Raw genomic sequence first — 108888 nt, 5'->3', positions numbered from 1 at the left:
CTGTGCTTTGAAAAAATATTGAACAGGAGTGAGCGTTCGACTCAGAGAGTAAAATATCAATTTTAACCATAATCTCTATAACTATCTAGTACTAATGCAACCTGTGGAGTGAAATGCAACAGCAACAATATTTTCACATCATAACATCAAAAAGGTAATTTGGAGCACTCACACACCCTGTAGCATCAATCATAACATATGGGAGCTGATCCCCTATACAGCTCTCTTAAATCCAACCTAGTGCCAGCGAAGAACTCAAGCCGGACTTTCGCTTAATAAACCAAATCGAGGGTCCCAGCGAACAACTAAAGCCGTGACTACCCCTCGAAGGATCGGGTCCCAGCGAAGAACTCAAGCCGTGACTACCCGTCCTATCCATAGTCCACACCTCATCACACGCACGCCGACGCACGCACACTGCTCCAAATTACCGCAACAACATTCATGGCACTTTAACAGTTATCAATGCAACATAAATCGTGCCTAGAGTTTAACTACATAATTATATGCATATAAGTGATGCATGGGCATGCTGAACATATAATAATATCGAAATTACAATTAAAATTAATATTTTACTCACAGACTTGATGACAATCACTGTGGCGGCTGGGCGGAGGAAGAAGGCTGTCCCGGCTCACCTGACAATTTTATTACAATCATTTAATAAATTTGACTCAGTACAAACAAAGAAAAAGACCAATACGTCCTAAGTCGTGCCGAAAATCCGGCAGAGTCTCCCCTATACCTAGGACCTACCCAACCTGCAAAAAGGGCTCAAAACACACTTCTATATTCACAATCCATATGTCCACAACTCAATCACATCACACAGCCCCTCTTGGGCTCACCAATTCAATCATCCATCACAACATGTAAAATTTCAATTTAGTCCCTATAATTGACAATTTTTGCAAAAACTGCCCAAATAAGCTCTAAAAATTCTAAAACTTTGCCCCGCGGTCCTTAGCAATATTACTAGGCTATTGCAAAAAGAATCATAATTTTCTAAGCTACCACGAATATTTTATGGATTTTTAATCATATTTAAACACTAGAAAATTACGAAAAAGCAAGGTTCCGGTTTACCTTTGCCAATTCCGACTTCGGGAACGCGCTCGGGACGTCTGACAATGGGGGGCTAGCTAAAACCTCGGTCCAATTCGGAAACTTTTCCGGTAACGGGTCTGTCTGGCCCGAAATTTGCAGACCCGGTCAACTGTCGAATTTCCGCGAATCGAGGATACCTACACGAAGCCCATAACACGGGGGTTAGTACATAAATTTTTCAGAATTTTCTAAGCTCATTAAATGCTCGGAAAAACACTGCGAAGTTCCGTGGGACCCACCAAAAAACGGTGTCAAAAAAATTTGAAATTTATGTCGCCGCGAAGCTCTCGACAAGTGGAGCGCGCTAGTAGCCTCGGTTTTCTAGTGGGATTCACGGTTTTCGAGAAATCTAGCTCAAAAGTCGAAATGGGCTAAAATCTTCCCGAGCAAAAATCGGACAAACCGCTCGATGGATTTCGGCGTTCTTGGTGTCTATGGAAAGCTCTCGCCGAGTAGATGATTTTAGACACAAGACCAGGTCCAATTGGTGGCCGGATCGGCCGAATTTTGGCCGGAGAAGCCGAAACGACGCGCGCGTGAGGGAGGGAGATCGCGCGCTTTCGGCCAAGCGCGCGACCGGGCCGGGAGGCTGGGTGGCGCGCTGGGCTGGTCGGGTGGCAGGGGGAGGTAGCTGGCCGGCAGCAGGGGAGGGAGGAGAGAGAAAAGAGAGAGAGAAGGGGAGAGGGAACGACGCTCGCGGGGAAGAAAAAAGGAAAGGGAGCCGGTCCGATTCGATCGGTCCGATCCGATCCGGTTCGATTCGGCCGGTTCGATTCGAAATACAAAATTTTGAATTTTTACTCTGCCTCGGGACCGAAAACGAGGTTCAAAAATTCCGAAAAAATTCAAAAAAACTCAGAAAAATACGTAGACTCCAAATATATTTTTAGTTTTGCCACGTGATCTTTAAATTAATTTTTAAAAATCATCAAAGTTTATATTTTCGGAAAATCGAATCCGATTTTTAAAATCCGAAAAATCTCAAAAAAATTTCTAAAATTTAAATAAAATTAAAATATCAAAAATACTCATAAAATTTAAAATTTTGGGGTGTTACACCTTTCCTGCTGATGGCTTTGGTAAAATAGTTTGAGAGTTTCAATATAAATGCCTAAGTGAACTAAAATACTTTTTTCTTAAAAACATTTTTTCCCAAAAAATCACAATGGCTAATAATGTTGTTTTACAGCTTCAGCCAACATTTAGATCCTTGGTGGGGTGGCAAACCTTTCACCACCAATGCCACATTACCACTAGTCATGATTTGTTCGTTACCTAAAATTATCTTTAGATGCCGACTGTTTTGCCCATATAGCATTGAGAGAGACGTGATTTGTCCACATACATCACGTAATGGGGGATGGTCTACTCATATTTTCAAGGTGATTGTACTCTTTATTTCTCAGTTGCAATGCACTTAACACATCATTAATTAAATTAGGGGAACAAAATCCTTCGTGGCTAAATGAAGGATGGGCCTGGCTTGTCCAACGTCCACGACCCTTTAAAAGCTCGCAACCTTTTCTCTTTTTTAGTTTTTTTAACAAGCTTTAAACACCGCGCGTCGTTGCTGATTTTAATTTTTTAATTTATCATGTATTTTTTAAAAAATATTTTTTATTTATCATATTAATATAATTAATAAATAAATAAATTTATACTAAAAACATATCAATTCTATTTTGTGACAATATAAAATATTATATTGAAATTATTTAATCAATTCAATTGATGTAAAATTTTAATAATTCACTGTATTGCATATTTTTATGTATATATAATTTAGCTTAAGAACAGCTAATATTAATAACATAAAATTTATTATTTACTTATAATAATATAATAAATAAAATATAATTTTTTTTAAAAAAATATTTAATTATATAATCTAGTTAAAAATAATAATAATAATAATAATGATTAAAAAAATAAATTAATAAATTCATCAAATAAGTTTAGCATAAAAAAATGTATATGTATGTGATTTTAAATATTTTTTAATTATTTAAAAATAAATTAAATATATTATAATGATAATAAAATTTAAGATTAAATCAAATTTAACTATTTATTACTTGTAAATTAAATTTATACATTTATTAGATTGATAATTCTAACAAATATTTTGAAAAGTTTATAGATATTATATTTTAATATTATGAGAGAAAAATTCCTCAATTCAACTACAGTAAATAATGAAAGAATAGGTGATTTTTTAAATAAATTAAATATTAAAAAATATATATTCTTATATTAAAAAATAACAACTTATATTGACACTTTCTAATTAAAAATTATTCTAATCTTAACACAATAAATAATATTCTTTCATTAAAAAAAATTAAAAGTAAAAATAATAAAATAATTATTAATAAATGAAAAAAAAACCGTTGATTTGAAAGTTGAGTTTAATTGTATTATATATATATATATTTTAAATATCATTTAGTTGACTATTTTTATTTTTTAAAAGTTTAATAAGTTTTTAATTTGATAAAGATATCCCTTGTGAATTGAACATATATATATATATATTTTCTACTTTTCTTATAAATATTTGTTTTTGGTACAATTATTTTTTTTTCGTAATTAATTTTTCTTTTAATTTATAAAAACAATTTTTAATACTGAAAACTACAACATTCTAATTATTGATGTTTTTACATTACTCTAATTTAATTAATTTAATGACATAATATTTTAAATTAATTTATAAGCATGATAATAACTATGTTGCTCTCTTGAGGAATTTCTCCTTGACAAATTGTAAATCAATAGTAAAAACTAAAGGATAAAATGATAAATGAGTCAAATAGTAAGAATAAATATTTTTACTGTTTTTAGAAACAGTAAAAGTGTTTGCTAATTTAGTATAATATTATAATTATAATTATAATTATTTATCATGGGTGGTCCATGAACCCAAACTTTCTCTGTTAGTTCAGCCCACTTTTGAGTTGGTGAGTCATGAGTGGACCTTCTCTCCTCATTTCTATCATTCTTTTGCTTTCCATGTATTTAACATAAAATTCAAAGTTATATTTGTATAAATAATTATATTATTAAAATAATAATATATGTAAATTTTAATATTAATATTTAATTTATTTTAATATTAAATTTAGTTTATATTTTTAATATAATTAGTCTTAAATGCGAATTTAATAGCTAAATCTTATTGCTAAAATTGAGTTTATATCATCAATGAATGACCATTCTCGTTAATTAATAATAATAATAATAATAATAATAATAATAAGTGAACACAATAAGGCCTAATTGGATCGAAAATCTCATACCCCATTGGAGCTCTTGCTTAATCATTCATCCAATAGACAAAATTAGTATGAAAATGAACATTTTACCAATCAGTGCTTGCCACGATCCAAAAAAAAATCATGATAACAACCCTAATATCACAAGATTGCACTTTCTCTAGTGTTGCACGTGGTTTCAAATCCACGTGGCACATCCAACATCTCTGATCCCCAATTTTTCCTTTTTTTAATATTGTATTTAATTTTTTTTTATTATTATCAATGATATAAGCTTGGATGTTGTAATTTTTATATACAATGATAAATTAGGTGAAAAAAAAATGCCATCATGAAAATTTAATCTTATTGGTATCTTAATTTATTCAATTATGAATATATAAATTAAATGTAAAAATATATTACTAATTATTTAAAAATATAATTTTTATTTATTTTAAAAACATAAAATTTCACATATAAGCAAAAAGTAATATTCATATAAAGTATTTTTAATAATGATAATACAATAATTTAAACTCTTAACTTTATATGTAAAGTTTATATAGACATTAATTTCACGTTATTGATTCAATTATTTATCAAATGAAAATATAATTTTTAAAATATAAAATAATTAAAATGGAAATGTAATGATGTAATTCTACTACCCCAATAAAATAACAATGTTAGATCAAAGAAATTCAATATAAATTCAAGATAGGGTTAGTTTGATTTGGGATTAAGCCAAATGTAAACGAGGTTAGGTCTCATTTTGTGGCATAGATAAAGAAGATCTATTACTTTGATTATTATAATAAAAACACAAAGAAAATGGTGCCAAAATGTTTGTATCATACCACACGCTTTGTCTTACTTACGACATTAAAGCTCATAAAAATGCGTTTTCAAAAAAAAAAAAAATTTTAATCAAAATAATTATTTAATTTAATAAATTAATTAGTCTTTATATTTTTTTTTACTCTAATATTTTTGATAATTTTAGGCATTAGTCTGAAATTGTATATTGACTATAAATAAAAAATAATTTGAATAGTGGTAATTAGAAATTTTATTATTATTAATATTTTTTTTTTGAATTAAATTAATTTTATGCAGAATATAAATTCAATAAAATATTTTTAATATGAATCTCAAACACTCTTTTGTGGACTTTTTTCATTACTTTAATTTTCCCCCATTCATCTAAAGATTGCACCTTCAAAAATTAAAAACCGAATCTTAAATTAAAGAAAAAAAAAGGGGGAATTCTCAAATTTTCATCTTCTTGGACCCCATCAAACGTGTGAACGAAAGGAAAATATTAAAATAAAAAAATTTATCCAATGAAATGTCTTAAAAAATGGGTCCACATTACTTGCATGCCAGCATGTAAATACTAGGTGACCCATTTACATAATTTTTTAAATCACCCCATTTAGGTATTTCTTTTTTTTTTTTTTAATCATTTAGGTATTTCTTTAATGTAAATATCATACACCCATAATTTAGTTGTCATTAAAATAATATATCTTTTTAAATTTGGTAAAATAATCACATTATACGAGATTCCATATAATAACATTTCTTAGTTGTTTGCCATTTTTTTATTAAGAAATGCTTCTCATATCTTATTCATCCACTAATTAAATACCAAGTGACGAGTATAGCAAGAAATAATCATTCATAAATTATATATATATATATATATTACAATTAAAATAATGAGTATTTTATGGAATTATGGAATTATTAAATTATTAACCACATAATCCTAAACCGTGGAGGTTCTCATAGTAAAAAAAAAAAAGGAGAATGGAGCGTACATTGACGGCTAGGGTTATTATTATATCTTATTTATACGGCGAGGAAGGTAGCCAACGAGACTGCGATGACGTAGCAACGTGATTGTATACGTGGCACCTTCACATGATTTCATGATAGCGGGAGGGAAAGGCCCCTTCAGCCCCATTTGATAAAAAGCGACAAATGCAACGGGAGGGGATCAATTATGGTGGGTCAACCCATTTGATGTAGGGCGCTGTCTGACGTGGCCACAAGGTCTCCCAAAAAAATGTTTCCTTTCTCGCGGTTAGGGATACCATGACAGCGCCTGGTTCGAAAACTTGCTGCTATTGCCTGCTACCGCTATCAAAAATTCCTGTCGTATGTATTAAATGTCACACTGCCTGTAGTTTTACCTTTTCTTTTCTGAAGATAAGATATTTAGGGCCTGTTTGGATTAACTGTTGAATCTGGTGATATTTTTTTAGATATATATTATTCTTGTTAGATATATAATAATATATAGCTGATGATAGCTGTTTTATATTAAGTGTTTGGTAAATTATATTTAGCTGTTGCTGTTAATATGTGAAATGACTAATAAGGGTATATATCATATAATTTATTTTATTATTTAAATAAATATAAAATTATAAATTTATTACATTATATTATTTATTTTATTATTAAATTAAATATATAATTATTAAATTAATATATTATATTATTTAAATAAATATATAATTATTAATCTTTTATATTATATCATTTATTTTATTATTGAAATAAGAAAATAATTATTTTTTTAAGATAATTAAATAATTTTAAAAATATAAATAAAATAATAAAATAATTATTATTGTTAATAGAAAAATTTATAATTAATTTTAAGTTTTTGGATATAAATAAATATTTTATATTTTATGTTATTAATAAAAAATATTTTAACAAAGTTGAAATACATTAATTAAAATATTAAAATTATAAATAAAAAAATAAAAATATTAAAAATATTAATTTTTAAGTTAAATAAAAAAGGATAATATGGTCAAAATAAAAAATAAAATCGAAAACAAACACCCCCTTACTGGCTAGTGAGCGCGGAATAAGTAAAAGGGTAGCAGTGCACGTGTCAAATTTGTAACAAATGACACGTAATGAAGACAAGTTGCCACGCTGGAATTCTATTTTTAATTTATTTTTGTGCACTTGGATGAACCGCGCGATGAGAGCGTGAATCAAAAGCGGGAGTTTTTAGAGATTTTCTTTTCCTTGTTTGGTTACTTAATCCAGGTCACATTTTGCAAATATTTTATGTATTTTCTTTTTAACTGCGGGGTGAAATTTGACCGAGGAAGTAGGTTCTGGCCGAGTGGGACCCAGAAAACGTCAGCAACAAGCTGCCACCATCTGGCGAACGTGAAAATAAGGGCAACGCGAGGAAATAATTCCTAGATAGGGAGGAGGGGGAGAGGGCAGCTGATTGGTGCGGGGTCCACAATTCTCGGAAGTTCCGTGACTGTGACTCGAGTTTCCTAACCAGGCTCTTCTTGGATTTCAGCCGTCGGATGGAGAGCGATCGACGGAAGATACCAGGTCACTGATAAACATGCACCCGAGCCTCTGAGCTCGGTGCCAGCTCGGATATGTTCGCTGGTTGGAATATTTTTTGGGATTTTATTTAAGGTATTTAAATTATGCATGGCCATGTCAGATGGGAATCCAACGGTACAAATGCTTTGTCTTACTCATTATGCTAGATCGCATCCGTCCAATTCCCCAAATTTGGTTGCTTTCACGTGGACCACACTTGTCTTTTTTTTGCAAATATAATGTAATTTACTCTCTCCCTCTCTCAATAATTAAGTCTGATAATTAAAAAAAAAAAAAAAGGAATAATAAAAATAAAGAAACGTGGAACCGAAATAATGGATTTGACCGGTTGGAACGATATTTTCTGCGGTCACCTAGATTCCTTGTGAACGTCATGTTGCTTTTACCAAGGTCTCGGTTACCGGCTATAGCCAGTCACGACATCTCTTTGGGAAATTCAAGGGCTATTTTTATTTTGTTTCAATTTGATCGTGATTCGTGGGTAACCTTTGGTATAGTACAATTTTAATATTTAATTAATTTAGTGATTTCAGAAAACAAAAACAATTAATTTGATCAGTGTTTTTATTTGTTAGAATAAAATAATATAATAATATGAAATAGGTAGTAGCTAGGGATGAACCTGGAAGCTTGAGGATGAAGAAAAAAGATGACACGTGGCTATGTTATGCAGAAAAGTTAAGAGTGCACGGAGGCTAGATGTTTTGACGGTCCAGATTGTGCCATGTTGGTTTTGGTTAGTGTCATAACGTTGGATTTGCCTTTCATCCAACGTCTCAGATGCATACATGTATTGTAGCAAACAATCGTGGCCGTCCAATTTGGGCGAGAGTGGGTTTGGCTGAAAGTGATATAGCTAAAAGGATGAGAGAAGAAGATGTGAGCACAAAAAGAGGACAGAGGAAGATTTGAAGAGAAAGAGGGAGGGGCAAGGGGCGTAGGGAGAGGATAAGTGAATGCAAAGATCTTTCAACTCTGCTTTGTTGAAGATCGTTTATTGTACAGAATCAGCTAAGAAGGCTGAGTATAGCACTGAATCTGCAAATTCAGGTGACTTGCTCTACGTTTCCGGCGAACAATGCTTCGTTTCCGGTGAGTGGAGATAAGAATAATAACCTTCTACCTACAACGGATTTGTTAATTCAAAAATTGAAACAGAGATGGAGAGAAATAGAGAAGCTAGAAGAGTAAGTATGGCCGCTGCCAATGGTTTAGCGTCCAGAAGACGACATAGGAGCGGCAGCCTAAGAGATTCTCCAGGTTCAAAATTTTTATCAGATCTAAACTCTTTGATTAAGATGAAACGCTGTCCTCTCAATTAACTTTTGCTGGGTTATTGTGTCATTGCAGAGGATGATGGGCCGGTGGAGTTGCAGGAATCGGCGAGGCTAAGAGATCGAGTGACTGGGAAAAAGGATCGAGATCGAGATCGGGATAGAGAGCGAGACCGGGACCGTGACAGAGAGAGGGACAGGGACAGGGACAGAGATCGGATAATCAACAGAGGCAAGAGAAGAAGAGGAGACAGGTTGATGCACGGGAGCAATAGAGAAGATGGGGGCGATGAGAGCTCAGAGGAGAGTGTAAATGATGATGAAGACGATGAAGATGATGATGGAGGTGGCGTAGGTAGCTCCATGAGGATGCCCCCACCGAATCCTTCGTCCCTGTCTTCATCTTCTATGTCGAATCATCACCATCGGAAAAGTTTCCCCCCGCCGGCCAAAGTTTTTAGAGCCGCGCCGGCGACGGCCTTGTGGAAGGCACCGGATGAGATGATTGGGGTGTCGGTTCCTAGAAAAGCTCGGTCAGGTAGAGATGTGGAAGAGATTTAAATAGAGAGAAAAACATGGTTGAGATTGTAGTGGATTTAGAAATTTTCAGCTTTCTCCACCTTGGATTCGTAGATTTGCCATTATTGATGTGTTTAATCTGTTGTTTTGTTTTGCAGCCTCTACTAAGAGGTCCCATGAATGGGCTTCAAGTTGTGGAGTTGGTACTGAGCAAATTCATCGGCAAGCTTCCACGTCTCCGGTGAGATCGAATGGACCAAGCGTAGCAGCGATGTTGGCCTCAGCGTCCGCGTCCCCAGCTCCAGTCTCGCCGTCTTCTTCTAATGTTTCAGTTAAGAAGAAGATGGTAGGTCATTTTCTCATCATCTGGCATCTATGCTTTGTGGATTTTGTTGGTTTTTTTTTTTTTTTTCTTCAATCGAGTAACGAGTGTTTTTGCTGTTGTAGAAGCCTAATGGGCCGAAGCAGAGACCGCCGAAATCCTCTTCTAAGTTTACTTCCTCAGCACAGGAGGATATTGAAATCGAGATCGCTGAGGTGTTGTATGGCTTGATGAGGCAGCCTCAGGGACCTACAAAACAAGAAGTTGTTGCAAATGATTCGATGAAGTTTGATTCGAGGGAACTGAGCAACCATAAGTCAACTGGTGATGCAAAATCCAGAGTTTCATCTCCGATCTCCAACTCACCTTCAACCATACCTCATTCATCTTCAATTCCTCCCACTAATTCTAGCTCATCTGCCACTCCCATGTCTGCTATTGGTAAGTTGCCGGAGCGGTTGAGCCATCGAATGCTCAAGTATACTCATTTCCTTTTGACTCTTCCTGCCAATGCTCTCTTTGGTTGCTAAGGAACCCAAGAGAAAAAGGGAAAAATTGGGATCGAGCAAGATTCGCTATTTTCATTTCGTGTTTTATGCAGCAATCTGAAAGAACAGGTTGTATGTTTGGGATTTCTGGGACTTCGCTGATGGTTTCATGTGATTTTTTTTATACAATATGCAGCGCCAAAGAGAAAAAGGCCGCGACCAGTCAAGTACGAGGACGAGCCTCCATCAGTTTATCCTGTGCGGAGTAGTCCCATTTCGTCGACAATCAAGGGGGATATCGACCAGCCTCCCAAAATCGAAAGTTGTTCTCCCAATTTGGATCAGAATTCAGGATCTGCAGCTGAAAATGGCGTCGTTCCACATGATACCACAACCAGTCAAGCTGTTCCGGTTTCAACAGATGCACAGCCGCAACAGCAGCAGCAGGAGCAAGTAATGTCTGAGAGTAATCTGTTGTTAGAGTCGAAACCTTCCGTGCAAGATTCAGAGAATACAGATTTAGCTGTGAACAAAGAGGAGCCTCGATCGCCGAAGAAGGAATCTTCTCATGCTGGCCTTAGATTGGATGATGATCGTGAGAGTCTGACAGCGACTAAAGCGTGAGCATCGAAAAATGAAAGCTTTTGTTCTATTTTTTATTTTCTCAGTAATTTCGAAGGATGGGCTTTGATTTTTTTTTTTTCTTTTTTTTTGTAAACTTCAGGATTTCGACGGTTTCTGATGTTGAAACCCAGCGAGAGGAGAAGTTCCAGATAGATCTGATGGTAGGATCTTTTTTAGAATTCGCAGCTCCAATTCTCTCTTTAAAAATAATTTCAATATGCAATTCCGAAGGGTCTTCTCTGTTTTCCCTACCTCATCGAATTTTTTGGGTTACAGGCTCCACCACCAGTAAGATCATCCCCAGAAAGAGACAGTGAGATTGGCTTTGTGCCTGTAGATCATAAACCTATAATCACAGACGTCGAAACGGTGAATGGGCCCCACCTTTTGTGTCTAGTTTCTCATAAAATAGTTCTGTTAGGTATGATGCAGTATGTGACATTAATGGGTTGATTTCTTGCTTCATGTGCAGGAAATAAAACCGGCGGTTAAAGAAGATGATAAGTCTCTGAAAATTGGAAAAGATGTGTGTGTGGAACCAGAGGAGAAAAAGACAAAACTGGTAGCCGAAGATGTTGAATCGCATAAACCAAATGCTAGTAAAGAGAGGAATATTGATCTGCAGCTTGATTTGGAGAAATCTGATAGAGATAGTGGCGTCGTTACCGGAAGTGGTAACAAGTTGCACCATCATGTTCAGAAACAACAGCAGCAGCAGCAACCAAACACCGAGAAAGCTGGTAATTGGTTTTTTGAAGGGATTTTTTTTTTTTTTTTAACTTGTAGAGAAAATTCTGTTCTCATGAAATTTTCTCAAACTGGATTGCTGATCTAGTGTTTCTTTTTCTGCCTCATCCTCAGCTCAATCAAGTTCTCTTCCTCTACCCATGTCAATGGCTAGTTGGCCGGGTGGGCTTCCTCACATGGGGTATGGTCGGGTGGTTTTGTTTTTGTTTTTTCCTCTTTCCATTCCTACACCAGTGCTTTAGATTCTCTTCTCTGGGGAAATGACACTCATGTAATCGGCAGATATATGGCACCTCTACAAGGAGTTGTATCCATGGACGTGAGCACTGTATCTTCTGCAGCTATACAGGTATCTCACTCCTTGCTATCTTTTTTCTCCAGTCTTTGGTTTCTTTCTTTGAATCTTCTCTCAAATTTATGGTCTTTCTCAATTTTTTTTTTTCCTCTAAAAACTTTTGTAGCCTCCACATTTGCTTTTTAGTCAACCAAGGCCGAAGAGGGGTGCAACGCATTACTACATTGCACGGAATATTCATTATCACCAGCAATTTACAAGGATGAATCCTTTCTGGCCAGCGGCAGCTGGTTCTGCTTTACAATTCGGGGCAAAGGCCTGCAACGTCAATGTGGTCCCCTCAACAGATTTGCATGCTGGTAGGGGTATGAACTCTGTGAAAGAAAAGGGTCAGGGTCTGGCCATCTTTCCTGGTCACACTGGGAAGGAGAAAAGCTCTCAAACTTCGAACATTGTAGACAATGCACAGAGAAAGCAGATTTTGCTTCAGCAACCTCTGCCACCAGGAGCACCTAGTAATATCTTGGTAAGCTTCTTTTCTCGAATTGGCGTATTTTTCAGAGGGGAAGATTGTAAGGGTTGGATTTTTTTAATATTGTTGCTTTTACTTTCCGTTGAATTTCAGCACGGTCCTGCCTTCATCTTCCCTTTGAACCAACAGCAGGCAGCTGCAGTCCGTCCTGGGTCAGTGAAGTCTCCTGTTGCGGGTAGCACAGTTTCATCAAGTGCCTCTAATTCTGCCTCGATTAATGCCACGACGACAGCTGTAGCTGGTGCCACAGCTATGGGCTTCAACTACCCAAATATGTCTGGCAATGAAACCCAGTTCTTGGCAATTTTGCAGAACAGTACATATCCAATTCCAATTCCTGCACATGTAGGGGGGGCGCCAACTTATAGAGGAACCCCCCCTCAAGCAATGCCTTTCTTCAATAATTCTTTCTATTCTTCCCAAATGATCCATCCTCAGCTTCAACAACAGCAGCCACCTATCCCTTACTCTCAGCAAGGCCAACAGGTTCATCAGAACCCAAGCATTTCTAGTGGTTCCTCATCATCCCAGAAGCATTTGCAGAACCAGCAGCAGAGGCCACATGGCAGTGGCATTAATAGTGGTAGTGGAAATTTGCAAGGCTTTCCCAACTCGAAAAACCAACCACCACAGTCGACTCAGATTCAGCAGCGGCAGCAGATGCAGAACCAGAATGTCCCTTATCAAGCTCGGCAACTTGACGGTGAATTAGGCGGTGAAGATAGCCCTTCCACTGCTGATAGTCGAGTCTCTCGTGCAAACATGAGTATCTACGGTCAGAATTTTGCAATGCCTATACAACCACCAAACTTCGCTTTGATGACTCCACCAACAATGGGTGGTGCCACTGCAAGTGGCAATCCAGGTGAAAGGAAGCAGCAGCAACCACAACCACAGGGTTCAAGGGTTGGGATTGAACCTTCTCAGGCTTTTGCCATGCCCTTTGCCTCCATTAATGGAGCCACTACTGCTCCCAGCCTTGATATTTCGTCAATTGCACAAAATCATGCTATTCTTCCTAGTCTCCCAGAGGCTGCAAGGCATGGATATCATGTCATGGCAGCTGCTGCAGTTGCCCAAGCGCAGCAGAAGAAGAATTACCGTGCAGCTGAAGAAGGGAAAACCGGTGGAACTGATGGTTCAAATGTAGAAGAAGAGAGAAAGGTCATACCAGGAGGAAAGGCTCAGGCAAATGCTGGGCAATCAATTGCCTTTTCCCGGCCAGATTTAACAGATACATCTGTTTCGACAATTCCAGGCAATACTGTGATTGATAGCTCAGCACGAACTCTTAACCTTGGTTCTGCTTCTGCTCGGGCCACTGGTTCTGTTATGCCAGCCTCTATCAGCACTGTAAATACTTCTAATATGCAGCAGCAACTGCAGCGGAATCAGCAGCAGCAGCAGCAGCAAATGATTCAACTTCAAAAGCAGCACCAATTCCCAACTGCTTCTGCTCGAAGCAAAACACCGGCAACAAGTAATGGAATTGTGTACACAGATCACATTTCTTCGTCTTCCTCAATGGCTGCCAAGTTCCCTAATGCATTATCTGGATTTCCTCCAATTCTTGTCCAGAGCAACAGTAGTCCAGCTCATTCTCCGCAGTGGAAGAATTCTGTCAGGACCACCCCTTCCCAAGTTCCTTCCCCATCTCTTTCCTCCGCATCACCATCCCTAAAAACCCTTTCCCAACAGCAAGGCCGTGTCCCACAAGGCCACGCACAGATATCTTTTGCAGCCAACCCAAAACCATCAGCTGCACCTCAAGGGCAATCAGCTCCTAATGTTACCCAATCACCTTCTCCTCCTGTGGTAGTTGGCTCTCCAACAACTTCGTCAATTTCTAAAAGTGCTGGTGGGAGCCCAAGGACAACTTCCACTTCCACAAGTAACAAAGGAGCGCAATCATCTACGCTGTCATCTCAGCAGGGCAAGAACTCCTCGTCAGTGCCTGCACAAAAATCATCTCCAGTTGGTGGGAAAAATATTCCTTCAATTCTTGGCCATCCCCATAACTCCCCCTCTACATCTAGCTCTGCTACCAAATCTCAATTGACACAGCAGCAGCAGCAACTACCAAAGCATACTTTGCAGCCGGCCCAGATGCTATACAATAGCAGTTATATGCAAGCCCAAGTTCAACATGCTGCAAGTTCAACGCATACAACGCCAGTAGCAAGCGGATTTTATTTCCAAAGACACCGCAGTGATCAGCAGCAACAGCCACAGGGCTCATCAGTTACCTCAGCTGGGATGTTGTGTTCTACTGTGTCACTTCCCAACACCACCACTACCGATCCTGCAAAGGCAGTAGCAGCTGCTGCTGCTGCTGCAGCAGCAAGCAATATGAAAGGTGGTGGTCTTATCCATGCTCAGTTTGCCGCTGCACAGTCCTCGGGGAAGCCGCATCTTGTACCTGGGTTCCCTTATGTTCATGCTGTTCAGGTGAAGCCAGCGGAGCAGAAACAACCTGCTGCAGAGTAGAAACATGTCTCCATTACTTAACATGGCAAGCCCCAGGCGGGAAGCTATGGAGAGAGCAATTAAAGCTGAACAAAATTTGGGTGAACGAGGATTGCATGCCCTTTGGCAGTGAGAAGAAATTAGAGAAATGATGAATATCGACGGAAGCATGCATTTCGGATTAGAACCCATACTTTTGAGGGAGGAAGTTGAGCCAGTGCGAATGGTCGTTTGCAATGTCCATTGATCTCCGTATATTTGTGTTCATAACCTGACGAGGTTAAATCTTCAGCTTTCCAATTAAGTTCAATTGGTTTGATGTGGCATGAGAACGGAGGACGAAGCAAAGTCAAAAGTTTGACGGAAGTTTTTTAGGGGGAAGATAATGGTGAAGATTGAGGGGAGGGGAAGAGAAAAAGGATCTACTACCTTTCTTCTTTTTGGGATAGCAATGGAGGATTTTTCTTTTTCACTTAATGTTAGATTTTTCTTTCTTTTTCTGGGGTTCTAATATTATTTTCCAGAAAGAACAGTAGACAATCTCTTTAGAACATATATATATATATGCGATGGAGGGTGTGTATGTATATGTCTGGCGCATGTAAGGGTAAAACCCTCAGAGTTTTTTTTTTTATTTAAAGAATCTCTTCCTTTCTTCGTTCTCTTGATGCCATCGCCATGTTTTAAATTTTTTTCCTTCTGCTGTGCCAAGTCCAGCTCTATTAAAAGACTAAAGAGACGGAGAAATTAATGGCAGAAGGGTTGGGTTCAAAACTCTAGAGTTTTGCAGAAGGGTCTGAAGTGGTAAGTGGTAGCTCTTCCACTCCAATTTTGGGCGGATGGGCATTTTCATTTTTTGTTTTGTGCTTGTGGGCCACATCTTTTTTTTTTTTTTTTCATCAGAGCCGAACTTCGCCACTGGGTCTATGATGTCAGTGTGTGTCTGTATATACATACACGTAGATACTGTCTCTCATTTGAGAAAAGTGGTTGTTGAAAGCCGTGAGTCTCTTTGTTGTCGGTATCTTACACGTGTCCTACGTACATATATATTTTTTCGTGGATGTGATGCCTTTATCTTTTTTAATTAACTAACTTTATTCTTGTTACAAAACAATCCCAACTTATTATAATATCTTATTTTCAATAGTAGTATCTAACATCTATCTTCCATAATACATGTTCGGTTTCCAATTTCGCCCCTTTCCTAGTGGGCCCTTTGAGAGAGCTGCACTGGCCCCACTTTCTTTCTCTTTCCTTGGTAAAACACTCTCTCCTCTGCCTGGTCCTACTTGCCCAATTGGGCCATGTTTTCTGACATCTTGCCTGTCAGTTTGACTGTAAAGCTGTTCTCATCTGCACACGTGTTCTCACGTCCTTTTATTTTTTTTTAAAAAAAATAATAATAATAATAATTTATCTAATAGATAGTGAAGAATCAGTGGGGAAGGAGACTTTATGCTGCAAAACATGGAATTAAAATTGCCCACTAGAAAAAGAGTTTCAAAAGGGTAAAAAAAGAGTTGAATTTTAGTTAAAAATACTTTGGAAAACAATTAATAATAATGATTGGTAAGATGTAATTATAATATAATTTTTAAAGGGTGGATTTTCTTTTTTTTTTTTTCTTGAGAATTACGTAATTTTTTATTTTTATAATTTAAAAAAGGAGTCCCCACAAAGAGAATCAATTAATGGAAAGGACAGCCCATGCCACTTTACTATTAGAGTATGGGTTGAACATTGCAAGATTACGTTATCCTACATCAGGATTAGGTTATCCTAACCTCCTGACCCCACATTCACCCCCATAAGTTTTATTAATGCTCTCTCTCTCTCTCTCTCTCTCTCTCTACTCTTCAATTGCCTACATCTCTTGATTATTTTTTCTATAATTCACAATGAATTTTGGAGTTCTCTTTATAATGAAAGTTCATATAAGAGACTTTGTTATTCTATTTTGTAGTTAATTAATTTTATATATCTTTATTCTTATCAAGATTTTTTTTTTTTTTAATATTACTCCAATGGATATAACTTTTATAAATAGTGAATATCTTTACCTCAATTGAGTTTTATTTTTCAACTTCCACTATTTTCATATTTACGGTATATGATTTAGGAAATAATTAAAAAAAAAATCATGTCACAAAATAAAATAAAATACATGAACATGTGTGAACAAGGTGTTGACTGCAGCAAAGGTCAATATTTGATCATGACATATAAGAATGATGATCATATTGGTGTTGAATTTGTAACCCATAATAGGAGGCAAGAGAGACATGCTAATTCTCAAGCTATTATGTCTTTGTTGAGATTCGAGATTATAAAGTTTTAGAGTAACATTATTCCAACAAGCTATTATCTATTAATAACATCTAAAATATTTTTCTTTTTTTGAAAAATATATTTTTTTAATTTAATGGTATCGTATATCAAATTATGAAATAGATACTTAAATATGATTATTATACCCTATAAAAATTTTAAAAAATACTATTGTTTTTTTTTATGTTGAATTCAAATCTTGATATTTATGGAAGTATCTATAAGTAAAAAAAAAAAAGTTTGGTTTTTATAGAATTATTGAAGAAATTATTGTATGAATTGAATATATAAGTAAAATGAAATGGGAATATTTAAAAAAAAAAAAAAAAAGGGAAATGGGAATGTGGGCAACACCAAGAGTCATCATCATAAAAAGTAAGTTAGACATAAATGGAGGGGACCCTCAGTCCTCACCATTCAAAGCTTCAGAGAGAGGCCACCACATTAGAGGCATTTCTTTGCAGTGGACAGTGGTGTAAGATTCATCAATGATTCAATTGGATAAGCAAACAAAAGAGTAAAAGTCCCCCTTATATAATGATGGGACAATTTCATGGCAGGGATACCCCTATCTACATGGAGTAAATGGGGAAATTTGTCCAATTACTTGTTTCCCTCTTGCCCTTATCATGTGTATATATATATATGTAATGTGTATGTACATAGGTTCAAGATGTCAACATATATCTGGTATGATATGATGTATTGATATTTTTTTTCCTAAAATAATGTATGATTGGAAAATAACAATTGTCTTTAGTTAACTTGGCATTTTTTTTAATTTACTAAAACACAATAGTATTTTTAATCTAAACCATTGTTATTGGAGATATTTGAGTGAAGAAAATCTAGCAAAATATTGTACATAATAAATGTGGACCCAGGCTGGGGTAGAGCAGGGTAAGTCTATGACTTTAAATTTTGATTTAAAATATATATTTTTAATTTATAAAAAATAAATAACTATTTATTTAATAAAATTATTTAAAATTTAATTTTAAATAATTTAATTATTTAGTTAAAAAGTGATTGAAAATAATTTAATTTATGAAAATAATAAAAAAGGTATATCATTGAATTTTATAATTATTAAAATGAAAATAATATTAATATTTTTAAAAATTATTAAAATAATATAATTTTTTAATTAATTAAATAATATATTTAAAATAAATAGAGAAATTACAAGCGAGTAGGACCTTATGTATCATTTATGATTTATTTTAAATTTTTTTTTCTAATTTATAAAGTAAATTAAATATTAATTTATTTATAATTTTTATATATAAATAAATTTGATCAATTTATAAATCAAACTAAATGCCCTTTAAATATTTAGCCGTAAATTTAATAAAACATAAAGAGAAAATATTGTGAATAAAAGTACAAGCATTTTATTTTAGACTATAATTTTATATAAAAATAAATTTAATAATTTTTAAATTAAATATTTATATTAACATACATATATAATTAAAATTAAAAAAAAAAACATATTTTTAATGCAAATATTTAATTAGTATAGCATATTCTTCATAATTAATCAAACCTTTTTGTGATTTGGCAACTAATCAGTAATTATTTTTTCTACTTTGGATAGTCAAATTCTTTCTAAAAGCATTTTCAACGTAAAAAAAAAAATTCAATGGCTTCAATCCATCCATTTTCTCGTCGCGTTATGAAATGTTATCACTGTTCCACTGCATAATTTTCCCACCGAAGGGCATTTCAATTTCCACATTTAGGGTGGCCAAGCTGAATGTGGCGCCGCCCCACCCACCATGAAAGGAAGTGGGTCCTTAGGTTTACCGGAGATTTCGGTATGGGTCCCTCAATCACCTCTTATAACATACCTACAGGTACAAGATACAGCTTCTGCATCGAGATTCAATGAAAGAGTCGGCTGCCAGTTACCTTCTAATCCACAGACCGCAGGGAAATCAGATACTAGAATTTCAGGTGAAACCCAAATTCAACCCTTGCCTGAGACTCCACAACTTCATTTTACATATATATGTTGTTAGGTTCTCTGCCAACGTCACAAAAGCAAGGTAACCGTTTTACTAAACATTTTCACCCGCCGCCGGTAATTAGCTGCTCCTGGAATCTGCATTCAAACCAAAAACCCAAGACACTTTATCATCACTTTCTCTGCTAAATGCATCAATCTGATTCGATTTTTGAGCACTTGCTGCAAATTACGAACTCATCCTCCGCCTTACAAAGTCGTCAGATTGAAAGCCTGGTCTGTTAATTTTGTATGATGGAACTGGGACATGCTATCGTCGTCGAAAACGTTGTCATTAACTCGTAAGTTTGAATTCTTGTCCTAAAGTTTTGATGGTTTAATTTAATTTAATCGCGCTAAGCATTACCGGAGAAATGATTATGCATTTGATTATTAGTGTTAATCATAATCAATAATAATTCCAGCAGTTTATGCCAATTATGTCATACAATTGCAGGCCATTATTATGAAAATATACTAATAAAAATAAGTATTAAATTTAAAAGCAATTTATTTAAAAAATATTAATTTTATATTATTTATTATTATGATCACCTTGAAGTCAATTCATTGAACTCATCCATTGATAACAGTGGGAGGGTTATGCAAGACAAGGCATTATTCTCTTTTATTTTCTCTTTATTATTATTATTTTTTTTTAATTACATTTTTAGAGTTATTCATGTTCTTTTGGATTACATCAATTATAAAAAAAAATACGTTAGTAACTTATATAAAAATAAAAATTTTATTAAAATTATCATAATTTTAATAGATATTTACTTTCTTATTAAATTATTTATGTGCTTATCTACATAAAAAAAAAAAGTTGATTCATAATTGAAAAAAAAAGACTTTATGAATTAATTAAATGAGGTCCATTAATCCACTTGCAATAATGGAAGGAAGTATACTTTAAAGAATTCTTAATTAAAAAAGCAATTATGAACTTAAAAATATAATAATAATAATTAATTTATAACTTCTCTTTTTAATTTTCTTCATCAGAAAAGACAAGAATACTTCAAATCATAGTGGGGCAATGGCTTATTTAAAAGTATTCTTCTTTAAATTAAATATAGTAAATCAAATATTTTATATTTTTAAAAAAATTAATTAATTTAACAAGAAAGTATATAAAACAATACTTATGTATATATATATATATATATATATATATATATATCCATTGTTAAAAAAAATGTATTTGTATTGTCTTAACTCTTAAGACAAAGAAATTGGATCAGCCTGGCCATTATTTATATACATGATGAGCAAACCAGACCACTCTTTGTCTCCTGTTCATATTATTTCATATAGCTTTTTTTTTTTTTTAATATGGTCATGACTCATCTTTTCATTTAATTAAATATGTCTTCTATGTGGTTAATATTTTTTTAATTAATAAATTAAAGTGCATTTTAAGAGAAGGGTGCATCATAGTGGGAATTTTTTAATAGAATTTAATATCTAAAACTATATGACTGGGTCACTGAATATATATATATATCTTATTTGTTGTATTTTTAAATTAATTAATTATTAGAATCAATACCAAATATTATTCTTAATTCCCAAGGCTATGAGAAGTTGTGAGTCATACTAGTTAATTATTTTACAATCCATAACATTGTTTATATTTTGAGAATCAACTAGTTAATTATTTGGAACTATTAGGGATTATCAATATTCAATACAAAAGAATAGGAATATTTAATACTTATCTTCAGAATCATATCATATGACACATGAACACACATTTCTAAACATATGATGACTGCACTGTCCCTCATATTTTATTACCAACAAATTTATAAAATTCTTAATTTCAGTTCATCAATTATTGATTTTTTTTTTAAAAAAGCATTTTCTATTTACTGGGTAGTGGCCCCAGTGGGGGAGATAGTGTTAGAAGAAAAAGATAATATAATAAATTTCAAGAAATGAAAATGCCCATAGAGTTGAATCTCAAAGCAAAAATCATAGCTGAGTAGGAGGGAGCCCTAAGTATTGTACAATGCAGATAGGCCTTGAGAAACTCATACACAACTTTGACCATACTTTCTTTTTATAGAAAATTTTTTTTCTTTATATCATATTATATTTAATATTTAAGTTTTTATATTTTAAAAAATAAATAAAATTATTTTTAAATATTGATTATATCACACTTTTTTCCCTCCATTCATTTTACTTTAAGAGTCAAAAATATAAATAAAAGACAAATATTATTAATAATAAAAAAAATTTAAGAATAAACATATTTATAATGATAGAATTTAAAATTAAAATAATAAATTATTTGAAAGGGTATAAATGTAACTTTATTATTTATTAATAGTAAAAATTAAAAAAATAAATAAAATAATCAAAACTTAAAATATTTTCATTCGTTTTTTAGAATATAAAATTTCAAATATTAATTATGGTATAACATAAAAAATAACGAACGTTTTGCCCCATATAACCTATTCTTTTAACATTAGTTAAATGCTCCAAATTAAGCATGACTGAAGCCAAAAGGTTAGGTTGATACAAATACATGAAGGCGGTTCTGCAATCCTCATGTACAACATAACTACATAAGATTAGTGTCAACTGCTTTCTTTAAAGTTAAAGAAGAGAAGGTACTCAAATCCATAAAGATCAATAACATGTATTGTATTCCAAAGAATTCTAATACGCTTCCATTCCCAATTTCACTATTTTGCTTAACAATGGGCAATAAAAGTACCCTAAACAATGGTTTACCCCAATTTTTGTGAGACGGGACTTAGTCTTCCTATTTCTATACAAGCTACTAACAGGGATTTCCCCATGTAAATAGATTTTTGGAGTGACTTGGGAAAGAGCTGTCATACTCTAATTGTAATGAGGTAAGGAAAAAAGAAAAAGTCGAGGAAAGAAAAAGCAACTTTCAATGTTGGTATGTTGCCTGTTTATCAAGATGCTTCTGGTCAGATTCTAATCTGAATGTGTTGAAGAAGACACATTATTTGTCAATTCAGCTAGCTCCTTCTCCTGCTGCTTTTTCAAATACTCCTGTGCAGTTGCAGTCACAATCTTGAAAAAGAAGTTCACGAGCATGAGCCACACAATGGTGTTCCACACTGCAGCAAAAGAGAAATCCCATTTTTTCACCTGGAAGGAACAAACAATCAAGATATGTAATTAGACAAAAGATACGAAATCAAATCAGATCATTAGTACAAAATATGCAGAGAGCTTGAAAAGCTTTTGTTTGCAATGAAAATTGAACATTCTACAACTGATCCACACAAGGATGTACTTGATGGTTAAATAATGTGTCCCGAGTACCTTGTTATTTGAGGGTAGGGGTGGTGCAGGTGCCATATATTTTTCTTTAACTGAATGCAGTTTGGCTATGACGCTGGGCAGGACAGAATCCAAACCGGGCACAAAGCTGAGTACCCAGATCAACTCATTCTCTATCCAGTCAAGGAGTTGATTGTTACAGACAGATATAATAAAAATTGTCTGCAGAAAAACAAAAACAAAAACAATAAGAAAGCACAGACACATTAGCACTTCAAAATAAAACCAAGATCTAACACCTTTCACGAAAGTAACATAAGAATTTTGGTCTTTATTCTCCTTCCACTTCAATCATTTAGTGCAATAGACTTGCAACCAAAAGTTCAAAGTAATATATTCCAAGCAGCAAACTAAAGAACTGCAGCTTCCAAGTAGTAAAAGCAACAAAAACTAGTCTAAATAATCAAATGCTCCAAGATCCAAAAACTAGAGGATACTACAAACCTGTATATGAGTTTTCACAATTGCTTTCCCAATCAATGTTGCAAGGAAAAACTTCCAAAATGAAATCCCAAACTGTCCACACATAATGCCAGCGAGGTCGAATAAGGGATTTGGCACCTAAATTAAAAGATATTATAGTTCATCAGCAACTTGCAAATTAATAAACAACGGAAAAACCACAAACGGATAATAAATCAAGGTCAACTTTTACTCAACAAATCCTGTTTTACAACGCATAGAGAGTAATAATGCTTTTGAAATGGGTATATGAGTAGGCCATAACAAGAAATCACTAACAGGAAAAACGCATCATATCAATTTTCTAGAGAAAATGTACTGGAAAATATGGTTGGCGGGTCATACTAACCGAAGCAAGTATTAAAATTGTGAAGAAGTTCAAATGTTGAGAATGAGACAGAAGCCAGCATTTGATTGTATTGAGGTAAGTAGCCATGATTCCATTATCTTCGGATGAGGAAGCATTCAATTCTTCCATGGCATCCAATTTACCACCTGATATACGTGCTGCATAAAGTGAATGTATTAATACCCAATAAAAATCATGTAGTGATGTCAATCAGTCTTCACATATAGATTCTGCTGTTACCAAACTATTGATGGTGAAAAGTAGAATGGAGGATCAAAAGAACAAGCATTTTTCTTATATGATTTACAAATAGAAATGCACTTATTCAGGAAAAAAATTGAACCATAGTTAGTATCCACTAATAACCACACACATAAGAAAAATGGCAAAGTATCTGTAGTATGTTTCATTAGTATCAAATTCAAATTCCACCAACTTCAACTAAAAACCAGCAAATGTGGGAAAAGCATCATAGTCGTGATACGACAACATGCCTATTCTTAAACCAGCGTTCTTTCAATAATATGAGATCAGCATATCCTATTTTACATAGCTTCGGCGTTCAGGAACACAGCATGGCACTCGTGAAGTATTTAAAATAGAACTTCATTCATTACTTCCTTTTGTTGGCAAGGTCCGTTTGACATGTGCCACTGTCATAGCAGAAATGATGCAAGATACCCTTGTAAACTCATGAAACATTTCACAGATACAGCATTCATTCTGAAGTAACTTGTAATTTGAAGATACAGGGACACATAAAGAAAATGCTTGATCTAAGTTCATTTTCAGGAAACAGATTTCAGAACAATAACCTATGACATTTTGGCTTCAAAAATAAAAAGGCTTTCAGAAAATCCATTCTTACAGTATGATATCAAACTATGCATGTAGGCCACTGGTGCAAAAACAACCATATAAGTGTTTCTCCTCATATGAACCCCGTATTAACTCCTTTGAACAAGTTCTTAATTGGATAATTTTTCAGCTACATAAGGAAGATACCAAACACGAAACTTAAAGCATACCTGCTCTTGAGATAAAATAAGGAGGAAGCTCTCCAAATGCTGTCCCCAATCCCCATAAAACAGCTTCTACCTGGACCTGTGGCAATATGCTACTAAGTGGAACCCGCAACCCATGAGATGTTGGAAACACCGGGTCTCCAAATTCATGGCAATCTTTATCAAGCCATGAAGGACCTCTTTTCAGCTGTATTGTATCATACACGGCATTTTTTAGATCAACTCGGCCACACTGCATTGCTTTTATTGTGAACAAGGCAATATGTGGACCCAGATAGAGGACAAATGTGTGCAAACCAGATCCTGGAAATTAATAAGAAAAAAGGAGAGATCAGATCAAGAAAACTGGAAATCTAGATCTGCAATTGGACTATACAATCAGAACAACGCGAATAATGCATCTGAAATCGTAATTTTTTAACTACTAGTTAATCCCAATCTCTCCAGAGAATTTCTTTGATGAATAAACAAGGCAAATGGGTCCAAAAGATCATGCAATAAACTAAATCAACACAAACTTTACAAGCAAAGTACACTTAAATGAAACAACCATGCAGCTTGAATTTCATATTCACAACTAAGACAGAAGGATAAAACAAGGCCCTCATCTTAGTGCGATGTTGAGTTTTATAAATTAACAACCTCAGTATACAAGATTTTATTTACACATGAATTGTCTTCAATCATGTACATGGCACCAAGAAAATGACCAATGAAAAACACCATAACCACCATGGTTTATAATCGAACAATAATTGCATCCATATTTGCTCATTTCGAAAACTGATATTAGGCAAAAATCAAAACCAATATTAACAAAATCCATACTGAATTAAACTCTGCTGGTAAATGCTATTTTGTTATTGATTACCTATTGAGCATTATAGAGGAATTTTCTTGTCAAAACGACAAAACCTAGTATAGATATGGCATCAAATCAAAAGTTGGCTGCAAATTTAAATAACTTATATCCTCAGGGTTAGTTCTACCAGCATAGAGCTCTTGATATTAATCCATATAAATTTTTCTTACCAAGACCAATTGAGGATGCAACACCAAGGGCAATCCACCACAATCCAAACCGCAAATAATGAGAAAGTTCCTCAATATGCTGCAAAGACATGTCCCCAGAAGTGATCAATATTTCCAATTATCTATCTTGTAACAAATAAGATGATAAATGTTAAGAAAGGATTTGATGCCAACAAAAGGAAAAAAGAAAACATAATTCTTATCTAGATTTTATTCACATGTGGTGATGCGATTTAAATTTTTGTATTTGCTTCCATTAAATTACCATGATAATATCAAAACAAAAATAAAGAAACCTCTCAAACACATAAGGAAAAGTATATGCTCTGCTTTCATCTGAACATATGAAAACCTAGAACAACCTACAACAGTACCTTTTCATGAGGGCCATCAATGGTCAGAAGGAGAATTCCAAGTGAGACCACCACAGTGCTTAAAAGCATTAACCAACCACCTTTTGCCAAAAGGTAAATCACCAACTGCTTAAAATACTGAATCATAGCCAGAATGAAAAATTTCATCGTTTTGAAAGGCTGTGTCGTCAGTGTCAGATTTTCAAGCTCCTGTTGATACCTCTCATGAAGATCTGCAAAATATGCAATTGTTTAGGTAACAAAATTTGGTAAAAGAACAAAATTTCCGTTCCTTCAAATCTAGACAAGTTGTGGTTTTCCTTCTATTCCACTGTCTCGAATTAAAGAAAAATCACATGGTTTTCCCACTAAAGGCAGACAACACCACCACCGCCATTTTATCCAAAAAGAATGCGTTATAAAGAACAATGACCTTGTTAGGAAATTGAACTTACCCAGAGCGGAAAAAACCAACCATTCACATCTATCTCTGCTTCTCTAAGGGCATATCAAATAAATGGCTATTAAATGAAAGCATACACTACCAACTTGTTATGATCCCAATCACTGAGTAACAACCTCTGAGAGATTAATAAGTCTCTAGCTCCCTTCCGCTGCAAGCAGGTTCTACCAATTGATATGAATTATTGAGCAACATGAGTCATTGAGGTTTAACCATGTGAGGAATAAGCCACCCAAGTAGAACGCACCCTTGAAAATCGGCTAACAAGGAAGAATGCCTACGGACTTATTAACCACCAAGTTGTTCCAGTGGGATCATAACACAACTATTCTGCGTGTGATATAAATGAAGGTGGAATGCAGCACTTCTAAGCTTTTATTGAATTATTCTCTTATGTTGCCTTACGCCCACCAGAAATCCCAACCCCACCATATGCCTAAATGGCCTAGATTATCCTGTCTACAGCTACAAGTTTATATATATATATATATATATATATATATATATATAATTGTGACAAGTGGCAGTACATTAACAGCAATAACATCTGATGCAAATCCTCAAGATATTAACTTTAACGAGAAAATCCTTTGTACTACAATTACAACAACTCCATTGAACATGGCATGTTTAGGCTGATATATATTCTCTTAAGAATGCAATATGATTAATAGGTTAACCGCACCAACCCCACCCCCCCCCCCCCCCCCCCCCCCCCTCTCAAAAAAAAAAAAAAAAAAAAAAAACAGTTTTAATAATTTCGTTGTTTGCTACTGTAATAACCTACAAGCATTAAAATCCCCCTGCTTTAAAATATCCAAAAGCTAACTCAAGCTTTAAGGGGAAAAAATTACAGAACCATTCAAGTAAAAAAGCCTTCAATTTAAATCACACCATTAAGAAAAAAAAATCTCAAACTTCAATAATAAACCACGAAAAAAAATAGAATTTTTAAATTAAGCCATAGATCGGATTACGTGAGTGAAAAAACACCCGGATTCCAGTTCTACCATAGATATTTCGCAAAACAAATCCAGCCAAATTTGAAATTCAAATTTGATTTTTTTTAAAAAAAAAAAAGGATTTTGATACCATAAGCACAAAATTAACAGCGACGATAATATATACGTCGTGCGTATAACGAAGAACAAGTTGAAAGCGAAAGACTTGCCTGGGATTGATATATCCATATTTTGAGAAGAAGAGGTTGCTCCTTTGCCGGAACCCATTACCATCACATACTATAATAAAAATCTCCGACCTTTTCAGCTCTATCTATAAATCTTCCAATACAAATACTAAATGGGTTTGTTTAGGGATAGATTTCGATCTAGCAAAATCAGCAGATGGGTATAAAATGAATTACTATGTGGAATTTGCAGCGAACATTTTTGAGTTAAAATTACTGGTTTGGAAAGAAATTGGAGATCCAAATACCAAAAAAAAGACACGAAAATTCAGAGAACAAAGTGCATAAGGGGAGCTTGCGTTGAGATCTCGCAGCGGAGGCTTTTGTCGCCCTCTCTCCTCTCTGAGATAAAAGCGAGTCAGTCCTCTCTGCGCTGCGCATAAAATTTCTACCTGTTGTTATCTCATTTATTTTTGAAGAAAATAGGTTAAAAAAAAAAAAACCTGCAACCTAGTATTACTATATTACCCCCGAATTGCATAATTAATACGTGCATGATAAAAAAAATTATTATCCATATAAATTTTAATTTTTTAAAAATATAATTATTAATTTAAATTTTTTAAATTAATATAAATATTAATAAAATAAAAAAATTAATATAATTTTTTTAAAATATTTAAAATATTAAAAACTATAAAGATAATTAATCTTATTAATTTTTAAGTTTTAATATGGATAATTTATTAATAGATTGATTTATCTTCACAATATTCTAATTTCACATGCTTGAAAGTAAATATAAAATTATTGCTTTATCAATAGTAGCAATCATTCTGGTCAACTTTTTTAGCAAAGATATAATTTTTATTTATAAATAACTATATAATATTTATAATAATTTTTTAAAAAAATATTAAGATATTAAAATAAAATATTTTATCATATGATGATTAATAACTGTAACTTAGTTTAATTTCAAAATTATTCTCACTACAAAAATACTTTAATAATATTATTTTTTTTGTTAATTGAAAATCTCCAATATCATATTATCAGTGTGATAATGTTTTGAGATTTCAAGCATAAATTTTCTAGGAAGGTTGTCGTCTAGGAATAGAATCCATGTCAAGGGTCCGCATTAATTTTCTTGCAAATGGTAGTATTTGATGGATCTCAAACTCGCTTGCCTTTCCTTCTAAGAATAGAAAGCCAACCATGAAATAATTACTATAATGGTATTTTTCATTTTATTATAATCACAATCACGTGGAGTATACTAATTTGTCCTAATGCGTCCTATCCACGCCAACAAATAGAATCACTGGCCTTTAATCTAATCCAACGTTGTTTTTTAATAATTATAGGTCATGTGAGTAGCACATGATAACATCTTATCCTGTATTGCCGAGTCAAAAATAAAAATATTTTTCAATTAGTGCCCAAACTTGAAGGGCTGTTGCCTGTTTTTTGGGCATGTGCCGTTGCTGGCTGGGGACCAAGCCAATTGCCAAATAGGACACAGCAGAAATAATGCCTTTTGCTTATTGCCAATCGATAGAGCAATATAATAAATTAATTAACTGCAAAAAAAAAAAAAATCAAAGATAAGAATTTTATGTTGTTGCGATGAAAAGGCCAAAAGGAAAAGGATAATATAATATAATATCAAAATTATTAAATATGATAAGCTGTTGGACTTGGTAGCCCATGAATGAATAAAGACTTGAGCTAGCCAAGGCTTCTATTCTGTCAATCGTCAACCCCCAAGGCCTACAAACATTCAACTTTTTGGACTTTACATATCAATTGTTCAATCGCTGACGCCCATTAGCCCAATCCCTTTACTGAATATATATATATTTTTTGTCAATTTACTGAATATATATTAATCCAAGCTCAAGATAACAATACATTAGCCTAAAGAATAAAACTTAACAAAACTTATTTTGTTTTGATTTCTTAGGAGTAGATATGAATGAAAGGAAGGGGGTAATAATTTGCTCTTCTTTATGCCTTCCTTTGTCTTTCGGTGGCTTTTTGGATTACTTCAAACTCCTTCTTTTAAACATCCTTAATTATATTGTTTATGTTCTTCTTTGCTGATACCTTCCATGCCTAACAAGGAAAGGATATTATCAACCATTTCTCAACACAATTATATATGTCGAAATAGAATATGGATATATAAATGTATTTATTTATTTATTTGATATAATTGGGTCTAACTAAAATTTGACTGCTTCCACACTATTGAGTTAAAGCTCATTAGTATTATTGTGTTTGTTTTAAAATAGTAGAAACAATTTTGAATTTTTAGCATCAAAACAACAATGAAGATAATAGTACTAATATAAAAAATAATAGTATTAATATTAGAATATATATTATATATATATATAATTCTTAATAAGTATATTATATTATTTTTTATATATTTTTTAATTATATTACCTTTAACTAAAAGATGCATATAGGAATTAAAAATAATAGTATTATTTTTTATCTTTTTAAGAATTAAAAAGATATTATCTAAGTAATATGTGATTTAGTTATATAATTAAGGATTTTAAGTTAATTTAATATATTTATGACTAAAATTATTAAAAGAAGTTAAAAAAATAAAGGATAATTATAAAAAAAATCTAAATTTTTATTATTATTTTTTTAAATTTATCAATTTTGTCTCAAAATTTCACATTAGTTTCAATTTTAGTAATTGGCTTAATTAGATAATTTAATTGATAGAAATAATTCAAATATATGCTAATATTATTAATATTAATAAATTATTTTTAAATAAATCAAATAAAAATATTATTTTATTAAATCAAATATTTATTATTTTGAAAGTTATAATCAGATTTACTTTAGTTATATTATTTATTAATATTTTATATTTAAACATTTGATTTTTATTTTCATTTGTTAGGTTTTAAATTCAAGATAAAATGATGAGAAATGAAAATATCACTTCTTTAAGCATGACTTTGGGCAGAAACAAGAGAAGTGACCCTTCAAAATTTGAATTCCCATTAGAAAACAATGAGCTGATTATATATTTATGTATTATATTCCTAATACCAATTAGGTAAACAATTTTTCTTTACCAACTTTTTCACGTTTTAATTTTATTGAGTTTGATTTTCCTATTGACGATGAATAGTCTACCAACCTCTCCACGTTTTAATTTTATTAAATTTGATTTTCCTATTGATGATAAATATTGATGATGAATAGTCTGGCAAACCGAGTTAAAAGGATATTCATATCAACTCAACTCAATTGAACTTTTATGCTAAAAATTTATTGGGGTCGATTATATGGATTCTCTTTCTCCATTATAAATGATTTTAGGCTAAATCCTAAAAAATGTGAGGGACAATCATATCACAGAGAAAATAATTCAAATATATGCTAATATTATTAATATTGATAAATTATTTTTAAATAAATTAAATAAAAATATTATTTTATTAAATTAAATATTTATTATTTTGAAAGTTATAATTAGATTTACTTTAGTTATATTATTTATTAATATTTTATATTTAAACATTTGATTTTAATTTTCATTTGTTAGGTTTTAAATTCAAGATAAAATAATGATGAGAAATGATGCTATTCGCCCCAAAAGGTTGGTCCACATGGGCAACCCGCTCATTACCCAAGTATTACATGGATGCCCATTCGCCTAGACAAGGGAAGGGAGATCTCCCCTTCTCAGATAGGATTCCTATGTGCCGACATAATCGAGTTAGAATCCTATTTCAAAGGGGACTCATAGACGACTTTGCTAACAGATAATTGAGATATTGGGAGACCATCTTCTATCACAATTCATACTCCTAATCTTAGTGGGAGTCTAACTAATGTTTATATATGAGAGGATTGTCAGATTTATACCTGTGGAGATTTCTGAGACGACATAAAAACAGAAGTGAATTAAAAGTATAATATAAATAAATTAATAAAATTAAATATATTATCTAAAACTAATAATATATAAATGAAATAATTTATTAATTGAGGAGTTTAATTATTATTAATAAAATGTATTTTTAAAATTAAAAGTAATATGAAAAATTATGACATTAGCGATTTCTTTCCCAACAAGGGAAGAGAATGCACGATTTATTAACATAAATATTATTTTCTTTTCTTTTCTGTTATATATTTACCCTTTAATATTTATGAATCATACTAAATTTATCTTTTATTTAGTTAAACATACATCATTTATGTTAAAATTAATAAATTAAAAAAAAAACGAAATAAAGCATTATCGGCAAGGCCATCAAATAAGAAGTGAGAATGCCTCATGTGATTGGTAGTTTTTTTTTTTTATGTATATGTAACGACGACTACTTATTAAATATATGAATTTTATATATTTATATTTTTTTTATAAGCACAAAACAATTTTATTAATAAAAAGGAGAACAACAGCAAGATGGAGAAGAGGCAAAAGGAAATTGTAAAATTCAAAACGGAAACAAAACCCAATAACAACTGCAAACTTTATAAAAACAAAACACAATTTAAGTAATATTCCCAAATTGTTGAAGACTAGCAACAGACCCAAAAGATGTTAACAGCAGCAAGATGGAGCCCCATGGAAAAGAAAACTAACAAGCTCTACATTCCCTCCATAGGTTGAGCCTTTACCTGCAATTTCTTTAAGCATGACTTTGGGCAGAAACAAGAGAAGTGACCCTTCAAAGTATGAGTTCCCATTAGAAAACAATGAGCTGATCATATATTTATATCTTATATTCATAATACTAATTAGGTAAATAATTTTTCTTTACCAACCTTTTTACGTTTTAATTTTATTGAGTTTGATTTTCCTATTGACGATGAATAGTCTGCCAACCTATCCACGTTTTAATTTTATTGAATTTGGTTTTCCTATTGATGATGAATAGTCTGGCAGTATATTCATATCAACTCAACTCAATTCAACTTTTATCCAAAAAATTTATTGGGATCGACTATATAGATTCTCTTTCTCCACTCTAAATGATTTTGGTTTAAATCCTCGGAAATATGAGGGATATTCATATCACAGATAAAATTTAGCCATTAACCGAAAATTTTATTATGATAGCTATAAGATCATGATATTTAGGTTGAAGGTTGTGATTTCTTAAGCATGAAGAATTCTGATCTATATCGAACTTTTTTTCCTGGTAAAAGTTTGTTTCTTAAACTTTTTATCTAATTATGTATTTCATAATCATGTCGCATTTATATAAATATTTAGCATACATAATTTTATTCTCTTTATATAATCATGATGCGTCAATTAAAATTAATCGAATTTCTAACTCAAATCTGCGAACGAATGTCACTTAAAATCCAACTTATATTACAATCTATTAAGTTGTCAAGCGTGATTACTGTCCTGATTACCCCCACATCTTTTTAATACTCTGCGTTATATTTTCATAGTCACGTCATTTTCTTAATATTTATTTAAATATTTTAAAAAATGCTTGATATGAGACGGAGAATATTAAGTTTTTGGATTACTTTTTTCTTTTTTTTTGAATTTCCCAAAACAGTTATCAATTTTTCGGTGGAAATTGATTGCTACCACCTCCTCAAGACTGCCTGCCTGCTTCCTATCAGTGCTACACCAATTCATCGCATTTTCTTTGTAATCAATACTTGAAGCATGGACTTTGTTTTGTCCCTTTTCACCTTTAGATGATTTTGTTTAACTTTTCTTAAGGAAAACAAAAGTAAGCAGTGGCTGTTAAGTTTAATTAGTAACGAAGCAAGTCATGGAACACAAGGATATGATTTAACAACTAACTTCACCATGTTCATGTTCATGGCTGGTATCTCCTGATATATAGATTTGATCCCCTCTTACAACTAGACTTTATTAAGGTAACAAACTTAATAACCCGCAAAATTTAAGTTTTAATATTTTATGTATGTATCCTCAACTTACGTTTAAATCTTGAAGAAATAAATAAGACAAAATCATTAATATTAAACACATACTCTAGTCTCTAGGTATCAAGATTTAGCCGGAATCAATTTGAATATTTATATAATACCTACTAGTAAATAAATAAACAATTTATATAAATAAATTGTACTATGAAATAGCAAAATAGGGAATTTATATAATACCCACTAGTTTAATTATATTGAAAAATATGTTAAGCACATTGAGCTTCCCATGAATATAACGAAGAGGCAGGTGTGCAGCCAGCGAGGCTATTCAGAGCCAGAGAGATTTATGGGAAACAACATCTAAGAAAAGACGAGAAAGAAAATAATAAAATTATAAAACTAACACAACAAAGCTGCCATGAAAGAATCAAACATTTAATCTCAAAAACCTAGGACAGACAACAAGTGTGAACGGAGTGATATGATGATACAGTTTGAAATAAAATAAAAAAATTAAAAAAAAAATTATAGTTTTGTTTTATTAATGAAGATGTATTTTATTGGGTTGACATGGAGGAATCCGGTTCTTCAATTATACAATAATAAAGAGTTAAAGACTCAAATTCCTCTCTAAGACACCGCAATCAGTTGGACCCCACTGTATTAAAACATCCATCCTTCCTTCCTTCCTTCCTCCATATAACATTGGAAACCATCGAGTCTAAGCAAGTCAAGATTCAAGAAATCAACCAAAATATTACTGCCTCAAACACGCAAACACACAGGGAAAACCCTCCATAATTCTCCCTCTCTCTTTCTCATTTTCATCTCATCGTCCCTTACAATTTTCATCATCCCTGCCATCTTCGTCTCTCACTTCCTCTTACGCTTTCTGTATGTCGAATCTGGACCTCGCTCTCGCTCGAATCTAGACCTTGCTCATCAAGTTCTCGAATCTGGACCTCGCCATATATCCAAGTCTGTCTCATCTCGCCGCCGTTCACCTTCACCGGCTGCTATCCAACCCATTCGCATGCCTTTGGGCAAGGTTTGTTCTGTTTTTTATTAGCATTTTTTGTTCTGTTTTTTTTCTTTTTTTACTCTGTCGGTCCACCTCTGTCCTTTTATGTACAGAGAGTTTAGCTAAACTCTTCTTTTTTTTTTTTTTTTTTTTTTACGAATTAATATTAAAACCTTAATCTAGGCATGTTGAACTAGTTTTCCCAACCAAAACTGAAATTGAATTGCCGAAATGCTGATCATCACCTAGGGTTTACGAGTGAAGTTGTCAGACAAGACAATGATTTGGCTGTTGACGCCACCAGACCTACCGTTGACTTACGCCATCTTCCTCTCTTTTCCTGTATTTGAGTGATTCCTATATATCGCGTACTGATTTTTAAATTAGTTTTGCTGCATTTGGTAGGTCTACTCAAACAAATCTGTGATTGATTTTCTAAATCTTGAATGAACTTTTCCAAATTGTGTTATACTCAAAACAAATTCATCATAACTGATAAGAATAATTTGTTTTGAGAAAAGTATTTGTTTGTGAGAATTTTTTTCCATAAGAAATGCTGTGAAGTAATGCTGAAGAATGAGGGTAAATTTTTTTAACTTTTTTGCTGAGTTTTTCTTTATATTTCACTTTCATTATTTAATTTTAATTTATTATTAAAAAATATTAAATTTTAATTTAATTTTAAAAAACCATATAATTTAAAATAAAATCATCATTTTATCCCTTAATTAATAAAGTTATTATCTATTAAATTTATTAATAAAATTATTTATTAATTTATATCTTTCTATTTATTATTAATTTAAATTTTATTAATTTATTAATAAAAATATTAATATATTAATTATTAATTAATAAAATTACTAATTTAAATTAATGATTAATTTTTAAATCATTAATTATTGCAATAAAACTTTGCTTTTTGAAGAAGCAAATTGTTGTGACGTTTGTAATTGTAGCTTTAGCGTTTTACAGTAAAAGATAAATTTCCCTCTTCTTAAAAAATAGGTAATTGTGATGTCATTAATATATATTTTTATGATAAATTTAAATATTAATTAAAATAATTGATATTTTTTAGTGTGAAATAAAAAATAAAAAAATAGAGGAAAAAGAAAAAAGAGAGAAAATAGGATAATATAGTAATTTCATTATTTTTGAATCTGGAAACTTATAATAATTTGTTAAAAAAATTTTTATGAAATAAAATTAAAATTTAATGATATTTTAATAATAAATTAAAATTAAAAAATAAAAGTGAAATATAAAACAAAATTTAAGAACCAACCTTAAAAATTATCCTGAAAAATTATTAGCAATATTTTTTAAGCATTTCAATTTATTGAAAAACAAAACTTTTAACACAAAACAACATGTAAGACTATATATATATATATATATATAGTTTTCTTTTTTAATGGAATGTTCATCCATCATATCCACGGTCTACAGTCTAACCTACCCTACAAATGATTATTGGCTTTTTTTACCTGATTAAGAGCTCCTTTATGAATACAAATTCAATACACATTGCCATTAAATTGAGTATATAAATATTATGTATCTAATATGAAATTCTTTTTATAAATTATATATAGCCTAATATGCTCTATTCCTTTATTATGATCTATTTATTTAAATAAATTACAGGTGATGTATTAGTTAATTTGTGACATAAATATATTTATATTGGGTTGAATATTTTGACATGATTAATTAAATAAATCTTATTCAGACTAAATATAATGATGCACCATTTTTATGATCCTGGAGCACAAAATGCTAGCTTTAAATTAATCCATTACTAAATATCCATAAGCTATGCTCATATATGTTCTTCTTTAAATATCATTCCCTTCAACTCCAACTCCTGACATGTAAAATCTTTCCTTTTTTGAGCTTCTTTTAGGGTATTGTTTTGACTAAGAGATGTTGCAAAAAGTAATGGAAGTGATCTGCTGCCAGCCTAAAACTAAAGCCAAATGCATAACAGAAGGGAGAAGGAAGATCAAAGGGAAAGTGGTGTTGATGAAGAAAAATGTTCTCGACTTCGATGACATTAAAGCTTCATGTCTTGATCGGTTTCGTGAGTTGTTTGGCAAAGGCATCTCCATACAGCTTATCAGTGCTGTCCATCGAGACCCAGGTTCGCTCATCACGTTTTGTCTCTGTTTAACACATTTTTGAGTGGTTGACATTAAAGGGGAAATAAACATACAGGTAAAGGGAGGATTAATGTTAGAAAAGTGTATGTTAAACCCTATAACACGGGCTGACACAAAATTAAATATGAAAGGATGAAAATTTAAATAATTATATAATTAATAAAAATTTATAAATCGACTTATATTACAATAATCAACATTTTTTTAATAAATTATATAAATTATTAATTTTAAATAATTAAAAAAAATATAATAAAGAAAGTCTATAAATTATCATCTATATTCATTACAGTAATTTTTTAATCATTCGTTAAGAGATTAATTTTTAGAGAATTTGATTTAAAATTTAAAAATGGAAAAAATAAAGTTTCACAGAAAAATTAAACTTAAGTTTTAAGAGTAAATTAATTAATGTTTAAAAATAATAATTTATAATTATTATATTAAATAATAATTAAAATTTTAATTCTATAAAGATAAAATAAATAAAGATAAATTTTTATGCCAACTTTTTTTAAACTTTAATATTTAATTTATTTTCATAATTGTTGGCAAAATTAATTTTAAAAATTAAATTTGATAAAATTATTATTTCTAAATTTGAAGGAAAATTTTCAGGCACAATATTCATAAAATTAATCACTAAAATAAAGATTTTTAATAATTTAAATAAATGTCAAAATTATTCTTTGAAACTTCTTGTTTAATAATGCCAATTACTTCTTTTTAAGCTAAAACTGTTGATTTTGTTTTGGTTTATACGTTTAGCGAATGATCTGCTGGGGAAGCTTGGAAAGGTAGCACACTTGGAGAAATGGGTAACAAGAATTACCCCAATAACAGCCGGAGAGATTGAGTTCGATATTAACTTTGACTGGGATGAAAGCCTGGGGGTCCCTGGGGCTTTCATCATTAGAAATCATCATCATAGCCAGTTCTACCTCAAGACAGTCACCATAGAAGATGTTCCTGGGCATGGTAGGGAGCATTTTGTCTGTAATTCCTGGGTCTACCCGACCCATCGTTACAAGTATGATCGAGTATTCTTCTCAAACAAGGTAATCGAATTTTGAATTTGAAATAGGATAATAAAATTTTAGAGATTATATTTTGAATATTTATCTGCTTTTTGAATTTTCTAGAGATTGGGGTGGGAGTATGTTATGTAGTCTTTTAGAAGCAAACTTAAGACAATCGTTCTCGATGTATTTTGCTTGATTTCCATCATTTTGTCGCTAAAACATAACCCATATGAAAATTTCTGCAAGAATAGCAATTTCCTACAATGTCATTTCCTTAAATTTTCAAGTTACATAGATTTAACTTCTAAGTTTTTCTGTCTGTTGCTAATGCATTAGACATATTCTATCAGTTTTGTTTGTTTGTGTTTCTTGTGGGTGGGCTTAGGAACTTAGGATAAAATGGTGGATCCGCTAACAACTTGGTGATTTGCATGTTAGACCTACCTTCCATGCCAGACACCTGATACTTTACGCAAATATAGAGAAGAAGAACTCATAAATCTGCGTGGAGATGGAAAAGGGGAGTTAAAGGAATGGGATAGAGTGTATGACTACGCTTACTACAATGATTTGGGAAGTCCGGACAAGGGTAAAGAACATGGACGCCCTGTTCTTGGTGGAACAAAAGAGTATCCATATCCTCGAAGAGGAAGAACCGGACGGAAACCAACAAAAAAAGGTTAGAAACATCAGCGAAGCTAGATCATTTTGAGTTGCGTATAAAATTCTAATGGTAAATTGTTGTCTTGATGTCCTAGTGTGTTTTTATACTCTTCTATAAATGAAGTAGAACATGCATGACTTTCTACATATATTAGTTAGATGTATTATTTTTTTCAATTCAATAATAATTTCAATTTATCATTGTAACAGACCCCAATTCTGAAAGCAGATTGCCGCTTCTGAGTCTAAATATATATGTTCCAAGAGATGAACGTTTTTCTCACCTGAAGTTTTCAGACTTTCTTGCCTATGCTCTGAAATCCTTGGTTCAAGTTTTAGTCCCCGAGTTCAAATCTTTATGTGACAAGACTATAAACGAGTTTGATTCCTTTGAAGATGTTCTTAATCTCTATGAAGGGAGCATTAGACTTCCAAGTGCGATCACGACCAAAAAATTAAGGAATTGCATCCCAGGGGAGATGTTCAAGGAACTCGTGCGTAACGATGGTGAACGATTCCTCAAATTCCCAAAGCCTGACGTGATCAAAGGTATATATACATTTTTCTTTTCTCCTCCAAGTTAGTTTAAAATCCCATATCTTAAGAAATTTTACCGGCAGTTATGAAGTTCTGACAGTATAATTGCAGAGGATAAGTCTGCTTGGAGGACAGATGAAGAGTTTGGACGAGAAATGCTTGCTGGAGTCAACCCAGTCATCATCAGTCGCCTTCGAGTAAAAATCAACTTAGGTAAAATTTTCTGTTATATGGTCTTTTAGCCCTGACAATTTACTAAAATTTATTTGCAGGAGTTTCCTCCTACCAGCAAGCTAGACACTAGAGAATTTGGGAACCATACCAGTACAATAACAAAAGAGCAAATAGAAGAGAACATGAATGGGCTCAAAGTAGATCAAGTACTAAACACGCTCCTTTTCTTTCATGTCTTTATTCGTGCTTGAAAACCAATCTTACAATCAAGAAACACCTTTTTTTTTAACTTCTTATCTACATTTGTAGGCAATCAGAAGTAACAGACTGTTTATATTAGATCATCATGATGCATTGATGCCATACTTGACAAAAATAAACTCAACAACCACAAAGACTTATGCTACGAGAACAGTCCTTTTACTACAAGATGATGGGACATTGAAGCCATTGGCTATTGAATTAAGTCTCCCACATCCGCAAGGGCAACGTCATGGTGCTGTCAGCAAAGTTTTCACTCCAGCAGAATACGGCGTTGAGGGCTCAGTGTGGCAGCTGGCCAAGGCTTATGCCGCTGTAAATGATTCTGGATACCATCAGCTCATTAGCCACTGGTATGATTCAAGAATGAGGCTATATAGTAGCACAAGGTAAAATGTGTTCTGATGTAGAACGCATGCCTCAATGCTTGTGCCTTCGTTTGCAGGTTAAACACCCATGCTGTGATAGAGCCATTCATAATTGCTACAAACAGACAGTTGAGTGTTCTTCATCCGATATATAAACTTCTGCAACCCCACTTCCGTGATACAATGAACATAAATGCCTTAGCTAGGCAGATTCTGATCAATGCTGGAGGGGTACTCGAGAATACTGTCTTCCCAGCCAAATATGCCATGGAACTGTCTGCTGTTGTTTACAAGAATTGGGTTTTCCCTGAGCAGGCACTCCCTGCTGATCTGCTCAAGAGGTAAATAACAGAACCTTAAACTGTATAATGGCCTTTTATCCAATCTTTTGATCTCTGGAGAAACAAAAATTCATCCTAGTTCTGCTACATTTCAGAGGAGTAGCAGTTCCAGATTCAAGGCAGTCGCATGGTCTCAGACTTCTGATAGAAGATTACCCTTATGCTGTTGATGGTTTAGAAATCTGGTCTGCAATCAAAACTTGGGTTGAGGAATATTGTGCTTTCTACTACCCAACAAATGAACTTGTTCGAAATGATAATGAACTGCAATCATGGTGGACAGAGATTCGCAATGTTGGCCATGGTGACAAGAAAGATGAACCATGGTGGCCTGAAATGCAGACACAAGCTGATCTTACACAAACATGCACTATTATCATATGGATAGCTTCAGCCCTCCATGCAGCTGTCAATTTTGGGCAATATCCTTATGCTGGCTACCTCCCTAACCGTCCAACAGTAAGTCGCCGTTTCATGCCTGAGCCAGGCACCCCTGATTATGCAGAACTGGAGAGAGATCCAGACCTTGCCTTCCTGAAAACAATCACAGCCCAGCTACAAACCCTCCTTGGTGTATCCCTCATTGAGATTTTATCAAGGCATTCAACTGATGAGGTCTACCTTGGGCAGAGAGATATTACTGAATGGACTTCAGATCCTGAACCACTAGCAGCATTTGAAAGATTTGCAAAAAGGCTGAAAGAAATTGAAAAGAAAATTATAGATATGAACAACGACGAGAAATGGAGGAATAGACTTGGGCCTGTCAAGGTGCCTTATACCTTGCTTTTCCCTAACACCACAGATGACTCTAGAGAGGGTGGACTTACTGGCAAGGGAATTCCCAACAGTATCTCTATATAACTGTAAAGCCGTAAGGTGTTCAAAACTAGTGTTTAGTAAAGTTGTAGTACCCGGGTGAATCATATTCCAAAATTTTGCTCTATCTTGTACAAAATGTAGAGGTATCTACAGAATAGCTATTGATTTGAAGGAGAAATAAAGAGCAAGCATAAGTTCCATTAAGATAAATCAGGCATGCCAATAGAAACCTGTACGTATATTCCAGGGCTACAAAAGCTTCAAGAAAATCAGTGTCATCTCAGCATCTGCCCCGTTTTAAATTTCAGTTTGTTTTTCTGAATTTGTGCCCTGCAAGTCTGCAACATGCAAAGCCACAAAAAAGATTAAAAGGGTTTAGATGCTCAATCTCAGAAGCCCATCCATAGTTCATACCAAAATCTCTAACAATGGCACATTTAAACGCTACAACTACATTCCCTCACCAACTGCAGAAAAAGAACAAAAAAACTAAACATCTTCATAAATTGAGATAAATCAAGCAAGTGAAAAATATTCAATTCTATAACATATAATAAAGAGTGGAGAGTAAGATGCCTCTACCTTCTTCGCGTCGCACGGAAGCTCATGGGCACTGGGAATGGAATTCTCTCTCATTGGAAAATCGTGAATCCCAGTAAACCAATAACTCGCTCTTGTTTTCGACAGGTGTCAAGGACAGATAGCATTCAAATTTTCTCCAACAGTTGAAACGATATCCTTTTCATGTTACCCCCAGTCCCGCGCCATCTTAATCTTATCCAGATTGGTTTGTTTTTGCTTTTGTTTTTTAAGTCTATGTTACTGTTTTTTTTTTTTTTTGGGGTGAATGTCTGTTACTATTTTCATTTTTAAAAATTGCTTAAATTTTATTAATAAAACTCAACTCAATTAATCCTTTATCCCAAAAATTTTGGGTTGACTGTATAAATTCGCTTTCTCCACTCTAAATGATTTTGGTTTAAATCCTCAGAAATGTGCAATGCTTCTGGGTCATGTTGTACTACTCTCCTCTAAGTCAATTTAAGTCTACCTATTTTTTTCTTTCTATCCTCTAACCTAATGTGCTCTACTTGTCTAACTGGAGTCTCCGTATGTCTGCGCTTTACATGACCAAACCACCTCAATCTCCCTTCTCTCAACTTATCCTCAATTATCACCACTACTACCTTTTCTCTAATACTCTCATTACGGACTTTATCTAGTCTAGTATGGTCACTCATCCACTTTAACATTCTCATCTCTGCAACTCTTATCTTAGACGCATACGACTCCTTCAGTACTCACCACTCACTACTATATAACATAGCAGGTCGTATGGCTGTACGGTAAAATTTTTCTTTCAATTTATTGGGAATCTTGCGATCACCTTAAACTCCCGTGGCACGTCTCCACTTCATCCATCCGGCTTTAATCCTATGACTAACATCCTCCTCACATTCCCCATCTACTTGAAGGACTGACCGAGATATTTAAAGTGATTACTTTGGGACAGTACCACTCCATCCAAACTAACTCCTTCCCTATCACCAGTTTGGCCTTCATTGAACTTGCAATGCATGTATTCTGTCTTCGTTCTACTTAACTTAAAGCTCTTTGACTCTAGAGTACTTCTCCAAAGCTCTAGCTTTTTATTGACTCCTTCTCGCGTCTCATCTATTAGAACAATATCATCCGCAAACATCATGCACCAAGGAATACTCTTTTGTATATGTTTCGTCAATTAATCTAAAACTAATGTAAAAAGGTTAGGGTTTATAGCTAATTCTTGGTGTAATCTAATTGAGATAAAAAAATCTCTTGTGTCCCCTCTCACTGTACGCACAATAGTAGTTGCTCCTTCATACATATCTTTCAATACTTGTATGTATCTAATAGATACCATATTTTGTTCTAACACAGACATCTCTTGGAACACTATCATAAGCCTTTTCTAAATCAATAAAAACCATGTGTAGATCTTTCTTCACATCTCTATATTTCTCCATCAAGCTTCTAATGAGAAAGATTGCATACATAGTTGAACGACTGGGCATGAAGCCAAATTGATTGAGAGAGATAGAAGTATAATGACGTAGTCGATGCTCCACAACTCTCTCCCACAACTTCATAGTATGGCTCATGAGTTTAATTTCTCTATAGTTTGAGCAACTCTATATGTCTCCCTTATTTTTAAAAATAGGTATTAAAATACTCATCCTCCATTCATCAAGCATTTTCTTCAAGTTTAGAATCTTATTAAATAATTTAGTTAACAATGCCACTCCCATATCTCTCAAACACTTCCATACTTCAATTGGTATTCCATCGGGTCTACAGGCTTTATTCACTTTTATTATCTTAAGTGTTTCCTTTACTCCTAAATATCTAATCCTTCTAGTATAATTCACATTCTTTTCTATTGTTCTATAGTCTATATTCACGCTATTACCATTTTGACTATTATTAAAGAGATCATTAAAATAATTTATCCATATTTCTTTAATGTCCTTATCTTTCACTAACATTTTTCCTTCTTTATCCTTAATACACCTAACTTGATTGAGATCTTGACATTTCCTTTCTCTCCTCCTTGCTAATCTATAAATATTTTTCTTCCCTTCTTTAGTTTCAAGTTTCTCATATAACTTTTCAAAGGCCTGTGCTCTTGCTTGACTAACTGCTTTTTTTGTCTCTTTTTTTGCTATCTTGTACTGTTTATATGCCTTATTATTATCACATTTAGGTAATTCTTATACTATTCCCTTCTTCTCTTAACTGCCTTTTGTATTTTCTCATTCCACCACCATCTCTCTTTTGAGGATAGTCCATATCCTTTAGACTCTCCAAGTATTTTTCTAACTACTTCTCTAAATTTTATTAATAAATTAAAAAAAAGGCAATAAATTAATTATCTTTTTGTTCATAAGAGTTTTGATTAGCCGAAAAATAAATAGTGGATTAGTTGAATAACTCTTGATATAAAAGTGTTAAATTCACAATCTATATATCAACAATAATATCAATCCCTCTCTCCATGAACAGTGAAATTGAGAGGGTGATTTCGTTATCATTTTCATATTGGAGGGTTAACTGCTTTTTCCTTTCATCCACAGAGATTTTGCGTTGCAGTTATAAATTCACCCTTTTTCTGCATAGTGATATTATTTACATCCTTTTGTGTGTTTTTATTTTTATTTTTTTATTTTTTATTTTTTAATTTAGGATTTCTTTTGTTTATTCTGCAATTAAAATTTACAATTGTGCCCGTGATATCGTACCCACAGCCCTTGATCAAAATGGCACCGTCCCTTCATCTGCTATGGTTCAAATGTTTTTTCAACCCTTAATACCCATAATTCTCAGCTATTACCCCTAATTCTCAGTTATTAATAGATTGGCATTTGCCTCTTGACTTACTTGGGTTAAGCGGTTGTCCCTTGGTCATTGGTTGTAGGTTATTTAGCTCATTTTAGCTTCTGTTTATGCATCAAGTTTTAGGGATTGCTTAGTCTCTACTTAATCTGTCAAATCTTTACCTGTATTAGGGGTATTTTTTTTTTCAAGCAATAAAACAAGGATTAAAGTAATAGAATGGTTAATAAGTACTCGTTAAAAAAAACAAAAATTGTTAATAAGTTAAGAAGAAAACAAGGTAAGATGCAACAAAGAAAATCTTCTTGAAACGCGAAACATGTCATCTCCATTTCCCTAACCCAAACAATGCATATAAAGTACCATTTCATGGCTAGAAAAAGCTATAAAACTCAATCCAAGTTTTTGGTAGGACATATTTCAAATTGAAAAATCTTCGGTTTACCTCAGAACAAATTTTCTTAGAAAATTATTTGAAAAAGATCCAGAGTTAACTCAATTTAGATAAATTAACTCGATTTAGATAAAAACTTATTCACTTCACATGATCTTCAATTATTCGGATCCAACATCACAACCGCACCCTTTCAGATTCTTATAGGATTGGATAGGTGTGTGGAAGTTAGCTTTAGCATAAATTGCTTCAGCACTAAGCTCTTCGTCAATTAGGTGGATTTCAATTTGCTCTCTCTATAAATAGTCTTTTATTCATTTTAGTTATATTGCTTTTTTTTTTTTTTTTTTCCGTATGCAAGGTTTGTTTCTCCTGTTTCTCTCATTAATGTGCTGTAGCTGTGTGTGTAAAGTTACTTTCCTACCCATGGTTCAAATCACGATCACAGTTGCAGTCGCAGGTAAAGGAAATAAGCCTATAACGGCTGTAAGATAACGAAAATGGCTTTTTGTCATGCAAATTTTTTTGAAAAATTTACAAAGTTCATAAAATGACTATATATTAGTAAATATAAGTAAAATTAAGATATACAACTATATAGTAAGTATAAATACATTAAATGGTAGAGACAAGAAAAAGAATACTAAAACACTATATATATGTAAAAAATATAATATAAAAATTTTTAAAGTAACGGCTGTTACCATTATTTAACGATTGGTAATGACTATCTGCAAATACCTGGTTACCTATAAATAACGGCCTCACACGTAATGGTTTTAAAATCATGTTACTACCTTTATTGTTTTGATTAATCTAATTATCTTTGTTCATTCCAGCTGTTGCTGCAGGGATTGCTTACTTTTGGAGGTATTTATTTCTTTAAATGTCTTTTGCTTTTCTCTTCTTTTAAATGGTTTCTGTTGTTATTTTTTTTCTTCCTCTTCCATTTACTTTGTCTTGCTTTTGTTTCTATGTTTTAGCTTTGTTATAATTTTTTTTTCTTACTGATTTTATTTTGCTTTTTTCTTGCACCTAAATCCTACAGCTTGCTCTTTAATATTTTTGATTATGAGTATGATGACTAAGAAGGCAAGATTAAAGCATGATTGAGGAGGTGACTTTACCCCAAAAAATTTAAGATTGGTTATGTTTTACCATTTGAGATATTTAGTTCATTAAAATTAGGTTAGATTTAGAGTAGACAGCAAAGGAATAGCTAGGGAGTGAATTACCATATCAAAGTTCAAGCTAAACTATTAACATTTGTTCAATTCAATCAATACAAGAGCTAAAATTAAGTTAAATGCTCTCAGGCTCAATCTATAATATGACTAACAAGAAAATTAATGAAACGGTCAGCTCTAACATGTGTCTTCTGTATTTCCTTCCTTGTAAGCATTATTTAGTTATAACTCTTTTAAATGTGGATACGCCACGTTCTCTTTCATCAGTCTAATTCTCTCTCCATGTTTTTTAATTTAATATATGATATGTGTTATACTTATTTATTTATTTATTGGACAACACCAAGTCATATTGATGAGTTGATATACATAATAAATTCCCTCATTTTTGTTGGACTTGGATTGGAAGAACTAAAAGAAGGAAATGAGGTGTGGGTGAGGCAAGGCAACGTATCAAAATCAGACAATCTAATTGGTCCAACATATATCATCTTATCCATATTTCTACCATTCCTCTAAAATCCTTGTTCTTACTTCTTGATCACACCCATCTACACATCGTAGCAATCATCACTTAGCCATCCCAGAATCTCCAATTCCTGGTGGCGCAATGGCAACTCAAGCTTCTCTCTTCACACCCACCACCCTCTCCACACTTAAATCAAGCAACAATGTGATCGTGCCATGGAAACTGTTAGCATAATTACAGCAATTAGCATGATTATAGGAGATTTGTGTAGCATAATTACAGCAATTAGCATGATTATAGGAGATTTGTGTAACATAATTATAACAATTATTATTCTTGTCCAAATTAGTTCATATTTTTATATATAAATAGATGTAATATCTCTGTAAATGAGACACAGACAAATACACAATCCTTTTCTTCATTACTTGTATTCTTTCTTCTAACATGGTATCAGAGCCATAAAGCTTTTATTTCTAGTTTTTGGGGTCTCTCTGCTCTCTCTACAACCTGTTCTGGTTCATTCTTTCATACCTATTATTATACCAGTTTTTTTTTCTCCTCATCTTGTTATCAATGGAGAAATCTGATATTTTAAGACCTATTGCAACAGTTCTGACTGGTTCCAACTATAATCTTTGGGTTCAAGGAATGAAAGGTTTTTTGATAGGTCGTAAGCTTTGGCGTATTGTTACCGGAGATATCACTGCGTCGACAAGAGAAAACGATGAAACTGATGCAAAATTTGCTGACCGTCTTGAGGATTGGGATAGTAAAAATCATCAGATCATCACCTGGTTTCGCAATACCTCTGTCTCATCCATCCACATCCAGTTTGCTAATTATGACTCTGCAAAAGAAATCTGAGATTTTTTGGCTAATCGATATCAGACTACTGGACTTGCCCACTATTATCAGTTGTGGACTACTCTTCATAATCTGAAACAAGAAGCAGGTCAATCTGTGAATGATTTTCTTGCCCAGGTCCAACCTATTTGGAATCAAATATCTCAGGCCAAAATCAGTGAAGATCATCTTGATCTCATTCAAGTTCTAATGGCTCTTCGATCAGAATATGAGGCCGTTCGAGCGTCCCTGCTACATCGAAATCCACTCCCATCATTGGAAACTGCTATTCAAGAGATTATTTTTGAAGAGACTCGTCTCAGTTTGGATAAAACTCCTCAATTTGAAGCTGCTCTTGCAACTACTCGATCCTCACATCAGAAATCTGGCAATCAACTCTGTAAGAATTGTAATCAAATTGGTCATGCTTTTGCATATTGTCCTACTATAAAATGCAAATATTGTCATGGTTACGGTCATATTCTTGAACATTGTCCCACGTCCTTCAAGACCAAAAGGAGGCGATCTAAATTCAAGAATGTCTCAAAGCCCGAATCTTCCTCTGCATCCTTCTTGTTCTTTGCTCGAGGGCTCTACCGCCATGACCATGAGTGATCTTGAGGTACTATTCAAACAAGTTATCTCTTCTAATTCTCCTGCTGCCATGTCTGCCACTCCGGGTAATTCTTATTGGCTTTTTGACTCTGCATGTTGTAATCATATGACCACTAATCTTAAATTCTTGTCTTCTGCAAAACCTGTATCTTCCTTACCACCAATCCATACTGCAAATGGTACTAAAATGAACATCACACATACTGGTCATGTGTCTACCTCAAATCTTCATCTCCCTGACACCTATTATATCCCTAATTTGGAACTCAATCTTATTTCTGTTGGTCAGTTGTGTGAAAAAGGACTAAATATTATTTTTCTCACCATGGTGTCAGTGCAGGATCCACAAACGGGACAGATTCTTGGGGAGGGTCGCAGAGTGGGTCGATTATTTGAGCTTACATCTTTACATCTTCCTCAGAGATTTGTGTTTGCAGCTACAATCCCTAATTCCTCCATTCACCAATGGCATCTTCGTCTTGGTCATGCTTCTACCAGTAAAATTCAACCTTTAATTTCTCGTGGATTATTAGGATCTACTAAGTTTGAGTCATTTAATTGTTTAAATTGTCAGCTTGCAAAACAACCTGCATTATCTTTTTCTCATAATAATACTACTTCAGACACTCCTTTTGGTTTAATTCATTCTGACATTTGGGGTCCTTCTCCTATTTCTTCAATAAATGGTTTTCGTTATTTTGTAATATTTATTGATGATTATTCTCGGTTTACTTGGATATATTTTTTGAAACATCGATCTGAGTTATCACAAATTTACATCACATTTGCAAAAATGATTAAAACTCAGTTCTCTTGTGACATTAAAATTCTCCGAACAGACAATGCCATGGAATATCGGGATTCTTCTTTACTTCAGTTTCTTAGTCAACAAGGCACCGTTGTTCAACGTTCTTGTCCTCACACCTCTCAACAGAATGGCGAGCGACGCAAGCATCGCCATATTCTTGATTCTGTACGTACTCTTCTTCTTTCTGCCTCATGTCCAGAAAAATTTTGGGGAGAAGCAGCTTTTCATGCTGTTTATATTATTAATCGTCTTCCTACCTTGGATCTTCATAATTTATCTCCTTTTGAAAAGTTATTTGGACAACCTCCTGACTATTCCATCCTTAAACCTTTTGGATGTGTTTCTTTTATTCTTTTACAACCTCATGAACATACCAAATTAGAACCCCGTGCTCGTCTATGTTGTTTTCTTGGTTATGGCATTGAACACAAAGGGTATCGTTGTTGGGATCCTGTTTCTAATAAGTTACGCATCTCTCGTCATGTTACCTTTTGGGAAAATACTATGTTCTCTTCTCTTTCCAAATTTCATCACTCTGTCAATACTGCCTCTCTATTTTTCACTGACTCCTCCAAAGAGCTGTTTCCAAGTCCTGATCCAGGTGATTGTGATGTGCTCAATATTAGCCCAACTACACCTGCCCCTGTTGAATCGGCACCAGTTGTTGATCCAGTACCTGCGCCTGCATCTCCTCCTAGCACTACTCTTCGTCGTTCTACCCGTATAAGAGAAACTCCTCATTATCTTTCTGATTTTCACTGTTACTCTACTATTGCAACCCTTCATGAGCCTCGTTCTTATCGTGAGGCAAGTACTGACCCTCTTTGGCAGCAAGCTATGGTAGCGAACTTCAGGCTTTAGAGAAAACTCATACTTGGGATGTAGTTGATCTTCCACCAAACAAGACCCCTATTGGTTGCAAATGGATTTACAAAATCAAGACCCGTTCTGATGGAACTATTGAACGCTACAAAGCTCGCTTAGTAGCCAAAGGGTACACTCAAGAGTATGGTATCGACTAAGAAGAAACTTTTGCTCCAGTGGCCCGATTAACATCTATTCGCAGTCTCTTAGCTATTGCTGCAGTTCGTAAATGGAAACTTTTCCAGATGGATGTCAAAAATGCTTTTCTTCATGGTGATTTAACAGAAGAGGTTTATATGCTAACAAGCCTTATATGGATTAAAACAAGCTCCCAGGGCCTGGTTTGCCAAATTTAGTTCCACTCTTGCTCAACTTGGTTTTCTCTCTAGTCCACATGATTCTGCATTATTCACTCGCGGTAGCGGTGGTATTGTTCTTCTGTTGCTTTATGTTGATGATATGATAATAATAGGAGATGATTCATCTGGTATTCTAGAGTTACAACATTATCTCAATCAACATTTTGAAATGAAAGACCTGGGTTCTCTCAGCTATTTTTTGGGTCTTGAAGTTTCTCAAAATTCTGATGGCTATTATCTATCTCAAGCCAAGTATGCATCCGACTTACTTTCTCGAGCAGGCATCACTGATAGCAAAACAGTATCAATCCCATTGGAGCTCAATTGCAAACTTACACCTTTTGATGGCACTCCTCTTGATGATCCTACTTTATATCGACAGCTTGTCGGGAGTCTTGTTTATCTCACAGTGACTCGACCTGATATTTCATATGTTGTTCATCTGGTCAGCCAGTTTATGTCTGCTCCTCGCTCAACTCATTTCTCTGCAGTACTTCGAATCCTTCGTTATATCAAAGGCACTCTTTTTCATGGTGATGTGTCCCAACCGCAAGTACACAGATCGTTCAAGTAGTATAGAAAAAGATATCGTTCCCACGAGGAGTTGTGTTAATGATTGAATTTTTGATATAAAATAAAATATGTTAAAATTGTATTTTAATCAAATTAATAAAAGAAATTTAGGAATTTGAAGCATAAGGTATGAAAATGCAAAACTAAATTTAAACAATGACTAATTTAATAATTCGCAAAATAAAGAAATTGATAATAATGAAAATTAATAAAATGAGATTAAACTAAACACTCAAAAGTAAAATTCCAAGCAATAATTGATGAAAGAAGATTCTGGAATTAAGGGTTCATATTTAAGTCATTTTGGGATTTTCCCTAGCTAGCCTAATCCATGAAATTTATGAGTTTAAAGGAGATTAATTCCAAAATCCTTTGAAAACTCTTTCGAGTGAGACAAAGAGTGCCTTAATTAACTTAATCCTACTTTCGTGGAGTTAAAATTAACCAAGACCCATTAGGTTCTTTAATCAATCTATTAAAACCCTCTTAACCCTTAGTCTATTTCTAGATCTAAGTTAATTAAGTCCAATTTCTTGATTAACTATCACTTGGTTTTCTCCTTTCGGTGCTTCAACCAAGGATTAAGAACATAACTTAATGGGGCCCTTCATTAAGCATGTGAATAAGCACACAAGAAATGGATTAAACCTCATAAATTCATTAAATTGGGACTAACCCAGTTCAAATCCACAAAAATAACTAAAATATTACATCCCTTACTCCAGAATCAAAGTAAAACTACTCACTATCCATAATGTTTACAAGAAATTCTGAGTTTATAAGGAAATAAAGCTTTAATCTAAGCTAAGAAACAAGAAACTAAACACTAGAAATGTAGGAAAAATGTAAGAAAAGAAAGAAATCTCCAAATCTGGTTGGAAATGGAGTGGGAGATGATTGTGACTCTTCAGCTGCTGCCTCCCCTATTCCTTTTCTTCCTCTACTTGTTTCCCCTATTCCTAAAATGGGAAATGGGGCTATTTATAGCATTTTCTGACATGGAGCCCTAAAATGGTGTGTTTTAGGAGGGATTTTCTGAGGGAATCTTCTGCCAGCTCATTAATGAAATCTTTGTGGGACTGCATAAGTGGACTGCATAAGTTATGCAGTCCCTTATGCAGTTTTCGGCTGTTTCTAGTTCACTTATGCAAAACTGCATGACTTGGCGCATAGGTTATGCACATTTCCGTGAGATTGCATAAGGGAGGCGTGAATCTGCATAAGCTATGCACTCTCCTTATGCACAATTCGGCAGGTGTTGGAACAGTGTTTCTTCTCCTCATGCGGATCTGCATAGCTTATGCGGCAAGTTATGCGCAATTTTGTCAATGCATATTTCCACTTGAAAACTTGTTTTTGACATCTTTGGCTGTAGAAGTCACTCCTCAATGGCAAAATTTCTTTTCAGTCCTTCAAAAACACCATTTTTCCTACAAAACAAAGTAAAAATTACAAATTAATCCAAAATTGACAATTATGAAAAACTAACTAAATAACTAATGAAATTAGCTAAAAGTGACTAATAATCAAATAAAATGACTATGAAATTAAACCTAAATGATTATGCAAAATGTATGCATCAAATACCCCCAAACTCAAGCTTTTGCTTGTCCTCAAGCAAACTTTAAAGTGTGATGCAATTTTTAGCGGTACCTTATCCAAAGAGCTATGAAAATCACCTATTAAAGTAACTTAACACACCTTTAGCCATACCAGCAATCCATATACCCATCCTTCAAAATGCAAAGAATCTAATGCTTATCCAAGCTTTCACCGCTTAGCCATCAAGTCAATTATCATTCAAAATCCCCAAAACAACCAATCAAAAGAGAGAGTCATGCTCAAAAGGAATTCTAGGACAATCAATAGTCAAAGTGTCTCTATATGGAATGATGGAATTGAATGAATGAATGAATAGTTTTCCAATCCCATAGGCAAATTCCCTACTCCCATCTCCACTAATGTAGCAAATACTATCAAGAGATCAAAGGTCTTTTTAGGGATGTAATGGGGCCATGGGGTTCAAAATGAGGCTAAGAAGAAAGATGGGTAAAAAGGATTCAAAGCATGAGAATATTTTCAATCTTGACAACATAAGGTACACTTCTTATTTTATTATTTTTTTTTCTTTTTCTCTTTTTTTATATATGGAGGAGAGAAATACACAATGAGAATTGTCAAGTGCTAGCATAGTTTACAAAACGCACAAAAATGGAGGGACATTTTGATACTTTAAACTTGTATCTTGCATTTTCTTTTGATGATTGTCTCTAAAAATGCCACCCCCAAACTCATTTGTTTTAATACTTTGGGTGGATTTCTTTCATTTTGAATGACAATGGTGAAAAGCACATATACTAGCACTTTTACAAGATGACAAGCACTTCTTCTCCCTTTTATTGAATTTTTTTTTTTTTGTACCTAATGTTATAAATAATTATTCTCATGAAAAAGGTTAGAGTGTTTGGTTCATTGGCTAGGTAACAATAAGGATTTCAAGAAAAATTAGGGGTAAAAAGGCTCAAAGGGGTTTGCAAGGGTCAATTTTAATTAAGAAAAGGGCCAAAGGTTTAAAATGAGAAGGTTTAAATCAAAGAATGCCTAATCATCTCTCTTTTCAAGTACAAGCTGGTATTTCGCCTTGAAAGGTTTAGAAAATTTGTTCTAGGATTGGTGAGACATCATTTGACTACCTTATATCCAATAACTCCCTCTAAACACTTCAATCTCTAAAGGACTAGTTGGGTGGCTTTTTGGCTAAGAAGATATAGGTAAGGGATAGACACTTCAAAACCTTGCACCTCTTAGGAGACTTTCAATCCACAAGCCCAACTAAAGGTAAGTCAAATCACTCTCATAGGTAGCTTTTCAATACTCAAGGGATTTGGCAAAAGATTTTAATGCATGATGCATGATTCCTAAAAATGAGTAATGCATTAACTAAATGGAGGAAGTCTATTTGTGTGCAATGTGTACAATTTCTAAGTGATGTATAATGTGTGTGTAAATGTGTTATGTATATGTATGTAAGGATGTATATGTAAAATATTTACAATATATGTAAATGGAATGGGATGAGATGCTCCTATACTCAAAATGTGAAAATGAAGCAAAAATCAAAATGTGCACCCCCAAACTCAAAATTAGACATTGTCCTCAATGTCTCAAGTAGTGTATTATCAAAACTCAAAGTAAACAGGAATTACCAGGAATTGTGAGATTTAAGAGCAAAAAGAAAGAGTTACCTGGTATGGAGCAGATGAGAATTCAAGATATAATGGGGATGCATAAGAAGCTGCACAGGTTATGCAGAGTAAAGTGCTGTCCAGAACAGGTGCATAAGCTGTGCGGTTCTGCATGAGTGGCAATAAGGACTGCACAGGCTATGCAGAACATTTGCATAAGGGTATTCATAGCCTATGCAGTATATTCAAAAGCTGCTGCATGATGATGAGCAAGGGAAAATGTGCAACCACCAGTAGAAGCATGCAAATATATACAGAGTATGGACAAATATGCACAAAGTGAAAGATGCAGAGAAAAGTTAGGGCAAATGCGGCGAAAATAGGAGTGGAGAAGAAGAGGAGAGGTAATGCCGGAATAAATGGACATGGGGGAAAAAGGAGTGAACAGGAATATCGGGAGATGGAGGTGGGAAAAATGGTGCCGAAAACAAATTTGATTTGAACAGGGTTTGTGTAAAAACTGCATAAGTGAAAAGTGAGTTGTGCATAACTTATGCACTCTCTTATGCATGTTTCGGTGGGTGATAAAAAGGTGTGAAAAACTGATTATGCAGGAGTGCATAGCTTATGCACTAACTTATGCAAGTTCTGGCTTGTTTTGGACTTCAGAGAAATAGCTCATGCAAAAGTGCATAAGTCATGCACTGTCCTTATGCACTGTTCGGCAAGTTTTGACTTTCAGGGAGAGTGGTCATGCGGAAGTGCATAAGCTATGCACTCTGCTTATGCACCTGTCGGCATGTTTTGGTTTTTGGAAAATGTGGTCATGCAGTTGTGCATAAGCTATGCACTCTGCTTATGCACTTTTTGGTGGGTTTTGAAATTTGGGGTTGGTGGTTATGCAGAAGTGCATAAGCTATGCACCCTCCTTATGCAGGTCTCGGCAGATTTTGGTGTTTGGAAAATGTGGTCATGCAGTTGTGCATAAGCTATGCACTCTGCTTATGCACCTCTCGGCAGGTTTTGGAATTTGGGGTTGGTGGTTATGCAGTTGTGCATAAGTCATGCACTCTGCTTATGCACCTCTCGGCAGGTTTTGGATTTCAGAGTTTCTGATTATGCGGAAGTGCATAAGTCATGCACCCTCCTTATGCAGACTTCGGCAGAGAGAGAAAATGCAGGATTTGAAGTCATGCAGTTGTGCATAAGTCATGCACTCACTTATGCAAGGTTTGACAGATATGAATTTTGACAAAATGAGGCTATGCAGAATTGCATAAGCTATGCACTCTTCTTATGCACTTTGCAATAGAGATGAAAAATGGCAAAAATTGTGGTTATGCAGGATTGCATAAGCTATGCAGTTGCTTATGCACAATTCAACAAGATTGAGATTGCAATGGAAAATGATTTGCAAGTGTGAAAAAATACCCTAGAATGAAGAAATATAATTCTATTAAGCATAAATCATGAGAAATTATCACCAAAAACACATCAATATATACAAAATCCATCAAAATTACATCACACATGCTTGTAAAAGTGAATCCTGCATAAAAGGCATTTGTGACCCATGCCATTTTGACTCAAATTCTGCAAATCAACATTTAGCACATTAAAACTCAATAAAATCTGCATAAAGTTGCATTTATCTACAAATGATGAACTCCCCAAGTCATGCCAAGAAAATGCAGCATGTTCATCTTAAATCTCACACCCCAAATAAACTCAAAACTACAAAGATGACCCACTTACCACCATATTAACATTAAAAGCACATATACTTAAAAGTTACACACCCAACCTCACCAAGAACATAAGTAATCTGCTGCAGACACCCTCTTTGCTGCAGAATGTCATTTTTCCTCTGCATAAACCAGATAACAGCCCCTGCACAGGTTAGGCAGCACAGTTTTTGGGAGAGTTTGAAGGACAAAATTTTCAAGTTAAGAATCACTCCTCAGCAGTTCACCAGCCTTTCTTCATTGAAATACATCTACAAGGGACAAGATTCAACAATGTCAAAAATTGAATTTGGGGAGATTTAAGATAAAAACAAAAGTAATGTAAATAAAAGTAAATCAACAAAAGCAAAATTAAAGAACTTGGGGTGCCTCCCAAGAGCGCTAATTTATAGTCCTTAGCTAGACTCTTTTCATGTTTCATGGTGGCTGAAATTGGAATTTATTGCCTCTGTTTCCAATAGGTTCTTCAATGAATCTATATTTCATTTTCTTTCCATCATATGAGAAGATCCTTGTTGCTTTGTCTAAAAATCCAACCATTTCTTTCTTGACGACCTTTGGTGCATCTTTTTCTTTGAGAAATGGTTGCTTGACTTCACTTTTCTCCACTTGCTCAACTTGAAAGATTGGTGCCATAGGACAAGGTGGATTACTATTCAAATGTTGTGCAAATGCAACCTCTTTTGGATTTTCATCATTGATACTCCCTTCATGGATAAGACAACTTTCAAGAGAAGCCTTCGGATAGCTCTTTCTAAAGTGCTCTTTTACTAACTCATCAACTATATCAATTCTCAAACAAGAGTCTACATCTTCATGTTGCTTCTTCTTATCATTGCCAATGTTGAAGACTAAATGATCCTCTTCGACTCTGAGAGTGAGCTTTTCACCTTTTACGTCAATCAAAGCACTAGCTGTAGCTAGGAAAGGCCTCCCCAAAATGATTGGGATATTAGAATCCTCTTCCATGTCCAATATGACAAAGTCAACAGGTATGTAGAATTTCCCAACCTTTAGAGGCACATTCTCCAAAATCCCTTCAGGATACTTAATTGATCTGTCAGCTAACTGAAGAGAAATGTGGGTCGGCTTAAGATCTCCCATGTTGAGCTTCTCATAAATGGAGAGGGGCATAAGGCTTACACTAGCCCCTAAATCACATAAAGCTTTTATAGAACATGATTCCCCAATGTGGCATGGAATTGAAAAACTCCCTGGATCCTTGAGCTTTGGAGGAAGTTTCCTTTGGAGGATAGCACTGCATTCCTCAGTTAAGGCTACAGTCTCATAATCTTCAAGTCTTCTTTTGTTTGAGAGAATTTCTTTCAAAAACTTAGCATAAGAAGGCATTTGGGAAAGAGCATCAATAAAAGGCACATCTATATATAGCTTCTTTAAAACCTCTAAGAACTTCCCAAATTGCTTATCAATCTTGGCTTTTTGAAATCTCTGTGGAAAGGGAAGCGGTGGCTTGTAAGGCTCTGGAGGTATATATTTCTCTTCTTTCTCTCCAACCTCCTCTTTACCTTTTCTTGCACTCCCTTTTTCACTCTTTTGTTTTTCATCTCTCTCAACATCTTTCTCATTTTCTCTCTTCTCAACTTTTTCACTCTTCTCAGTATGCACTATTTTACCACTCCTCAGTGTGATGGCATGACATTGCTCCCTTGGATTTTCTGTTTGACTAGGAAGTTTCCCCTTAGAATTAGTACTTGATGGGCATGCCTATTGTGCAATCTGATTTTCCAGCATCCTATTGTATGTTTGCATTTGTTCCAGCCTTGCTTTCATCTCTCTCAACTCTTCATCACGCTTAGTTTGATTAGCAAGAATTTGTTGTAATAAAGCCTCTGTGGTGGAACTTTGTTCTTGCTGTTTTGGTAGAGGTGCAGGATTTGCATTCTTTTGCTGAAAACTAGGTGGTGGTTGCCAAGGTTGTTGGTATTGATGCCCTTGTTGTTGTGGTGGAAAGTTCTGAGTTAAAGCTTGAGTTTGCTGATTCCCCCATGAAAAATTTGGATGATTCCTCCAAGCATATGAAGGATAATCTACTCCACAGCTCATTGTTCCTTCTGCATAAGTAACTTGTTGAGAATTCCCAGAGCATGATGATGAACTGACTAGCATACTTAAATCCTCCATTTTCTTAGCAAGGACATTAGTGAGTGCATCAAATTTGGCATTGATCATGTTGAATGGATCAAGCTCATACATTCCAGCAGCTTGCCTCTTTTGAGTTGGAGCTGGTCCTCTTGGACTACTCCAAAGATGAGTATTCTTTGCTATTTTCTCTAACAACTCATAAGCTTCATCTTCATGCTTAATGATGAATTCCCCTCCAGTTTGAGCATCAATGATTCCTCTGATAGCAGGAGTGACATTTGTGTAAAAATTCTGGTTTATCATCCATTTAGGAATGGCATGATGTGGACATTGTCTCTCCAACTCCTTCCATCTCATCCATGACTCATAAAGAGTCTCATCTTCTCTTGGTCTAAAAGCAATCATTTGATTCCTCAACTCTTGAGTTTTTCCAGGTGGAAAGTATTGGGCAAGAAATGCATCAGTGAGCTGCTCCCAATTTGTAATTGAGTTGTGAGGTAAAGAATCAAGCCAATCCAATGCTCTATCTTTCAAAGAGAATGGAAACAATTTTAGCCTTCTTTGCATCATCGATACTCTGGTTGCTTTTGCATGTCACAGATCATAACAAACTTCTTAAGATGAGTATGAGGATTTTCTGAAGGATGACCTCTGAATTGAGAATTCTGAATCATTTGTAGTACTCCAAAATCCATCTTATAACTATTTGCATCAATTCTTGGTCTTGCTATACTCTCTCATAAATCATCAAAATGAGGAAATGCGTGATCCATCATACTTCCCTTAGGAACATTAGCATTTACAACTTCTTCACCATGAGCTGCATTTTCACTGTTTCGATTATTTCCAGCATTACCACCACCAATTCTGATTCTTTCATCAGCCATGTCTGCTTCTAATTCAGTTTCTCTCAAAGTTTCTTTTCTTTTTCTGGTTTCTTTCTTGTTGGCTTTACAAAATTTCTCAATTTCAGGATTAAACAATAAGGATGTATCACTTGTGCTTCTAGCTCTTCTCATAAAAGATTAAGGGTACCTGAAAAAGAACAAACAAACACAAAATGAAAAGATAACAAAGATAAAACTATAAACAACTAAAATAATCAAGAATTCAATCTTAAACAAACAACTCCCCGGCAACGGCGCCAAAAACTTGATGTGTCCCAATCGCAAGTGCACGGGTCGTTCAAGTAGTATAGAAAAAGATATCGTTCCCACGAGGAGTTGTGTTAATGATTGAATTTTTGATATAAAATAAAATATGTTAAAATTGTATTTTAATCAAATTAATAAAAGAAATTTAGGAATTTGAAGCATAAGGTATGAAAATGCAAAACTAAATTTAAACAATGACTAATTTAATAATTCGCAAAATAAAGAAATTGATAATAATGAAAATTAATAAAATGAGATTAAACTAAACACTCAAAAGTAAAATTCCAAGCAATAATTGATGAAAGACGATTCTGGAGTTAAGGGTTCATATTTAAGTCATTTTGGGATTTTCCCTAGCTAGCCCAATCCATGAAATTTATGGGTTTAAAGGAGATTAATTCTAAAATCCTTTGAAAACTCTTTCAAGTGAGACAAAGAGTGCCTTAATTAACTTAATCCTACTTTCGTGGAGTTAAAATTAAACAAGACCCATTAGGTTCTTTAATCAATCTATTAAAACCCTCTTAACCCTTAGTCTATTTCTAGATCTAAGTTAATTAAGTCCAATTTCTTGATTAACTATCACTTGGTTTTCTCATTTCGGTGCTTCAACCAAGGATTAAGAACATAACTTAATGGGGCCCTTCATTAAGCATGTGAATAAGCACACAAGAAATGGATTAAACCTCATAAATTCATTAAATTGGGACTAACGCAGTTCAAATCCACAAAAATAACTAAAATATTACATCCCTTACTCCAGAATCAAAGTAAAACTACTCACTATCCATAATGTTTACAAGAAATCTGAGTTTATAAGGAAATAAAGCTTTAATCTAAGCTAAGAAACAAGAAACTAAATACTAGAAATGTAGGAAAAATGTAAGAAAAGAAAGAAATCTCCAAATCTTGTTGGAAATGGAGTGGGAGATAATTGTGACTCTTCAGCTGCTGCCTCCCCTATTCCTTTTCTTCCTCTACTTGTTTCCCCTATTCCTAAAATGGGAAATGGGGCTATTTATAGCATTTTCTGACATGGAGCCCTAAAATGGTGTGTGTTAGGAGGGATTTTCTGAGGGAATCTTCTGCCAGCTCATTAATGAAATCTTTGTGGGACTGCATAAGTGGACTGCATAAGTTATGCAGTCCCTTATGCAGTTTTCGGCTGTTTCTGGTTCACTTATGCAAAACTGCATGACTTGGCGCATAGGTTATGCACATTTCCGTGAGATTGCATAAGGGAGGCGTGAATCTGCATAAGCTATGCACTCTCCTTATGCACAATTCGGCAGGTGTTGGAACAGTGTTTCTTCTCCTCATGCGGATCTGCATAGCTTATGCGGCAAGTTATGCGCAATTTTGTCAATGCATATTTCCACTTGAAAACTTGTTTTTGACATCTTTGGCTGTAGAAGTCACTCCTCAATGGCAAAATTTCTTTTCAGTCCTTCAAAAATACCATTTTTCCTACAAAACAAAGTAAAAATTACAAATTAATCCAAAATTGACAATTATGAAAAACTAACTAAATAACTAATGAAATTAGCTAAAAGTGACTAATAATCAAATAAAATGGCTATGAAATTAAACCTAAATACTCAACTCAACTCAACTAAGCCTTTATCCCAAAAATTTGGGGTCGGCTATATGGATTCGCTTTTTCCACTCTGAACGATTTTGGGTTAAATCCTCAGAAATGTGTAATGCTTCTAAGTCATGCTGTACTACTCTCCTCCAAGTCAATTTAGGTCTACCTCTTTTTTTCTTTCTATCCTCTAGCCTAATGTGCTCTACTTGTCTAACTGGAGCCTCCGTATGTCTACGCTTCACATGACCAAACCACCTCAATCTCCCTTCTCTCAACTTATCTTCAATTGGCACCACTCCTACCTTTTCTCTAATACTTTCATTACGGACTTTATCTAGTCTAGTATGGCCACTCATCCACCTTAACATTCTCATCTCTGCAACTCTTATCTTAGATGCGTAGGACTCTTTCAGTGCCCAACACTCACTACCATATAGTATAGCGTGTCGTATGGCTGTACGGTAAAATTTTCCTTTTAATTTATTGGGAATCTTACGATCACATAAAACTCCCGTGGCACGTCTCCACTTCAACCATCCGGCTTTAATCCTATGACTAACATCCTCCTCACATCCCCCATCTACTTGAAGGACTGAGCCTAGATATTTAAAGTGATTACTTTGGGACAGTGCCACTCCATTCAAACTAACTCCTTCCCTATCACCAGTTTGGCCTTCACTGAACTTGCAATGCATGTATTCTGTCTTCGTTCTACTTAACTTAAAACCCTTTGACTCTAGAGTACTTCTCCAAAGTTCTAGCTTCCTATTGACTCCTTCTCGTGTCTCATCTATCAGAACAATATCATCCGCAAACATCATGCACCAAGGAATACTCTCTTGTATATAAAACTAATGTAAAAAGGTAAGGGCTTATGGCTGATCCTTGGTGTAATCCAATTGAGATCGAAAAATCTCTTGTGTCCCCTCCCACTGTGCGCACAATAGTAGTTGCTCCTTCATACATATCTTTCAATACTTGTATATACCTAATAGATACCCTCTTTTGTTCTAACGCATTCCATAAGACCTCTCTTGGAACACTATCATAAGCCTTCTCCAAATCAATAAAAACCATGTGTAGATCTTTCTTCCCATCTCTATATTTCTCCATCAAGCTTCTAATGAGAAAGATCGCTTCCATAGTTGAACGACCGGGCATGAAACCAAATTGATTGAGAGAGATAGAAGTATCATGACGTAGTCGATGCTCCACAACTCTCTCCCACAACTTCATAGTATGGCTCATGAGTTTAATTCCCCTATAGTTTGAGCAACTCTGTATGTCTCCCTTATTTTTAAAAATAGATACTAAAATACTCTTCCTCCATTCATCAGGCATTTTCTTTGAGTTTAGAATCTTATTAAATAATTTAGTTAACCATGCCACTCCCATATCTCCCAAATACTTCCACACTTCAATTGGTATTTCATCGGGTCCACAGGCTTTACCTACTTTCATTCTCTTAAGTGCTTCCTTTACTTCTAAAGATCTAATCCTTCTAGTATAATTTACATTCTTTTCTATTGTTCTATAATCTATATTCACGCTATTTCCATTTTGACTATTATTAAAGAGATCATTAAAATAATTTCTCCATCTTTCTTTAATGTCCTCATCTTTCACCAACACTTTTCCTTCTTTATCCTTAATGCACCTAACTTGATTGAGATCTTGACATTTCCTTTCTCTACTCCTTGCTAATCTATAAATATCTTTCTCACCTTCATTAGTTCAAAGTTTCTCATATAACTTTTCAAAGGCTGCTCTTGCTTGGCTAATCGCCTTTTGCCTCTTTCTTTGCTATCTTGTACTGTTCATATGCCTCATTATTATCACATTTAGGTAATTTCTTATACCATTCCCTTTTTCTCTTCACTACCTTTTGTACTTCCTCATTCCACCACCATCTCTCTTTTGAGGGTGGTCCATGTCCTTTAGACTCCCCAAGTACTTTTCTAGCTACTTCTCTAATCTTTGATGCCATCTGTATCCACATATCATTGGCCTCCATATCTAGCTTCCATACTTGGACTCAAGAAGCTCATTTTGAACTTCACTTGCTTTACTCCTTTGAACTCCCACCACTTTGTTCGAGCTACACTATTTCTTCTGACCTTACTTGAATTGTTCCTAAACTTGACATCCAAGACCACCAACCTATGTTGACTTGTTAAAGCTTCTCCTGGAATGACCTTGCAATCCTTGCATAGAGCTCTATTTGTCTTCCTGGTTAAGAAGAAGTCGATTTGGCTTCTATGTTGCCCACTTTTGAAAGTCACTAAATGTGACTCTCTTTTATAAAGTAGGTATTTGCTAGTATTAGGTCGTATGCCATAGCAAAATCCATGATGCTTTTTCCCTCCTCATTTCGACTGCCAAAACCAAAACCTCCATGCACATTCTCATAACCTTGCCTATCACTTCCTACATGTCCATTCAAATCTCCACCAATGAAAACATTCTCTTCATTCGGTATGCTTTGCATTAAATCATCCATATCTTCCCAAAACCTTTGTTTACTCTCACTGTCTAGTCCTATTTGTGGGGCATAAGCACTAACTATATTTATTGTTTCTCCGTCTAGTACTAGCTTTACTAGTATAATTCTATCTCCTACTCTTTTCACATCTTTCAATGTCCTGTCTATGATTATACCCACTCCGTTCTTGTTTCTCTCCTTTCCGGTAAACCACAATTTGTACCCTGAATTACCCACTTCCTTACTTTTCTCTCCTACCCATTTAGTCTCCTGAATGCAAGCAATATTCACCCTTCTCCTTTCCAAGGTATCCACAAGCTCCATTAATTTTCCTGTAAGTGATCCAACATTCCAAGTACCAACCCTGATCCTCCTCCTATCCTGCTCCTTCCTAATTGGTCTCCTTCTATGATATCTTCTATTATTTTCTATGTCTATCTTGTGTTCTGTTCCACTATTTGTTCTATTATCTGTCTTATGGACTAACTTCTTTACCCACACCCGTCCATGATGTGGGAACCATTGCTCACTTAACACCACACCCGGGCGCCGGCATGGCGCATCGCTTTCGGTGAACGCCCTACACCCTTGCATATTTATCACTACACCGGATGTAGCGCGTCGTTAGTAGAGGACGCCCCAACGTTTATATCATTTGAATCCATATCATAGGGTGTGACGAAATTTTTACGCTGGTTGTCACCTACCGTAACCCTCCTCCTTTATCCGGGCTTGGGATAAATGATTATGCAAAATGTATGCATCACATGGTTTGCACTTTTCCGCTACCTCCTCCCTAGTATTATCTGGCTACTCTGATGCTGATTGGGCTGGTGATCTGACAGATCGTCGCTCTACAACTGGTTATTGTTTCTTCTTGGGTAATTCTCTTATCTCTTGGCGTAGCAAAAAGCAAATTGTTGTTGCACGTTCTAGCACAGAATCTGAATATCGTGCTCTTGCTGATGCTACATCTGAATTACTTTGGTTACGGTGGTTATTAACTGATTTGGGTGTCACTCATTCTTCTGCCACAATGCTTCATTGCGATAATAGAAGTGCCATACAGATTTCTCATAATGATGTATTTCATGAGCGTACCAAACACATCGAAATTGATTGTCATTTTGTACGTCATCATGTTGCTCATGGCACCATATGTTTGATTCCTCGCTCTCTGCTACCAAACCGCTGATATATTCACCAAAACGCATCCTCCCGCTCGCTTTCAGGATCTCTTAAGCAAACTCAAGTTGGCACCTGTGCTACCACCTTGAGTTTGAGGGGGGGGGGTGTTAGCATAATTACAGCAATTAGCATGATTATAGGAGATTTGTGTAGCATAATTACAACAATTAGCATGATTATAGGAGATTTGTGTAACATAATTATAGCAATTATTATTCTTGTCCAAATTAGTTCATATTTTTATGTATAAATAGATGTAATATCTCTATAAATGAGACACAGACAAATACACAATCCTTTTCTTCATTACTTGTATTCTTTCTTCTAACAGAAACAACCCTCCTTTTTCTCAATTTCTAGTGCTACTAAGCCACAAAAATACTCCAAGCCTCAAACAACCATCAAGGCTACTGCTGCAGAGGAAAAAACTGAGGCGGCTCCGGTGGGCTTTACACCACCAGAATTGGACCCAAATACCCCATCGCCAATTTTTGGCGGCAGCACTGGTGGGTTGTTGAGGAAGGCTCAGGTGGAGGAGTTTTATGTGATCACTTGGCAGTCACCCAAGGAACAAATATTTGAAATGCCCACTGGTGGTGTAGCTATCATGAGGCAAGGTCCTAACTTGCTTAAGCTGGCTAGGAAAGAGCAGTGCTTGGCTCTTGGGACTAGACTCAGGTCCAAATACAAGATTAAGTACCAGTTTTACAGGGTGTTCCCAAATGGGGAAGTCCAATATTTGCATCCTAAGGATGGAGTGTATCCTGAGAAGGTGAACCCCGGGCGTCAAGGTGTTGGCCATAATTTCAGGTCAATCGGAAAGAATGCGAGTCCAATTGAGGTGAAGTTCACTGGGAAGCAAGTTTACGATTTGTGATGGATCTGTGATTTTATGTGATTATTTTACTGTTGTTTGGTGTAATTGTGTTCCTTTCTAAGAAGCTACAAGAGAAGCAAAACTTGCTAGTTAAGTACTTGAACATATAAGGGAACCGATTCCTTTTGTACCATGAAGCTGGTATGGTAAATTCCTTTCAAATGGTTCAATTAGTATTCACCGGCAATAAATATCAATATGGAGCTTCTAGTCATGATGATTCAGTGATTGTCTCAGTTGGCTAAATACTAGTCGATCTATGAGGGTAAGTCCCCAAAGCCTTCCAAGTCTAGAATTGCCAAGATCCGGAAGGGCTTTTACTAGCTAACCCTCCCTGTATGTGCAATTTTCTTTTACATTAAGATTTGGGGAAGTAATCATTCAAATAATTGGATTATACATGCATATGATTTGTGAGATCTTTTAATTTAGAATCTTTCAAATATAGCCTAAATCCCATAAATTGATTTAAGTATTGGATTCATGCAGTAGTCGCTTGATAAGCCTTAATCTGTAAGTTCAACGCTTGAAGGGAATTAATTTTCCGTAAGGATGGAGGTAAACCATGATAAATGCCCCTAAAAAATTCGATGGGGCATGCCACTTAATTATAGACACACAATTTAAATTTGTTAATGAGATGACGAACAATAAACAATCGCTGCTGGGTTCGAAATTAAAGCTGGAATATTTCAGGGTTTTGCAATTGAATCCATGGCTGCTTCCTTTTCTGAACAGCTTTTGGCGTTCATTTCTCTTTTCTGTATGCATCGTGTCGGATATTGGGCTAGGCTCTCTTATTGGGTCTATTGACTTGGATTAACACAATGAATTCAGTTAATCAATGATTAAATAAGGAAGAATGTTTATAGCCAAATTTAGTGATATAAGCTATTACATTATTTAAGGAGAGTGAATGTCGGTGCGAACAAAGCTAATTGATAATTACTAATTAATTAGCAATGTAATGAATTATTATGAAGTTGAGAATTAGAAGGATGTGGTGGCTCATATGTACGTCCACTTCAATCCAATCCAATATCTCCTTACATCGCTATCTCTATACGTAATAATAACAACTAATAAAGTAAGGCTGGCCAACCGCATTTCCGTATCAATGTGGAGTAGGGAACTCCAATATCTCACACATATTATAATCACCTAGTGATGCCATTGTTCTGGGTCTTATCATTAATGACACCTAACAACAATTATAAATTTTGTTTTAAAATATTAGATTAATTATTATGAGTACAGAATAATGAAAGAGACAGCCATTTATGAATGCCACGCTATTATTATGTTCTCCAACACAAGTTAATTTTTTTTCTCTCGAAGCCAATTATTGATGTTTCTTAATTAAAGCTGATTTCATCTTAGTCGAGAAGGTGATATGGTGCACATCGTTATCTCATGACACCATTTTAGGTGACATCGCATATTGGTGGACAAACGTGGACTTGGTTTCTGAATTATTGCCTAAGCTGACTCACTAGCACTAGATTGGTAAGATTCTCGAATTGCAAGCCCATAGAAAAAGGGAGACGATGAACATTATTGATGTGAAAATTACTACTTGAGGATCACAGGAACAATTTTCGGATGGAAAATTGCTAATTTTATTTTATGAACATACCATTTACATAAACACATCTGCACATTGGATGGAACCCACATGGAGTTTGGAACTGGGTTCATTTACAATTGTACGCGATGGAAGGAAGAAGTCTTGATTGGGACGTGGTTTAGGCTCCAACGGGCGTGGTTTCCAGGATGGAATCTAATTCACTCCTGGTGCGGTTGATGCTTTGATCACCATTGTTCTTTCCAATCACCCAAATTTCTGGAATTACTTGTGCCAGCTTGTTTACATTCTCCATCACGTAATCTGCTTCTTTGCTCTTCACCGTTTTCCCAACCAGAACAGTACGAAGCCCCACAGCTTTCCCTGCTGCCACATTGCGCGCGTTATCGTCCAGGAACAGCTGTTCTCACAACACAATAAACGACACACCAGAGCGCGTTTTAGGACCCATTGACAGAGGGAAATTATTAAACTGATCAAACAAAACCAGCAATCCAAACTATGGGAAATAACAAACAATTGTGCTTTTGGCAGCATACCGTGCGGCGAGGGTCGACATCGGCAGCGTGGACAGCAATCTTTATGGCATCCATTGAAGGTTTAAGAAGAACAGGGAACTCATCAGGGCTCGTCGATTTGGACAGATTTGGATTCATTGTCTCAAAGCATATGATTTGATCGAAGCAGTCTTCTAATCCTAACCTTTTTAGGACCTTAATTGCGTGCATTCTATCGGAATTGGTGAAAATCTGGAGGAGAAAAATGATGAGAAAAAAGGTGAATCAAGGAAACAGAATAAGAAAACTCAAATTCAGTCGGTTTAATTTTTCTTTTCTGAAACTCACAATTTTTCTTTGCGTGATGCTTCGCAAAAGGTTGCGTAATTGACTGTCTGGCTTGATCAAATCGTAAGGCAATCTTCCGTGCACGAAACTGAACATAAAAATAGAAAAATCAATTACGCGAATCTTAAAAATCGAATTTTAAATAAAAAAAATGAAACATAATTAAAAATACGGAGAGATTGAGGAATATTCCTAATCACCTGTGGTAATCATCAGCATCGATATCATAGCCTAACGCCTGCAATATAAATTTACAAAGAAAAGAAAAATCGAATCAAGGCGACAAAGAAAAGAGTTCGTATTGGTTATTTTTTCTCGTTTTAAAGAGCAATTACCCTCAAACCAGCGAGAGAGCTGCCATAAGTTTTAAAGAGCTCAACTCGGAGTCTGGAAGCTTTGTTCTCTGGAAATCCACATTTCTCAACAAGAAAGTCTGAAAGAAAATGCGACATAAGGAAAAGAAAGAAAAGTCACTTCTGTTTTGTTTTGAATTTATTATTTACTTTTAAAATAGAGAGCTTAATTATGATGATGCTTACCGTCAATGTTCTTCCTTAAAGCTTCAGCTATTCCCAACTTGGAAGAATACAGAGTGTCATCTAAATCTGCTTGGAAAGAAAAATCAATTCAAAACAAATGCCATTAAAAAAAAAATTATGCTTTTTCTCAAATGATCGTAAATTGTAGAAGAAAAGAAAAGCAGTGGAAGTACCGAAGATGAGGCAGTCAAAAGGAGAGCTGAAATTGGTGCTAGAATCCATTGGCAAAGATGAAGATGAATAGAGGAGCTGAAACGACTGAGTTTTGTAAAGAGAGTTAGGAAAGTGGTTTGTTTATGTAATATCGGAAATCGAGGCAGGGAGTTTGCAGAATGGCAAAAGGAGAGTTATTTATAGAGGATGGGAAACACGGGAGAGAGAGATGGTGCTGAGTCGGAGGACAAATCTCTTACCCTTCAGTTGCTCGTTAGGGTGAGTAGACAAGGGCCCACGCCGTCTCAGCGCTAAAGTAAACGAAAAATGAAAGTTGTACATAGACGAAATTGTCCCCTGTATAAAACTATAATATACACCATACACAAAAATAATGTATTATACAGCATACACCATTCTAACTAATCTTGTTAATTTCTCTCTCATAAACCAAATGCTCCGGCTTTTCTCTGGCAATCGTTTCTCAATGTTGTTCTAGGGGGAGGTCCGGCCGTCAGATCATCAATTCTCTCCCTAACCCTCTCTATTTTTTCTAATTTTTCATCTAATTTTTTTCATCTCTCCTAGTTTTCAGTCTTCTTTTAAAGGTAAAGTACCCTTCTTCTGGACGGAAATTTGGCGTTTTTCAGTTGAGTTTGTTTAAAGTTTTGCATATGGCAGTTGGCTCTAGTGATATATGGGGTGAAGCTGTTGGAAGCTTCATCGACTGGAAATCATGGAGGTGGGCAAGCTCTTTCCCAGTTCGTCCAGCGTGGTTTTAATCCCTAGATGCTCTATGGTTTTTTGCTTTTCTCCTCATTTTCATATGGGTTTGATAATATTGAGCAGGGGAAATTTTGGGTTGTATGGGTGCCATTAGTATTTGATATAATGTTGATGTTCTTCCCTTGCATGTTTATTTTAAACTGGCCTTGCAAATTCCTTGTTTCAAGGCCGGTGAACTGGCAAAGACTGAAGAGGAGTCGGCATAGAAGTTTTTTTTTATCAAAAAATGAAATTCATTGCAAATCAAATGAGAAAACCTCTTATAAAGTGGTAAGAGATTGAGAGCAAAATATCTGGTAATTATTTTTAATTGTGTATAATTATTAAAATTATTTTCGTGCTTATATTTTTAACTATTTAATATTAATAAAAGATTTTATCAAAAAAATATTACTTTATGAATACTAATATGTTTTGAATATATTAATAAAATATATTTTAAATAAATTATTTGAATACTACTTTTTATGAGGGTGAAATTTAAATCCACACCTCTCATGTTTTGCATTTATGAGCATAATTTAATGGAAAATGCATATTTTAATTTAAATAAAATCTTTGTATTATGTTTAGATTGAGAGATTTAATCTATAAATTTGGATTAAATATATTATTTGAATATTTTAAATAAAAATAATTTAAATATGATTAAATCTCATATATTCACAATAAATTTAAAAATTAAAATTTTGAAATAATTACTTTTAATTTATTATTTTAAATCTATTTCACTATTTTACTAATTAATGTACTTCACATGTTTTAGGCACTTTCATGAAAGTTATTATTTTTTTTTAAATTATAATTTTATTAATAAAATTCAAGAAAAACTTAAAATATTAAGTTTAAACTAAATCTAAACTAGCAAGTTTTTTCAGTATGCTTAATTTAAAATCTAAAATATTAAGTGAAAAAATTTAAAAGAGCATAAGATAAAAAAATATTATATAAAAAATCTAGAGGCTCAAACCAAAAAGTGAAATTAGCATAAAACGTAGTTATCTTAGTGAAAGAATGAACTGCTTTATAAAAGTTATTTTTATTAATTAAATAAAATTATTTAAATTTATAAATTTTAAAATTTAAATCAAATATTTAAAATCTAAATGTCAAATTTAAATTTTATAATGCGAATGCAATCTAATTGATTTTAAATCCACACCTCTCATGAGTTATATCATCTGCATTCTGAATTATCATTGCGGAAGACAGGAGAGCTTTTAATGAGTTGGGCCCTAAATGGCCTTAAATTAATGGACTGAATACTTTAGAAAGATCAACGAAGTATTTTAAAAAATGCTTATAATTTTTTATAATTATAGCATTGGTAAATATCTTGAAGAGGCATTACTTAAACTGGAATACAAATTAAAGTAATAGAAACACAAACAAGGATCCACTGCTATTAATTATATCATTAAGGTACATAACTACACAAGCCAAAAGGGGAAAAAAGTTCATAATTTAGAAGATAAACATATCAAAAACAGAAAATAATAATAATAATAATATTTCTTAATTCACTTGTGTGCTTTTGGTAGGGCTTCTTCTTAAATTTATATCAATTTCTTAAGCATGATTCTGCTTGTAAGCACTGCCATGCCCATATATGAATCTTGCTGTTCCCTCCGTGTATACATGGGTCTCATTGTCCAGTCTGCAATAAAGATAATTATATATCCCAAATTATTAATCAGCCTATGCTTAATTAGTAGTTATGGACTAAAACAGAAAAATTAAAACCATAGTTATCAAAATGGCCTTACGATTTGCGAACGGCTTTGCTCAAGATAGAGACTGATGAAAATGTTTTCCCATCAAGGTACCTGTTCTCCCCTCTGATTTTTTGTTTGATTCTGAGGTCAAACTCATCAGCACTCAGCACCAATGGGCTATCTGAAGCCTGTTATTATTATTGTTATAACAATTATTATTAATCAGTGTCTGTGATTTACTAAAAAGAGTGCAGAAAAGTTATGGAATTTGTTAATACCATGATCCATCCCCATGTATCAGCATAGGAAGGAACATGAGCTGAATAAGGTACCACATCTGCACATGGAAAGTAATAAAATTGAGCTCTTTTTGGTTTAGAAAGAGACAAAACAATAAAGTTGGCAGAAAATATTTAGTTTTCTACTTACATTTGAAGACCTGCCTTAAAGTATTGTAAATGCAAGAGAACACTTCTGTATGGCTGAAAATTCCTGCTGGCCCTGCCTGTAAATTTTAATTGCAAGACATTGTTAGCAGGTTAATTCCCCTGCAAAATTTTAAAAATCCTCACTCTCTCTGTGAGTAAAGGTACCTGTGTGACAAATATGCCACCCTGATTAAGTTTGGGTTTAACACTGAACTCATAAAAGGATTTGGTGTAAAGTTTATAGCATGGGCCTCCTTCTATTGGGTCTGCCAAGTCCCCTATGATCACATCATAGCATTCTTTCCTGCTTTCTAGCTCACTCCTGCATAAAACCACAATAATTTTTCTTCTTCCTTTTAATGAAACAAGAAAGTATAATAGTAAGCATTAATTAATTTTGAATCAGACCTGGCATCATTGATGATGATCTCGAGTCTTGGATCACAGAAAGCTTTTCTATTCACAGCCAAGTAGGCCTTGCAGAAGTCTACCACTTCCTGCTCCATGAAATTACAGATTTTTCTGGTCATTTATGCTAATTGACAACTCCTTAAGCTGAATTAAGAATTTATTTAATACAGCATTCGTTGCATATTGGTGATTGAAGCCTGACAATTGTAGATTTCCCAAACTGCAAAATTTCAAGTTCACTGCAATATAAATGAAAAGCAGTTTCTTTTCACTTCATTAATTTTTCTTCTTTCTTTTCTTTTCTTTAATTTTTCCTGAGTGATAAAACAAAAGGGAACCTAGCTAAGATTAGAGCAGCAAATGGAAGAAAAATAGACTTGTGTTCACATTTCACAGAAATAAATAGGAATAAACATAATAATGACAATAGTAATTTTCTTTAGAAAGTCATTTTGGATAAAAATCAACCAAGAGAATAAAGAAGAATATGAAAGTCAAAAGAAGAGATAGTGAGGTGTAAGATAAATAGCTCAAATAAAATTAGAAAAAGAGCTGAAAATGTTACCTCGTCAATATCACACATGACAACCTTATCCACACTGTTATGTCTGAGTATTTCTCTTGCGGTCGAACCTTCACCTCCTCCCATTATAAAGATGGCCTTTGGACTAAATTCAAGTATTAAAAATACATTATCATAAGCAAGTAAATAAATAAATAAACAAACAAATTTAATCATCATATATATTCTATGACATGGGTTGTATAGTTAATAGGAAAAAGAAATACTTTGGATGATGAACAAGCGCTGGATGAACAAGGCATTCATGGTAGATGAATTCATCCACCTCTGCGCTTTGAAGCTTTCCATCAATGATTAAAGCCTGTGTTGCACAAAACAAAGAAATGCTTGATCAGGAACTGTAACTAGTTATATATTTCTTGAAAATAGAATTAATGCTTGTCCACATTTTTTTAATATAAACCTTTCCAAATGGCTTTGTGTCCAACAGGGCAATTTCCTGATACTGAGTAGCTCCTGTGTGCAAAATGCTGCAATAAATAAATAAAAAAAGATTGCTTAAATAAAAATGAAATGATATATATAGGTGGTGAAGTTGGCATAAAGCACTTAGTTTTTCCATTTCTTTATTGATGCTTGTCTGTCTTTTTTATGACCAGGGATTTGAATCGTATCATTTCTACTTAACAGGAGCCGATAAGATTTTGGATTTGTCTCGCGTAAATAATTAAAAAGGTGTTGCCTCTTTCTTCTTCTTCTTTTTTCCTCCTCCCTTTACGATGCTTATCTTCATGGTATTGTCTGGTGAATTGAATTCTTTCCCGAAGTTTGTAAAAAAGAAAGCATATTTACCTCAAAACCCGCTACTAATGACTAAGAGCTGGACCGTCCTAGAAGGAAAAAGGAAATCAAGGAAAAACACTAATGAAATGGTAAGAAGAACCGATGGTAAATCTACAGGGAAAAATGAAGGAATTGGGGTTTTAAAGGAAAACAATCAAGAAGGAAGAAGGAGAAAGATCAGACTTTCGCTTGTGGTTTCTAGCTTTTATTAAGAGACTTGCTTGCTGGCTTGTGCAAGAATATAGTTAAGAAAAGGGACTAGCCAGAGACCAATTATTTTAAGAGTATGATTATAACAGAAATGTATCAACTGGTTGAATTTTTAGTCCCAGTCAAGCCATTTGTAATCCCCAAAATATATATATATAAGTGTATGTACATATATACCTATTGAGAGCAAAACAAAATCTCAAGTTCTCTTCAATCTCTTCTTCGTACCAGCAGCTCTTCCTATAGCCATTTGGAGACGAATGTCCTTTTCCATTCATTCCATTCCCATTGCTAATCCCATTAGAGCAAGCAATGTCACCCATTTTAATTTGTTATGTCTCTAATCACTAAGCAGGTGAATCGAGAGAGAAAGAAATGGAGAAAGAGAGAGGCAGAGGAGGGGCAAGTAATGCAGATTGGTGAAATGGGGTAGCTAGCCACACAAATATAAATGGGAAGGTGGCAGGAAAATGGAAAAGGGGATATGATTATTTGATATTCTGAGGGAAGAGTTGGGGAAATCTATCGAAGTGGGTGTATGAGGCTATGCATAGGCCAGAGAATAGAAGAGAGCTATATTTTATACACCAAATATCCTCTTGGATTTTCGTGAACTGGTATATACGGATATAAAAAGGAAAGAAAGGTGAAAGAACATAGTATGCTTTTTAATGCTGATTACTCGCGTGGTTATGTGCCATGTTTTCAACTTTCACACGTTCATAATGTCGATGTACAGTACATTTTCTTACTTATCTCATTCTCTTGCTGGTTCATAACCTGATGGTCCATGATTTATAGACACAAACACTATGCCATATGACATGGCAATTTTTAAGCAATAAGACATGATATCTTAGAAATGCGTTTTATATATATATTAAAAAAACAAATTTTATAAAACACTAAAGAAAAAATTTATATAATGTCTAATAAAACTTTTGATGTCAATATTAAATTTAAAAATTATTCTGTAATTTGTACTAAAACTTATAAAAGCAATAGCGTCCAAAATATAAAATAATGAAATATATTTTTTTTATTAATATATAAAAATTTTATTTATTAAAAAATAATAAAATTTTTCAGAGAAATTATTCCATACATCATGTTCCTTACATGCATGAGGAATTAAAGAAAGTATGAAATTTTAGGGAAAAATGATTGTGTGTTCTCGGAGCATATGCTTCCTTTATATCTAGGAATGGCCACGGTTCTAAATACCGGTTCAGATTTAATGAAATCATAAACTTGAACTAAATTGTTATGGGACGGTTTAGAACATAGCTCTTAAACCGTTGGTTCTGGTTCAAGTCCCGGATTAAAACGGTTTGAAGGGTGATTCAAAAAAGAACTGTTCAAAACGGTTTGGAGGATGGTTTAAGGGCGTTTGAACAAAAAAAATTGGAGGAAAATTTTATTGATTTAGAATTAAGTTATATTTATAAAAATATTTTGATTTTTCTTAAAAATCTTTCAATCAAAATAAAATAAGAAAAAAAGATTGAAGTTAAATTAATTTATCTTTAAGAAAAATTTAATAAGAAAATATTTGAATTTGATTAAAAAATTAGAGATAAAATTAATTTTTCTTAAAGAAATTAAAAAAAATGTGCATGAACTTAATTTTGCCTATGTATATTCTTGGAATTTAAAAGAATCAAAATTTTCAGTTCTGTTGCTTACCTTTTTTTTCATTATATGATAATTTAATAATTAAAAAAAAGTATAAAAGAGAAGAAAAAATCAAAATAAAGGATATTGGAAATTTTGTTGAGGATATAAAATAATAACAGAGTAATTAAGATAGTATTAAAAATTTTATTGAGTGTATAAAATAATAAAGTATGAAAATTAGAAGATTATTGAGAATTAAAAAGAGTGTAGAAAATAATTATTTAGAGAATTTGAGAGAAATTGAGAGAGTATTGAGAATTAAAGAGAGTGTAGAGAATAATTATGTAGAGAATTTAAGATTTATATAAATGAATTAAGAGTTAGGTGAGGTATTTATTGAGTTTTTTGTATTTGAACTCCAATTTGATATGATTATGAACTATCAGTTTAATCCGATTCGGAACTACTAATTTACGATTCCTGAAAAATATGAATTTAAATCAAACAGTAAAATGACAATTTCGATCTAGTTTTAACTGAACCGGTTCCGGTTCGAAATAGGATCATAGCTACCCCTATTTATATCAAATAATAGGTCCCACTTCCTACAAATATGGAAAATAAGAAAATTTGTATATAAGGGAACACTAAAAAATAATATTCCTTATGTATAATGTAACAAAATTTAATATAAAAAGATGATAATTACTAAGCAATATAAATATTTTAAGGGAAATGTAATGTGACAATACTATGGGATGAAAAGAAAATCCAAGTTGCTGCTTTCAAAAAAAAAACAAAAACAAAACAATTAATTATTTTGTGCTTATATACTAGAAATAGAAAATATATCAAATAAGTTTCTACAATTTTAATTGATGGCTAAATAAGTTTAAAATTAAGTTTAGAGTTAAATAAGAATTAAATTTTTTAATTAAGGCCAAATAAGTTCTCACCTAATAAAATATTAATATTAATTTTTAGATATTACAAATTATTTATTATTTTAATTAAAATAAAATTAAATAAAAAATCAAAGAACATGATAAAAAATGATTTAATATTAGAATTATTATTTTTAATATTTAATATTAAAAAAAGGAAAGAAAAACAATATTTTAATTTTTTTTTGCCAAAAATTATATTTATAAGGCCTTAATTATAAAATCCTCTCTTTATTTAACTCAAACTTGACTTTCACACTTAATGGGAAGTTTAAGAACTTATTTGATATTTTTCCAACTGGAAACATTAGGCCTAACATATATGAATCACTTGAATTTAATCAGGAAACATTTTTACAAATAGCGCTATATGTTTGCACATAATGGTACATATAAGTTTGCAACACCTAAAATGATGATACTAGGCAAGTAAAATTTCATAAGATAATGCTTTGTTTGAAGGATTTAGACGAGAGATGGAGAAAATTTACACCATAAATATGCGCAAAATGTGCATGGATGATGATAATGACAGTGCATATATATATATATGCATGAGAATGATAGTAATCTAAAATCTAGGAGAGGATAGGAGAGGAGAGGAGAGGAGTCGAGCAAAAGGATAAAAGATGATGATTATTAGAGGTGACAATTACCGAAAATTCTGGTTATATTCTTTTCTTAAAAAATGTGTGCAAATCTTGGTTGGAGAAAGAGAGTGGGGGAAGAGAGCGTGCAGTGGAAATCATCATCATATTCTCTTGCTTCAGAAAAGATGGGAGGGCGTGCCATGGCAGGCGCACTCATAATCACCACCATCGCCATCAAAGCACATCATCCTCCCAACACCATTAAAACAAACAATAACTTCTCCTAGCTCACTATTCAGTTCACCACTTACAAAATTTTTATACCTCTATATCCTGCCCTTGTGCGTTGCCAGGTGTAGACCAATGATCTCCCCTTTTAACCCCATTATGTGGGGTCCAAGCATAGGTAATATTGGCATCAGGCTTCCCTCAAGGACCAACAGGCTAGACAAGGAGGGTCACCTTTGAGAAATGTGGTTCTTCTTTGTTACAACTTGTTCAAATACACCAACAGATTAAAATCATGCTCTTAGGTTATGTCTGGTATAGCAAAATATAATAAAATTAATTATATAATATAATTAAAACTGTAATATAATATAATTATTATTATTATATTTTTTTATTTAATTATAAAATTAAAATATAAATAGAGTAATATAATGATAATTATTTTTAATATTTAATTTATTTATAATGTTAATAATAAGTATAATGGTTATAGTGATTAGTAGTAGAGTGGTAATGGCGACTAAGTGATAGTTGTGGTGGCAACGGTGGTAGTAATGATGATAGAGATGACAATAGCTAAGTGATAATAAGGGTGGTCAAGTGATGGTAATACCGATAGTAGTAATTGGATGGTAGTGGTGCAGCTAGTGATAGTGGGATAGATTAGGAATAATAGTGGTAATAGTAGCAGTGGTCGAGTAGCGACAGTGGTGATAGTATTGATAATAAATAAAAAAAAATCAAAATAAGTAATTATAAATATATTTAATTTTTATGTAATGACAATTATATTACTTAAAATATAATTAATTATGTTATAAAATTATTATTTTATCACATTAATTTTTTTTTGTTATCAAATAATAAAATTAAAATATATAATATAATTATAATTACGTTACAATTTTAATTATATCATGCTAAATAGCTTTAGGATTTGGGGGGAGGTGATGATAGATTCATCCTCCCCTTGTTTTGGAAAAAAAAAAAAAAAAGTTTATGATGGTCTCTGTGTCCCCAAAAACCAATGATATCTTGCCTTCTTTTCGTTTCCCTCGATCTTTTGCTTGCTTTGCTCTCCCACCTCATGACCTGTGAAAATTATTACATTTCGCAAGCTTCAACATACCCATCAACTAGTATTTGTCATGACCACACACACACACACACAAATAATTTTCTGTTTGCTGCCTACACCTTTTCTGTCAAACAATGTGGCATAATGTGATTCGAATTGCCTTTTGTTTTATTTTTCAATTGTTGAAAAAGAATGCATATGCACAAGCCTTCTTAGCTAGCTGTTCACTAGATTTCATAAAAGCATTATTGCATATGAACATCCATGTATACTAATTTCCCATTTAGACAGTATATGAATTAGTTCAGCTAAACTTCTGAGAATTAAAACCATGTTTGATTTTGCAAAGTTGCATGAAAAGTTTGCACAAGTATCTAACGACCCTCTGGATTTTTTAATGCAACCTCCTTCTATAATATATACCAACGGATAACAGGAACAGCTGTCTGAAAATCTCCTCAGAAAATTATAGATACCAGCTGGCTGAATAAATTATTCCTCCGCCTCCCGCTGGTTAGCATTGCCTCTGTATATGGACAACATATTCTCACCGGGAAGAGGTTTGTTTAAATGTTTTATATAATATAAAATACCTTTTCCTAAATTAACGTTGATAACATATTTTCAAGGCCAAACATTAACATTTGGAGCACTAAATTTATAAGCAAACACATATGTGGATGGCCTAATATTGAGTGGGCTATGATATTCTATAAAGAAAATGGATCGGATTTAATTCTACTCCAAAATTTAATTAAAGGAGGAGATTTGCCATATTATATTGTAGTTTTTTCTTTATTTTAATTTTTTTTGTTCTCACATTGACAGAGCAAGAGAAAGCGGTGGAACTTCCTCTTCTGTTCTCAAACCTTTTCATATATCTTCCAATACTTCTGGCTCATTAATATTAACCAACAAATTTAGCCTCGCCAATCTAACACAATTCAGCGTCCAATCTGTTAACACTCCTCTTCCGTCTCTTCCTCGAATATTCTATTCAGCTTTATATGATAGCTTCTGCAGCAAATTATTTCCAGCATCATCACATCTACTTTGGCTGTTATCGGAGCATGCTTGAGCTATTCTGGCGCCATGTAACCTATCGTTTTCGATTCCCCTCATGCTGGTACTTGTTCTTTTTTATCCTTCATTAGTGCTTTGCTAGGCAAAAGTATGCAATTTTGGAGAATTACATAACACATAATTATTTTATGTAAAATAATTTATATGTAATTACAAAGTAATAATAAGTGAACATATATACATGAATAAGTCCTCATATAGCTTCCCCATTAAATCAAGCTAAATTATCAAATGACTCGGTCAAAGAATTAAGGGACGTAGTTATAAGATCAAGAGAATTAGTCAAGAAAGTCAAATGGTCAAGATGCTCAGACGCTTAGCTTAAGGACATGAGCATTAAAAGGCTCGGTTATCCGAACGAGAAATGACCGTCCGAGCGATGGCCGAGTTTAATTAGCGAGAAATATGCAATTGTTGATGGGCATACCATTGAGAATTTCAGAATCACAACCAAATAATCCGAGATTCATGAAACCACTTTCAATAGTTATTAAGATTTAATTCGTCTATAAATACCAGAACGACACCACAAACCAACTTTTCTCAATTTTCTATAGCTCTCTGCTTACATTTTTGAATATATCATTAATTTGAGCATTGGAGTAACTAGCTAATTGTAACACTCTAAATTTTTAAATAATTATTTTATATATAAATTATAATATTTTATTTTATTATATATTATGAAAATTAAATTGAAATTTTCTAGATTTTTAAAAATCAGATTTAATTTTCTTGAGACAATAAACTTTATCGATTTTTAAAAATTAATTTAAAGACCAAGTGATAAATATAAAAATATATTTAGACTCCACAAATTTTTCGCTTTTATTATGATTTTTTCGAGATTTTCAAGTCTGATTTTGGATTTTAGAGTAGAGTAGAGTAAAAATTAAATTTTGGATACCTTAAATTGAATCGATCGAATCAAATTAAATCAAATCAAACTAATCAAATCAAACTGATTTAGTGTATTAAATGAGATAAATATTTATTTATCTCTAAAAAATAAATATAAATAAATAACTTTTTACGATAGAATTTTAAGTCTTATATAATAAATTTAGTTAGTATTTTTTTATCTTTTTCAGTTTTATTTAAAAATCAAATTTACATTAATATTCAAGGATTGTAAATCATTTGAAATTATTTCCCTTCATGTCATTTTAGGTTTTTCATTTTTTTTCTATTATTTTCACTACTAATTTATTACATTTCGATTCATGAACATTTAATTTTACACATTAAGTATGATCAAATCATTTTAAATAATATTTTATTATTTTATTTTTCAATTATATTCTTTCATTTCATCTATTTTATTTTAATTTTATGGGTTATATCATTATTTATTATTCTTTTCTTTTAACCGATAAACAATATGCATCTTAAACAATATGCATATCAGATAAACTCAAAAGAAAAAACAAAATTAATTAAAGGTAACATATGATTTGTCTTTTAGAGGACAAGTAGCAATCGCCTAATTAAATATTGTAGGACCCCATGTCATCTATCAAATTTCAATATCACAAAAGGGTCAAGAACTGGAGCTTAAAAGTCTCCCCCTCGCGAGAGAACCAGTTGTTGGCCGTCCGATCAATCAGACTGAGAAAAAGACCTGGATGTAATATTTTGACCTGCGATCCTAAAATTATAGGATTTATCTGGTGCATTAATTATTTTATAAATTTAAAAGTGTGAGCTTGATTAAAAAAAAAATTAAGAGGGTGGAATTTATAATTTTATGAGTGAAGATACAATTACACTGAAAGTAGTCAATAATTTATCGATAGTAAAAACATCATTTTTCATATTTTAACAATTTTCTTCCTAAATACCCCATTTCAAAATATAATGGAAATTGTCAAAAAGTTATTATCTATTTTTAAAGTTATATCATTTATTAAATTCATCATCTTCATAATGATTTTTTTTAAAATATTTTTATTATGTAATTTATAAATTATTATTAAAAATTTTAAATTAAATTAACATATATATAATTGATTTTTATAAAAAAGCAAATTTAAAGTTTTTTAAAAACAACAAAAAAATGTATTAAAAATAATTCATAAATAATGAAAAGGAAAATATGGCAAGGTGTTCCCATCCTTATCAACCTAATAGAAAGGATTTATTTTTTTAGACTTAACTACTATGAATCCAAAATATAAAATATATAATAAGATTTACCTATTAAATATATAGATCTTACATTTTTAAATTCATGATAAATTAGATTTAGATGCAAATTTTTCTAATGGAAACATTAAATATGTGTATTCAAGTTTTTACGTGATTTTCTTCAAATTCAAGTCTTTCACGTATTTAAAAAGGTAAATTTCTCAACTCATGAGTTATTTTTTTTTGCGTAAATTTAAATCTTTTACGTAAATTTAGATCATTATAAACTCCAAATGTAGAATTTATAATAAAATTTACTTGTTAAATATATAAAAATTTAAAATATAAAATATATAATAAGATTTATCTATTAAAAATATAAATTTTACATATTTATATAATCTATAATAAATTAAGTGTATATAAAAATTTCTCATATTTCAAAAGCATCAATAATCTCTCTTTGTAACGCTTTCTGTGCTATCATGTCATCATATGGGTCATCGTTTGGAAAATTTGGACAACGAAAAGTAGTTGATCATGATTTTTCGACAATTTTCTAGATTTAACTCTCCAATGGTGTCAGTATGTCATCATATGGGTCATTGTTTGGAAAATTTGGACAATAAAAAGTAGCTCATTTTGATTTTTCGATAATTTTCTAGATTTAACTCTCCAATGGTGTCCAAAGGAAAAGCCTCTATTTTGTTTCATAACAATTATAATTTTGATTTATATGTTTAATTAACTGATCCTTTAAAATATAAAAATTTCTCATATTTCAAAAGCATCAATAATCTCTCTTTGTAACGCTTTCTGTGCTGTCATGTCATCGTATGGGTCATCGTTTGGAAAATTTGGACAACGAAAAGTAGTTCATCTTGATTTTTCGACAATTTTCTAGATTTAACTCTCCAATGGTGTCATTATGTCATCATATGGGTCATTGTTTGGAAAATTTGGACAATGAAAAGTAGTTCATTTTGATTTTTCGATAATTTTTTAGATTTAACTCTCCAATGGTGTCCAAAGAAAAAGCCTCTATTTTGTTTCATAACAATTATAATTTTGATTTATATGTTTAATTAACTGATCCTTTAAAATATAAAAATTTCTCATATTTCAAAAGCATCAATAATCTCTCTTTGTAACGCTTTCTATGCTGTCATGTCATCGTATGGGTCATCGTTTGGAAAATTTGGACAATGAAAAGTAGTTCATCTTGATTTTTCGACAATTTTCTAGATTTAACTCTCCAATGGTGTTAGCATGTCATCATATGGGTCATCGTTTGGAAAATTTGAACAATGAAAAGTAGTTCATTTTGATTTTTCGATAATTTTCTAGATTTAACTCTCCAATGATATCTAAAGAAAAAGCCTCTATTTTGTTTCATAACAATTATAATTTTGATTTATATGTTTAATTAACTAATCCTTTAAAATATAAAAATTTCTCATATTTCAAAAGCATCAATAATCTCTCTTTGTAACACTTTCTATGTTGTCATGTCATCGTATGGGTCATCGTTTGGAAAATTTGGACAACAAAAAGTAGTCCATTTTGATTTTTCGACAATTTTCTAGACTTAACTCTCTAATGGTGTCCAAAGGAAAAGCCTCTATTTTGTTTCATAACAATTATAATTTTGATTTATATGTTTAATTAACTGATGCTTTAAAATATAATATTTATCCATTTAATATTTCTTTCTTAAGTATTACTTTTTTTATAAGCATTCTTAATTATTACTTAATTGTTTTTAACATAAATAATATTAATTAAGCATTGCTTAATTAATAAAACATTACAGATATACAATTTAATGATAACACATCAACTATTTTTTTTAATTATTTATAAAATTCGAATAAAAATAGCCATTTATATATTGGCCTTTTTAATTTTCTTATTTTCAGCCCCCACACATATATATATTATGTAGATTGACTAATCAGTTGACTTCATTTATTGTTTCTTCATATCATTTTAAATTTTTTTTTATATAATTATAAAATTTCAATTTTTAAATTTAAATTTACTAATTAAAAATATTATCTATGAATAATATATTTATAGTTAATTAAAATGATATTTAACTTAACTTATTAAAAATAGCTTATAAATACTAGGACATTTGAGTTTATAAGTATTTGAAATTTTAAGTAAGTATAATTTTTTTTTAAAATACTTATAAATAGTTGATAAACAGTTAACATATTTAGTAAAAAGTAACTTATAAATATATTTATTATTGAAATAATTAAAAAGATACTAAATTATTTTTTTAAATAATAAATTTTATTAACTCAATATTTTATTATAATATTATCAAAATATATTTAAATCGTATTATAATATAATTTTATTTTAAAATAAATAAATAAATATTTATTGAAATTAATAAAAAATAACTTTTAAATTTATTAAAATTAATGTAGATAATTTATGTAAAATATTATAGGAAAAATAAATTTTTTAAAATTATTATGAGAATAAATACAATAACGATATATGTAAAATTATAAAACTAAATGAAAATATAATAAAATATTTGATTAAACTAACTTATAAGTATCAAAATTAAAATTTATTTCCCTTAAATTTTTTTTATTAGTTTCAAAAATATATTAAACAAACATATTAATTGAAAATAATGACTTATAAATTAATTTGATTACCTTTTAAATTAGTCAAGTTAACACTCTCTAAATTTCTAAATGTTCAAAGGACAAACTGTGGGGTTTGCTAGTATGATGTTATGAGACGGTCAATGTCACAATCTGAATTTTGGGCCGAATCAACACTAGGACTTGGGTCAGCATAAAGCCTACAAAACTCATAGTAAGCATACTATTCCTAGCCCAACCATAAAACCCATAAACATAGTCTAATTTCGAGAAAATAAACGGACAGAATCCTGCTATAAATTAGACTATCCAACGGGGAGCATTAACTCACCCGACCTGTAAGCACAAAATAACTCAATTTAGGGAACTCAGCTCACCCTCATAATACTCAATGCAAATAAATAATCAAATGGGAGCTCAACGCCCTCATTCAAGATAAGTCCTCATCTCATACATCCAAACATACTCACATAATATGTTTCCAAGCCCAGAAGAATTAAATTACTACAATACCAATAAGATTAGAACACTACTAGTACATGTGGAGTTCTAAATTATAAATCAAGGAAATAAAATATAACTAAGCTGCTGCTGGTAAACCTACAAGAAAGGAAGCAGGTTATTCATAATAAGAGTCCACCTATCACCTGAGGAAAAATAGTTGAACAGGAGTAAGCATTTTACTCATAGAGTAAGATATTGATTTCAAATACAATTTATATAACTATCTAAACCTAAATGCATTCCTATTTATGAAATACAACAAACACACAGTTCAAACAATATTCGTATAAAGGATAATTTGGAGTACTCAAACACTCGTGTGCCATATCAATGTGTATATACATATGAGAGCTGATCCCCTATACAGCTTTCTTAATTTCAACCATTGCCAGTGAGATCAACTTGAGCCGGACTTTCTCTTAATAATCCAAATGCGGGAGTCAGCAAAATTAACTTAAAGCCGTACTCACCCTGACTTATCCACAAAAAGGATCAGGTCCCAGTTAGTAAAGCTTCAGCCGCGACTACCCGTCCTACCTATATCCATAATCACACCACACGCACGTTGACACATGCACATAGCTCTAAATTATTTTAAAGCGACATAAGGGCATGCCTAGCATTTAACTACATATATATATATATATATATATATATATATATATATATATATATATATATATATATATATATATAAGTGATTGCATGAGCATGCCTTGACTATATAATAATAATATTGAAATTATAAATAAAATCAATAGCTACTCACAGATTAACTGATGATCACTATGGAGGCTGGGAAGAAGAGGAGGGTTGACTCGGATCACCTAAACAATTATATTCATGAATTTATTAATATTAAAACAAAACAAAGAGTTGAAGAGTTAAAGATACCTTAAATTTATGCCGGAAATCAGGTAAAATTTTCCCTGTACTTAGGACTAATCCAACTTGCAAAATAGCTCTAACAATACTTTTTAATCCAAAAGCCTTAGGCCCACAATACAACAACATCATAATGCCCCTCCTGGGCCGGCCACAACGGCCAAAACTCACATATTTACAATATTCAGATATTTAGCTTAAAACTAATATTTTGTAAAAACTATCCAAACTAGCCTAAAAAATTCTATAATCATACCCCGCAGTCCTGCATAATACTATTATACTAATACAATTGGAATCATAATTTTCTAACTATCTACAAATATTTTATAAATTTTATTCTAAACTCAACCTTAGGTAAAATGAGACATTTGGAGTTCGGGTTTATCTATGCCAATTTTGAAATCTGAAACGCGTTTGGGGCGTTTGAAAATAGTGGGAAGCACTGTATTATTAACCCACTTTCAAAGTGAGTCTGGCAGCACGTGTCTGGCTCAAAAACGCAGTCCCAGTCACTGGTGAAATTTCTTTGAAATGAAAATACCCACTCAAAGCTTACAACACTAGAAGTTAGAATATAATTTTTATTTAAAAATTTGGAATGTTCAATTATTCATTTCTTACAGAAAATTCATCATCGAATTTTACACAAGACAGAATAATAACACTAAGTTACACACTAAACAAGTATGGGTACTTGTTGCGCATATACTGCTCTGACTTCTAAGTGTATTCCTCCATAGAACTTTAACTATAGGGATATGTTTTGATCGAAGCTACCTCATCTGATAATCCACTATGGCCACTGGTTGTTCCTCCAAAGTCAAGTTTTCATTTAATTCCACTGTGTCTAGTTGTAGCATATGAGAAGGGTTGGGAATATATTTCCTAACCATGGAAATATGAAACACTGGGTGGACATGAGAAAGGTTTGGTGGTAACTCCAACCAATAAGTAACTGCTCCCACTCTATCCGTGATCTTAAAAGATCCTATGTAATGGGTGCCAACTTACCTCTCTTTCCAAATCGCATAACCCTTTTCATAGGAGAGACATTTAAGAACACATAATCACCCACTGCAAATTCTATATCTTTCTTTCTTGGATTTGCATAATTCTTTTGTCTACTAAAAGCTATCTTTAAATGTTCTTTGATCAAAGAAACCATCTCTGAAGTGTACTGCACTAGATCTAAATCATGTACTCTCACCTCTCAAACTTCTGTCCAACATAGAGGGAACCTACACTTTCTGCCATATAATGCCTCATATGGTATCGTTCCAATACTGGAATGATAGCTGTTATTATAAGCAAACTCCATTAATGGTATCTGATCATCCCATGGATCTCTAAATTCCATGACACACATGCGAAGCATATCCTTCAATGTCTGAATTATGCTTTCAGAATGTCCATTTGTCTGTGGTAGAAAGCCATACTAAAATTCAACTGTGTGCCAAATGCCTCCTGCAGTTTTCTCTAAAACTGAGAAGTAAACTAGGGCCCTCTGTTAGATATTATAGAAGCAAAAACTCCATGTAATCTGACCATCTCACAGATATACACCCTTGCATACTGGGCAACAGAATAGGTGATTCGTACTAGCAAAAAGTAAGCTAACTTAGTTAAATGATCCACTATCACCTAGATAGAATTATATCCTTGAGTAGTATGAGGTAACCCAGTCACGAAGTTTATGGTGATCATTTCTCACTTTCATTCTGGGATGGGAATCTCCTACAACTTCTTTGACGGCCTCTAATATTCAAACTTTACTTTTTGATAAGTTAGGCACTTAGACACAAAGTCTACTATGACTCCCTTCATACCATTCTACCAGTACCTATCCTTCACATCATGATACATCTTTGTACATCCAGGGTAAACACTGTAAGGTGTATAGTGTGTCTCTTACATAATTTCATTTCTTAGGTTGTCCACATCCGGCACATATATGCTAGAGCCTTGTATAAGGGTACCATCTCCATCAAACCCAAATTCACAATCTTCTCCCTACTGCACCCTTTCCACAATCCGCATTAATTGTGGGTATCTATGCTGAGAAACTCTAATTCTGTCTCACAGATTCAGCCGTACTCTGAAATGTGCCAAAAGTGCACCTGAAGCAGTTATATCCAACATCAAAACTTGGTCCATCAGTTCATGCAACTCATGCATCAACGATCTTCTCTCTATTGTTATATGTGCCAAGCTACCAAAAGACTTCCTACTCAATGTATTTGCCAGCACATTTGCTTTACCTGGGTGGTACTGGATAGTGCAATCATAGTCCTTCAGAAGCTCCATCCATTTCCTCTGCCTCAAATTTAAATCCCTCTGTTGGAAGATGTACTTTAAGCTTTTATGGTCAGTGTATATCTCACACATTTTGCCATACAGATAGTGTGTAACACCCCTGATTTTTAAATATATTATTTTTGGGCAAATATAGATGTTTTAATTTTATTTAAATTTTAAGAAATTATTTGAGATTTTTTTCGAATTTTAAAAATCGGGTTCGATTTTCTGAAAATATAAACTTTGATGATTTTTAAAAATTTATTTAAAGACCACGTGGCAAAACTAAAAATATATTTGGAGTCTACGAATTTTTCTGAGTTTTCTGGAATTTTTTTCGAAATTTTTGGACCTCGTTTTCGGTTCCGAGGCAGAGTAAAAATTCAAAATTTTGTATTTTGAATCAAGCCGGCCGAATCGAACCAGATCGGATCGTACCGATCGAATCGGACCGGCCTTCTTCTTCCTTTTCTTCCTCTCCCACGCGCGTTTCTCCTCCCCCCCTTCTCTCTCATTTTTCTCTCTCCTCCCTCCTCCCCTTGCCGCGCCGCCGCCTCCCCTGCCACCCCACTTCGCCGGCGCGCCGCCTCAGCCCTCCCCACCGGCCGCCTAGAACGCCAAAAAGCCTCCAAGCGACGAGCAGCCAAGGCCGACCGTTTGCCTTCCCGGCCAAAATCCGGCCGATCCGGCCACCAATCAGACCGAGTCTTGTGTCTAAATTCATCTACTCGTCGAGAGCTTTCCATAGATACCAAGAACACCGAAATCCATCAAGCGGTTTGTCCAATTTTTGCCCGGGAAGTTTTAGCCCATTTTGACTTTCGGGCTAGATTTCTCGCAAACCGTGAACCCCACGAGAAAACCGAGAGTACCAGAGCCCTCCACTCATCGAGAGCTTCGCGGCGACATAAATTTCAAATTTTTTCGACACCGTTTTTCGATGGGTCCCACGAAACTTCGCAGTGTCTTTCCGAGCATTAAATGAGCTTAGAAAATTCTGAAAAATTTATGTACTAACCCCCGTGTTGTGGGCTTCATGAAGATATCCTTAATTCTCGGAAATTCGACAGTTGACCAGGTCTGTGAATTTCCGGCCAGACAGACCCATTACCGGAAAAATCTCCGAATTGGACCGAGGTTTTGACTACCCCCCCATTGTCAGATGTCCCGAGTGCGTCCCCAGAGTCGGAATCGGCAAAGGTAAACCCGAACCTTATTTTTTCGTAATTTTCTAGTGCTTAAATAGGATTAAAAATCCATAAAATATTCGTGGTTGCTCAGAAAATTATGATTCTTTTTGCAATAGCCTAGTAATATTGCTAAGGACCGCGGGGCAAAGTTTTAAAATTTTTAGAGCTTGTTTGGGTAGTTTTTGCAAAAATGATCAATTATAAGGACTAAATTGAAATTTTACATATTGTGATGGATGACTGATTTGATGGGCCCAGGAGGGGCTGTGTGATGTGATTGAGTTGCGGATATATGGGTTGTGAATATAGAAGTGTGTTTTGAGCCATTTTGCAGGTTGGGTAGGTCCTAGGTATAGAGGAGACTCTGCCGGATTTTCGGCACGACTTAGGACGTATTTGGTCTTTTCTTGAATTGTATTGAGTCATTTCTATTAAATAATTGTAATGTAATTGTCAGGTGAGCAGGGACAGCCTTCTTCCTCAGCCCAGCCGCCACAGTGACCGTTGTCAAGTCTGTGAGTAAAATATTAATTTTAATTGTAGTTTCACTATTATTATATGTTCAAGCATGCCCATGCATCACTTATATGCATATATCTATGTAGATAAACTTTAGGCATGATTTATGTTCCATTCATAACAGTGAAAGTGCCATGTATGTTGTTGTGGTAATTTGGAGCAGTGTGCGTGCGTTGGCGTGCGTGTGATGTGGTGTGGACTATGGATAGGACGGGTAGACACGGCTTGAGATCTTCTCTAGGACCCGGTCCTTCTGGGTAGACACGGCTTGAGTTCTTCGCTGGGACCCCGATTTGGTTATTAAGTGGAAGTCCGAGCTGAGTTCTTCGCTGGCACAGTTGGAATTAAGAGAGCTGTATAGGGGATCAGCTCCCATATATATATGATTGATATTGCTGGGTGCGTGAGTGCTCCAAATTACCTTTTTGATGTTATGATGTGAAATTATTGCTGGTGTTGCATTTCACTCTACAGGGTGCATTAGTTTTAGATAGTTATAGAGATTATGGTTAAAATTAATATTTTACTCTCTGAGTCGAACGCTCACTCCTGTTCAATATTTTTCCAGGCCACAGGAGGATATTTTTGAGGTTAACCTGCTTTCTCCCTCGCAGGTTATTTATTCATGCTTGTGTAATTCTATAAATTTCTAGAATTTTCGCATGTGTTAGAAATGTTTATTTGATATGGGTCTGTAAACTAAATTATTATTTTGGACCTGTAAACTTAATATTCTATGCATGTTTGATGGATTGGATGAGGGAGCTGAGCTCCCATTTATTTTTATGCTGATAAGTATGTGAAGGGTGAGCTCAGCTCCCCAATTGAGTATTTATTGTGTTTACAGGTCGGATGAGTCAAAAACTCCTCGTTGAAAGGTCCATTTTATGGCCGGACTCTGTCCGGTTGATTTCTTGAAATTGGGCCCAAATGGGCCTTAGAGTTGGGTTAAGTGAATAGTTAGGCTTACTACGGGCCTCGAGGGCTTTAGGCTGGCCCAGGTCCTAGTGCCGGTCCAGCCCATAGGTTGGGTCGTGACATAGTGCCTCCAAATTTTCAGTGTAAAGACAACAACTGCCATTTCCAGATCATGAGTGAGGTAATTCTGCTTGTACTTCTTTAACTATCTAGAAGTATAAACCACCACTTTACTATGTTGCATCAAAACACACCCTAATTCTACTTTAGAAGCATCACAGTATACTGTATACCTTATCCGCTCACAAGTAAAGTTAACACATAAGCTGAAATTAAACAGTCCTTAAGCTTTTGAAAGCTTCTCTCACACTCATTGATGTATACATTTTGCATAGTCATTTAGGTCTAATTTCATAGCCATTTTATTTTATTATTAGTCATTTTTAGCCAATTTCATTAGTTATTTAGTTAGTTTTTCATAGTTGTCAATTTTGCATTAATTTGTAATTTTTACTTTGTTTTGTAGAAAAAATGGTGTTTTTGAAGGACTGAAGAGAATTTTTGCCATTGAGGAGTGACTTCTACAGCCAAAGATTTCAAAAACAAGTTTTCAAGCTGAAATATGCATTGACCAAATTGTGCATAACTTGCCGCATAAGCTATGCAGATCTGCATAAGGAGAAAAATCACTGTTCCAATACCTGCCGAATGGTGCATAAGGAGAGTGCATGGCTTAAGCAGATTCACGCCTCCCTTATGCACTCTCACGGAATTGTGCATAACCTATGCGCCAAGTCATGCAGTTTCGCATAAGTGAACCAGAACAATAAAATCGCATAAGGGACTGCATAACTTATGCAGTCCACTTATGCAGTCCCACAAAGGTTTCATTAATGAGCTGGCAGAAGATTCCCTCAGAAAATCCCTCCTTAAACACACCATTTTAGGGCTCCATGTCATAAAATGTTGTAAATAGCCCCATTTCCCATTTTAGAAAGGGACAAGAAGGAGAGCAGAAAAAGGGAGAGGAGCAAGAGCAGCTGAAGAGTCATATCCATTTTCCATACCATTTCCAACCAGATTTGGAGATTCCTTTCTTTTCTTACATTTTTCCTACATTTCTAGTGTTTAGTTTATTGTTTCTTAGCTTAGATTAAAGCTTTATTTCCATATAAACTCAATATATCTTGTAAGCATTATGGATAGTGAGTAGTTTTACTTTGATTCTAGAGTAAGGGTTGTAATATTTGAGATATTTTGTGGATTTTATTTGGGTAATCCATTTTTTTTGTGGTCTTAATGAGTTTTATTTATTTCTTGTGTGCTTAATGACATGCTTAGTGTAGGATCCCATTAAGTGATGTTCTTAATCCATGGTTGAGGCACCGAAAGGAGAAGGCCTTGTGATAGATAATCAAGAAATTGGACTTAATTAACTTAGATCTAGAAATAGACTAAGGATTAAGAGGATTCACAGATTAATTAAAGAACTTAATGGGTCTTAATTAATTCTAACTCCACGAAAGTAGGATTAGATTGATTAAGGCACTCTTTGTCTCACTCGAAAGGGTATTCAAAGGATTTAAGAATTAATCTCCTTAAAACCCGTAAGTTCCACAAGATTGGATAACCAATTTGAAATCGCAAAATAGCTCAAATATGAAATCCCGAACTCCGGAATTGCCTTATTATAATTGTTAATTTCTAATCAAATTTAATTGTTTGCCATTTTAAATTTTGCCATATTTAAACTTGCTTATTTCAAATTGATGCAATTTTAGTTTAATTAATACATTGTTGGATAGATTATTAATTTTGCACATATAGATTTCATACTCCAATACCCATCAATTTATTGCGTCAATTTCAAAATTAGTTCAATTTAATCAACTTTTTATATCAAAAATTCAATCATTAACACAACTCCTCGTGGGAACGATATCTTTTTCTATACTACTTGTACGACCCGTGCACTTGCGGTGGGGCCACATCACTCATCTGACCTGAAAAACAAGACATTTTACCCTGTTAGAGGAGCTACTATCCTGGAGAAGATCTGTACAAAGCACCTGTAATAACCTACTAAGCCTAGAAAACTTCACACTTCGGTGACTGTAGTAGGCCTAAGCCAATCAGTTACTGCTTCAATTTTCTTGGGATCCACTTGAATGCCTTCACTTGAGACCACATGTCACAAGAATGAAATACTTTCTAGCCAAAACTGACACTTCAAAAACTTAGCATACGGCTGATGCTTCCTTAAGGTCTGCAAAACCGTCCTTTAATGCCAAGTATGTTCTTCCTTGGTCGAGGAATATACTAAAATATCATCTATAAAAACAATGATAAAGCGATCCAGGAATGGTCTAAACTCCCTGTTCATTAAATCCATAAAGGCTGCTAGTGCATTAGTGAGTCCAAACGACATCATTAAGAACTCATAATGACCATACCTAGTTCTAAATGCTATTTTTGGCACATCCTCGCTCCTTATTCCCAGCTAATGATAGCCTAATTGTAGGCTTATCTTAAAGAAGTGTCTTGCACATTGTAGTTGGTTAAACAAGTCATCAATATGAGAGAACATCACCTTGTTCAGCTTGTCTTTAGTCAATGCATAACCTCAATGACCCATCCTTCTTCCTTACAAACAAAACAGGAGCACCCCAAGGAGATGTGCTTGGCTAGATAAATTTGTCTAGAAGCTTTTGCAGCTGTTCTTTCAATTCTTTTAACTTCGCTGGTGCCATCCTATAAGGTGGTACAAAAATGGGATTTGTACCCATCACAGTATCTATGTAGAATTCAATCTCCCTATCAAGTGGCATCCTAGGAATATCCTCAGAAAAACATTCATAAATTCCCTAACAATAAGTACATTTTCCACACAAGTACCTTCAATAGATGTGTCCCTCACTAGTGCTATATAACCTTGACAGCATGCCTTAACATCTTTTTGTCACTTATGGCTGACACTAGATTATATGGAGCTAGACTCCTGTCATCATCAAAGTTGAACTCTTCCACTCCAAGAATATGAAAATACACCTTTTTATTATTTGTTAATCTTAACTTGATTGCTAACTTTGTTACTTCTAAAATTCTAACTCTGCGATTGGTTTTCACTAGCACATCCACCATATAGTATCATACTATAGTACTAGCCTACTACTCATTTTATGGAACACAGGCCATTCACAATGGATGATTCTTCCTGTATCTTTTTCTTAACATGACCATCAAAACATTATCGTTACCTGCTATCCTTTGTAGAGAGTTGCTCTTCATGGTTAGATAGATATCCTTGAACCTATAATTTTCACCTGAACTATCATGGTGGTGAGAAATGGGTATTGTACCACAATCCTAAACAAGATACTTTACGTATTCATTCTTTTTGATATAGCCACATCTATTGTTTATAGCTTTCTAGACTTCAGCCTCAAATTTACCCATATCTCTTGATCCTCCTCTTTAATTTTCATTATCTCTTCGAAATTTTTGTGTTTTACAGGATTTCACTGCACCAACTCCTTATTGTACCACTGCTCTGCTTGGCATATAATCTCATAATTTACTATATCTGTTTACACTCCATTTGTATTTCATACCTAGCATCATTATCTTGTGTCCCTGTCTTCTGTGGTATTCTGGAAGATACCTTTCACTATCAATTCCTTCCAGAATTATCTCTAGTCTTACATTCATTAATTTGATCTTTGTACTTTTTAGTAACTTGTGAGTAATATTTACACCTGTCATGTCCTCTACTATTGTTCTGTTACCTATTATCAAACTATCACTCATGTTTCCTCGCAAAGTTATCCAGTTGATCACACTGAAAACACTTGCCTAACTCCTAATTATAGACTTTAGGTCTCATCATTCTAAATTCTAACATCAAACCTTTGTGCCATTATCCTTCATTCTTTTCTCTCATCAAGCATATTTGAATCCTTTAGGTTGATTTTTATTCAATCTACTATCTATGAACTTCACTTCTTTATCTGATAAGACAGTTCAAGTTAGCATTGCACACCCTCTGGTTACTACCTACTTTAGTTACATACCTCACCTAACTATTCTCATACTATTAACAATCTAAAAGGCCCTTATTGCATTATCCCTTATTCTACCTTAAGGATAGAAAATAGATAAAATCCATTCTAAATCCTATAACTCTGAGCTTCATGTTCTAACTCCTAACCCTGTACCAACTATGACTTGCTCGGAGTTCTGTATTTTTGGATTATATACTGGGATAAACATTCTCCTTTGTATCCTAACTCTACTCTTTCTAATCTTATCCTAACTTTGGCCTTTCAATTTATTCTTTAGCTAACTCCTTTTATCTTATCTAAATCTGAACTTTGATTATTTTATTCTTTAGCTTTATTCTCTTTCTTGACCTGACTGTCATGTCAGAAAACTTGTACCCTTTTACTATCTTTACCAAGTCATCTACACCTTGATGGTACTCAAAATTGATCCTTTGACCACTCTAGCTAGTACTTCCACTGGCATTCAGGTTATGTTGCATCTGCAACCAACTGTCAAAATTTTCATTTCTACACTTTCTATATTTACTAGCATTCTGTAATTTGCCCTTGCTGACTTACTGCCCTTAACATTATTTTATTTAGAGTATACTCTTTTCTTGAGTAATAAGAAGTTGAAAAGGAGCTCAGAGAATTACAGCCATGCATTTATTGTGTAATCTCTGTCCCCTATCCTTTAGACAACATACTACCTCCTACTACCTTAAAGAGGAGATCTGCAGGGATTCTATTTTTCCATATCCACTGAATTAGCCAAAACTTGAGATATTGGATACCCAAATCCGTCATTTAATTCAAAGGCTTTACATGTATCATAATTTGATCACTTATGATTTCTACAATAGAACTTATACCCTCTCTAGGAAACCTTAGCTAACAACTCTTTGCCTCACTCTACAGTCCCATTTGGGATATTATTCTGTAGGTCACCATCACCAGTAGTAACCTTCTGTGTAATACTCAGCCCATTACCCCAAGATTATGAGAGCCCATGAAACAAAGTGAGGAAGCCCATATCTTAGTGCCTTTGAGAAATCTCTAGACTAATAATAATAATAATAATAATAATAATAATAATAATAATAATAATAATAATAATAATAATAATAATAATAATAATAATAATAATAATAATAATAATAATAATAATAATAATAATAATAATAGAACAACATGTTTCCCGTCCCTTTTGTGAGCAAAGAAAGAAGAATAGCATTCCACCATATCCCTCCCTTCATTTACATCTACTTTTACATAATTAACCATAAACCCATTTAAGCTTTAATTAAACACTTATTTCCAACAAAAACCATCTTCTACTCACAAGAGCTAATAATTTCTTTCAAGTGAGTAAATTCTTCTCTTCCTCTTAATTTCTCAATTTTAATTTGATATTCTATTGTTTTATGGTAATTTTTATGGCATAAGACTAATAGGGAGATGAATTTTATTTTGAAATAATAGGTATATGTGGGTTAATAGAGATATGGAATTTCTAACTATTAGGTCGGTGTTCTTTAATAGGTTGAATTAAAAGATAGCGTTTCTATAGGGAGAGACGGGTTTGAGTTAGTGTAGTAAGGATTAAATTTAATTTCAATTAGAGAATATAATCCATGAATGAATAAATTTGGGATGAATGAATATAAACTTGGATAATTGTTGAGTATATTAAATCTTAACTAGAAATATGCAAGAAATTTAGCATATTGTGAAGAAAAAAAAAAGATTTAAATATTATATCTCTAGTATTATTGGAAGTTATAAGCTAGTGGAAAATTTCAAGTGTTATTAAAAATAGAAAAATTTGTAAGTGGAGAGGTGGATTTAAGTTTTATATCTTAATTGCTAGGTGAATAATGAAGTATTTAAATTATGATGTGATTATTGTGGAGCTATTAACGGAGATTAATTGTATTTAAATTAGCAAGAATTTTGATGTAGTAAAGGAAAGGAATTTTGGCATGAAATGTTAAAGGAGAAAGAAATATATATTAAAGGAAGGAGGAGAAATAAATGAAGAAAATGTGGAATATATTATATTATTTTGTGTAGGTTTTGGGAAGATGTTTTAAAGTTATTTGTGATATGTGGTAAATGGTTGAGGGCTTGTTGAGCTGTTGAAATTTTGGGGAATGTTTAGGTTATGCCGAGATGTTGTCGGCTTTTTTTAAAAATTTTCGTACATAAATAATGCATTCTATATTTTACAATTTCAGATAGGATTTAAATTCCTTTCTTGATGCATTGTTTTCTTTTAACTTTAGGCGAGGATCCAGCTCCTGTAGTAGATACTAGAGGTGCTCCAGTGGTCTAGGCCTCGGTCTCTCTTCAGTACAGGTGAGTGAATAAATATATAACACTGTTATTTTATTAAATGTAAAATATTTATAATATTATTTTTAAGTATGAAAATGGGAATAGAAAATGGTAATTTTATGTTTTATTATTGACTGGAACAAGATTTATAATTACAGTTGAATAAATGGCCAAATACACTCAATATATGCACCGAATATATAGCACCTTGATGACAGATGAATTACTTTCACCTCAAATTATATTTATACTATCCTTAGGACAGCACTTGATATACACATAGCCTTTGGGAAGTATATCAGGTGGTAGCCCTTTGGGGGTAGCTCTACACATGTGTATAATCAGCATTTTTATTGCTCTTGGGTCATTGTTGTGTCATTATAGTGCCCAAGATGCCAGCATTGCTCTCAGGCTGCCAGAGTTTATTATTGCACCTGAAATGCTAGCATTATCTATAGGAAGCATATTGTAAATGTATGAGGAAATTGCAGATTTTATGATTTAATATATTTATTCTAGAAATATTATTACTGCATGAATTTTATTTCAACTCCGCTACATGATTTGGATTAAATGATATTTATTCAGCTGACCTGTTCTAATATAGCAGAATTGGTACTATTAAATACTAAAACCTTATATGTTCTCCTTTGTTATTTATTTATTTGCTCACTAAGTAGTTGTACTCACCCTCTCATATTTTTTTTTAATATTTCAGATTTCTTTTGCTGACTCCACTACTAGTAGCCTCTCTTTCAGTGTTGTCCTCTCGTCCACTTCACCAACTCCAGAGTCTAGTGGAGGTCAGGCTAATATGTTATTTTTGGATATTTCTTTTGTTTTAATTTATTGTATGTAAGTAAAGACAGCTAGGAGATCTGATATTTAAATATTTTATTTTGATAATCACGAAGAGGATTCATGTACATTTGAGTATCTATTATTGTTTGATGGGCACAGAGCCATATTATATACATCAGATGTATTTAAACAGGTTCCGTGGTTTCTTTTAGCTATAAATTTAGGAGAAAATCTGTCAGTTTTTTAGGTTACACTAGTCTCTATAGGTTAGGGACGAGTGTGACATTCTATCCCTCCTGAAAGGATAAGACCATATTCTATATCACAACAAACTACAAAGGAGGTACTGTATTTGTCACCTTGCCACAATCATGTCAGACTATCTGCTCTCTTATCATACTGCAAACTCCTTAAAGCGTCATTTCACATGCTATGAACACCATTCATAGCATCTAGTCTCATTTTTAAGGGAGCAAAGTCGTACTTTTTGCCTTGCTGCCACAAAAAGAAGATACTATTTTCGCTAAACTTTAGGCAAAATATCCATTGTAATGCCAAAACAGTCTAAGACCCTATATTAGAGATCAGATGGTTTCACTCTGTAGGTGCTACATTTACTTACGATTATACTGAAACCTCTAATCTTATGGCAACTCTTGATATAACTCTAGCTCATGCTAAGGTAACCGAGTCACTAACTCTAATTACCATCCAACTGAGACCATTGATATTCTAGCTCAAGGGTTTTAAACTCCTAACTCGGAGTCCTAAACTCCTTTGCAAAAATAAAACTCTATTTGGTATATTCATACGAAAACAAAAACAAAAACTAGCTGCAAACATCCTCGTAGAACACATTAGGGATGCACGTAGTTCTATACAATAATCTCATGTCGGTACTGTAATCTACAGCTTACCACACAAACAATGAGAGCATTACGTAGGCCACTACGTACCAACAGATCAAGTTTTCCAACCTCTTATCTCTCTTTAGTCCACTAATACCATAAACTTGCCCTGACTGGGTTGTCTATTGATAACCGCCAGCAGTGGTATCCTTACCTCCATCTAGTGCAGCTACACTGTCATAACTCACATTTATATACTCGTGCCCTGCACTAGATAAACACACTAATTAGCCCTATTTTAACAAAAATATGACATTTTTTAGAGTGCGTATCCCTTTAGCAGATGTCAACATGTCTACTAGCTCAAGTTTACATCACTATGTACTCCATGAAGATTGAGACACTAAACTAAAGCACTCTTACACTACCCAAAAATTAATACATAATCTAAAAACAAGGAGTTACAGAAAAAGATGAAACAGGAACCTATTTTTTGCATGTGACAACCCCAGGTACACACTTTCTCATGAATCTAGAGTCTAAGCTCTGATACTAACTTTGTCATGACCTGAATTCTAGATCAGACCGACATCAGGACTTGGATTAGCATAAGACCCCCAAAGCTCGTAGTAAGTCGAACTATTTCTAGCCTAATCATAAAGTCCATAAACATAGTCTAATTCTGAGAAAATAAACGAACAGAATCTGGTAATAAATTGGACTATCCAATGGAGATTATTAACTCACCTGACCTGTAAGTACAAAATAACTCAATTTGGGGAGCCCAGCTCACCCTCACAAAACTCAATACAAATAAATAATAAAATGGGAGCTCAGCTTCCTCATTCAAGGTAAGTCTTTATCTCATACATCCAAACATACCCACATAATATGTTTATAAGCCCAAAAGAATTAAATTACTACAATACCAATAAGATTAGAATACTACTAACACATGCGGAGTTCTAGATTGTAAATCAAGGAAATGAAATATAACTAAGCTGCTGCTGGTAAACCTGCAAGAAAGAAAGTAGGTTTGTCACAATAAGAGTCCATCTGTTACCTGAGGAAAAATAGTTAAACATGGGTGAGCGTTCAACTCATAGAGTAAGATATTGATTTCAAATACAATTTCTATAACTATCTAAGCCTAAATGCATTCCTATATATGAAATGCAACAAAGACACATATTTCCAAAGAGTTCAAATAATATTTGCGCAAAAGATAATTTAGAGCACTCACACACCTGTGTGTCACATCAATGTTTATATACATATGGGAGCTGATCCCCTATACAACTCTCTTAATTCTAACACCTGCCAATGAGATCAACTCGAGCTGGACTTTCTCTTAATAATCTAAATGCATTTACTTATATCGCAGGGGATTTTGCGGTCGCCTGGACGATCACTCACCGAAGTGGGAAAGAGTGAGGAGTCGCCACCTTAGTTTTGAGGGAAACTAAAGAAAACCATTTGTGAAAATAAATTGAAATGAAACCACTTCAAGACAGAGATTCTAGGTTCGGGGTCCGTAAATGGGTGGGGAAGGTGTTAGGCACCCCGCCTCATCCCTTAATAAGGGTAAGTAGATTTAACTTTGCATTAGTTAGAAGGGCTTGAATGGACATGTTAATCCTTTTGACTAAAGGAACATTTGATTTTTCACTAAATTTGGATCACCCAGATACATAAGTAAATGAGACAACCTTAGTGAATTGACGTCGTATATCATTTTTGGTTTTGGGTTTGTTTTGCGTGTAGGTTAAAATTAGGTGTGAGAATCGGATAAGAACTCTCCTCCGATCTCTCTTAAATTCTGAGAGGAGATCAGATAAGAATCCTCCTCCGGTCTCTTTTGGGGTATTTAAAATTTAGGATTGAGGATCGGATAAGAACTCTCCTCCGATCTCTTTTAAGTATTCATTAAAATTTTAGCTCAGGGATCGGATAAGAATTTTCCTCCAATTTCTATTTAATGTTTATTAAAATTTTGAGTTGAGACCGGACAAGAACTCTCCTCCGATCTCTATTTAATATTTATTAAAATTTTGAGTTGAGACCGGATAAGAACTCTCCTCCTATATTTATTTTGAATTTTGAGTTGAGAATCGGATAAGAACTCTCTTCCGATCTCTATTAAGTATTTATTTAAATTTTGATTTGAGATCGGATAAGAACTCTCCTCCGATCTCTATTTAATTAAAGTTTTGAGTTGAGAATCGAATAAGAACCCTCTTCCGATCTCTTTTTAAATTAACAGGAACCTTAATGGGATCTTTCCGATCTCCCAAATTTTAATTTCAGCTACATGTCATAAGGTCCTAAAGCTAAGGATTCTGACGTTCTAAGGTGTTGGGGGGTAAGGCTTCTAATTGATATTTTATGACTAAATAAGAGAAGCTGGACTGAATTTTGCTGACTTCCCCTAAGGTCACTTTACCAGTACCTATTAATGTCCGATCTATTCTGTTTCGTATACTTTGGTTTTATTCCACTTTATGGCATCTTGCCGAATTGCCGCCACGCCACCTAATAGTTTGGCTATTTTCCTGACGTGTTATTCAGGCTCTCTCTCTTAAAAGAGACCCTTAAGTTGCAGTTATCTGCGTTTTACCCAACCACTTACACGCTACTAGGAACTAGAAAATTTGCATTCAGAAACGACGAAGGTTAATAAAATGATAGACTGATCACTAAAGAAATAAACTCGAGAGTAACATTCTTTAAGGTTCTTTGGCACTAAATGAACTTGGAGAAAATCACATGCATAGAAAAAAGCAAAGAAAATGCGAAAAGTAAACGTAAACACTTAACAAAACGGCAATATGAGCTCTTCCTTGTAAGGAGCCAAATCTATTGAAATGACTACGGGGTGACAAATAATAATAAGACAGCAGACTGATTAGCTTGAGGGCTGATGTTCGTTGTGAACTGAAGGGTGCTTAAAATGCAATCAGATTAAGATAAAAAACCGAGTGAAATGAAATTGAGTTTGGATAATGGGAATGAAGACAGAGATAATAAAAGGCTGAAAGTGAGAGTGTGACCAGATAATGAACAAACTGAAAATGTAGAGTTTCAGTATTCAGAATCCTTTTCAAGAAAACACTTCAGAAAACTAGTTTTAAAAGTCTTTCTAATCAAAACTTCAAAGTAGCAGAGTAACAAACTGAATCAAGTTTCAGAGTTCTTCCGCTATAATAACTACCTCTCTTTTTTTGCCCGTCCCTTGAACAGTTTTTCATGCAGGTATTTATAGGAATCGGGTGCTCCCCATGAAGGGTCAGGATTTATTTTGAGGGAGATGGAGGGTCAAGATTTCGAAGGACATGATCGGATGCTTGAGAATTAAAGAGAACCAAAATGAACGGCTGAGATTATTCTTCAGAATTTTTGTCCTTTTCTTCTTTCAATCTGACGGTCTCAAATCCTCTTGTCCGGAGCGATCTGAGGGCTAAGAGCGAAAAGCGATGGCCTTGTCGTCTCCTCTCTTGATCCAAGGGCTCCGGGTTCGTCCTTACAAGTGAAATAAACGGTGGAGATTGGGATGTACAGGACTGTCATGACATACCCTGGCACCTGTCAACATTGCGGGCGATTCTTAGGCGTGCGGTGGAGATCTCGTCTGCCACACTTTAACTACCTCAGCTCTGATTCTGACGACGGTTATTTGGGGATTTGTCTTATTCTTTTTGCCTTCCGATCCCTCCCACGCTCCTATCCCGATCTCTCTTGCTGATCCCCCATTTTCCGATCTCTATTCTTCAGATCCCTTAATCAGCCCTGGTCCGGTCGAAGCATTAATTCCTCTCGATTCTCGAAACGTCCGCTTCGTTTTCTGCTTAGCAATAAATGCCCGATTTTCCCCTATATATACCCCATGTATGAAACCCTCATTCGATTTTCCTTTCTTGCTTTTTCTTTCTTGTTTTAACTGTTTCGGCAGTGATTCCGGCTACGACTGTGGCTTTTGATCTTTTTCCGATGGGCTTCTTTATCCACCGACTGAAAATTTATGATCCCGGTGATCGAATAATCGTGAAAACCTTAACTGATGATGGTGAGAGAACTGAATCGATTGACCGATCTGGGTTGCGGACTTCGATTGTGCCGATCTCGAGTCGCTCAACAGGAATAATCAGCGAACCGATTTCGGGTGAGCTAATTGCTAATGTTCGCCGATCTCGCGACGCTTCTTCCGAGCTTATTCGGCTTCTCACCACATTGGGTGTTCCGACACGGCTTTCTCCACATTGGGTGTTCCGACAATGTTAAGCTCCGATCGGCGACACCCTGTGGATCAGTCACAATGTTGGCTATTGACATAGGCTTCTTTAGATAGGATGTTCTGCTGATCTTTAGAGGTCAGCCTTTTGATGTAATCAGATGTAATCCGATCTTGAGATCGCCCAAATGATGTAATCTGATTTTTGAAAATGTACTCCGATCTCTTGAGATCGCCCAAATGATGTAATCCGATCTTTTGGAAATAAAGATTTTATTTTGTCAATTATTATCTTATTAATTATTTTCCGAGCTCTAATATGATTATCCGATCTGTAATTCGAAACACCTGGATCTACCGCTCTATAATTAACCGATCTCTTTATGGAATCTTGGGAATATTCGTGAGACGTGTCAGAACAGCTGGCGAGTCCCGCTAATCGATGCGCCACCTGGAACCTCGTGAGCATTAAATGCTCGGACGAGTATAAATAGGGGTGGGGGTTAGCCATTTGCTCCTGTATGTCATTTTCAATCTCTCGCTCACAACCTCAAAGTTCTCTCGTTTGCTCAAGTTCTTCCGACGCCGATCAGACTCCGGTAAGGGCTTTGATCTTCTTTTTAGCTTAAGTTCTTTATTTCCTTTGAAAATGAGCGGTGCCGAGGGTCAGAGATCGGCGAGCCCTCCTTCCATTCAGTTCTCGTGGTCGTCTGACGAAGAAGAGGTGGTCGGGCCAAGCGCGCAACCAGAACCTACTAGGGTCTCCATTCCAGCTCGGGGGCGGATCGCACCATCAAGGCATGCACCTTCTTCAGGGAGGGAGAATCTCCCTATGGACGAGCTGCCATCGATCTTGCAAGAGTCCGATCTGCAATCGTTTAGCCAGGAGTACAATATTCATCCTGATTCGTACGAACTTATCCGGTGTCACGGCGATCACCGAGCCGATCACTTCTTTGAAGAAAATGACATGGTTATGGTATACGAGGAACAGTTAAAGGCCGGTCTTCGGTTCCCTCTGGATGACTTCTTCAAGGAGGTCCTAAAACTTCACCGAGTGTGCATTGCTCAAGTTCACCCTAACTCGTGGCGGATCTTAGTAGCCTTCCGAGGCCTATGCCGAGCTAAGGGAATCAGACCTACGGCTAAGGTGTTCGCCGAACTGCACAGGCTAACTCGCCGAAAGGACGATGAGCACTGGTTCTTTCAGGCGAAGCCTCATTGCGGGCTCTTCACCGATCTGCCCTCCTCCCTTAAAAATTAGAAGAACCGCTTCTTTATTCTGAGGAGCAAAAATCCGACCTGCTTTGAGGACTTCCCCCGTAGCTGGTGGCACTAGGGGCCCTTGCTTCCGAAGCGCATTACCCTGAACCAGGAGGAAAGCTTAATAGTGATGGATCTGAAGAATCAGGCTGCCACTCAAAAGTATTCCTGTTTAGATGCGGTGACTGCCGAGCTGCACCATTGGACCATACAGCTGCTCACCGGCCAAGATCGCGAACTTCCGCTCTCTGACCTCGGCACTGGTATTTTCTACATCTCAGATCTTAGGACCTTAGCGATCTCACTGACCTCTTCTTTGTGCAGGTATGGTGGGTGATGAGGGTTCTAGGAAGCGGAAGAAAGAAAGAGAGATCTCCCGGAAAGTAAAGGAGATGAAGCGTTCGGAAATGCTTCGAACTCCCGGCCATGAACCAGGGGAGACGCAAGGAGGCCCGTCCCGACCTTCGGGGCCGCCGATCACTGAAGCTGTTCGATCTCCTCCTCAACAGGAAGAGCCGACTCCACCTCCTCCAGTTGCTCCAAGCACAGAAAGGGGTCCTTCTCAATCTTCCGTGAGAGCCTCTTCTCATGGCGCTCAAACGTTGATCGAGTCCCTGAAGAATAACCGGACTGTTCAGGAGAACCCCGGTTTTGCCAAAGTCTTGGGGTCTTCCATCTGCCTTCGGGAGGATCGGGACAGGCTATCCCCGGACAGCCTTGACGATATCTTGACTCGCTCCATGAGCCTGAACGTGGAGTGTCTGGTGAACCAGACCATAGTTCGGGAAAAGGCTCATCGCCTGGGCAAGGAGGTCTAGAAGAAGAATCAGGAAATGGCTTCCCTCCGATCCCAACTCGCATCCGCTCAGGATTACATATCTCAAGTTGAGGGGCGGGTGAAGTTCTATGAAGACAGGCTGGCCGAACAGAATCATGTTCTGGCTGAAAGGGATCGTGCTCTCGGGGAAGTCCAGGCGCTCCGGGCCAACGAAGCTTCTCAGGTCGAAAGACGAAGAAATGGTGATAGGGATAGCTGGTGCCTATGTGAATGCTCACAAGGACCTCTTGGCCGAACTCCAGAAGCGTTACCCAGAAGAGGACTTCTCTTGGATGGCCGACCTGGCTCCCGGGGGCGAGGGTGAGGATAGTGAAGAGGAGGGAGAGGATGAGCAAAATGTAGATCAGGCTGGGGGTGATCCCCCAGCCGAATAACTTGTACAAATTTTGCAATGAAATGAAATAGAATGCCTTTTTGTTCGATGAATGGTTGTGATCGAAAAATTTCTAAACCCTTGTTTGTCTGAGTATGTTGAAATAACTGGAAGCGATTATTATCCTAAGTGTGAGAGATCGGAAAACACAATATGCATGAGATTGGTAAAGAACCAACGTTAAACAGAACTTAATTGAAAATTTGGCTTGAACATCTAAGATCGGGATCTTCATTAAACCGAATTAGAAGCTTAGCTCGATTATTCCTAAACTTTTAAAAAGGGAGGTCGACCATGAATACTGGCAACAAGGATCTAGTGTTAATTCAATTTCGTCGGACAAGAAAGATCGGGAATATAGTTAACTGGTCAGGATATTCGACAATTGGCTTGAGAGATCAGTGAATGATTGGAGAGACCGGTAAGGCTTTAACGGATGCGAGAGCTTAACATTGACTCAACTCTCTGTGAAGAGAGATCGGAACTGTGATTAGATGGCAAGGAGAGACTTAGTGCTAGGGACCGGTTTCGACGTTTGTTGATTCTGGGGATCAGCTAAAATATGGTGTCGACAGCTGCCCCTCTTTACATAATTTTTATCGAAGGGAAAAGAATTTCCCGTGTAAGAATTATGTAAAGATTCAGACCCATATTTTGGACGATTAAGTGCTCGAAGTTAGGGAACTAAAGCATACCTAAATCAGTGACCTAGAGATAGGCAACAGAGGTTAAAAGACTAGAAAATTAAAATCAACTTAGATCAAGGAACCAGAGGTCGACAACAGGAAATTTAAATGCGGGAAATTAAAATCAACTTAGATCAAGGAACCAGAGGTTGATAAAAGGAAATTTAAATGGCAGGAAATTAAAATCGACTTAGATCAAGGAACCAGAGGTCGACAACAGGAAATGTAAATTGCTAGAAATTAAAATCGACTTAGATCAAGGAACCAGAGGTCGACAACAGGAAATTTAAATGCGGGAAATTAAAATCAACTTAGATCAAGGAACCAGAGGTTGATAAAAGGAAATTTAAATGGCAGGAAATTAAAATCGACTTAGATCAAGGAACCAGACGTCGACAACAGGAAATGTAAATTGCTAGAAATTAAAATCGACTTAGATCAAGGAACCAAAGGTCGACAACAAGAAATTTAAATGCAGGAAATTAAAATCAACTTAGATCAAGGAACCAGAGGTTGATAGCGGGAAATTTAAATGCGGGAAATTAAAATCAACTTAGATCAAGGAACCAGAGGTTGATAACAGGAAATTTAAATGCGGGAAATTAAAATCAGCTTAGATCAAGGAACCAGAGGTTGATAACAGGAAATTTAAATGCGGGAAATTAAAATCAGCTTAGATCAAGGAACCAGAGGTTGATAACAGGAAATTTAAATGCGGGAAATTAAAATCAACTTAGATCAAGGAACCAGAGGTTGATAACAGGAAATTTAAATGCGGGAAATTAAAATCAACTTAGATAAAGGAACCAGAGGTTGATAAAAGGAAATTTAAATGGCAGGAAATTAAAATCGACTTAGATCAAGGAACCAGAGGTTGATAACAGGAAATTTAAATGCGGGAAATTAAAATCAACTTAGATCAAGGAACCAGAGGTTGATAAAAGGAAATTTAAATGGCAGGAAATTAAAATCGACTTAGATCAAGGAACCAGAGGTCGACAACAGGAAATGTAAATTGCTAGAAATTAAAATCGACTTAGATCAAGGAACCAGAGGTCTACAACAAGAAATTTAAATGCAGGTAATTAAAATCAACTTAGATCAAGGAACTAGAGGTTGATAGCGGGAAATTTAAATGCAGGAAATTAAAATCAACTTAGATCAAGGAATCAGAGGTTGATAACAGGAAATTTAAATGAGGAAAATTAAAATCAACTTAGATCAAGGAACCAGAGGTTGATAACAGGAAATTTAAATGTGGAAAATTAAAATCAACTTAGATCAAGGAACCAGAGGTTGATAACAGGAAATTTAAATACGGGAAATTAAAATCAACTTAGATCAAGGAGCCAGAGGTTGATAACAGGAAATTTAAATGCGGGAAATTAAAATCAACTTAGATCAAGGAACCAGAGGTTGATAAAAGGAAATTTAAATGGCAGGAAATTAAAATCGACTTAGATCAAGGAACCAGAGGTCGACAACAGGAAATGTAAATTGCTAGAAATTAAAATCGACTTAGATCAAGGAACCAGAGGTTGATAACAGGAAATGTAAATTGCAGGAAATTAAAATCAACTTAGATCAAGGAACCAGAGGTTGATAACAGGAAATTGAAATTGCAGGAAATTAAAATCAACTTAGATCAAGGAACCAGAGGTTGATAACAGGAAATTTAAATTGCGGGAAATTAAAATCGGCAGGAAATTTAAATTGCACTCACAAAGCAAGCCTGATCCAGACACAAGAAGTTCTTCCCTAATGAAGTGTACTTAACAGAATCCCGAAGACCAATGACGAATGGAGGACGAGTTGCAAGACTTGACCTACGGCCTCGTTTCTTCAAATGCCCCATTTCTTTTTTTCAGATTTTCTCCCGAAAAGCACCCTCGCGGGTTTTTACTTCCCCTTCGTCTATATGACCAGAAGCGCCCTTCCAGGTTTTCACCTCTAGTTTTTTTTTTTTTTTTTTTTGTCATTCCCTGCAAATTTCATAGTAAAGTACGTGAGGTTATCAATTGTCAAATCTTAATCTTATGGCAAAAATTTTAACTGATTTAAATAGCGCATTAAATAACGAGATTGCAGAAAGATAAATATAAGGGGAAGATAGAAACATGGGGAATGAAGTGTGATTTTATTACGGTTTAATATAAACAAAGAAGAAGTTTCAAAGAAGAAGGGTACAAGGATAGATCTCACATATTCCCTGCGGCTGATTTTGAAATCCCTTTAAATGCCATTATTTCAAGTTCTCTAAAGCCTCATGCCGTGACAGTTCTCTCTTCATCCTGGTTTCATGCCCCCCCCCATTTCTTATTTCTCCCTTTTTGTTCTCGGGATGCCCTTTCGGGTTTTCACCCCTAGATTTTTTTTTTTGGATTACTCACTTTTTCAGGATGCCCCTTCGGGTTTTCATCCTTCACTCGTTTTACAGAAAGCGCCCCTTTCGGGGTTTTCGCCTTCTTTTACACATTTTGCTAGGAGCGCCCTTTCGGGTTTTCGCTCCTACCTTTTTTTTTTTTTTTTTTTTTTAGGCATAGTATCTCTTGACGGTGTCAGCATTCACAGGTCTCGGAAACTCTTCACCGTCCATGTGGGTCAAGATCTAGGCTCCTCCAGAAAATGCCTTTTTAACCACATAGGGTCCCTCGTAGGTTGGTGACCATTTGCCCCGGGGATCGTTTTGATTCGACAAAGACTTTCTTCGTAACTAGGTCCCCGGTTGGAATTGTGCGCGAACATTTTTGTCAAATGCTCTAGCCATTCTCATCTGGTATAACTGCCCATGACATACTGCTGCTAACCTTTTCTCATCAAGCAAGTTTAACTGATCCAACCTTGACTGGATCCATTCTGACTCATCAATTCTTGACTCCTTCAGAATCCTTAGAGAAGGAATTTCAACTTCAATAGGTGATACCGCTTCCATCCCGTAAACCAGTGAGTATGGAGTTGCCCCCGTTGAGGTTCTTACAGAAGTTCGATATGCGTGGAGAGCGTAAGGAAGCATATCGTGCCAATCCCTATATGTGACTGTCATTTTCCGGATTATCCTCTTGAGATTTTTGTTCGCAGCCTCCACCGCTCCATTCATCTGGGGACGGTATGGGGAGGAATTGAGGTGTCGGATTTTGTATTGATCACACAATTTCTGGATCTTCGGGCCATTCAGATTCTTAGCGTTGTTAGTGACGATTTCATTGGGGAGACCATGCCGGCAGATGATATTATTTCTGAGGAATTTGAGGAACGTGTTCTGCGTGATATGGGCGTATGACGTGGCTTCGACCCACTTGGAGAAATAGTCGATGGCTACAAGGATGAATCTGTGCCCATTGGATGCCTTGGGATTGATGGGACCAATCACATCAATGCCCCACATTGTGAAAGGCCATGGTGAGACGAGGTTGAACAATTTGTGAGGTGGCACATTTATCGGATCGGCATAGATCTGACACTTATGGCACTTCCGGAAATACTCGATGCAATCCTTTTCCATTGTGGTCCAAAAATACCCACGTCGCATGATTTGCTTAGCCATCATGTGCCCATTGGCATGGGTTGCACAATTTCCTTCATGAGTCTCAAAAAGGATTTTCTTCGCCTCCTTCGCATCCACACATCTCAACAGTTCACCGTTGGACCCTCTCTTGTATAGGGTTTCACCACTGGGGAAGTATCCCAATGCTAATCTCCGAAGCATCCTCTTTTCGTTTCGGTTTGCCCCTGAGGGGAATTCTTTGGTTCTGCAGTAGACCAGGATGTCATGATACCAAGGCTTACCATCGGGCTTTTCTTCAATCATGAAGCAATAAGCTGGCTCATTCCTTGCTTTAATCCTCAATACTTGAGTTGTCTGCCCTTCTTCGATTTGAGCCATAACGGCTAGAGTGGCTAAGGCATCAGCAAATTGATTCTTGTCCCTACTAAGGTGAGTGAAAGAGATCTCTTCGAATTTCTTAATCAGCTCCAGTAAGTACTTCTGATATGGGATCAGCTTGGGATCCTTGGTTTGCGATTCTCCTTTGACTTGATAAATAATCAGGGCTCAGTCTCCATATACTTCCAACTTCCTGATTTTCATTTCGATGGCAGCCTATAGTCCCATCACACAAGCTTCGTATTCCGCGACATTGTTGGTGCAGTCAAATCTCAACTTGACAGCTATCGGAAAGTGCTTTCCATCCGGGGATATCAACACTGCTCCA

The 108888-nt window shown here is 34.3% G+C and overlaps 6 protein-coding genes, 2 long non-coding RNA genes and 1 other non-coding gene across 11 annotated transcripts; 5 read left to right on the top strand and 4 right to left on the bottom strand.

Moving 5' to 3' along the window:
• Window positions 1-8638: 8638 nt before the first annotated feature.
• On the top strand, window positions 8639-15685 carry LOC110673177 (protein TIME FOR COFFEE). Of its 2 annotated transcripts, none has more exons than XM_021836221.2 (12): window positions 8639-9023; window positions 9114-9575; window positions 9715-9902; window positions 10007-10319; window positions 10563-10986; window positions 11091-11151; window positions 11267-11359; window positions 11463-11730; window positions 11852-11918; window positions 12020-12086; window positions 12199-12558; window positions 12658-15685. In XM_021836221.2, exons 1-12 carry the CDS (start codon window positions 8924-8926, stop codon window positions 15049-15051), a joined length of 4797 nt encoding a protein of 1598 aa, XP_021691913.2. In that variant the 5' UTR covers window positions 8639-8923; the 3' UTR covers window positions 15052-15685. The 2 variants fall into 2 exon arrangements, with proteins under 2 accessions (XP_021691913.2, XP_021691911.2); XM_021836219.2 differs by having other exon boundaries at window positions 10004-10319.
• Window positions 15686-22009: 6324 nt separating this feature from the next.
• LOC110673183 (vacuole membrane protein KMS1) lies at window positions 22010-27972 on the bottom strand. 2 transcript variants are annotated; one of them, XM_021836235.2, is made up of 9 exons: window positions 27827-27970; window positions 27561-27719; window positions 25948-26159; window positions 25574-25652; window positions 24545-24844; window positions 23517-23674; window positions 23150-23266; window positions 22688-22867; window positions 22010-22510 (listed from the first exon to the last, which is right to left on the bottom strand). In XM_021836235.2, exons 2-9 carry the CDS (start codon window positions 27622-27624, stop codon window positions 22334-22336), a joined length of 1287 nt encoding a protein of 428 aa, XP_021691927.2. In that variant the 5' UTR covers window positions 27625-27719; window positions 27827-27970; the 3' UTR covers window positions 22010-22333. The 2 variants fall into 2 exon arrangements, with proteins under 2 accessions (XP_021691927.2, XP_021691926.2); XM_021836234.2 differs by having other exon boundaries at window positions 27561-27972.
• Window positions 27973-34082: 6110 nt separating this feature from the next.
• Window positions 34083-41012, top strand: LOC110673184 (probable linoleate 9S-lipoxygenase 5). Its single transcript, XM_058136087.1, has 10 exons — window positions 34083-34476; window positions 36359-36595; window positions 37383-37672; window positions 38075-38315; window positions 38510-38848; window positions 38948-39033; window positions 39109-39216; window positions 39320-39624; window positions 39717-39980; window positions 40076-41012. The coding sequence occupies exons 2-10, from the start codon at window positions 36379-36381 to the stop codon at window positions 40842-40844; spliced, it is 2619 nt and encodes an 872-aa protein (XP_057992070.1). The 5' UTR covers window positions 34083-34476; window positions 36359-36378; the 3' UTR covers window positions 40845-41012.
• LOC131173786 (uncharacterized) lies at window positions 39209-41484 on the bottom strand. Its single transcript, XR_009144116.1, has 2 exons — window positions 41385-41484; window positions 39209-41140 (listed from the first exon to the last, which is right to left on the bottom strand). It is a non-coding gene; the product is annotated as an uncharacterized LOC131173786 (long non-coding RNA).
• Window positions 41485-53820: 12336 nt separating this feature from the next.
• LOC110673192 (photosystem I reaction center subunit II, chloroplastic) lies at window positions 53821-65030 on the top strand. Its single transcript, XM_058137204.1, has 2 exons — window positions 53821-53940; window positions 64066-65030. The coding sequence occupies exons 1-2, from the start codon at window positions 53821-53823 to the stop codon at window positions 64609-64611; spliced, it is 666 nt and encodes a 221-aa protein (XP_057993187.1). The 3' UTR covers window positions 64612-65030.
• On the top strand, window positions 57636-57743 carry LOC131174285 (small nucleolar RNA R71). Its single transcript, XR_009144533.1, has one exon. It is a non-coding gene; the product is annotated as a small nucleolar RNA R71 (small nucleolar RNA).
• A 1112-nt stretch (window positions 65031-66142) lies between the features above and the next one.
• LOC110673153 (uncharacterized) lies at window positions 66143-68421 on the bottom strand. Its single transcript, XM_058136827.1, has 7 exons — window positions 67754-68421; window positions 67581-67646; window positions 67377-67474; window positions 67242-67279; window positions 67042-67129; window positions 66736-66945; window positions 66143-66596 (listed from the first exon to the last, which is right to left on the bottom strand). The coding sequence occupies exons 1-7, from the start codon at window positions 67800-67802 to the stop codon at window positions 66357-66359; spliced, it is 789 nt and encodes a 262-aa protein (XP_057992810.1). The 5' UTR covers window positions 67803-68421; the 3' UTR covers window positions 66143-66356.
• Window positions 68280-68640, top strand: LOC110673154 (uncharacterized). Its single transcript, XR_002498450.2, has 2 exons — window positions 68280-68341; window positions 68415-68640. It is a non-coding gene; the product is annotated as an uncharacterized LOC110673154 (long non-coding RNA).
• A 1253-nt stretch (window positions 68641-69893) lies between these two features.
• On the bottom strand, window positions 69894-73394 carry LOC110673168 (thermospermine synthase ACAULIS5). The gene is made up of 10 exons (XM_058136888.1): window positions 72827-73394; window positions 72060-72126; window positions 71863-71957; window positions 71639-71741; window positions 71071-71159; window positions 70828-70984; window positions 70664-70739; window positions 70513-70571; window positions 70286-70422; window positions 69894-70176 (listed from the first exon to the last, which is right to left on the bottom strand). Exons 1-10 carry the CDS (start codon window positions 72970-72972, stop codon window positions 70089-70091), a joined length of 1017 nt encoding a protein of 338 aa, XP_057992871.1. The 5' UTR covers window positions 72973-73394; the 3' UTR covers window positions 69894-70088.
• Window positions 73395-108888: the final 35494 nt, after the last annotated feature.

Source organism: Hevea brasiliensis, chromosome 15, assembly GCF_030052815.1.
Source record: "Hevea brasiliensis isolate MT/VB/25A 57/8 chromosome 15, ASM3005281v1, whole genome shotgun sequence".
Taxonomy (NCBI): domain Eukaryota; kingdom Viridiplantae; phylum Streptophyta; class Magnoliopsida; order Malpighiales; family Euphorbiaceae; genus Hevea; species Hevea brasiliensis.
Note: the sequence above shows the minus strand (reverse complement) of the source record. Positions and strands in the feature narration are given on the sequence as shown.

What these genes read in the sequence shown, in the direction of transcription:
- LOC110673192 (XM_058137204.1), top strand. Translation starts at nt 53,821, where the DNA reads ATGCAGAGAAAAGTTAGGGCAAATGCGGCGAAAATAGGAGTGGAGAAG. An exon ending in AGGAATATCGGGAGATGGAG is followed by an intron (nt 53,941 to 64,065) that starts GTGGGAAAAATG and finishes TTCTTCTAACAG; the next exon opens with AAACAACCCTCCTTTTTCTC.
- LOC110673184 (XM_058136087.1), top strand. Translation starts at nt 36,379, where the DNA reads ATGTTGCAAAAAGTAATGGAAGTGATCTGCTGCCAGCCTAAAACTAAA. An exon ending in ACGGAAACCAACAAAAAAAG is followed by an intron (nt 38,316 to 38,509) that starts GTTAGAAACATC and finishes TCATTGTAACAG; the next exon opens with ACCCCAATTCTGAAAGCAGA. An exon ending in ATGGGCTCAAAGTAGATCAA is followed by an intron (nt 39,217 to 39,319) that starts GTACTAAACACG and finishes CTACATTTGTAG; the next exon opens with GCAATCAGAAGTAACAGACT.
- LOC110673177 (XM_021836219.2), top strand. Translation starts at nt 8,924, where the DNA reads ATGGAGAGAAATAGAGAAGCTAGAAGAGTAAGTATGGCCGCTGCCAAT. An exon ending in AGTTCCAGATAGATCTGATG is followed by an intron (nt 11,152 to 11,266) that starts GTAGGATCTTTT and finishes TTTGGGTTACAG; the next exon opens with GCTCCACCACCAGTAAGATC. An exon ending in ACCAAACACCGAGAAAGCTG is followed by an intron (nt 11,731 to 11,851) that starts GTAATTGGTTTT and finishes CCTCATCCTCAG; the next exon opens with CTCAATCAAGTTCTCTTCCT.
- LOC110673168 (XM_058136888.1), bottom strand. Translation starts at nt 72,972, where the DNA reads ATGGGTGACATTGCTTGCTCTAATGGGATTAGCAATGGGAATGGAATG. An exon ending in GCGCTTGTTCATCATCCAAA is followed by an intron (nt 71,742 to 71,862) that starts GTATTTCTTTTT and finishes ACTTGAATTTAG; the next exon opens with TCCAAAGGCCATCTTTATAA. An exon ending in AGCAAAGCCGTTCGCAAATC is followed by an intron (nt 70,177 to 70,285) that starts GTAAGGCCATTT and finishes TCTTTATTGCAG; the next exon opens with ACTGGACAATGAGACCCATG.
- LOC110673183 (XM_021836234.2), bottom strand. Translation starts at nt 27,624, where the DNA reads ATGGTAATGGGTTCCGGCAAAGGAGCAACCTCTTCTTCTCAAAATATG. An exon ending in TTATTTTATCTCAAGAGCAG is followed by an intron (nt 23,675 to 24,544) that starts GTATGCTTTAAG and finishes CACTTTATGCAG; the next exon opens with CACGTATATCAGGTGGTAAA. An exon ending in CCCTACCCTCAAATAACAAG is followed by an intron (nt 22,511 to 22,687) that starts GTACTCGGGACA and finishes TGTTCCTTCCAG; the next exon opens with GTGAAAAAATGGGATTTCTC.
- LOC110673153 (XM_058136827.1), bottom strand. Translation starts at nt 67,802, where the DNA reads ATGGATTCTAGCACCAATTTCAGCTCTCCTTTTGACTGCCTCATCTTC. An exon ending in TTTTGACTGCCTCATCTTCG is followed by an intron (nt 67,647 to 67,753) that starts GTACTTCCACTG and finishes CTTTCCAAGCAG; the next exon opens with ATTTAGATGACACTCTGTAT. An exon ending in GATGCTGATGATTACCACAG is followed by an intron (nt 67,130 to 67,241) that starts GTGATTAGGAAT and finishes TTTTATGTTCAG; the next exon opens with TTTCGTGCACGGAAGATTGC.